This window comes from Chiloscyllium plagiosum, unplaced genomic scaffold (genome assembly GCF_037043375.1).
Source record: "Chiloscyllium plagiosum isolate Xiang-an unplaced genomic scaffold, Cpla_swu_hap1 HiC_scaffold_6, whole genome shotgun sequence".
Taxonomy (NCBI): Eukaryota; Metazoa; Chordata; class Chondrichthyes; order Orectolobiformes; family Hemiscylliidae; genus Chiloscyllium; species Chiloscyllium plagiosum.
Genome location: NW_028270144.1, coordinates 122,541,317 through 122,685,495, shown reverse-complemented (window position 1 = coordinate 122,685,495; position 144,179 = coordinate 122,541,317). Strand labels below are relative to the sequence as shown.

General features: G+C 44.9%; 3 protein-coding genes across 10 annotated transcripts in view; 2 read left to right on the top strand and 1 right to left on the bottom strand.

The window, feature by feature from the left end:
- The window catches only part of aqp11 (aquaporin 11), a 16,424-nt gene extending 2,735 nt beyond the window's left edge, over positions 1 to 13,689 (top strand). The window contains exons 2-3 of the mRNA XM_043692428.2: positions 6,716 to 6,832; positions 11,799 to 13,689. Of these exons, the coding sequence (XP_043548363.1) occupies positions 6,716 to 6,832; positions 11,799 to 11,893 (212 nt within the window). The 3' untranslated portion in view covers positions 11,894 to 13,689. The remainder of the gene's footprint in view (positions 1 to 6,715; positions 6,833 to 11,798) is intronic.
- Positions 13,690 to 28,343: 14,654 nt separating this feature from the next.
- clns1a (chloride channel, nucleotide-sensitive, 1A) lies at positions 28,344 to 72,505 on the bottom strand. Its single transcript, XM_043692423.2, has 7 exons — positions 72,283 to 72,505; positions 59,779 to 59,915; positions 55,843 to 55,962; positions 54,225 to 54,350; positions 41,997 to 42,170; positions 36,724 to 36,790; positions 28,344 to 28,956 (listed from the first exon to the last, which is right to left on the bottom strand). Coding segments are annotated over exons 1-7 (744 nt in total). The 5' UTR covers positions 72,402 to 72,505; the 3' UTR covers positions 28,344 to 28,955.
- Positions 72,506 to 86,215: 13,710 nt separating this feature from the next.
- pnpla4 (patatin-like phospholipase domain containing 4) lies at positions 86,216 to 137,852 on the top strand. 8 transcript variants are annotated; one of them, XM_087988408.1, is made up of 9 exons: positions 86,224 to 86,265; positions 88,258 to 88,348; positions 89,793 to 89,946; positions 90,262 to 90,447; positions 103,164 to 103,258; positions 110,930 to 111,065; positions 116,879 to 116,944; positions 135,793 to 135,945; positions 137,651 to 137,852. In XM_087988408.1, exons 4-9 carry the CDS (start codon positions 90,268 to 90,270, stop codon positions 137,789 to 137,791), a joined length of 771 nt encoding a protein of 256 aa, XP_087844534.1. In that variant the 5' UTR covers positions 86,224 to 86,265; positions 88,258 to 88,348; positions 89,793 to 89,946; positions 90,262 to 90,267; the 3' UTR covers positions 137,792 to 137,852. The 8 variants fall into 8 exon arrangements, with proteins under 8 accessions (XP_087844535.1, XP_087844534.1, XP_087844532.1 ...); XM_087988406.1 differs by lacking the exon at positions 86,224 to 86,265 and adding an exon at positions 86,302 to 86,598; XM_043692415.2 differs by lacking the exon at positions 86,224 to 86,265 and adding an exon at positions 86,303 to 86,463.
- Positions 137,853 to 144,179: the final 6,327 nt, after the last annotated feature.

Here is a 144,179-nt window from a genome sequence, read left to right as displayed (position 1 = left end):
CCTTTATATCCTTCTGGTACCAGCAGCTTGGTTTAAAGTTTAACCTGAAAGGTGCCATCACAGACTCTGCAGTGCTCCCTTGTTACTGTACCAAAATGGCAGCCTTCGCTGTCTGGTCCCCTTGTTTCCTGAGGGATACATTGATTGAATGTAGGATCGCCCCAGCTCATCAGCTTTGGCTGAGGTCAATGGTCCAAACACAGCCCCGCGAATCACATGGCCAGTACTTTATTGATGTGTTCGTCTTGGCTGCCTATTGGGTAAAATCATAGGGCCAGGGAGTGAGCTGACCTTTGCTTGGCTTCAAGAATGCCAGACAATGTTCCCAGCACCGGGCAATAATGCTTGCCTGAGGTGTAAGGACTTGGGTGTTGGAGCAGAGAATTGTTGAATACCCTCCCAGCACTTCCTCAGCTGATGCAAAGATTTCTGAGCTGGAGGAGTTGCAGTAATGTTTCTAAAATCTGAGAGAGGTGGCATGAGATAGCCTTCTCATAAAGCTTGGGGGATCACAGAAATAAAACAAAAGGCCATTCAGCCTTTCAAGCATGTTCTGCCATTTGTATCTCAATTCCATCTATCTGCATTGGTTCTGTAACCTTTAGTGCAAAATGTAATTATTAATAAAGTTTATACTATCAATGCTCAAAAAAGTAGTTAGAAAACATGCATTTGTAAAAGAGAAAATTACAGTTTGTGAAGCTAAAGATAATTGCTGTAAAAATTATTTCTTTGTTATAAAGTATCATTTGCAGCTCTTTCAAAATATAAGTTGCTCTTGTAAATCTAAGTTAAGTAGTTGGGGGAAAATGCCTTGGTTAACAGTATCTATTACCGTATGAGGTTAAAGGTATGCAAGGTTGAAAGATTAAAGTCTAGTTTATAGAATGATCAGTTGCTAATCTAATCATTCCCAACCAGACTTGTAATTCAACCTCCACCCTGAAGATTTGAACACCTATAAAGGATAAGATAAAATTGCCATAGTCCTGCCTGTTCTTGCATTAGAGAAAGAGCGATAACTTTGGTGCTTTAATCTGAGAGTCACTATGCCTCAGCATAGGGGAGAAATTGAGAAGGTGAGTCCTTCATGGTAACCTCAGCCAGTGCTGGAACTGAATTCACATTGTTGGCATGACTCTGCATTACACACCAACCATCCAGCCAACTGAGCTAATGCACCCACTGGCTGTTTGAACAAATATTCTGATGTAAATGTTACAGGTTCCACATGCATGCGCACACAACTGCTTTCGCCTATGAAACTAGTGGTTATGCATTGAAGGTTGATGGAATGGGATATATTTTGAAAGATTGATGGAAACATAATTCTTAAAGGAAAGTAGATTTGACATTTATCTGGTGTCTTTTATCATTTCATACATCTCAAATCTCTTTTACAGTCAATTAACATCTTCTAATTGAAGTCAGTGTTATTGGGGGAAACAAATCGGGACTCAGCAAGCTCCCACAAGCTTTGATGTGATAATGAGCAGATAATTTCTTTACGTGATGTTAGCCGGGTGATAAACTTTACTGAGGACAGTCGGGAAGGCATCCTTCCTCTGCAAAAAGTAGAGTTGCATTATGCCCTTCTGCAAGGGCAGAAGGGGCCAGTGGTTTTTTTTTGTCTTACCTGAATCCTGCTTTGTACACTTCAAATCAAAATGAACTGATTCAGTGCAGAGCTGTCAGCGTTCATTAGAACAGCCAGAGCATTTGTATACATGAAGAGTGTGGCTGCTGACCTAGATCCTCTCAGGAATCCCGGAGTCCCTCGAGTTGTGGCCGCTCTGTTTGCTAGACATTGTTGCTATAGTATTTCGAGCATAGTGAGTGTTCTGAAGAATAATGTAGGTTTGGCTCTTGTTATGTCCGGCAATCAGAATTATGGAGAGTATACAGCATAACCAAACTAGTCAATGCCAATCATTATACTCAAAAATCACACGACACCGGGTTATAGTCCAACAGGTTTATTTGAAACCGCAAGCTTTTGGAGCTGCCTAAGGAAGGAGCTGCTCAGAGTTGCTGGTCAGTTGTTAGCTGGGAATCTGAAAGAAACAGTGACATGGAAGGTGTTCTATGCTGAATCTAACATCTCTCTCCTGTAAGAACCCGTGTCTGATTTTATCTCTTTGCCAAGGGGGAGTTTATGGGGACTGTTGCAGGCATTTCGAACAGCATCATTAAGTTGGGTTTTTGAATAGTATTATTCTGTATTATGTTCTTTTTTGTTTGTTTTGTTCGGTTCTCTGAATAAATTTGAGGGGTTTAAAACTGAGGGGTTTTGACCAGCTGTATCATTCCTGGAATATACACTTACACCTGCACAAAGCAACTGGAAACTTTAGGCTTTGGGCTACCTTCTTGAAATGTTTTGAGGGAGTCTGGCCTCGTCCATAATAACACTGAGTAGACAACTTGTGCAGAGGAATCTAACTTGAAGCTACGTTGGTCAGCATCACGTTTGGCAGGGGAACCACAATGAGTATTTCTTTGTTATTGACGTTTTGAAAGTGCCGGCTGTACCTTTTTGGTTTTGGCTCCAAAGCCCTACTTGTGCCATCTAAAAAACATTTGATTTTTGCAAACTGGTGTAGCAGCTGTACCATGGAGGGGTGGCAGGGGAGTTCAGAGCTGAAAATGTCTTGCTGGAAAAGCGCAGCAGGTCAGGCAGCATCCAGGGAACAGGAGAATCGACATTTCGGGCATAAGCCCTTCTTCAGGAATGAGGAAAGTTTGTCCAGCAGGCTAAGATAAAAGGTAGGGAGGAGGGACTTGGGGGAGGGGCGTCGGAAATGCGATAGGTGGAAAGAGGTCAAGGTGAGGGTGATAGGTCAGACTGGAGTGGGGGCGGAGAGGTCAGGAAGAAGATTGCAGGTTAAGAAGGCGGTACTGAGTTCGATGGATTTGACTGAGACAAGGTGGGAGGGAAAATGAGGAAACTGGTGAAATCCGAGTTCATCCCTTGTGGTTGGAGGGTTCCTAGGCGGAAGATGAGGCGCTCTTCCTCCAACCGTCGTGTTGTTGTGGTCTGGCAATGGAGGAGTCCAAAGACCTGCATATCCTTGGTGGAGTGGGAGGGGGAGTTGAAGTGTTGAGCCACAGGGTGGTTGGGTTAGTTGGTCTGGGTGTCCCAGAGGTGTTCTCTGAAACGCTCCCCAATATAGAGGAGACCACATCGGGTGCAGCGGATGCAATAGATGATGTGTGTGGAGGTGCAGGTGAATCTGTGGCGGATATGGAAGTTTCCTTTTGGGCCTTGGAGGGAGGTGAGGGGGGAGGTGTGGGCGCAAGTCTTGCACCTCCTGCGGTTGCAGGGGAAGATGCCGGGAGTGGAGGTTGGGTTGGTGGGGGGTGTGGATCTGACGAGGGAGTCACGGAGGGAGTGGTCTTTACGGAATGCTGATAGGGGAGGGGAGGGAAATATATCCTTGGTGGTGGGGTCTGTTTGGAGGTGGCGGAAATGACGGCGGATGATGCGCTGTACATGGAGATTGGTGGGATGGTAGGTGAGGACCAGTGGGGTTCTGTCCTGGTGGCGGTTGGAGGGGCGGGGCTCAAGGGCGAAGGAGCGGGAAGTGGAAGAGATGCGGTGGAGGGCATCGTCGACCACGTCGGGGGGGAAATTGCAGTCCTTGAAGAAGGAGACCATCTGGGTTGTACGTTTTTGGAACTGGTCCTCCTGGGAGCAGATGCGGCGGAGACGAAGGAATTGGGAGAATGGGATGGCGTTTTTACAGGGGGCAGGATGGGAGGAGGTGTAGTCCAGGTAACTGTGGGAGTCGGTCGGTTTGTAGTAGATGTCCGTGTTGATTCGGTCGCCTGAGATAGAAATAGAAAGGTCGAGGAAGGGGAGGGAGGAATCTGAGACTGTTCAGGTGAATTTGAGGTCGGGGTGGAAGGTGTTGGTGAAGTGGATGAACTGTTCAACCTCCTCGTGGGAGCACGAGGCGGCGCCGATACAACTGTTCAACCATCTCCAGCATCTGCAGACCTCACTTTCTCCTGGCAGGGGAGTTCAGCCCTACTTGCTGTGATTAATCACTCAGAGTTTGTTAGATAAAGGGTGCAGTGTTGTATTGGTGCTGAGAGGCGGTGTGTCCAATCCATCGAAAACCAATCAGTTTGCATTTTAAAGGGCTTCTTGTCCCTAAGTGTCATCCTACAATTCCTTTGTACTGCAACATCCTGTGCTTATTTAACCAAGCTTCTGTATACCTGCCTGTCTGTGTTGCCATCATCCTTAGATTAGTGAGAAGCTGATTCACATGGCAGGATTGGAAAAGTGCAGATTTGTATCTTATACCCGCACATTTTCTTCCCGTCTTATATGGAGGAGTTGCTCTTTGTATGAGAGTGTTAGCAAGGTATTCTACAACATGGGCTTCACAATTTGCTCATTGGATCAATGCGTTCAATGGAGAATTCAGCTGCCAGCACCCTCTGCCCCCGCCCCATCACCACCACCACCAGGAATTGCAGCAGTCAGTGACTCCTTGAGTCACAGCAATGCCTGACCTATTATGCTTTTCCAGCGTCACACTTTTCAACTCTGATCTCCAGCATTTGCAGTTTCTCTCAGACGTAGGGATGTTCTGCAAAGACTGCACAATGTTCAGCATCATTTGTAACACAGGTATCAAAGCAGCCCATGTCCAAATGTGGCAAGCCCTGAACAATATCCAGGTTTGAGCTGAAAAGTAGTAAGTAATATGCACACCGTGCAAATACCAGGCAAAGATAAAGATAATCTTGCCATCATTCCTTGACGTGCAATGATATTACCATCACTGAATCCCCCACTATCAACACCCCAGGAGTTACCTTTGACAAGAAACTGAATTGGAATAGCCGTATAAATAGTATCAGATGAGCAAGTCAGAGGTTAGGGATGCTGCAACGAATAATTCACCTCCTCACTCCCCAAAGCCTGTCCTCCATCTACAAGGCACAAGTCAAGAGTGTGATGGAATACTCCCCACTTGCCTGGCTGAGTACAACTCAAGAAGCTTTACACCACCCAGGGCAAAGCAGCTCACTTGATTGGCACCACATGCACAAACATATACCACCAGCATTCAGTAGCAGCAATGCATGCCATCTACAAGAACTACTGCAATGATTCACCAAAAATCCTTAGACAGCACTTTCTAAATGTACAGCCATTTCCATCTAGAAGGGCAAGGGCAGCAGATACAGAGGAATACCCTTCCGAGTTCTCCCCAAGCCACTCACCATCCTGACTTGAAAATATATTATTGATCTGGGATAAATTCTTGAACTTCCTCTCTAACAGCATTATGGGTCTGCCTATAACATAAGGAGTATAGCAGTTCAAGAAGACAGCTCACTACCACCACGTCAAGTGTAACTAGGAATGGTTAATAAACGCTGACCCAGCCAGTCGTGTCCACATCCAATGTTCCACGAGTGAATGCAGGAAAAAGGATCCCATAGCCCCTCCACAAATGTCACCTTTCAGATGAGACATTAAACTGAGGCTCTAACTTTTTCAAAAGACCGAGCATTATTTGAAGAACACAGGCGGTATCTGATGTTCTAGCAAATATTTATTTCTGAACTGACATGACATAAAAAACAAAATAGACTTATTGGGTAGTTATCATGTTACTGTTTGTAGAATTTTTGCAGGATGCTACTAGGCTGATACATTTTCCTGTATCATGAAATTCTCTGCTCAAAAATACTGTGAAGTGTTTTGGGTCATTTGTAGTTGAGAATGATTACTATGTACTTCCTTCTATCACTATCTTTCTTGTATTTTGGAATAAATTACCAGAAAGAACTAGTAAGGCAGACAAGATAATTATTTAAAAATTATTTTTTGATGGGTTGTGGGTCAGCATTTATTGCCCATCCCGAACTGAATACTTGACCATTTCAGAGGTCAGTTAATATTAAACTCAATTTCAGTGGGTCTGGTGTTGCATGTAGCTAGGCCAGGTATAGATAGTAAATATCTTTCACTAAAGGGACATTAGTGAAGCACGTGAGGTTTTAATGACCATTGATAGTTTCATGGTTGTCATCATTGAGACAGCCTTCATTTCCAGGTCCAAGTGAGATTTGAATGTGTGTCCCCAGACCTGGGCCTCTAGATTATTAATCCAGTGACATTACCACTGCATTATAGCCTCCCTCTTCAAGTTTGATACATTTGATGTGTTTCTGGAGGCAGAAGAGATTGAGGATTAATGTGTTGGGTGTTTTAAAAATGGTTGGACCTTTTTTTTTTGTCCCTAATGGCCTTTTTCTGTTCTGAATGGTTTTTGCGTTCTGGAGAGATTTTCTTCGTTCACAGATTGTGAGCACTGCTGATATTTATTACCCATCCCTAATTGTCTGTGAGAATGCAAGTCTCTTCCTTTAAGGACAAATAACTTATTAGGTCATCTCAAAGGACCGTCAGAGACATTTACTTTGTGTGCTTGCAAAAAGTCCAAACCAGGTAAGCATGATTGACTTTCTTCCTAAAGGACATCAGTGGACCAAACAGGTTTTTATGACAGTCGGGTAGTTTTATGAAGCCTTCTTTCTATGTTTATTTAATAAACTAAGTTGTCATTCTCAGCCAGCATTGCACCTCAGAGTTATTAGTCCAGACCTCTGCATTACTTGTCCAGTGAAATTGTCACTATACACTCAATGATTTTGGATAACCTGATTTCCCTCTTTTTGCGTTGTACAGCTGGAGACCTGACGGGTGCTGTGTTTAACCCAGCTCTGGCTTACTCTATCACTTTCAACTGCGAAGGAAACACTTATCTGGAATACTGTTTCGTATACTGGCTTGGACCCTTGATGGGTAAGGAGACATGAATCAAAGAATAGTGATGGCACATAAAGAGGCCACTCGGCCTGTTTTATAATGCTGACTCTCTGCAACAGCCCTCGTCCAGTTTCACCCCTTTGCTTTTTCCTGTAGGACTTCAAATATTTTCTCTCCAGTTAATTATCCAGTTTCCTTCTGGAATTCTCAGTTGAATCTCTCTCCACCACGCACTAGGACAGTACATTCCAGATCCTTCACCACTTACTACATGAAAACCTTTATCCCCATTGCTGCTTTTGCCATGCATCTTACGTATGTGCCCTCTCCCATTGGGAACAGTTTCTCCCTATCTGTGTTTTCTGGCCCCTTCATTCGCACACCACTGTCAAATCTCCTCTCAACCTTCTCCTTTCCCAGGAAAATTCCAATACCAAACTTTCCATTCTATTAATTGCAATTCCTCATCCCTGGAGCTGTTCATCTAAATCACTTCAGTGCCTCTCTCTTTGTTTCTGTCTCACTGTCTATCTCTGTCTCCTCTCTCTCATTCAACGCTTTCATAAGCTGCCCATGCTCCATTTGAGGCCAAACAGTGATTAATACAGGTCATCATAACAGCCTTCCTTTTGTACTCTATACCACAAATGATAAAGCCTGGGATCCTAATGCTTTGTGAACTGTTGTAGCTTCAATGATTTATGTTCATATAACCCCAGGGCACATTGTTTCTACACCTTCTTTAAAGTCGTGCACTTCATTTTAGATTGTATCTCCTTGTATCATTTCACATGTCTCTCTTCTATTTCACTTGTCACACATCTGCCCATTTACTGGCCTATCAATGTCCTGTTGAGGTTTAACACTATCTTCATCTCGTGTGGGGAAGGGAACAGTTGTATTTTCACTGGGTTGTTTTTGGACTGGGCTGTGTGGGTTTTGATTATTGGATAACTTCAAAACGTGTGAAGGAAATGTGAACCTATTTCTTGTATTTTTCACTCCTGTGCTTAAAGATACGACAACGGTATTATTGAGTTTGATGGGAGGAGATTGGAATTGTTAAATTCAGTTGTTAAATGATAAAATAACATATGTTTAATGTAGAAACAAGGCACCCCAAGAACCTTTTTTAAAATAAAAAACTTTGCAAGATGTGGGTGCAGATGACACCGTTGGCATTTATTGACCGTCTTTTGTTACCCTGTGAATGGGGATCAGAAATGTAGTCAAAAAGGTGTGGGGTGCAAGGAAGGAAGATGATCGATGTATTGGGGAAGTGGGAATTTTGGATTGGAGGTCTGAATAGGTCTGTTGGGGATTGTTCGCTTGCCCTAGAATTAGAAAGGAGAAAATGGAACCAAATCAGCCATGATAACTGAATCAATCCTTAATTAAGTGTCTGCAAATGGGAAATTGGCAACCTACCCACCTGTGGTATGATAGAATGACCTTGAATGGCGTTTAGTAATGCTGACATCTATCCGTCTGTGTGGCAGATTGCCATCTCACCTCTCAGAGGCACTTGCCACCTTATCAGCTTTCTTTTAGTAATTACTGTGGTGATCAATACTTAAGAGCCACCTTCAACTCACCAACAGATGGAGGTCTAGTGGTAGTGTCCCTACCTCTGAGCCAGGAAGCCCAGGTTCAAGTCCCACTGCTCCACAAGTGTGTACTAACCCCAATAGCCTCACTATTGCTTCATTCAGGCCCAGCCAGAATCACTGCACTCTTACTGCAGCCTTAATCAAGACAAGGATGTGAGCTGATGCCAGAGGAGTGGCTGCCTCCAACATTGAGACAAGATTATACTTGGTAAGGTACCAAGGAACCCTGATCATCAGGTTCAAGGGGAAACCCTTCCAATGGCTCAACTCGTACCTGAACATGACAGTCACAGCTGCTGAACATTAATCACAACAGTCTTAAAGCATCACTGGCCCTTGACATAGCAGCAATTAATCATCTTGCATGCATGAGCTTTCCTACATCAGAAATTCAAAAATGGACTGTTCACTGGCATATTCACCTCTATGCGCAACCAACTTGTGCCAGCTTCCATCAGGAGCTAGATAACCTTCAGGCTGGGGTTGACAAGTGACACAGTTTATATAAGGAAATATGCTGGGTGACTCCCCATCACCTTCCATGGTACCACCATCACTAGGAGCCAGGAGCAGCCAAAATGTGAGAAGGCCATCTATATCAGCGCAATGCATTTCGGAGCATGCCTGAGACTGAATAACGTGTAAGGGGTGATACCTCCTAACTCATCCAACCTCTGCAAGTTGAGTCTGGGATGGAACATTATTTGCCATATGGGTATTAATGTGTGTTCATCAACAGCAGAGAATATTCCCAGCATTCATGCTGTGGTCTTTATATCTAACCAGTTTAGGTTTGATGGAAGAGATTGGAATTGTTAAATTTAGTTGTTAAATGATAAAATAACATCTGTTTAATGTTCCTCCAGAACTGCAGGATTCACTTCAGCAACTAACTCAGGTTACTTCAACAACGCTGACTTCCCCAGTCACCAAAGCAAGAGTAGTAATATTGCTGGGAACACTGTGAGCTCAGTTTCCATGAGTCAGGAGTATGTCGCCACTCTTCATTAGTGTCACCTCAGTTTCCAGGAATTCTCTTCCTAGCCATCAGCAGAAGATTATCATTGGTTCAGTGATAAAGTTGGACAGCACCTTCAATAGTGCATCATTTGCTTAGTACTGCACTGCAGGTGTTAGCCTAGGTCTCGTATTAAAGACCATGGAGTGGACATTCAATGCATAAACCCCTGGCTTGGAGGTGTGGGGGCTATACAATGAACCACTTTGTTGACCCAGCATCTGTTGTTTGAACAGTTCAGACGGTGGTCTCCAACCCTGGTTCCATTCGTATGTGGAGTTTATAACCGTTGATCTCAGTCTCTGTCCTTTGCCTCATTTTATTTTTGAGCTGACACACAGCTGCATGACTGTACTGAAACCTTTCAAATCGTTTCATTGTGTGGCCAGTTGGTTGTATCTGCCAACTGCTGCCAATGTGACAGGTTACAAATTTGAAACAGCCTCCATACCCTCATTTCAAACATCACTTGAGTTGTTGCAAGTGCAGAATTGACAAGAATTAGTGATTTTAAGGTTAGTTCACATCGCACTTACAGATACAACAATCTTTAGTGTTGGTATTATTGTTAAACTAACTAAATATCATTTATTTCAGTTTAACCAAAGTATGCCATGCCCAGTCAGTGTGAACATGCTATTAAACATGGTTTAAAAGAAAGCCTTTACATTTGGTTGTTTATCTCACACACTGCACGTTTCTAGGTGAAGATGTGTTCTCAGTTTGTAGGCAAGTGGCTTGGTGTTTATTTTAACTAAAAAATTTATCCCTGGCTAGCGAAAATGATGAGTAATGAACCCAGACCATCTAAAACAAAACTGAAAATATACAACTTTCATGTGAATGATCAAATTAATTTCTGTTTATGGCTATGAGAGATAACATTTGCTTGTCCCAAAGTACATTGTTTAGTAAAATGGGGAATTTGGGACGACACCACATAACAATTTACAGTAAATTTGAGGATAGCTTTCCCTCAATCAGCATGTTTCATACAAAGTTGACAAACTAAACACTGTTTTGAAAGCTTAATAGTCAGTAGCCAAAGATAGGGCCTGCACTGAAGTATCATTTTGCAATTGCCATTTTTATTTAGGTTTAGATTTGTTTAAGATTTAGATTTTATTGTCATGTGTACTCAAGTACAGGGTGCAGGAGTACAATGAAAAGTGTACAAAAGCTCCACACACGACACTATCTTAGGGACAAACTCCCTAGGTAAAGAATCTTAGTTACAGAGATACAAATATAAAGAAATGAGTTTACAAGTTTACAGCACTACAAGCAGTCTGGCAAAACAAAGTGTTCACAGATGGCAAAGTAATTAAAGAAGCAATGATTGCTGCTACCGATTCTTTATTCAACAACTTTAAGAACAAGTAATTAATAACAGCATTCCAGAGATACCCTTTAGTGTTTCCACAGTAGCAAGACAAACAGAATCTTGGTCCGAAGATGACAATTCTGACTTCAAGGAAATGGCAAGCTAATGTGCAGTTACAGAAGTCACACTGACTTAGAGCTGACTAGAGGACGAAATATGTAATGATATATCCTTGACTTTATAGCATTCATTAAAAATAGACGGACTGTTTATTCTATCTTTTCATTGAAGTAAATCCTGAGACTTTAAATTTAGAAAGTGACTTTGTGCTTTGAAAATGTTGGTGATCACTGATTAGGGACAGAATTTTCACAGGTTAATAATTGGTAAAATTGCAGCATTGCAGGAAGTAATTTCATCCATTCTATCTGTACCAGACATAACATTATCCAGTCTAATCCCAATTTTCAACCTTGTTTGTAACCCTGGAGGTGACTGCCCTTCAATTGCATAACTAAATATTTTTTGTGATTTGGAGATGTCAGAGTTGCACTGGGTGTACAAAGATATCTCTCCACCCCTGAGGCTCTCAGCCTCATTCCTGATGAAGGGCTTTTGCCCAAAATGTTGATTTTCCTGCTCCTTGGATGCTGCCTGACCACCTGTGCTTTTCCAGCACCACACTCTCTAATCTCCATCTGCAGTCCTCACTTTCATCAGCAATTGACCCAATCTTTCCTCAGAACTAAAATTCTCAATTCCTGGCAACATCAATCTCCTGTGTGTACCCTCTGTCATGCAGTCATATTGTTCTTGTAATGTGGTGACCAGAACTGTACACAATACTCTGGCTGTGACCTCACTAATGTTTATTTATTAGTGTGCAAGTGTGAGCTCCCTACGTACGCTGCACCTGATAAGTGACTGTCTCCCGTATGCTGCCTTAACCAATTTATCCATCTGCCCTGCTACCTTTTGCAATCTTTGGACATGCAGGTTGTGTGCTCATGTCTCATTTCCTCCTGTTTTGTCCCTTCCCCATTCCTCCAGGTGCAATGACTGCTGTCTTGTTGTTTGAGAGGAAATCTGTAGATGATGCTGATACGAGATCAGCAACAGGGGAGACTAAGGAGAAGAGATCCTGAAGCAGCATCCTTGCTGCACTGGAGTCGTACAATTGAACCATGGACCTTATCACCTTCTGAAGACCTTGGAGGGAAAGGAAGTTGTTTCATTTTTTTTAGTTTCAAACGACAAGGGACCATAACAAGCATTGTTAATCAATTTAGTGTCCATTTTAGGAGTGAGCATTCCAGCCATTACTCCTTTTTTTTGGGGGCGGGGGGGAAGTAAGCAAAAGCAATAATTTAGAAGCAGCCGAGGACAAATTTTAAATACTTTTTATTGATTATCTGAGTGTTGGTTGAGTTCCTCCCTGTAAGGTCTCTGCTGGAGGTGACACAAATCACACTAATAGCAACTGAAGAAGAATTTACATATTAATGTAAAAAGTGAAGCCATTGCTTTTATTCAGATACCAGTATTTCACAAGTGGGCACAACTCAAACAGCATCACCCAACCTCCCCCCATCCTCCCCCCCCCCCCCCCCCCCCCCATCCCTGCCCTGAAGAAAAACCATTACATCAATTTAATGAAGTTCTCAAATGCGTGAGAAAGAAAACGAGCAACTGATTTGCTGCAGATTGTATGGATGTCAATCCCAATAACTTAGTGTTAGGAACTGATTGGGTATGTTAGTGGGGAAGGTTATCTTGGATTTTAATGTAGTGACAGTGAATGAATGCTGATAGAATTCCAAGTCTGGAAGTTGTCTGACCTGGAGTTGGGAGAGGGGGGCATGATGGTGGTGGAATCCCATTGCATGTGGTGGTGTTCCATCTTAGTGGATAACTTTAGAGTTATCCTGACAGAAAATTATGAGTAGATCCATTCACATGCCTTCAGGCCACTCATGTCCTACAGGGGCATGAATCAAAATAAAGGAGGGTGTGACAAACAAAACTTGTGTACACAGTAATAAAATTTGCTGGCATCACTAACATTGAAGCATCTGTGGCACTTACTAGCTCAGTTGATGCTTTGATATCTGAGTGAATTCATCCTTCAATGAAGAGCTTTTAACAATGAATATTAGGGCAAGGTAATAAAAAGTTTGTAAAATGATCACCAGCATCTCAAAAGACCCAGGGTCCCTTTTTTGAGTTACGTAACTTTTGAAGAACCTGAATGTTTTTCATCAGCTGATTACGTGCAAGGACAATCTGAGTTCACATCCAGAAGTTTATTCTCCAATTAGGATTGTGAACCATAAAGCACCTGCAATGTCACAACAGGCACATAGTCCCCCTGTCTCACACTGGACTCCACAGAACAGAAAATCTGCAGCTCTGTGCTGAGCCACTTGGGTAACTGGATCCCTGAGCCACAAAGACAAGACAAACTCACACCCTCTATTCTGTGATGATCCCACTCCAAGGATACGTGTATGGCAGTAGTGAGGAAACATAGCTGGGCTCAGCTTTGTCAACACTCACTGTCTAGGCTTGTACACGCAGGATGATCATTTGAACAATGTGCGGGATATCTCTTGGTGCTCAGAGAACTGGAGATCAGCCTGAGTCAGCACCCTTTGGAGATTGGGTTGGGGGGACGTGGGGGGAGAAACAGGCAGAAAATCATTTCTCAGGTAGCAATATGAAGATCTGTTAGCTGTAAGAGGTCTTGGTGAACAGTGACATTTTCTATTTGGAAAGGGTGCTGTGAGCAAGAACAGGATGGCATTGTGAGGTATTAGTCTAATTTGGCCAAGCTGCCTTTCAGCTTCTGATCTACAATTTACGCAGCACATTGATTATTAAACATTCCTTGAAATTGTGAAGAAATGTTGATGTATAAGTAAAAATAAATCATTATGATTGACTTAATCTACTTTGCCCATTATTTCTTGAGTAATTTGTAAAATTGTTTCTCAGGTTATGGGTGAGGGCAGCATTTGTGCCTGGTAAAATGGTGGTCTATTCTTAGTTAACAGTTTATTGATCAAATGTCATGACCCCACTATTGAGCTTGGCAATACTTATGTCTTGAGGACAATGAGGTTCTTCAATGGAGGCTCACTGATGATGTCACCTAGCATGGTGACAAAATGTCTGAGAACAAACCTACCAGCTCAGTGAGCAAACTTACAATCTGGACAATGAGGTTTTTTCAACAGTATAAATCCACAGGATAAATGTGGATTTCAACAGCTTCCTCATTTCCCCTCCCTCCCCCACACTATCCCAGTCCCAAGCCTCCAACTTGGCACTGCCCTCCAGACCCGTCCATCACTGCCCCCTCAGACCTATCATCTTCTCCCTCACCTTTATCCACCTATCCCTTTCCAAGCTACCTTTCCCCAACCCCACCCCCTCCCATTTATCTCTCTTACACCCACCTGGCACTGTTCTGGGCTTCAGATATTCAACAAACATAAGACATAGGAGTAGCAATAGGCCATTCAACCCATCAAGTCTGCTCCATTAATCAATGGGTTAACGAGGTCAAGGCAAACAATGTTGGTGGTGATGAATTCTATTTTGGACACCCAATCCTTTGATTTTAATCTACCTTGTTTAACAAGGTGGGTTTGGGTCAGAATTCTGTTTTGAAGTCAGTAGGATATAGTGAGCAGGCAGCAAAATAGGTTTCTGACCCAAAGCCTTTCAATTCCTCCTTATTCATCAGTGTGGTTTGGTTAAATTCAGGGCTAAGAGTGTGGTGCTGGAAAAGCACAGCTGGTCAGGCAGCATCTGGGGAGCAGGAGAATTGACATTTCGGGCATAAGCCCTTCATCAGGAATGAGACTTGTGGGTTGGGACTGAGAGATAAATGGGAGGCGGTGGGGTTGGGGAAAGGTAGCTGGGAAAGGGATAGGTGGATGAAGGTGAGGGAGAAGATGATAGGTCTGAGGGGGCAGTGATGGACGGGTCCGGAGGACGGTGCCAAGTCTGAGGCTTGGGACTGGGATAGTGTGGGGGGAGGGGAAATGAGGAAGCTGTTTATCCTGTGTGGTTGTAGGATCCCAAGGCAGAATATGAGGCGTTCCTCCCCCAGGCATCAGGTGGTAATGGTTCGGCAGTGGAGAAGGCCCAAGACCTGCATGTCCATGACGGAGTGGGAGGGAGAGTTGAAGTGTTCAGCCACGGGGAGGTGGGGTTGGTGGGTGTGGGTGTCCCAGAGATGTTCTCTGAAATGATCCACAAGAATGCGTCCTGTCTCCCCAATGTAGAGGAGATCGCAACGGATGCAGTAGATGACATTGGGAGAGGTACAGGTGAATTTCTGACAGATGTGGAAGGATCCCTTGGGGCCTTGGACGGAGGTGAGGGGAGTGGTGTGGGCGCAGGTTTTGCACTTCCTGCAGTGGCAGGGAAAGGTTCCAGGAGTGGGGTGGGGGGTGTGGATCAGACGTGGGAGTCGAGGAGGGAATGGTCTTTTCGGAACGTTGATAGGGGTGGGGAGGGAAATATATTTCTGGTGGTGGGGTCCATTTGGAAGTGGCGGAAGTGCCAGAGGATGATGCGTTGTATGCGGAAGTTGGTGGGATGGAAGGTGAACCAGGGGGTTCTGTCCTTGTTGCGTTGGGAGGGATGGGGTTCAAGGGTGGTGCAGTGTGAAGTGGAGGAGATACACGGAGGGCATTGTCAACCACGTGGGAAGTTGCGATCATGGAAGAAGGAGGCCATATGGGACTTTGAGGTGGAATTGGTCATCCTGGGAACAGATGCGGCGTAGGTAGCGGAATTTGGAATAAGGGATGGCATTTTTACAGGAGGTAGGGTGAGACGAGTTGTAGTCTAGGTAGCTGTGGAAGTTGGTGGGCTTGTAGTACATGTCTGTCTCTGGAGACGGTGATGGAGAGGTCCAGGAAGGGAAGGGAGGTTGCCAAGATGGTCCAGGTGAATTTGAGGTTGGAGTGAAAAGTGTTGGTAAAGTTGATGAACTGTTTAACCTCCTCGTGGGAGCACGAGGCGGAGCCGATACAGTCATCGATGTAGCAGAGAAACAGGTGAGGGGTGGTGCCGGTGTAAATGCGGAAGATGGACTGTTCCATGTACCCAAAGAGGCAGGCATAGCTGGGTCTCATGCAGGTGCCTTTGGCTACTGCTTTGGTTTGGAGGAAGTGGGAGGATTGGAAGGAGAAGTTGTTGAGGGTAAGGCGGATGAGGGTGTCAGTAGAAAGGTACTGGTTGGGACAGCGTGAGAGGAAGAAATGGAGGGCTTGGAGACCTTCGTCATGGTGGGTAGATGTATACAGGGACTGGATGTCCTTGGTGAAGATGAGGTGTTGGGGGCGAGGGAAATGAAAATCTTGAAGGAGGTGAAGGGCATGGGTGGTGTCACAAACATAGGTGGGGAGTGCCTGGACTAAGGGGGACAGGAAGGTGTTGAGGTAGGAAGAGATGAGTTCAGTTGGACAGGTGCAGGCTGAGACAATGGATCAACCAGGGAAGTCAGGTTTGTGAATCTTCGGCAGGAGGTAGAATTGGACAGTGCGGGGTTCACAGACAATGAAGTTGGAGGTTGTGGATGGGAGATCCCCAGAGGTGATGAGGTTGTGGATGGTCTGGGACATGTTGGTTTGGTGATGGGAGGTGAGATCGTGATCAAGGGGGCAGTAGGAGGAGGTGTCTGAGTTGGCACCTGGCTTCAGCAGAGTAGAGGTTGGTGTGCCAAATGACTACTGCACCCCCCCACCCCCCCCCATGTCTGTGGGTTTGATGGTGAGGTTAGGATTGGAGCCAAGGGAGTGGAGGGCTGTGCGTTCTGAGGGCAAGAGGTTGGAGTGGGTGAGGGGATGAACAGGTTGAGGCAGTCTATGTCACGGCGGCAGTTAGAAATGAAGAGATTGAGAGCAGTTAACAGGCCAGCACAGGGCCTCCAGGTAGATGGGCTTTGTTGGAGGTGAGAGAAGGGGTCCTCAGTGGAAGGGCGGGTGTCTTGGTTAAAAAAGTAGGCACTGGGGTAGTGATGGCGGAAGAAATGTTCAAACTCATTAATCTGGGAGCGTAGAGGGATGAAGGTGAGGCCTTTACTGAGGATTAAACGTTCATCCTCAGTGAGGGGGAGGTCTGGGGGATTGGTGAACACACAGCAGGAATGGGAGCTAGGTCCTGGAGTGGGTCTGGAGTTCGAGGTGGGGGCGGTAACAGATAATACCTACTTGAACGGCACTTCCGCCCTCGCAGCTGCCACTGTGGCAGTCACCTCCGCCGCCAGTGATGTCACTTGCTGAGTACCCAACAGTAACACTGCCCTTGCCGTCCATGACGCCACTTCCGCTCCCATTAACACAGCCTTAAGCACTACCTCCACCCCCTTTGTGAGCATCACTTCCTTTGGTGACATCACTACTGACCTTATAGCCACACCCACTCAAGCAACTGTCTCCATTTCTGCCGCCGTCACCGCCTTTGCCAAAATCATCTACTGTATCCATTGCACCCGGTGTGGTATCCTCGACATCGGGGAGACAGGACACCTTCTTGCGGATCATTTCAGAGAACATCTCTGGGACACCTGCACCCACCAACCCCACCACCCCATGGCTGAATACTTCAACTCCCCCTCCCACTCCGTTAAGGACATGCAGGTCCTGGTCCTCCTCCACTGTCAAACCATTACCACCCAATGCCTGGAGGAGGATCACCTCATATTCCGCCTTGGAACCTTGCAACCACATGGAATAAATGTGGATTTCAACAGCTTCCTCATTTCCCCTCCCCCCACATTATTCCAGTCCCAAGTCCTCAACTCGGCACCGCCCTCCGGACCCATCCATCACTGCCCCCTCTGACCTATCACCTTCATCCACCTATCCCTTTCCCAGCTACCTCCCCTCAACCCCACCTCCTCCCATTTGTCTCTCAGCCCCGACTTACAAGCCTCATTCCTGATGAAGGGCTTATGCCCGAAACATCAACTCTCCTGCTCCCCAGATGCTGCCTGACCAGCTGTGCTTTCCCAGCACCACACTTTTAGCCCTGAATTTAACCAAACCACACTGATGAATAAGGAGGAATTGAAAGGCTTTGGGTCAGAAACCTATTTTGCTGCCTGCTCACCATACCCTACTGACTTCAAAACAGAATTCTGACCCAAACCCATCTTGTTCAAAGGATTGGGTGTCCAAAATAGAATTCATCACCACCAACATTGTTTGCCTTGACCTTGTGAACTCATTGATTAATGGAGCAGACTTGATGGGCTGAATGGCCTATTGCAGCTCCTATATCTTATGTTTGTTGAATATCCTCACTTTCTCCTAGTTAAAATCAGGGCTAGACAGCATCAAGCACATCCAGGTCACTTGCAGAATGAATCTAACTCTGAGTTGCTAACACACATTGGTTTTGGTCAATGAAGAGCATCACTGCAGAACACAGAAAAGACCAAAAGAAATAGGAACAGGTGAAGACCCCTTGAGCCTGCTCCACCATTCAATAGAACATGGCTGACCAGCATTCCTGATGTCCACTTGTCCACTCCCATTAACACAGCCTTAAGCACTACCTCCGCCCCCTTTGTGAGCATCACTTCCTTTGGTGACATCACTACTGACCCTATAGCCACACCCACTCAAGCATAGCTTCATATTTTCTCCATAGCTCTTGACTCCCCTGCTGATCAAGGATCTATCAATCTCTGTCTTAATTGTACAGAAGGACTCTGCCCCCCACAGCTCACTGTGGCAAGGAGTTTGAAAGACTCAAACATATTTGAGAAGAAATTCCTCCTCATCTCAGTCTTAAATTGATACCCCTTTATTCTGAGACTATGCCCTCTGGTCTTAAACTCTTACATGAGAGGAAATATCCTCTGAGAATTTACCCTGTGAATCCCCTTAAGAATCCTGGATGTTTCAATGAGATCACCTCTCATTCTTCTAAACTCCAGCAAGTGGAGTTGGACCTGTTCAGACTTTGCTCATAAGACAACCCTTTGTGCTGGGGATCATTCCAGTGAACTTGCCCCAATTAAATAATACCTTTACTTAAATAAGAAGACCAGAACTCCTAGATGTGGTCTCACCAACACCTTGTACAGTTGCAGCAAGACTTCACTAAGTTTATACTCCAAACCCCTTGAAATAAGGGCCAACATTGCATTAGCCTTCTTGATCATCTGTGTGCTAGCTTTCTGTGTTTCATGCAGAAATACCCCAAGTTCCTTTGTGTTGCAGCTTTGTGCAGTTTTTCTCCATTTAAATTATACTCTTCTGTTCTCCCTTCCAAAATGAACAACTTCACATTTTCCCACATTATACTCCATTTGAGACGTTTTCCCCACTTATATCAATATTTCTGTGTAAACTATGTACAAGGTATTTCTCTCACGACTTGCCTTTCCACCTATTTTTGCATTGTGTGCAAATTTGACTGCAGTGCACTTATTTTCTTCCTCCAATCTTAATATATTGTGAACATTTGCAGTCCCAGCACTAATCCCTGTGGAATTCCACTGGTTGCCAGTTGCCAATTTGAAAAAAAGAACCCCTTATCCTTGTCATTGTTTGTAATGATGCAGAAGGAAGCTGTTCAGCCAATCACATCAGTGTCAGCGCCGTTCTCCTCCTCTCTGTAATGCTGCATGTTGTTCTAATGCCCTCTTAAAAGCTTCGACTGAGCCTGCCTTCATCACACAATGGCAGTGCATTCCAGACCCAAACCATTCACTGCAAAACAGATTTTTTCTCACCCTGCATTTGCTTCTTTTGCAAAACATTAAAATCTATGCACTGTGAATCTTGCTCCTCTTCCAAGTGGGAATACTTTCTCCCTATCTACTCTGTCCAGATCCCATATGATTTTGAGAACGTATATCAGGCCTCCTCCTCCAAGGAAAACAGTCGCAACTTCTCCAATCTTTCCACATAAATGAAGCCTCTCAACCCTGGAACAATTCTCTTCTAGCTAATTTACACACCGATACATTCACATCCTTCCTAAACTGTGGTGCCCAGAATGGAAGACAATAGTCCAACCTAGGTCTAACCAGTTTCTGACATAAGTTCAGCATAACCTTCCTGGTCTTGTACTCTTTACCCCTATTAATGAAACCAAGAATTCTGTATGCTTTATTACCACTCTCACTACTCTTTGTGACAGTGCTCACCAAAAAGGAAGGAATTGGTGGAGGATGATCTCAGGGAAGGGAGTGTCGAATTTCTAAGCCAAGTTGATATTAAAAAGGAAGAGGTGTTGTGCATCTTACAAAGTATTAAGGTAGATAAATCTCCAGGTCTTGATGGAATCTATCCCAGAATTTTGAGGGAGGCAAGGTGAACAAATTGCTGGAGCATTGACAGACACCTTTGTTTCCTCTTTGGCCACAGAGGTCCCAGAGGACTGGAGAATAGGCAATGTTGTCCCATTGTTTAAGAAGGATAACAGGGATAATCCTGGAAATCACAGGCCTGTGGACCTCATGTGTGCAGTGGGGAAATTATTGGAAAAGATTCTCAGAGACAAGATCTATATGCATTTCAAAGCAAATGGACTTATTAGTGGTAGACAGTGTGGTCTTGTGTGTGTCTCACTAACTTGACTGAGTTTTTTTGAGGAGGTGAAAAAGATGGTTGATGAGGGAAGAGCAGTTAATGTTGTCAACATGGACTTCAGTAAAGCCTTTGTCAAGGTCCCTCATGGCAGACTGATACAAAAGTTGAAGTCACATGGTATCAGGGGTAAGCTGGTAAGGTGGATCTAGAACTGGCTTAGTCATAGAAGACATGAAAGCATGCTTTTCAAAATGGAAGATTGTGACTAGTTAGTGTTCCACAGGGATTGGTACTCGGACCTCTACAGTTAATGGTAGGGCCCTGGGTTGTGTTGTTGAACAGAGAGACCAAGGGGTCAGGCACATATTCTTTGAAATTTGTGTTATAAGCAGACTGGGTGGTTAAGAAGGCACTTAGTACGCTTGCCTTCACTGCTCAGACCACTGAGTATAGGAGTTGGGACGTCATCCTGAGGTTGTACAAGATGTTGTTGAGGTCACATTTGGAGTACGGTGTACAGTTCTAGTCACCTGCTATAGGAAGGATTTTACTAAATTGGAGAGGTTCAAGAAAGACTTACCAGGATGTTGCCGGGAATGGAGGGTTTGCGTTATAAGGAGGTTGGATAGGCTGGGACTGTTTTCTTTGGAGTGTAGGAGGTTGAGGGGTGACCTTATAGAAGTTTATAAAATCATGAGGGATATAGATAAGGTGAGTAGCAAATGTCTTTTCCTTAGGGTTGGGGAATTCAAAACTAGTGGGCGTATTTTTAAAGTGAGAGGAGAAGGGTTTAAAAGGGACCTGAGGGGCAACTTTTTCACACAGAGGGTAGTTTGTACATGGAATGAAGTACTAGAGGAAGTGGTAGATGCAGGTACAATTAACAACATTTAAAACACACTTGGACAGGTACATGAGTAGGAAAGGTTTGGAGACTTATGGTCCAAATGCAGGCAAATGGGACGAGTTGAGTTTGGGAAACTTGGTCGGCATGGACAAGTTGAACCGAAGAGTCTGTTTTCGTGCATTATGATTCTATGACTCAATAAATTCCTTTTTAAGAGCATGAAATGAATTACTGAAAGAAATAAGTAAGCAAAAATAGAATTCTGCCTTTGCAGGACTTACGTAAGTGTAAACTGACAATTCCACCATGTGTTTCACAGCAAGACAAACCGAACTGCTAATGTACATAATGTGCTGTGTTTTAGCACTTATAATAATAGGATTTCAGTTTGATAAGAATCTGACTGGATAATATAAGCAATATTTACAAATTACAAATACAGAAAGCCATTAGGATGATCAGCCTGGGATGTTGATGACACTCCACAATTATACAGGAGCTGAAATCCTTGGCAGCACTACCTTTATCAAGTTCCACTCAACAAATGTCATGGAATCTGATGTGGCTACCCTTTGATCTCTTCAAACAGAGAAACCTTGTCCATAAGGTGGTGCCTCTGACAATGTTGTACTTCTTAGTATCACAGAAAATATGGCATGATAGCCTATCGAATATCGTGCCAACATCTGGAATATTATAAAGTCATACAGCACGGAAACAGACCCCTTGTGCATGCCAAACATAATCCCAAACTAAGCTAGTCAGCACGGTGGCTCAGTGGTTAGCACTGCTGCCTCACAGCGCCATGGACCTGGGTTTGATTCCAGCCTCGGGTGGAGTTTGCACATTCTCTCCATATCTGTGTGGGTCTCTCTGGTTGCCCTAATTTCCTCCCACAGACCAATGATGTGCAGGTTGGGTGGACTGGTCATGTTAAACTACCCCATAGTATCTGGGGACGTTCAGGTGAGGTGGATCAGCTGTGGGAAATGCAGGTTTATGGGATAGGGTCAGTCCCAGAATATGTGGGAGTTAAAGTGTTGAGCCACAGGGTGGTTGGGTTGGTTGGGTCCGGGTGTCCCAGAGGTGTTCTCTGAAACGTTCCGCAAGTAGGCGGCCTGTCTCCCCAATATAGAGGAGGCCACATCGGGTGCAGCAGATGCAATAGATGATGTGTGTGGAGGTGCAGGTGAATTTGTGGCGGATATGGAAGTGTCCCTTGGGGCCTTGGAGGGAAGTAAGGGGGGAGGTGTGGGCGCAAGTTTTGCATTTCTTGCGGTTGCAGGGGAAGGTGCCGGGAGTGGAGGTTGGGTTGGTGGGGGGTGTGGACCTGACGAGGGAGTCACGGAGGGAGTGGTCTTTTCGGAACGCTGATAGGGGAGGGGAGGGAAATATATCACTGGTGGTAGGGTCCGTTTGGAGGTGGCAGAAATGGCGGCGGATGATACGTTGTACATGGAGGTTGGTGGGGTGGTAGGTGAGGACCAGTGGGGTTCTGTCCTGGTGGCGGTTGGAGGGGCAGGGCTCAAGGGCGGAGGAGCAGGAAGTGGAAGAGATGCGGTGGAGGGCATAATCGACTACGCCTGGCGGGAAATTGCGGTCCTTGAAGGAGGCCATCTGGGTTGTACGGTTTTGGAACTGGTCCTCATGGGAGCAGATGCGGCGGAGACGAAGGAATTAGGAATATGGGATGGCGTTTTTACAGGGGGCAGGGTGGGAGGAGGTGTAGTCTAGGTAGCTGTGGGAGTCGGTCGGTTTACAGTAAATGTCCGTGTCGATTCGGTCACCTGAGATAGAAATGGAAAGGTCTAGGAAGGGGAGGGAGACGGTCCAATTAGGGCTTATGCCCGAAACGTCCACACTTTCCTCATTCCTGAAGAAGGGCTTATGCCCGAAATGTCGATTCTCCTGTTCCTTGGATGCTGCCTGACCTGCTGCGCTTTTCCAGCAACACATTTTCAGCTCTGATCTCCAGCATCTGCAGCCCTCACTTTCTCTCGAAGACCCGGACCAACCAACCCAACCACCCCGTAGCCCAACAGTTTAACTCCCCCTCCCACTCCACCAAGGACATGCAGGTCCTTTGACTCCTCCATCGCCAGACCATGGCAACACGACGGTTGGAGGAAGAGGGCCTCATCTTCTGCCTGGGAACCCTCCAACCACAAGGGATGAACTCGGATTTCTCCAGTTTCCTCATTTCCCCTCCTCCCACCTTGTCTCAGTCAAATCCATCGAACTCAGCACCGCCTTCCTAACCTGCAATCATCTTCCTGACCTCTCCGCCCCCACCCCACTCTGGCCTATCACCCTCACCTTGACCTCCCTCCACCTATCGCATTTCCAAAACCCCTCCCCCAAGTCCCTCCTCCCTACCTTTTATCTTAGCCTGCTGGACACACTTTCCTCATTCCTGAAGAAGGGCTTATGCCCGAAATGTCGATTCTCCTGTTCCCTGGATGCTGCCTGACCTGCTGCGCTTTTCCAGCAACACATTTTCAGCTCTGATCTCCAGCAGAGATTTTACCAGGATATTGTCTGGTTTGGAGACTCTTGGTTATGAGGAGAGATTGGACAAACTTGGTTTGTTTTCACTTGAATTTTGAAAGTGAGGGGGCAACCTGATCTAAGTTTATTAAATGATGAGATGCACAGATAGAATGGATAGTCAGAGTCTTCTTCCCAGAACAGAAATGTCAATTACTGGGGGATATAGGGGAAAGTTTAAAGGAGATGTGAGAGCACACTTTTTACACAGAGGATGGTAAGTGCCTGGAATGTACTGCCTGAGGAGACGTAGGTGGATACAGTAGCAACCCTTAAGAAGCATCTTGACAGAGATATGAATAGGCAGGGACTAGAAGGATACAGACCATGTAGAGGCAAATGGTTTTAAGCGTAGTGCTTGGTGGGCTGAAGGGTCTGTTCCTGTGCTGTACTGTTCTTTGAGTCAGAATTAGGTATTGATGTTGGTTTATGAAATAGCTCCAGATGCTGGTAACCCATCACCAAGTTACCCTTTATTTATATGTGCATAGTACTTGACACTGATCCAGCTCCCACAGCGTGAGAAGGACATCTGACACTCCTGTCTTTATCTGTCAGCCAGGGCTCCCTCAACAGGTCAGGCAACAAGATCTCCAGCATCTGCAGTCCTCACTTTCTCCTCCCTGATTCGACCAGATTAATAGTCCCATTCAGGGAACTCATACTGTACAAGGTCCACCTGGCTGACCTAATTACAATCACTATAGTTGGAGTTCTACTTTTAGACACAATTTGAATGGCTGTGTGTGTATTGTAGCTGGACATAGAGGAAACCTTCCTAATATATGTAAGAATGACTACATAAGAACAGGGAATAGGAGTTGGCCATTCAGCCCCTCTAGCCTGCTCCGTCAGCTATTACCATAATGGCTGATCTCATCCTGGCCTCAACTCCACTTTCCTGCCCACTCCCTATAACCTTTCATCCTGTGATTAGAGAAAAATCTATCACCTCCTTAAATTTATTCAGTTTCCCAGCATTCACTCCACCCCGCGGAGTAATTTCTTCTCTCTGTTTTAAATCTGCTATCCTTAAAACGATGACCTCTCATTCCAGATGGCCCCACACGAAGAAACATCCTCTACATGTCTACTTTGTCAATACCCTTTTACATCTTGTATGCCTCAATTACAACTGCTCTCGTGTAGCTGTCCAATCTCTCTTCATTAGACAAACACCTTATCTCTGGAATCAATCTAGTGAATCTCCTCTGAGCTGTCTCCAATGCAACTGCACCCCTCATGGGGAAAGGCAAGCTCAGAGAGTCTGAGGCCCATATCTTAGGAAAGGACTCAAGGTTTGATACTTTAAACATTATTTCTTTACCTTTCTACTTTTACACTAAAAACTGTAGTGAACGTTTTATTTCTTTATTTTTCTACACTAACGAAGATTGTTATTGAGGTACTCTCCACCTAAGATGGCACTGTTTGTGGTGACGTTGTACACTTTTTACTGTACTCTTGTACCCCATACTTGAGTACGTGACAGTAACACCTAAATCTAAATTTAAAATTCATACACTTTTAGCAGCAAGAATAGAAGAGCTGAATATTATTTAACTGGAGAAAGACTGCAGGAAGCTACACCACAGGGGATTTTGGAGTTCCTGTGTATAAGTCACAAAATGTTACCATCCAAGTTCAGACATAATAGGGAGGGAAAATAGAATGTCAGCCTTTATCTCAGACAGACGAGGCATAAAAATAGGGAGGTTTTGTGAAAGAAAATTGCAGCATGAGCTAGACCACAGCTGGAATACTGGGAACAATTTTGGGATCCTTAATTGTGCAAAGATACAATGGCATTGGGAGGCAGTCGAGAGAATGTCCACAAGGTTGATAGCAGGTATGGGGGGACTGCCTAATGAGGAGAGGTTGAGTGTGTTAGGCCTGCACTCAGAAATTTGAGAACGAGAGGTGATCTTGTTGAAACATGCAAAATTCTTAGGGGACTTGACAGGTTATATGCTGAAAGATTGTTTTCCCCTTGTCAGAATAAGGGGGTGCACATTTAAGACAGGGTAGTGAATCTATGGAATTCTTTATCACAGTGGGCTGTTGAGATGAGATACACACAGGAGTGGTTTCAGGAGCACGCAGGTGCTATGTCTGAAATTCTAAGACTTAGTGACTGCACTATTTTAGAAGGCAGTTAAAAGCCAAAAACAGTGCTGTGGGTCATAAGTCACACGTAGACCACCTCAGGTGAGGACAAAAGATTTCTTTGCCTAAAGAATTTGAAATCACAGCAGACAGCCATTCAGCCCATCATTTGTGTGCCAACTCTCCAGAAGAGCATCTCAAACAAGCCATTCTATAGCTTTCTCCCAGTACACTGCATATCACTTTTCAAATAACTGCTAATATCCTTTTGAAAGCCTCAATTAAACCTGCCTCTACCACCGCCTCAGGCAGTGTGTTAGATACCCTAACTTTAATCTATCTAAAAATGGCTTCGGGTCATATTTTGCTTCCTTTACTTCAAATCTGTAAACCAGATCGGATAGCTTAATAGTCACCCTTACAGAAAATCACTTTCCGTTGAAAGTTTAACTAACTGAATGTAAGCTGCCAAAGTGGGACTTAAGCTCACATCATCTTTCAGTGTAGGCACTGCAGCTTTTTCAAAACAATTTCTGGGGGAAAAAAAGCCCATAAAATCCTCACCACCACTAATTTACGAAGGGGTAATAGTTTGTTTATCATATTAGTTGAGCTTTACTTCAGTAATGCCTGTATGGAGAGAGTAGTTAGGAGTCTGAGTGAGGTCAGGCTCATTTGCTGACTAGATGAAGACCAACGTGAGCTCTCCAGACAGCGGGAGGATGAGAAGTGACTTCTGAGGGCAATCAGTGCTCACTTTCAGTGAGTTAAAGGAGCCATTCCAGCATAGAGACCTTGTGCAGGAATGTAACACTATTACCCACAGCCTATTGAAGCTTTTGTACTAAAAACTCAAACATAGGGATTAAATGCTCAAAGACTATGCATCAGTCTTTCCATCCAGTAATAATAGAACTTGACAGCTTGAGAAAGTCCGAGATGTTAGGTTCCACTCCTGGTCAGCCATGATAATAAACGACTACGTTCAGATGATTGCATAAAGAAATGTGATCTAGTCATAACATTATGCTACAAGAAAGGGGTAATTCAGCTCACTATAGCAATACTAGCTCTGAAAGAGGTATCTACTTATCACCCATTCACTCTCACTTGAAAGGCTTTTTTAAAACACAACACTTGTAATAAGATTTTGGGTATTCTGTCCTTGTGATGCAAGACATAATTGCAGTTACAGCTCTGGACCTTTCTCCTCTTTTAGAAACCTATCTACCGGGGAACATCGATTATCTGAATTTCGGATTATCCGAACAAAATTGCAAGGTCTCAATGCTTGTCTAAATTGTATTACCCAGCGTGTGATTATCTGAACAAAACACTCCCCGCCCATGTCATTCGGATAACCGAGGTTCCTCTGTAATTCCCTATTGAAAGCTACTGGTGAACCTGGTTTCATATAAGTACATGAATTATGAGGCGGCCATTCGGTCCCTCGAGCCTGCTCCTCCATTGTATAAGACTTGTGTAAGACATGCCCCTTTCTGGCAGTATGTTCTATGTCAACTCCTTGTGAAAAAGGAGAAATCCCTCACTCTCACCTGACAGAGAAGCTGGATTTTTCTAAAAGCAGTACTATGTGTCCTAATTTCCTTCAATAGTTTGTCCAAGTATCTACTCGTCACCTAGTGTTACGACAGTGTGTATCAGCTATTCCAGGACCATAGGGATGATTAGACGAGTCAATTCTTTTATATTAATACTGGATGTGACGTTGCTGCATGGTTATCCCAACATGCATTTAGTGTGGAAAAGAAAGGATCATGCTAAGGAAACCTAAATGATCTTATGTTGAAACTGAGGCCTATTGTTTTGGTGCTAGTCTCTGTAATTAGCTGAGAAGAACAGGGTACATTTATATTTACCAGGCCACAAATAGAACTTTTCTTTTTGAACACCTGAATAGAGTCAGAGCACTGCAGGTGGCTTTTTGGTCCACTCAGTTTGTGCAGGCTCTTTCCAAGTAGCTTTCCTCTGCTCAAACATCTTTAGTTACCAGCTGGTAAACTAACTGACTCAGAAAAACTGCTCAAAAGTTTGCACATCCTTTATAGCTCTCTGGTCAACCTTCTTTGGTCTACAGCAGAACAACTTCTCTATGCTCTCTACAAGACTGAATCCCCTCATCTGCGTTACTGTGCTGGTAAATCTCCTCTGCACCCTCTCCAATGCCATAAAATTCTTCCTTCACTGTGGTGCCCAGAATTAGAAGAGATACTGAAATTTAGAATGCTAGCCGGTAATTTTTTGGGGTCCTCTAGCTCTCGCTTTTGGACATTATCCCTCTCTTTAGGAGGATTCTGTTGGGTGTATACAAACAAGCAAGCAACTTTACGCCGTCTTTCTACAGAATCACTTACAGCCAACTCCGTTCCTCCATTGGATTGCTGGTTGGGTCTGGCAATGAGAATGACAGGAATGCTGGTGCTGTATTCGTGCTCACCAGCCTATACTAAGTGACAAAAGCCAGAAATGAACTGTAATAATGAAGTATTTTCTCTTTTGATTCAACTTCAGTTGTGGAGGTACAAATTTAGTAATTTATTTATTTATTCCCTAAAAAAGTCTGCAATTTTGTTCCAAGTACAATTATTGACCAGCTATTACAACTATCAGGGTTAACATTTTAGACTTAAAACGTTTTTGAACTATATTATTGTGCCCTTGTTACATGGCAAAAAAATACAATCAGCAAATATGCCCCGAAACTTACTGGGACGCCATCCAATTCTAACCATCAGCACTTCCCCCAGGTCCCCCAAACAGGAAACTCAAAGTAGCTGAAATCAGTTATCCACTCAGTACAAAAGAGGTTTTACTTAACATCGTAATCTTGCAACATTCGTTGACACAAAACGTGACGTACACAATAAGGGAACAGCACTACACAAAGCATCGCATCCCAGCTTATATTGAGCAATTTAAGTGGTAGCTGTCAATACAGGACATGTTTGAACCCCTCCCCCACACAACAGTTTTGTTACATATAAACCAGGTTAGGCAGCTGTCCTTTTTGTGTTTTCTTCCAAATGTTAATTATTAAGCTTCCGTTATTCAGGTTGACCCACTGTCGGCGTCACAATGGGATGCAGAGTTCACAAGTTAGATATTCCTTTCGATTGAGGCCCGTCTACAACACAAATAGAAGTACACGTTAAAATGATTACACATTTAAATAGAGGTTCCATCACGATTGAAGTGTGTTCCAGTTTGTGGAGGAAGCAGCACCAATACAGGGGAAGTACTAGTGCTTCATGCAGGTTAGCACTGCTACCTCACAGCACCGGAGACCTGGATTCAGTTCCAGGCTTGGGCAACTACGTGGAATTTGTACATTCTCCCCATGCCTGTGTGGGTTTCCTCCAGGTGCTCTAGTTTCCTCCCAAAGTCCAAAGATGTGCAGTTTAGGTGGATTGACCATGCTAAATTGCTTACTGGGTCCAGGGATATGTAAGCTAAGTGGATTAACCATGGGAAATGCAGAGTGACAGGGAAGTGGGGAGTGGGATGCTCTTTGGAAGTTTGGTGTGGACTTGATGGGTCAAATGGCTTGTTTCCACACTGTAGGGATTTTATGATTCTGCTATTGGGATGGTCTACACTTAAACCATATTGGGGTTGGTGTTCCTGTGAATTGCATAACTAGCAATGTGGTTAGGGGTTTAAACTAAATTATGGGGGCAACAAATCAAATTTGGAAAAATGTGGAAAATTAAAGAATAGAACCTGGTCTTCCCCTTCAAAGGAAACAAAATATAAAAGTTTTTGTTCCTAATAGACATATTCCAACGAGGTTACAATAGATTTATCCATAGACTGCCAACTTTGAAGGAACTCTGTCCCAGATTAACTGGTTTTGAGATTTCAGTTCAGACAGACTTTGAAATAGATACCAACATTACAGCGATAAGGTTACACAATCTGGAATAGACTAATATAATACTAAAATAACTGAACAAGCACCACGTTCCTTTATCACAGTTCAAGAATAAGTACTTTATCTTGATTACCCAATGACTCGCTTTCTTTCGCAAGTGGATTTTTAATATTATTATTTATTATTGACAGAGGTGAAGAATGTTTAATGAGTTTAAGTGACTGCATTCTAGTTCCGATGAACTGTATTCTTATTCACTGCCAACTTTTCATATGATTTTATCTCAGGACACAGCACATTTAGTCAATGAATGTCTGATTTGTAAAGGTCAGGAGGTCCAAAGTTCAGATTTTATTCTGTACCAAGTTAGCCGTTTGACTTTCAACAAGACAGCACCGGATGTGGCTGCAACAACACTCAGAGTAAAACTGCCTGTTAGACCTCAACTGTGAATAATAAAGATACTGGTGAGTGTGCAGATACTGAACTGGCACGTGTGGTACTGTTCCACATGTGAGGTTCAGCATCTTCTCAGGGAAGTTACTGAGTGAACAAGTTGTTCAACTTTATTTTGTTTGTCTGCCTTCCAATCCCTGCAGCCAATCAAGACAATCTACGTTTCTACAGTGCCTTTAATTGGGCATAACATCCCAAAAGTGCCTCACAGGAATCATATCAAGTAGAAGTGGATACTGAGCCAAAAGGCATTCGGGATGGATGACGTGTGGAGAATTGGGAGGTTTGCAGAAGCAGTATCAGAACTCTAGACCCAAGTAACTGAAGGCATAGCTTCAGATGGTAGAAGCAATGAAAATAATCCAGAATTGGAGGAACACAGAAATCGCAGAGGGTGGTGACAGGGTCAAAGGAGTTTGAATGCAGAATGGGAATTCTTAAAATACACAGCAGGAACTATGTATTTCCTCTCAGAACTGATTGTCCTTTGGTTGCCTGGCTGTGAAGTGTGTCAACTGTGGTTCAGTTCGAACACTTGCTCCTGAAGCCACAGGATGCTTGTTCAAGTCCCATCCCAGGACTTGGGTCCAGAAATCAAAACTGATAATCGAGTGCAAGTGACTACCCAGAGGAAACACTGTACCATCAGAGGTGAAAGCTTTTGAATGACTGAGTATCAACCTGCTTGCTCAGAGTACAAAAAGTATTCCATGGCAGTGTCTCAAAAAAGAGCTGGATGTGATCACATCGTGGTTGGCAGATATTTGCTTTGCATGTTTAGTTACTGGCTTTCCTATATCACAACAGCAACTACAGGAAGTATAAATTGCTGAGGAAATCAGTGCTTTTGAAGAGCAGCTAGATGAATGCAGTTCTCCCTCTTTGATTAACACTGTGCTTTTCTCAAATACCTGATTTCCTTTCTATTGTGGTTGTAGTTGATTTCTCAATAATCACATACTCACTGATTTAATTACACTCAAGGATAGCAAGACATTTTCACTGCAATTTCAACTTCTACATCATTAACTCTTTCTCTTGTGAGGCGTGGGCATCACTGACTGGGCCAGCCTTTACTTATCAGTCCCTAATTGCCCGAGTGGTGACCTGCCTTGTTGAACTTGTGCAGTTCATGTGCTGTAGGGAACCCTACAATGCTATTAGGGAGTAATGCAAGGATTTGATGCAGCAACAGTAAAGGAAGAGCAATATATTTCCTAGGAGTGTGGTGAGTGGGTTGGGAAGAAGCTTGCAAGTGGTGGTGTTCTATATGAAAGAAGCCGTGGGTTTGGAAGATGCTGTCAAGGATCTTTGGCAAATTTCTGCAGTGCATCTTGTAGATAGCATACGCTGCTGCTACTGAGCATTAGTGGAAGAGGGAATGGATGCTTATGGATCTGGTGCCAATCAAGCAGGTTCTTTGTCCTGGATAATGCCAAGCTTCTTCAGTTTGTTGGCGTGCACTTACCCAGCTAAGTCTGCCTTGGGACAATCCGAAATGGGAAAAAGGCAACAAAAAAAAGGAATTAAGTCAGGCTTTGCCTGTGAGGTGCTGACTGTGTTGAGTTTGGCATGATTCAAGTGCTGCTCTGATGACCTGCAGCCTCCAAATAAAGAGTCTCTTTAGACAAAGAGAAAGCTGTACCATACAGGTTGGTCACATAGAAGACAATGTAGGTCACAGAGTCATAGAGATGTACAAAGCTGCAATATGATTTGAAATAGATAACACATTACAAATTTGAAAGAAACATAAGCATTTACTGGGTTACCACAGTGACTTAGCAGAGACACAGACTAGCAAGCATCCATCCTTGTTTACACGGTTAGCTGCTGCAAGCGAAGGGGCAGTATAAGGGGCCTGGCACCTCTAGACAGAAGCAGTGCAGAAACAGATTTCTGTTACTAATTGCATGTGCACAGACTCCCCTCTTGTCAAAGTGCAGAATGTGGATGAGAATTGACTGGTTGTGACTGAGAGAAACTTCACATCACCACCCCCACACACAAAAATTGAACTGGACTGGCCATATAAATACTGCAGATACAAGGGCAAGTCAGACACTAGAAATCCTGCAATGACTGACTCAGCCTGTCCAAGACACAAATCAGGAATATGATGGAATACTCCCTACACAGGTCCCACATACTCAAGACACCATCTCGGTCAAAGCAGCCTCTTTGATTGGTATCACATCCACTCTCTGCACCACTGATTCTCAGTAACAGTAGCATTCAAAGTAAAGTTACCACAAACTTACCAGACTACAGAAGGATTCCAGCCTCAGGTGACTGTTTGTGTGGATGTTCTCCCTGTGTCTGTGTGGGTGTACTCTGGGTGCTCTGGTTTCCTTCCACAGTGTCGGTTAGGTGGCTTAGCCATGCTAAATTGCCCAAGGTGTCCAAGGATGTGCAGGACATGTGGGTTAGCTATAGGGACAGGATTGGGGGGGGGGGGGGGCTGTTGGCTGGGTGGAATTGGAGGATTGGTGTGGGCTTGATGGGCCAGATGGCCCGATTTCATACTGTTGCAATTCTATGAATTCATACAGTTGGCGTCACTAATTCGCAAACCAGCTCTACAGCCAACTGACCTTAGTGTGTACTGCCAACAAGACATCCAGACCAGAGAGTTCTCAGAAGGACAAGGGCATAAGATACACGACAACACCACATGATGCAAGTTCGCCTGAGCAACACCACCTGACTCCGAAGTGTATCATCATTCCTTCACTGTCATTAAGTCACTATGTTGGAACACGTTCCTCAACATTCCTGTGCCTGTCTCTACATCTAAAGACTGAAATGGCTTGAAGTTATGGCTCACCACCATTTTCCCCACAGCAATTAGGGATAGGATTTGCCAGGGAGCCTGACATCAATAATAATCAGGAGTTTGCTTAGAAATGAGATGGACTTGATCGCTGCTCACGTGATTAATTTAGTGGCTTATTTCCAGACACATGACCACACATATTTCCTTCACGTTTGTTCAAGTTTGGGACTGTTTCCAATGCTAATCATTTCTGTCAGTGATAGTATTGTTGAGACTAATTAGTATTAAGTAGATCATCACTGCAACAAAACAATGTAAGTTCTTCAACTGTCAACTTGAGAGATAGTTTACTAACACCTTATGAAAATGATAATACAATGGACACCTAGAAAACTGGAGAATCCAAACAGTATGGAAGCAGGCCATTTGGCCCATCGACATGATCATGATCTCATTCTCCCACTCTCCCCCAATCTTGTCAATACCTTTTAGTTTTGTGATATCTAGCGATTTCTTTCTTAAAATATATTAAGTGACCTAGTCATCACTGCCTTCTGTGGTGGGAAATCCCTCAGGTTTACTATACTCTGAAGACATTTCTCATCTTTGTCTCAGACTGTGACCCCCTGTCCTGGTTGACCCCCGGCAAGGGGGATACATCATTCCTGCATCCAATCTGCCCAGTCCTGTTAAATGTTATACTTTTAAATGAGATCCTCTCTCACTGATCCTCAGTGAATGCATAGCTAGTCAACCCAATCTCCCTGCCACCCCAGGAAAATAAACCTCCTCTGAATGCTCTCCATGGCAAGTATATATTTCCTTAGGCAAGGGGACCCAAACTGCACACAATACTCCACGTGTGGTCTCACCATACAGCTACATAGAACATAGAAGAATACAGCGCACTACAGGCCCTTCGGCCCTCGATGTTGCGCCGATCCAAGCCCACCTAACCTACACTAGCCCACTATCCTCCATATACCTATCCAATGCCCGCTTAAATGCCCATAATGAGGGAGAGTCCACCACTGCTACTGGCAGGGCATTCCATGAACTCACGACTCGCTGAGTAAAGAACCTACCCCTAACATCTGTCCTATACCTACCCCCCCTTAATTTAAAGCTATGCCCCCTTGTAATAGCTGACTCCATACGAGGAAAAAGATTCTCACTGTCGACCCTATCTAAACCCCTAATCATCTTATACACCTCTATCAAGTCACCCCTAAACCTTCTTTTCTCCAATGAAAACAACCCCAAGTGCCTCAGCCTTTCCTCATACGATCTTTCTACCATACCAGGCAACATCCTGGTAAACCTCCTCTGCATCCGTTCCAGTGCCTCCACATCCTTCCTATAATATGGCGACCAAAACTGCACACAATACTCCAGATGTGGCCGCACCAGAGTCTTATACAACTGCAACATGACCTCAGTACTCCGGAACTCAATTCCTCTACCAATAAAAGCCAGTACGCCATATGCCTTCTTCACCGCACTATTACCTGGGTGGCAACTTTCAAAGATTTGTGTACATGGACACCAAGATCCCTCTGCTCACCCACACTACCAAGTATCCAACCATTAGCCCAGTACCCCATCTTTTTATTACTCTTACCAAAGTGAATCACCTCACACTTAGCTACATTGAACTCCATTTGCCACCTTTCTGCCCAGTTCTGCAGCTTATCTATATCCCGCTGTAACCTGCCACATCCTTCCTCACTGTCTACAACTCCTCCGACTTTCGTATCATCCGCAAACTTACTCACCCAACCTTCTAACCCCTCCTCCAGGTCATTTATAAAAATGACAAACAGCAATGGTCCCAAAACAGATCCTTGCGGAACACCGCTAGTGACGGTACTCCAAGATGAACCTTTGCCATCAACTACTACCCTCTGTCTTCTTCCAGCCAGCCAACTCCTAATCCAAACCTCCAACTCACCCTCAATGCCATACCTCCGTATTTTTTGCAGTAGTCTACCATGGGGAACCTTATCAAACGCCTTACTAAAATCCATATACACATCTACTGCTTTCCCCTCGTCCACCTCCTTAGTCACCTTCTCAAAGAATTCAATAAGGTTTGTGAGGCACGACCTGCCCTTCACAAAACCATGCTGACTATCCTTGATCACATTATTCCTATCCAGATGTTCATAAATCCTATCCCTTACAATTCTTGAACAAGGGAACCACATTTGCTAGCCTCCAATCTTCTGGCACTACTCCTGTAGACAACGAGGACATAAAAATCAAGGCCAATGGCTCTACAATCTCCTCCCTTGCTTCCCAGAGAATCCTAGGATAAATGCCATTAGGCCCAGGGGACTTATGTATTTTCACCCTTTCCAGAATTTCCAACACCTCTTCTCTACATACCTCAAAGCCATCCATTCTACTTAATTGTGACTCAGTACTCACATTGACAACAATGTCCTGTTCCTAGTAAGCTCTAGTAAGATTTTCTTGTACCTATACTCAAACCCTATTGCAATTAAAACCAACATACAATGTGCCCTATCTTGCATTCTGCATTTGCATGCTTGCTTTATACAAGGAGTGTACAAGAACACCAGATTCCCTTCATACATCAATGTTTCCTAATTCATCATCATTTAAAAAAAATACTCTGCCACTGATAACTTCATATTTGCCCACTGACTCAACTGGTTTAAATTGCCTTGAAGCCTCTTTATATTTTGTGTCATCACAAACTAGAGAACGTTACACTCTATTTCCTCAAAAATCTTTTATATATATTTTGAATTGTTGGGGCCGAAGCACTGACCTCTAGGGTACCGATCCTGGTGACTCTCAGCCTTCCACTCTGAAACCAGCCAATTTATTTGTACTTGGTTTTAGCTTGCTAACCAAGTCTCAATCCATATTACCACAAGCCCCATTTGCTTTGATTTTGCACAATAACCTCGTGTGGGATTTTATCAAAAGCTTTCTGAAGCTCCAAAAACATATCCGCTGGCTCTCCTTCATTTATTTGTACCACTTTAGATCTTCAAAAAAAAACTCAAGTAGGTTTGACAATCACATCTCTCTTTTAATAAATCTCTGCTGACTTTGTTATACTGTTCTTTTATTAAGCGCCGTGTTATTACATCCTTTATAACAGACGCAATCACTTCATCCACTACTGATGCTATGTTGACTGGTCTGTAATTCCCAATTTTCTCCCTCCCCTCTTTTCTAAGAATTTGCCACCCTCTAGTCTGCCAGCACAGTCTGAAGTTGAAAGCAAGTATTCTTACAGAGAACACTAAGCCTGCATGACTTTTGGGATTGGTTTTGCTTATTTGAGGATGTCAGACAGGAGATTTCCAAAGTCTTTCTCCCTTTTTAGTCTCTTCCAGACGATTATGTGGTTGCTGGGGGAGGAAGTAGAAAGCATTTAGTCACGATGCTCCCATCATCAGCATAAATTGGCTGGTTTCAGAGTGGAAGGCTGAGAGTCACCAGGATCGGTACCCTAGAGGTCAGTGCTTCGGCCCCAACAATTCAAAATATATATAAAAGATTTTTGAGGAAATAGAGTGTAACGTTCTCTAGTTTGTGATGACACAAAATATAAAGAGAGCATAGAGCAAGGTCCAAATTTGTGGACCAGCTGCTTGTTTTTGTTTTGAAAAGATGTTCCAACTGATCTACAAATTTCAGCTAATCAACGAACATTCTCGTTCAAGAGCCTTTCCTTAAATTCCCACAACAGGTTTATTATACAACCCAAGGAATGCTGTACTTGATTAGACCGTTCAATCAGCACTTACCAGTGCTCAACGTCAGCATCATCAAACTGTCCGGCTTCCACTGGAGCAACATCCACCTCCATCCCATCTGCAAAGAGATATTACAATTAGATCCAAAGTTTCACAGGGCTGCACTGATTTCACATCAGCTACGGTAGCAATCCAGAGCTGCTCCAAGTGCTATTTTTGCACATTAGACCAAGGCCCTATTTGTCTAGAGACTTGGTTCTGATTTAATAGCCTGTATTTATCCTTCAAACAGCACAGTTCTGCTTGCACAGCAACATCGTGCACACATTGGTTGTCACATCATTCCAGAGCTCGCGCCCTAACAACTGAAAGCATGGTGCAGCAATTAAAATCGGGAGAGCTTAGCAACCCTACACTAAAGAAGCACAGCTACCTCAGAGGGCTGTGGAATTGGAGGAGATTACAAACAGAGGCAACAGAAAGATTTGAAATTTATTTAGATAATTGATCAGAATATTTTATTGTGGACAAAGATTGCAGCGAAGCAAGGACTAAGTTTACCACCACCCTCTCAGGAGGGATTAAAGACAACAATATATACTGGCCTAGCCAGTGACATCGATAAAACAGATCTGAAACATTTAAAATAGATATTACTGGAAGAGAGTCGATATCAAGTCAGCCAGTACAGGGATTATATGGGAACTCTGAGTTAAGCAGAATATTTTATGACCTTCAATTCATCCAGATGGACTGTGGGAAACCTCTCAGCAGTAACTTTGAACAACCAAGTATAGAGGTAACACAGGAACGAAAGAGAAGTTGAATGACAAGGGTGAAGCAAATGGAATCCTGGCATTTATTCCAAAGGACTGGATTATAAATGTAATGTTGTTACAATTATATAAGGCGCTGGTGGGACCACACCTACAGTACTGTCCAGTCTTGGTTTCCTTACTTGAGGATGTGGTGGCACTGGAGGCAATTCAGGGGAGGTTCACTAGGTTGACCCCAGGGATGAAAGGGCTGTCATACGGAGAGCAGTTGAAGAGCTTGAGCTTCCATTCGCTGGAATTCAGAAGAATTAAGGTGGATCTGATTGAGGTATAGAAAATGCTAAAGGGGCTTGATAAGGGGGACGTTGAACAGTCGTTCTCCCTTGTGGGACAGTCTTGTTCAAGAGATCATTGATATAGAATCATAGAGATTGAGAGGAGGTAGGCTCCAAACCGAGAGGAGGAGGAACTACTTCTCTCAGAGGGTTGTAGATCTGTGGAACTCTCTGCCCCAGACTGCAATGGAGGCAGAATCAAATCAAAAGATTCAAAAAGAAACAAAGGTTTCTGATGAAAAGAAGGATAAAAGGCTATGGGGTGCAGGCAGGAAGGGCTGAATTGCCTGCACCCGCTCCTAATTCCTACGTTATGTCAGGCAATGTTAGAGGTGGAATTTGGTGGTGTTAGTGATAGTGTGTACAATCTATAGTTTACTAATGACTAGGCTTCAAAACATTCACTGGTTGTTAAGTGCTTTGTGATGTTTAAAGGTTGTAATAAGTGCTACATTAGCACAAACTACTTAAATCCACAAATAACATTCTTAAGCTTAGCCCCACACATTAGTGAAATCTTAAAATAGCTATTGCTTTTCAAGAGCACAAAAACTTCCATAAAACCATAGAAACATTACAACACAGAAACATCATGTCTATGTTGGCTGAATAAACTAGCCATCCAATCTAGTACCTGGTCTGGAGCCTTGCAGCCTACAGCACTTCAGGTGCAGATCCAGACTTCTTTTTAAAGAGTTCAAGGTTTCCATCTCAACTACGAAACTGGGCAACAAATTCCATACACCCACCACCTTTAGGATTAAACGGTTTTCCTCACGTCGCCACTAGTTCTTCAACCAATCAGTATAAATCTTCCCACAAGAGCTTAGCGAATAGATACCGTCATTGATATTTCAATAACTTCGTCAAATATGATTCATGTTCTGTCCCCCATGTTAACTCATCATGAGGAACGTTTAATGAACAGTGGTTACATAAATGTTCCCCAGAAACTGGAGTGTAGTAAAAGACTAAAAGAAGGGAAGAAATTCTCTGAGAGGATAGACCAATTCAGTCAGAATCTCTTGTAATATTTAAGCAGTCTTTAGATACTCACTTCCAGTTACACAGCCTTTAGGGCTATAGGCCAAGCGCTAAAATGAGATTAGTGTAGTCAGATCTTTGTTGACTGGCACAGATGTGATGGGCCAAATAGCCTCCTTCTGTGTGTTACAAATGCTTGTGAATTAATAATTGTGACTCATCATCCAGTACATAAAGTCAACAAGTCTAGGCTGCATTCAGAGTAAAACTCCACAAAGGTACTAAATTAACTCTTCCACTGCCATAATCCTTAAATGACAGCAAGATGATCTTGGAACACAGAACTTAGAAACAGGATTTTCCATTTAGTCCTTTGACCTTGATCTACCAATCATTAAAATCATGGCTGACATGTTTGTTGTCTTTACAACTGACACCAGGAATCCCTTGCTGACATAATTGAAGAAGAAATCTGGAATTCTCTCTCCCAGAAAGCTGTGATGCTGGAGATTAAATGGATTTTTCGTGACTGAAATTGATGAGTTTTTTTTTTAAATTTAGGCAGTATGTAGTTGGAGATGGAAATGTGTTGCTGGAAAAGCGCAGCAGGTCAGGCAGCATCTAGGGAACAGGAGAATCGACGTTTCGGGCATTAGCCCTTCTTCAGGAGGGCTAATGCACGAAACGTCGATTCTCCTGTTCCCTAGATGCTGCCTGACCTGCTGCGCTTTTCCAGCAACACATTTCCATCTCTGATCTCCAGCATCTGCAGACCTCACTTTCTCCTCCAGTATGAAGTTGGAGGTGATCTAACTGAATAGTGGTGATCAGGCTCGAGGGACTGAGTATCGCATTTCAATTCCTAATAAGCATTATTTAGATCATTGCTTGATCTGACACACTCCTGGTGGTTAATACTTTGTACTTCCAGTTCCCTGTGGCTCCCATGTTCAAAATATACTGACAGACCTCACTTTAGATCAGCATGATGAGTATTCCAAAGGCATTTGGTTACTTCAGGGTGAATAAGAAAAAGGTTTCCATTTACAGAAATAAAGAACAGTAGGGAGAAAGCACAGTTTGTGTTACAGTTTAACCTTGGCTCAGCACTTGTAACTGGCATGAAGCTGGCAGACAGACAGCAAAGGTCAGCAACATCCATAATCAAATTTACCTCACCGTTATTACACCCAGCTCAATAGCTTCACAATGGATCTAACAAGGAACAAACTAAAACATAAAGCCTCATCACACCAACAGTGGGATATTCTTGCTTTAACACATACCTTTGAAGGAGAAAAGGACAATCAAAGCTGCAGCTGCTTCGATGACTAAAGATTGAGAGATCTCAATGAAACACAAAAACGAGGCTTATGAAAAAAAGTTCAAAATACAGCACAAAATCATACCAAATACAGAGTGTGCAGTAGGGGACTGAAGAGGAGAAAATTGGGGCAAAGAACTTGACTGAAAAAAGATTAGCAATAATCATGGGGACACTAGTGTATTGCGCCAACTTAGAGTAGTGAAAGAACTGTGTTCTTTGATGAAGTAACAGTCAACCAGTAGATTTCACAGGTATGAAGGCAGTAAAAACAGGTTACGTGGTTAGCAGTGAGATGCAGCAGTCACACAGACAATTATGGGTTTGGTATAGGGTTACAATACACTTGGCATGTGATAAAATACATTCCACAAGAAATAGCGTGTCACAGGTAACTCCCCCAAATAATCTATATCGGTGCATTTTTATGTACAATATACGAGCAGAGACTGCAAAACATGCACAGTGAAATCAGGATCTTTCTTTCTTTGATGCTTCTTTAAATCCCCATCCCATGCCATGTCACTAATGCTATATACTCATCCCATTCCTATCGATACTCACGTTATCTCCATGTCACCCGTTCTACCACCTCCATCTTATTCCATTCCTCCCATGCCATTTACAACCCTGAACTACTCACTCGGAAGTTAGATTATATTCAAAAAGGGAAAAATATGCAGAGATAACTGGATAGAGCAGGATTAAAGTGGTAACAAATTAGATTACTATTTTAGAAAACTAGAACTCACATGATGTGCCGAAAGATAACAATCCATAAAGGTAGTGCAGTGCCTGTTGTATATATGTTTCAATATCAACTGATAAAGCTCCATGTAATAGACATATTACTAAAATTAAAGCTCATGTAATTAAAAAGACATGGACAGCAAGGATATATGAATTTAGCTGAGAAATAGAAAGCAGAATGTTTTGCTTAATGGTTATTTTTCCAGACTGACTGGGTATAAACAGTGTTGCACGACAGCCACAGCTCTTTTCAATTTATATTAATGATCTGAACTTGGAGATCCAGCCATAATGATATTAACAATAATAGAAATTACTGGAAAGGTCAGCAGGTCTGGCAGCATCTATGGAAAGACATTGGAGTTAACATTTCAGGTCCAGTGACTCTTCCTCAGAACTGTTGGCAGCTTGGGCTGGACGGGGCGGGGCAGGGGGGGAAATGTTGGTGGTGGTAAAGGAGTAACTGACAAGTAGGAATAAAGCCCAACAAATAATGATCCGGCTAGGAGGGTGAATAGCTATTAATAGTGTTAGTGGCTAACAATGGATTGCGTGTAATAGCAGACTGTGATGACAATGCCTGGAGTGTGGGGGTTGGGGTAAGGACATAGGAGAAGCTCAAACCCTAAAATTGGTGCACTTGATAGAGTCCAGAATGCTGTAGAGTTCCCTAGTGGAAAATTAAGTGCTGTTCTTCCAGCTTGCGGGGAGCTTTGTTGGAGCACTGCATCAAGGCTGAGAGAGCGGTGTTGGCTAGGGTGCTGAGGAATAATATTAATTGTCCAGTTACCATCAAAACATACATGGACATAGAAACCCTCACCTCGTGTTGCTCAATTTCTGCAGCCACATTAACATTATACCATTTATTTGTCTCGCCCCATCTCATTCTTTCTTCTAATTATATCATTTTTTTTTTGCATTAAATTTCACATCTACCCATTTCAGCAGTTCTCCAAAGTCCTCCTTGTCTCCTCACTGATTGCATTTTAAGGCTTTGTAATTGCCTGCCCATTTTAAGTTGATGTGCCCATCCCATACACACCCTAAGCTTCATTCTGAAGTGTCATATTGGATGTGATGCTACCAGACACAGATTTCAACCACTATTTTTTAAAATAGAGAATTAAGCTTAAAAAAGCCGAGATACTTCACCTTCATTGTCAATTGAAGATTCGGTCCGCACACCAGCCATATGAAAGGCCTGCTGACTGACTGACTGAGCTAACATGCCTTCAAGTCTTTGCAGAGTTGCCTGTCCTTCAGGGTTCAAATGGGAGAAGCCTTCTTCATATGTGTAGAAGGTGGGAACATCTCCTTGTCCTCGCTCTGTTGGAAATGAAGGCAAAATTGGATGATTGGCTTTCAAAAGGGCAACAAGCTTCAGTAAAAGCAGCGTAGCAAATGCTGAATGGAGTAAAAGCCCAAATAGTCAGCAGGCTCTTTTATTATTTTGGGCATTTAATTTAGATAAACGCAAGGTGTCACATTTTGGTCAGGCAAACCAAAGCAGGACTTACACCGTCAATGGTAGGGTCCTGGGGAGGAGTGCTGAGCAGGATTACTGAGCAAAGAGACCCAAGGGTGCAGGCACTTGAAAGTGGAGTCATAGGGAGACGGGGTGATGAAGGTGGTGTTAGGCACACTTGCTGTTATTGGTCAGAATACTGAGTCAAGGAGTAGGGACGTCATTTGTGGCTGTACAGGACATCGGTGAAGCCACTTTTAGAATACGGAGTACAATTTTAATCATCCAGCCATTGGAAGGATATTGATAAACTTGAGAGGGTGCAGAAAAGATTTACATGGATGCTGCCGGGACTGGAAGGTTTGAGTTATAGGGAGGGGCAGAATAGGCTGGGACTTATTTCCCTGGAGCATTGGGAGGCCGAGGAGTGACCTTATAGAGGTTTATAAAATCATGAGCGGCAGGGATAGTGCCAACAGACAATACCTTTTAACAAGGGTGAGGGAGACCAAAACTATTGGGCACAGGTTTAAGGTGAGAGATGAAAGATTTAAAAATGATCTGAGGGCGACCTTCTTATGCAGAGAGTGGTGCATATCTGCTATGAGCTGCCATGCACAGTGGCACAGTGGTTAGCACTGCTGCCTCACAGCGCCTGAGACCCGGGTTCATTTCCCGCCTCAGGGGACTGACTGTGTGGAGTTTGCACATTCTCCCTGTGTCTGCGTGGGTTTCCTCCGGGTGCTCCGGTTTCCTCCCACAATCCCAAAGATGTACAGGTTAGGTGAATTGACCATGTTAAATTGCCCGTAGAGTTAGGTAATGGGTAAATATAGGGGTATGGGTGGGTTGCGCTTCGGCGGGTCGGTGAGGACTTGTTGGGCCGAAGGGCCTGTTTCCACACTGTAATGTAATGGTGGGCGGCACGGTGGTTAGCACTGCTGCCTCACAGCGCCAGAGACCCGGGTTCAATACCCGCCTCAGGCGACTGACTGTGTGGAGTTTGCATGTTCTCCCCGTGTCTGCGTGGGTTTCCTCCGGGTGCTCCGGTTTCCTCCCACAGTCCAAAGATGTGCAGGTCAGGTGAATTGGCCATGCTAAATTGCCCGTAGTGTTAGGTAAGGGGTAAATGTAGGGGTATGGGTGGGTTGCGCTTCGGCGGGGCGGTGTGGACTTGTTGGGCCGAAGGGCCTGTTTCCACATTGTAAGTAATCTAATCTAATCTAGAAAGTCGTGGAGGTGGGTACAATTTCAACATTTAAAAGGCATCTGGACAGGTATAGGATTAGGAAGGGTTTAGAGGGATATGGGCCAAATGCTAGCAAATGGGACTAGATCAGATTGGGGTATCTAGTTGAAGCAGACAAATTGGACCAAAGGGACCGTTGCCATGCTATGTGACTCTGACTCTAAAAATAAATTGGTTTTGTCAATGATGTGCAATTACATGTAACATCCTTACAGGAAGCTGCCAATTCTAAATCAATGTGGAAACTGTCCAACATGCAGCGCAGTGTCAGTCAATGGGAACCTTTACTTTTCTTCATTCTTATATTGGATGTAAGCATTTCTGGAAAGGCAAGCATTCGTTGCCCACCCCTAGTTGCCTTTGAAATGATTAGCCCTCTGTACCATTTCACAAGGCTGTTAAGTCTTGGAGTCATAAAGATGTATAGCACAGAAACAGACTCTTCAGTCCTACTTGTCTATGCCTAAATTAGATATCCTAAATTAATCTAGTCTCATCTGCCAGCATTTGGCCCATATCCCTCTAAACCCTTCCAATTCATGCACCCATCCAGTGCCTTTTAAATGTTGTAATTGTACCAGCTTCCAATTCCTCTGGTAGCACATTCCATCCACATACCACCCTCTGCAGGAAAATGTTGCCCTTCAATTCCCTTTTAAATCTTTCCTCTCTGACCTTAAGCCCATGCTCTCTGGTTTTGGACTCTTCTTCTACCCCTCCCCCCTACTCACCACCCTGGGGAAAAGACCTTGCGTATTTATCCTATTCTTGCCCCTCAATTTTATAAACCTCTATAAGGTCACCCCTCAGCCTCTGACACTCCAGGGAAAATAGCCCCAGCCTATTCAGCCTCAGCCTCTCCCTATTGCTCAAACCCTCCAACCTTGGATACATCCTTGTAAACCTTTTCTGCACTCTTTCAGGTTTCACAACATCCTTCCTACAGCTGGGAGACAAGAATTGCACGCAGTGTTCCAAAAGTGGCCGAACCAATGTCCTGTAATGCTACAACATGACCACCTGTACTCTATGCACTGATCAGTAAAGGCAAGCATACCAAACAACCGCATTGCTATAGATTTGGAATCACATGTAGATCAGACCCAGACAAGGATGGCAGATTTCTTATCCTACAGGACCTAAGTGAACCAAAAAAATTAATGATCGTTTGCAAGATCATCATTACTAGGACGAACTTTTACAATTTAGATTTTATTGATTCAATTTAAATTCCATTGGCGAGATTTGATGTTCCTACAGCCCTAACCTGAGCCTCTGGGTTAATAGACCAGATACATTTACACTACGCCACAATCACCTGCCCCATGTAGCTAATTCTAGATAACAGACTGGAGACTGTTTCAACAGCAAAGTGACTGCACAGAATTACGTCTTCAAATCATGATAGAGATATTTCTCTGATCTGTTAATTTTGTCTGCAAAATTAAGGCTTCTTTCTTTACTCAAAACCAGTCTGAAGACTCTGTATTTAGCTTATCATCAAAGATTACAACACTCAGTCCACTGAGCCTCTAGTGGTTTTATCAGACAGCTATCCAATAAGCCTCACGCTGTAGCTCAGAAAGTTTTCTCAAGTACATGTTCAATTCCACATTGAAAGTTAGTTCTGAATATTTTGTTATCCTCTCTGCTACGGAATTCCTGATCACAACAATTTGAGGAAAGGATATCCTCATTGCCCATCTGGTTCTTTTGTGAATATCTTAGATTTGAGAGAACAGGAGATAGGGTGACTGTTTTAAACACTACTATGGAAGCAGTATGAACAAGCCATATAAGTCACTGGGGTTGACACTAACTGTTTCGAATTGCACAAAGATTAGGAATTTCTACTGGCAAGAAACTACCAGAGAATAACCGTTTCTGATCAAACACTGCCACCTTGTGGTTGAAATCACAGTGAAAGCAAAAACCATGCAGTCACTGGAACCTCAGCAAAGTATCAAAAATGAAAATTAAGAGCAAAATACACCAGTTAGACCTTGAGATATTGAATAAGATCATACCTGATCTCTATTCTCTCAATGTTAAAAAAACTGACTCAGCCTCTACAGCGAGGTGCAGATGCTGGAGATTAGAGTCGAGAAAGTGGTGCTGGAAAAACACAGCAGGTCAGGCAGCATCCCAGGAGCAGAAAACTCTACATTCTCAGCAAAGGCCCTTCATCAGGAATGGGGCTGAGCGCCAAGGGGATGGTGAGATAAAACGGAAGGAGGGAGTGGGTGGGAAGGGGTGGAGAGTAGCTCAGAGCGCGATAGATAGATGAGACGGGACAAATCGGGATAGGTCAGAGAGGAGGGTGGATGGGATAGGTGGGAAGGAAGATGGATACGTCATGAGGGCGGTGATGAGTTGAAAGGGTGGAACTTGGATAAGATGGGGGAGGGGAAATGAGGAAACTGGTGAAATCCACATTGATGGCGTGTGGTTGGAGGGTCCCAAGGCGGAAGACGAGGCGTTCTTCCCCCAGGCATCAGGTGGTTAGGGAGTGAAGTGTTCGGCCACAGGACGGTGGGATTGGTTGGTGCAGGTGTCCCAAAGACATTCTCTGAACCGCTCTGCAAATAGACATCCTGTCTCCAATGTAGAGGAGACCGCATCGGGAGCAATGGATACAGTAAATGACACGTGTGGAAGTGCAGGTAAAACTCTGATGGATGTGGAAGGCTCCTTTGGGGCCTTGGACGGAGGCGAGGGGAAAGGTATGAACCCAAGTCTGCAATTCCTGCGGTGGCAGGGGAAGGTGCTGAGAGGGGACGGTGAGTTGTTGTTGGTGATGGTGGTGAGGCATGGACCTGACAAGGGAGTCATGGAGGGAATGGTCTTTACGGAAATGGATAGTGGTGGGGAGGGAAATAGATCTCTGATGGTGGGGTCCATTTGTAGGTGGTGGAAATAGCGAAGGATGAGGCAATATATACGGATGCTATTGGGGTGGGAGGGGAGGACTGGGGGGGGTTCTGTCCTTGCTAAGGCATGGGATTCGAGGGCAGAGGTGCGGGAAGTGGATGAGATGTGCTGGAAGGCATCATCAACCATGAGGGAGGGGAAATTGTGGTCTTTAAAGGAGGAGGAGGCCATCTAGTGTGTTCTGTGGTGGAAATGGTCGACACCCCCCCACCAAGTTACCCTCTCCATCCGGCACCTTCCCCAGCCACGGTAGGAAATGCACAACCTGCGCCCACACATTCTCTTCTCCCTTCACCTCCGTCCAAGGCCCCAAAGGAGCGTTCCACATGCATGAGAGTGTTCTCTGCATTTCTACACTTCATTTACTGTATCCATTGCTCCTGATGTGGTTGCCTCTACATTGTGGAGACAGGACGCCTACTCACGGGGCACTTCAAAGAACATCTACAGGACACACGCACCAACCAACCCCACCATCCCACGGCCGAACGCTTCAACACCCCCTCCCACTCTGCCAAGGACATGCAGTTCCGGGGTCGTCTCCATTGCCACTCTCTTACCACCTGACGCCTCGGGACCCTCCAACCACAGGGCATCAATGTGGATTTCACCAGTTTCCTCATTTCCTCTCCACCCACTTTATCCTAGTTCCAACCTTACAATTCGGTACTGCCCTCATGAGGTTGCCCTTAAACCTGATGGAGAAAGCTTCATAGACATCATGTTACATTCCATGGCTGCAGATTTAAAACTAAAGGCAAAACATTTGTTCTTCTCCAACGTTGCTACTCCTGCCAGGAGATCTGTTGTCACTATACTGCACTTATGCCATTCTCATTCATCCACTTATATATTGTCTGACCAAGTTCCAAGCCCAATTCTGAAGGTGATGCAACGGTGATGTATTTCCAAGTCAGGGTAGTGAATAGTGTGGTGGAGAACCTACAGAGGCTGGTCTTCCCATGTACCTGCTGCCCTTGGCCTCCATAAGAAATGGGAATAGCAGATCATTTGACTGGCTCCACCTTTCAATAGGATCATGGTTGATCCGATATTTCTTATGTCCACTTTCCTGCATTTTCCCCAATCCTTGATTCCTCCATTGATGATGAATCTATTTATTAAATATATACAAAGACACTGCCTCAGTTCTCTGTAGCAAGGAGTTCTAAAGACACAACCTTCAAAGAAGAAATTCCTCATCTCAGTCAAGATCGAAGCTGTCATGGCTCTGCCATTCAGAAGGATTATGGCTGATCTGACCATGGACCCAGCTCCACTTCCCTGCCTGCTCTACATAACCCCCAAATCACCAATATTCCAAACATCTCTCTGACTCAGCTTTGGTGCTTTCTGAGACTCAGCTTTCATGGCTGTTTGGGATAAAAAACACCAAAGCTTCCTGACCTTCTGAGGGAAGAAACTTCTCATCTTAAGTTCTAATCCTGAATTCTGACTTCATATGGTAAATATTCTCAATGATACACAACTGTCTGCATTCGCTGACATTTTTAACAGCTTGGAGTTATTTGGGAAATTAATTTGCTAATGAGCAGCAGTTTGTGTTTAGTAAGAAAATCGATGAGTACCAAACATTGCTGTTAAAAGTATTCTTACTTCAAAAGAGGAAATCACACTCTTGCAGATTGACAAGTCCTGCAATCTTGTTTTTTGGCAAAGGCAGGCTTTTTAAAAAGAATTGTATGAAGTAAAAACATCCAAATATTCTTTAAAAACACAATTATCCAATCATTATTCAAGGTGCTCTCATCCATGTTCCACAGTTATGAACAATTGTTCTCTCCCTGCCCCATCCTTAAATCCCTGGCTGCTCAATAGTGAAGTACTGTTGCAATGTGGTGGTACTCAGCCTGGACTACCCAGCTAGCTTTGGGCTTTTGGTTTGGATGAATGCTGCCTGAGGGACAAAAGAACTTAAAAACAGAATTCAGTGTCCCCTTGGTTAAACACAGTGCCGGGATCATCACCCCACTCCCAAGTCACTTTAACAACAACTGGTCAGTTTTCTTCCTGTAATATTTGTATCTTTGTGGACCATACATTGGCAAACTGAGATGATTATTATAAAACTACGCTGCCATTCAAAATCTTTGATACAGACAGTCAGAACTCAGAGCAATGGGTTGAGGCAGAAAGCCAGGCAGCCCTGCAAGGGGACAAAGAAGAAAAAAGAAATCAATCTCGTCAACAGCACGACAGTCAGTAAAAGCTGCCAATAGTTCACCACATAACCCACTCACTCAGAAACAACAGTTGGTGTTGTCTCTTGCCTGATTGGAATTCCTCCCTCAATTGAGCTTTCATTGAACTTGCTAGCAAAACATCCATTGTGCTCTAAACTGCAGACAAACCCAAGACCAACAAAAAAGGAACGGTGATGAAAAACAAAAACAAGAGGGACAAAAGGTACTGGGGATTAAGGGACAATCTAACAGTGAACCATGAAGCAATCTGCATGCCTCCAAGTTCCTGTCTAGAACTGGAGCTGCTGCCTTCATATTTTTACCAACCCCCCCCCCCCCCCCCCCAACATCTATTTTGACATGTATTGTTCAGTTTTCCATAACATTAGTTTGCAGTTGTCCCTTAAAGATGCCTGCTGCGTATTTCTAGAACTTTGTTTCTAGATGTCACTTAAAAATTGGCTTTGTGGAAGTTATTTGTTTGACTGCAGTTCTCCAACCAGCTCCCCACTGGAGGCTAACCCACTGAATACAGGCCAGACAGCAGACTCTTACTGACCAACTCATCAGATGTGCCACATTGGCAGAGTGAACTCAGGCACCGTGGAAAATACTGAACTTCCGAGAGAAACTCACTTTCGGAGTGAATGAGGGAATGGTCTTTGTAATTGGTGCCTTTGCTCTTGCCTCACTATCCACTGCTGGCTGAAAATTCAGCCTTTGGGCAAAACTCTGCTATAACCAAGGTGGACAATGGACAACATTGGTTGCAGATATAACACACCAGGCAGACAGGTCTGCATTTCTGTAGCATTTTATATCCATACAGAGTTATGGTGGCAAATCAGGAAACTTGGCAGCCAATTAACAGATTGCCAACTTCCAGAAAGAGCAACACAGGTGAGAGGGCTACCCCTTGAGCTACAGTTGAATGTGGCAGAGTGGAAAGGGTGACAGAAAGACCCATAACCCCAACTACTTTGTGTAATTTACTGCCACAGTGCAGCACATGCATTGCAACACAGCTCACATTTGAAATCCAAAGGACAATTAAAAACCCTTTTAAAGGTTTCAGCAAATGATAGTCCAAAATGTAACAAGCCAAAATGTAACAAGTCCAAAATGAGTGGGAGCAGCGGCCGAGTAAAGGCGAACCCGGGAGACTACAGCTAAGGTAAAACAGTTTGTTTCAAAATTACTTACCTGTAGCGGGCAGCGGTGTTTTTTATTCTCTCTTCACAAAAAGAGCGGGAGCAGCAGAGGAAGTGACGGCAAACAGAGGGGCAGCCGGGAAGGAGAACTGTGAGTATAAATACTCACCCTTTAATCACCAACGGTCATTTGAGTGGGAGCAGCGGAAGTGAGGTTGGAGCGCATAGCTGGGCGGGAAGGTAAGTGATTAGTATTTGAGTGGGTGTGTTCTAGAACTCAGGTAAGTGACTCAGTGTTATTGACTCAGTGTTCTTGTTTTTGGAGAAAGTGTACAGTCATGGCAGCGCAGGCGGTGAAATGTTCCTCCTGCAGGATGTTTGAGGTAGGGGTGACCACCGATACTCCTGCCGACTTCGTCTGCAGGAAATGCAGTCAGATCCTGATCCTCACCGAACGAGTTAGGGAACAGGAACTGGAGTTGGATGAAGTGAGGATTATTCGAGAGGCTGAGAGGGTGATTGATAGAAGCTACAGGGACATAGTTACGCCGGAGAACAGAGGTAGCTGGGTAACAGTTAGAGGTGGGAAGGGGAAGAAGCAGGCAGTGCAGGGTTCCCCTCTGGTCGTTCCCCTAAAAAATAAATATACAGCTTTGGAAACTGTTGGGGGGGACAGCGTTGCAGGTGTAAGCTGCAGTGAAGGGGTCTGTGGCTCTAAGACTCAGAAGGGAAAGGGGGAGAGGAGGAGAGCGCTAGTTATAGGGGACTCTCTAGTTAGAGGGACGGACAGGCGGTTCTGTGGACATGGGCGAGACTCACGGATGGTTTGTTGCCTCCCGGGTGCTAGGGTCCGAGACGTCTCAGACCGTGTCTTCAGAATCCTTAAGGGGGAGGGTGTGCAGCCAGAAGTCGTGGTGCACATTGGCACCAACGACATAGGTAGGAAGAGGGGTGGGGAGGTCATTCAAGAGCTCAAGGAGTTAGGCTGGAAGCTAAAAGCTAGGACAGACAGAGTCGTCATCTCTGGGTTGTTGCCGGTGCCACGTGACAGTGAGGCAAAGAATAGGGAGAGAGTGCAGTTGAACACGTGGCTGCAAGGCTGGTGTAGGAGGGAGGGCTTCAGATATTTGGACAATTGGACTGCATTCTGGGGAAGGTGGGACCTGTACAAACAGGACGGGTTGCACCTGAACCAGAAGGGCACCAATATCCTGGGGGTAGGTTTGCTAGCACTCTTCGGGGGGGGTTTAAACTAATTTGGCAGGGGGATGGGATCCGGACTTGTAGTCCAGCAAGTAGGTTAGCTGTTTGTCAGGATGCCCAAGACTGTAGGGAGGCTGTGGAGAAGGTAGCACTGACAGGGACTACTTGCGGACACAGATGGGCTCAAGTGCGTATACTTCAACGCAAGGAGTATCAGAAATAAGGTGGGTGAACTTAAGGCGTGGATCGGTACCTGGGACTACGAGGTTGTGGCCATCACGGAAACATGGATAGATGTGGGACAGGAATGGCTGTTGGAGGTTCCTGGTTACAGGTGTTTCAGTAAGATTAGGGAGGGTGGGAAAAAAGGAGGGGGGGTGGCATTGCTAATTAGAAATGGTATAACGGCTGCAGAAAGGAAGTTTGAAGGGGATCTGCCTCTGGAGGTAGTATGGGCTGAAGTCAGAAATAGGAAAGGTGCAGTCACCTTGTTGGGTGTTTACTATAGGCCCCCCAATAGCAGCAGAGATGTGGAGAAACAGATTGGGAAACAGATTTTGGAAAGGTGCAGAAGCCACAGGGTCGTAGTCATGGGCGACTTCAACTTCCCAAATATTGATTGGAAGCTCTTTAGATCAAGTAGATTGGATGGGGCGGTGTTTGTGCAGTGTGTCCAGGAAGCTTTTCTAACGCAGTATGTAGATTGTCCAACCAGAGGGGAGGCCATATTGGATTTGGTACTCGGTAATGAACCGGGACAAGTGGTGGGCTTGTTAGTGGGTGAACATTTTGGTGATGGTGACCACAATTCTGTGACTTTCACCTTGGTTATGGAGAGAGATAGGTGCGCACAACAGGGTAGATTTGGGGGAAGGGAAATTACGATGCTGTAAGGCAGGATTTGAGGAGCATACGTTGGGAGCATAGGCTGTCAGGGAAGGATGTGGTGGAAATGTGGAACTTTTTCAAAGAGCAGATACGACGTGTCCATGATACGTACGTACCTATCAGGCAGGAAAGAAATGGTCGTGTGAGGGAGCCTTGGTTGACGAGAGAGGTTGAATGTCTGGTAAAGAGGAAGAAGGAGGCTTACATAAGGTTGAGGAAACAGGATTCAGACAGAGCAGTGGAGGGATACAGGATAGCCAGAAGGGACCTGAAGAAAGGGATTAGGAGAGCTAAGAGAGGGCATGAAAAATCCTTGGCGGATAGGATCAAGGATAACCCCAAGGCATTTTATGCGTATGTGAGAAACCTGAGAATGACGAGAACGAGGGTAGGTCCGATCAAGGACAGTAGTGGGAGACTGTGTATTGAGTCGGAAGAGATAGGAGAGGTCTTGAACAAGTACTTCTCTTCAGTATTTACGAACGAGAGGGACCGTATTGTAGAAGAGGAGAGTGTGAAATGGACTGGTAAGCTAGAAGAGATACCTGTTAGGAAGGAAGATGTGTTGGACATTTTGAACAACTTGAGGATAGACAAGTCCCCCGGGCCTGACGGGATATATCCTAGGATTATGTGGGAAGCAAGAGAGGAAATTGCAGTACCGTTGGCAATGATCTTCTCGTCTTCACTGGCAACGGGGGTGGTACCAGGGGACTGGAGAGTAGCGGATGTTGTGCCCCTGTTCAAAAAAGGGAATAGGGATAACCCCGGGAATTACAGGCCTGTTAGTCTTACTTCTGTGGTAGGCAAAGTAATGGAAAGGGTACTGAGGGATAGGATTTATGAGTATCTGGAAAGACACTGCTTGATTAGGGACAGCCAGCACGGATTTGTGAAGGGTAGGTCTTGCCTTACAAGTCTTATTGAATTCTTCGAGGTGGTGACCAAGCATGTGGATGAGGGAAGAGCAGTGGATGTAGTGTACATGGATTTTAGTAAGGCATTTGATAAGGTTCCCCATGGTAGGCTTATGCGGAAAGTCAGGAGGCATGGGATAGAGGGAAATTTGGCCAATTGGATAGAAAACTGGCTAACCGGTCGAAGGCAGAGAGTGGTGGTAGATGGTAAATATTCAGCCTGGAGCCCAGTTACAAGTGGAGTTCCGCAGGGATCAGTTCTGGGTCCTCTGCTGTTTGTAATTTTTATTAATGACTTAGATGAGGGAGTCGAAGGGTGGGTCAGTAAATTTGCAGATGATACGAAGATAGGTGGAGTTGTGGACAGTGAGGAGGGCTGTTGTCGGCTGCAGAGGGACTTAGATATGATGCAGAGCTGGGCTGCGGAGTGGCAGATGGAGTTCAACCCTGCCAAGTGTGAGGTTGTCCATTTTGGAAGAACAAATAAGAATGCGGAATACAGGGTTAATGGTAGGGTTCTTAGTCAGGTGGAGGAACAGAGGGATCTTGGGGGTCTATGTACATAGATCTTTGAAGGTTGCCACTCAGGTGGATAGAGTTTGTAAGAAGGCCTATGGAGTATTATCGTTCATTAGCAGAGGGATTGAATTCAAGAGTCGTGAAGTGATGTTGCAGCTGTACAGGACTTTGGTTAGGCCACAGTTGGAGTACTGTGTGCAGTTCTGGTCGCCTCACTTTAGGAAAGATGTGGAAGCTTTGGAGAGGGTGCAGAGAAGATTTACCAGGATGTTGCCTGGAATGGAGAGGAAGTCGTACGAGGATAGGTTGAGAGTTCTCGGCCTTTTCTCGTTGGAACGGCGAAGGATGAGGGGTGACTTGATAGAGGTTTATAAGATGATCAGAGGAATAGATAGAGTAGACAGTCAGAAACTTTTTCCCCGGGTACAACAGAGTGTTACAAGGGGACATAAATTTAAGGTGAAGGGTGGAAGGTATAGGGGAGATGTCAGGGGTGGGTTCTTTACCCAGAGAGTGGTGGGGGCATGGAATGCGCTGCCCGTGGGAGTGGTAGAGTCGGAATCATTGGCGACCTTTAAGCGGCATTTGGATAGGTACATGGATGGGTACTTAATCTAGGTTAGAAGTTCGGCACAACATCGTGGGCCGAAGGGCCTGTTCTGTGCTGTATTGTTCTATGTTCTAAGCCTCCATAATACAGCACTGGCTACAAACATGAGACAAGGCTAAACAATAAGTTGCATCCTACCAGGTTTTTGTTCTTTAAATCCTCATAAATGACAAGTCAGAGAAAATTATACTTCTGGTTCGATTACTAAAATACCTGGTTTTCTTGAAGGAAGTATTTACTTACCATGTGCCTCCACGTCATACTCCTCTCCCTCCTCGTCATCCTCTTCAAAATCATTCTCAGAGTCAGTGTCATCTGGGTCAGGGTGTAGGGCTTGGCAGTCACACATTGCAGTAAACATCGGCTCCACTGCAAAGGAACAGTAAATAGTTTGCATTTACATGGAACCTTTCAGCACTTCTCAAAGCGTGTTACATCCAATTAAGTACTTCAGGAACCACAGCAGTCAACTCGCACACAGCATAGTCCAAGGTACACCAGTGTGACAATGACAAGCTAATGGCTCATTGAAATAAAGACAAAAGAAAATGTTGGAGAAATTCAACAGATCTGGCAGCAACGGAGGGAAACAGTGCTAACGTTTTAACCTGACATGTTAACTCTGTATCTCTCCGCAGATGCTTCTTGCTCTGTATGAATCTATGACTTGAGTATTTCCGACATTTTTTTAAAAATTTTGGATTTCTACCATCTGCAATATTTTACTTTTGTATTAGTTATCTCGTTGTCCAGTTTGTTTCTCTTTGTGTAACTCTATTTGGCAGACTAGCTGTTCGATCTTTGCCTAGTTAATGATAGTATCTATATTTAAAAGTTCTTAATCAGCTAGAAAAATAATTTGGGAAGACATGGGAATGTAAAATACATTCTATAAATGCAATTTCTTTGTAATAGACATTTTTAAAGTTGTGATTAGCTAATGATAGAGTAAGCACATAAAGGCAAATTTCTCCATTTCAGGAGTTATGGACTTGCAGGCATCCATTGAAAATGGTAGCACAAGTCAACCAAAGAATTAGGAGATATTTATTTTATGTGGAGGCTTGAAGAATAGAGCGCTTTGCTGCAGAGACTGATCAGGACAAATATCACCACATACTTTAATTTTAGGATGCGAAGCAGAGGTATAGGAATATGAGGAGAGACCATGGTAGAGGGACGAGTTGAAAATATGCCGTTAAAGAACAAGCGCAGACACAATGGACTGGGCAGCACAGTTGCTCAGTGGTTAGCATTGCTGCCGCACAGCACCAGGGTCCCAGGTTCGATTCCAGCCTCGGGTGACTGTCTGCGTGGAGTTTGCATATTCTCCCCGTGTCTGTGTGGGTTTCCTCCCACAGTCCAAAGATGTGCAAGTCAGGTGAATTAGCCATGCTAAATTGCCCATAGTGTCAGATGCATTAGTTAGAGGGGAAATGGGTCTGGGTGGGTTACTCTTTGGAGGGTCGGTGTGGACTGGTTGGGCCAAAGGGCCTGTGTCCACACTGTAGGAAATCTAATCAAAGGGATTTAAAGCAGCTAAAAGATTGGAAAAACAATGTAAAAAATAAAGTTAAGCTCTTGACCACATAGCAGGGCAGAGGTGGGTAAGACTGGTTCAAACTGGTGACAAGCCTGTTTAGGGGATGTGGCAGAAAGACTTCTCCATATAGGATGGACATCAAAAGGAATGGGGTAAAAGACCTCAAAGAAAGAGAAAATCAGCAGGCCTGTAGCATACGCAACTCAGCAGGCCTGTAGCATACATGGCAAGAAAGAGAGAATTAATGTTTCGAGTCCGATGTGACTCATCTTCAGAATTGGAAAAAGAAAAGGGCTTTTGCTCCAACTTTATACTCACGTGCTGATTTATCCAGTGGCACAAACCGAACCTCTGTGATTGGATCAGTATCATCATCATCTTCGACCTCCTCCCCATCAGGTGCCTTTTCATCCATGTTTGCTTCTTTACATTCCTCAGCTGCATGCAAAGTAAGCACCATTATTTTAAAGGTTTCACTGTTTTAACAATTGTTTTTATGATCAAATTTGACAAACTGAAACTGTAAACAGCTGGAATCCATTTAGTAGGTCATGAGGACAGGTCAATATTTTAGCTAATGACTTTTGTGGGGTGTGTGGAAGGTTATTGATCCGAAGTACTGACCCAACTTGACTTCTTTTTAATAAAAATGTTTGTCAAGGAAGAGGAAGCAAACAAAAACAAATTGCTGGCAAAAGTCAGCAGGTTTGGTAGCATCTGTGGAGAGAAAGTTGAGTTAATTTCTCTGTTCTCTGAAGAAGGGTCAGTGGACCTGAAAAGTTAACATTGCTTTCTCGCCACAGAATCTGCCGGATTTGCTTAGTCTTTCCAATAATTTCTATTTTTGCTTCTGATTTCCAGCATCCACAGTTCTTTGAGTTTTTTTGTCGAGAAAGCAGATGGTATGATGGAGAAGTTTCCTCAGGGATGTTCAATCTGTGAACGTTTGGTGCCCATAGCGTACATAACATGGAGTTACGTATCCCACTTTATGCATCTGATGAAATTTACAAATTTTCACAAGCTTGAGACATTACGAAGAGTTGTATAGCCAATGAAGAGCTTTCTATCATTGTAGGATAGGTGGTGCATAACCTGCACACACAAGATCCCATCAAAACTGGAGCATGAACAAATCTTTCAACAAATCAAAACTGTTCCACCGCTAAATGAAATCATAGCTGAACTATGGCTTCAGTTCCACTTTCCTGTCTTCTCCCTTATTAATCTGTCAAACTCTGCTTGAATACATCGAGTGTCGCACCCTTCACTGTTGTCCAAGAAGGAGAATTCTCAGGACTCAGCCCTTTGAGAAAGGGATTCCTACGCATTTCCTCATTAAGTGGGAGACCTCCTACTTTTAAGTGATGGTCCTTAGTTCTAGGTTGTCCCATAAAAGGGAACATTCGCCCAGCAGCTACCCTGTTAAATCTCCTCAGAGCTTCCCATTCTTTTATACTCTGATAAGGATAAGTCCAACTTGCTCAACCATTCCCCATCAACCCCTTTGTAGTGATTGGAACCAGGTGGATCTCATTGACTAAGATTCCTGATTGTGGCTGTTAACCTGGGCCAATGAGGAAGGCCAGGCTGACAAAAAACAAACGGGGATTATGGGATTTGAGGTTTGTCCTCATCTCCCTGTAAAATGGTTGAATGGCCCCAATGGTTTGGGGCCTAGTTTTGCTGTTCCTCTCCCTTGTAAAATTGCTGTCTCTTGTGTACAGCTGTAAATGTTTTTTGTAAACTGTAATTTGTTTAATAAAATTAAAAAAATTAAAAAAAACAAACGGGGATTAAGAGCACTGCTTGTCACTGGCCATTCGGGTGTTTCCTTTCTTCCTGGTGGTGGAAATTTGAATAAAGATTCATACACCTTGTGTCTCTCACCTGCAAAAAAAAAAGAACTGGAGTGTCAGACATCCTGTTCACTCTGACAGCTGGCTCTGAGGGAGCTGGATTCAGTGTCAAGGCCTTTCCATGTGTAAATAAAAGGAGATTGCTGACAGGACTCTGTGGAGTTATCTCACATCACTGTCTTAAATGTGCCCTTTTTCTGAGATTATGCCCTCATTTCCTCGACTTTCCCACAAGGGGAAACAATCTTTTCTGCATCTACAAAGTTCATATATTATCAAACTTTGAAAAGTAGAGTTGCCATGATCCGTTCACTGAAAGGGATGAATCCCAAGGTCTGCAATAGGAAGACTCCTGCTCGTACAGAGAGTCTTCAGCAAACGGAGATTCTGAGAGGACAGCTCTCATGATGTAAGGTATACAATGTGCAGAAGAATTCTACCTCGATTGGTTCTTTAAAAAAAAACAAATAGGGATTAAGAGCACAGCTTGTCACTGGCCATTCGGGTGTTTCCTTTCTTCCTGGTGGTGGAAATTGAATAAAGATTTGTGCACCTTATGTCTTTCACTGTCTCACACCCGCACACACACAACATGGGTGCTGGGGAAAAAATAAGCACTCCCGCAGTTAGGCGGTGGTGTGGAAATTTTTTTCTTTTAAAATAAATAAATAAATAGGAGTGAATGCAGAAAATAAAGCAAACGGGAATTAAGAGCACAGCTTGTCACTGGCCACTCGGGTATTTGCTTTCTTCCTGGTGGTGGAAATTTGAGTAAAGAATTGTGCAACTTGTGTCTCACACCTGTACACGCACATCAAGCATGTTGGGGGGGAAAAAGAAAAAAAGTCGGGGGTTAAGAGCATTGCTTGTCACTGGCCACTCGAGTATGTGCTTTCTTCCTGGTGGTGGAAACTTAATAAAGATTGGTGCACCTTGTGTCTCTCACTCTCACAACCACACACACACACACACACACAACATGGGTGCTGGGGAAAAAAATAAGCACTACCACGGTTAGGCAGTAGTGTGGGGGTTATCAAAAGTAAAAATTTTAAAAAAAGGAGAAAACATTTTTTAAAAAACAGGAGCGTCAAAGGTTCTGTTCACTCTTTAAAAAAAAAAGGAAAAAAAAACATGAGTATCAAAGATTCTATTCACTCAGAGCTGCCTCCGAGGGAGCTGGACCAGTGTGTGGAAGGACTCTCCTTTGTTTGTATCAAGAGGAGAGGTCAAACCCTGACCTAGCTGCCCACATCCAGTGTGCTCTGCGGCGGAGAAGGAGGAAAAAAAGAAAAATACAAACGGGGATTAAGATCATTGCTTGTCACTGGCCACTTGGGTGTTTCCTTTATTCCTGGTGGTGGAAACTGAATAAAGATTCGTGCACCTTGTGTCTTTCACCTGCACACACACAACATGGGTGCTGGGGAATAAATAAGCACTACTGCTGTTAGGCAGTAGTGTGGGTAAAAGAAAACACACGGGTATTAAGAGCACTGCTAATCACTGGCCACTTAGCTGTTTCCTTTCTTCCTGATGGTGGAAACTGAATAAAGATTTGTACACCTGTTGTCTTTCACTGTGTCTCACACCCGTACATACACACATCACGAGTGCTGAGGAAATTTTAAACACCATTGCTATTAGGAGGTAGTGTGGGGGAGACAGAGGAAAAAAATAACCAGGAGATTTAGAGTCTCCTCAGTTTAGGACACTGAAAAAAAAAGAAAAAATACAACAGGGGATTAAGGGCACTGCTCGTCCCTGGCCACTCAGGTGTTTCCTTTCTTTCTGGTGGTGGAATATAAATAAAGCTTTATACATGTTGTTTTTCACTGTGTCTGACACCTGCACAAGAAAAACCTACAGGGGATTCTCCTCAGTTAAGAGACTGACTCTGAGCTGGCTAGCCACAGCCAGTGTACGGTGCACATGTAAACAGAGGGTGACTTGGCGATGGGATACTGGCCTCCATGAAGTTATTTCACCCTTGATCCCAGGAATCAGTGTGGATTATTAGATTTAGAGTTTACTCACCAGTGCGATACCAGTGCCACTAGACACATGATCCACACCAGGTGATTGGACAAATTAGAAAGGTAGACTTAAATCAGACGAGGCCAGTTACGTTTCAAGGATGAGAATGTCAGGGCTCCAAAACTGCACACCCAATGGGACGGAAGTTGGAAATTGCTAGGCTAGAAAGCCTTCTCCAGTCTGAAACGTCATCACAGCAGGAGGGAAGATGCGTTAAGCTGCAACTCTCACCATGTTCAAACATCGAGAATTGTTCAGAACAATTACTGGAATCCTGTCACTGAATTCTAAAGACAAAGTTACCAAATATTCCCCCCCCTCCCCCAGCCCGATTAAAAAAAACAAAGACGAGTCTCACCTCCTAACTTGGCATTCACCATCACATACAAGTGCTCCTGTGGATAGACAGTCACATCTCTAGACACAGCATGTAAGCTAATGGTTGGATATTCCAAAGAAAATCCCATTCCAGACCCATCAAACCAAGACAGTCGGCTGAAAAATCAGAATAAAATAGAATTTTAAAATAAGGGCAGGTGTGTTGATCCAACAGGTTGCACAGAGAAGTACAGCAAGCAAATGTTTCTACAAAGAAAACCTAAGGAGTGTTCAAAGTTAGTGTCAGGTTTTACAGTGATTCCATAAATCAACAAGTTACAAGTTTATGACTCGAGGTTTTGGAAGTAACAAACTATGAGAACAGAATAATGTTACTATTTTCCTGAAAGGGCAAACTATTACCTCTGAGTTAATGCACATTAGGGAGATGAAAGTTTAATGGTATTATTCCTGGATTAGTAATCCAGAGACCCGGGCAATGTTCTCGAGACCTGGGAGTGAATCCTACCATAGCTCAGTTGGTAACATTCTTGCCTCCAAGTCAGAAGTTTGAAAGTTCAAAGTTCCATTCGAGGACTTGAGCATACGTCTAGGTTGAAATGGGTACTGCAGATGCTGGAGATTAGAGTCAAGATTAGAGTGGTGCTCGAAAAGCACAGTCGGTCAGGCAGCATCCGCGGAGCAGGAAAATTGATGTTTTGGGCAAAAGACCTCCTGACCTGCTGTGCTTTTCCAGCACCACTCTAATCTTGACCTACATCTAGGTTGACATTCCAAGTACAGTGCTGAAGAAGTGCGGCACTATCAGAAGTGTCACTTGTTGGTTGAGGTGTTAAGTTAAGTAAAGACCAGTCTGTCCTCTCAGGTGGGCATGTGATTGCAGGACACTATTTTGAAGAGGAGCAGGGACTGAACCCCAATGTCCTGGTCTCAACAACAGGACAAAAATAAATCATACTGAAGAGCAGATTGCTGTTTGTGGGAGCTTGCTGCAATTTTCTCAATTCCATATTTTCTATATCTTGCAAGACATTAAACAGTGTCACATAAATGCAAGTCCGTTTTATTAGTGATGCTCATTCTGTAACATGCAAAGTATCACACACCATTCGAGAAATGGCGTATGAGACTTTGCATTACGGGCACGGAGAAGGGCCTACTCAAACCGCAACTAATGTCCCTAAAACCCCAGCATAAAAGACCAGTTTTAGCACTGCTGAGACAGAATTATTCTTTTGCTAAGGTAGTGAAGCAGAACACCTATCCTAAACCGGTCAATACTCATTGCACTGGGTCTTATTCCAAGTCATTCTTTTTCAGTCCCTGAAACTGTGGATGCTCCTATAAAACTCTAAGCTGCAATCTTAAAAACCCAAAATGGACAGGGTACATCTCTCGATTTACTCAGCCTTCTCCCCCCACTTTTCAATCCTGTTGGGTGACCTTCAGGATAGTGGGCTAGCTGCTTTAATGATAATGATCCTTTTACAACAGCTCTTGGCAGTGCTCATGTTTTGTTATGAATATTGGCATTGCAAGGACTTCATTTTCATTCAGTCAAATGGTAAGATCGATTCTGAGCCATTGATGCTCAGTTGCAGACAGAATGTCTCCAGCAGCAATGCAAAACCTTCAATCCCTATAGTGGTCCAAAGTATTTCTAGTAGAGGCATAAAAAGCTGAGAAAGGTCACGGAAGCATTTTATCACAATGCCTTCAAAGCAGGATGAAGGGCTTATGCCCGAAACGTTGATTCTCCTGTTCCTTGGATGCTGCCTGACCTGCTGCGCTTTTCCAGCAACACATTTTCAGCTCTGATCTCCAGCATCTGCAGCCCTCACTTTATCTCAAGGATTACAGTTACACCCTTAGACTGGAGAAACTAGATCTGCTCACATTAAAAACTTGGAGGTTAAGAGGAGATTTGATAATAGTATTTAAAACCATATAGGATTTAAATTAGATTGGATAGACTCAATAGAATCCCTACAGTGCAGAAGTAGGTCATTTGGTACATGGATTCTGTACTGACACTCTGAAGAGCATCCCACCCAAATTCAGTGTCCTACCGTATTCCCATATTTACCATTATCCACCCAGCTGACACATTCCTGAACATTACGGATAATATAGCATGACCAGTTCTTTGGACTGTGGGAGGAAACTGCTGCAACCAGCATAAACTACACAGACAGGAGGAGAACGTGCAAACTCCACACAGTTAGCAGAATTGAATAAAGCAAACTGTTGCCACCAACTTAATAACTATAGGGCTCAGCTCACTATTAAATAGCATAAGAACCAGAAATGACAAGAGGAAAGTATTTCATGTGAGGAACGGTTAGGGTTTGGAATGTAGTGCCGAAACAGGTAATGGATATGACAGACTTCAAATACATTGAATAAATACCTGAAGGAGCAAAAATACCAGGGACGTGTGGGAAAACAGTGACACTAGCTCGATTGCTCTCCAAAAGTGCTGGCACAGTCATGATGAACTGTCAGGCCTCGTTCTGCGCTGCATTGTTCTGAGATTAAACAACAACATGATTTTGTCCAGAATTACCAATGGAATAGTACAGTCAGGTAGTGGACAGCCGTGGCCAGATAGGTTCACCATTATCCTTTGTGTAGCATGAGACCGTAAGAAATAGGAATAGGAGGGCCAGTCAGCCCCTCAAGCCTGCTTCACCATTCATTAAGATCTAAGAGACTTTGCTATGGATGCACTGACTAAACTGCCTTGATTGCAGATGAGGTATCAACTGGACTAAATGAGAAAGGAAAGTTTAGTCTGGATTCCTGAAAACTGCTATCCAGTTTGCCATAAAGTGTAAATTTATTTTGATAAAAAATACCTTGCAATTCCAATTGCAAAGAAAAATGAACATATAACTGGGAGCACAGTCTACTGAGAGAGTGCTGCACTGTCAGAGGTACTACCTTCCTCATAAGATACCAGAGTGATGCTCTATCTGACCCCTCAAACTGTTTTGAAGAGCACAGAAGTACACCCCAGCGTCCTGGCCAATTTATTCCTCAGCCAATATCATTTAAAACTAATTACCTGCGCGACAATTATTATTTCAACATAAACTAGATGCTGCATTTCCTACAGACTTTACCAAAGTAACCACACTTCAAAAATACTTCATTCGCTATTAGGTCCTTTCAGGATGACTGGAGGTTGTGAAAGGCACTAAAGAAATGTAGGATTTTCTTCTATTTTGGCATAAAGTTCCCAGATCACAGTCATTTTCTCCAAACACTTTAGAAGACCTGTCTGTACAGTATGATCCATAATGGCATTCTGATTGCTGTTGTGTACACTCAGAACAATCTTAAATTCCCAATGGAGAACTACCTAGATGACAAAAAAAACTCTTAATTAAACACTGACGTGAAGAAACTAGAGGCAGTCATTTGGAAGAATTGGGGTTCTTAGGCAGTCTGGAGATCAAGTCACAGAATGACTATCTTATACCATACACACATTTTATAATTCATGGTTGAAGCTGGTTGCTATTAAGGCACAAAGGTAGACTGCTCACCTCAATGGCATTTAATGTCACTTGTTATTCTGTATTTACTTGGGGACACACGGGTCATTACAAGTTGGTGAAGAGGTAAAGGTATTTTTGGCAATGTTGTCCTTTACAGGCTTTGACGTTCAATAATGCTGACAGCCAAATTGGCAAATAACACACTCATTGCTTTTGTATAATTCCTTGCTATTCGACACCAAATTAGGCATAGTCAGCACAATGGGAACTAGCACAACCACTGACCTGATTTAGGAATATAACAGGGAGTATACACATGCTTACACATAACCTGTGTCTGATGTTGGCAATGGTTGCCTTGAAAAAAATTTTTTTTCATTCTTTAGTGTGAATATCTTTCACTTCAATGAAGAGGAAAAAATACACGAAGGTAAAAAGAACAGCTTTCAAATAGCAACTGTCAATTTAAACGCAAAGCTGACACTCGCGTGTCACTAACTGTGTGCAACAAAAGAATTCCTACACAGACCAGGATGAAAGGCAAAGTTGTTGCTATGGTGTAGGTCGGGTATTGAGATGTGGGGAAACAAAAATACAAACCACCAAATGTCAATTATATTCACCAAACGTGACTGAATTAAATCAAGTGGAACATGGCCCGTTAACAGATACCAGTCGGAAGATGAGAGAACAGTTGGGGTTACTGGATAAGGTACAGGATGTCAGACATACCTCCCTAAAGTGACAGTTGGGGGGGATATCAACACACACTCACTCATGAAGCACAAAGTCTTGAACTCCAACAGATGATGGCACGGATGAGCTGAAGGACTTTCCTTGGTGATGTAAGCCTCGATCTACACTGGCCACAAATGGAGCCCCAAAACCAATGCCACCAAACAGATGGAAACCCGGGTCATGGATACACAAAATTGGAGTGAAATGGCACAACGTGGGATTGTGTGTGATTAAGGTAAGGATGAGATATGGTGAAATTGCTTGTTAATTCACACTGCTTGGGTCTATACAACAGAGGAGGGGGAAATGCTGCAGTCTACTCAAATTTGGAGAGAAAATTGGGCAGGAAGAGAGGTATTGCAGACTGTAGGAAACTCATGCAGATTGCACTGTGTCCTCGAACAACATTAGCATTCAAAGGAGGATCTTTACTGGACTTCCATCAGCTGAGAGATGCATGAGCCTCTGAACAGCAAAATGTGAACCCTGTCTCCAGGCCAAACAAGAATCCATTTACCCTTTTACACAAGAGCTATTGTAAACTGTACAGTCTGGACAGACTCCAAAAACAGGGCAGCATCCCATTCCCTGGTGTTAGTGTGAAAATTGGTCCAAAGACAATTGCCTAGGGCAAGAAGCTGCACTGTTATGCATGCATTACATATGCTAGGAGCTGGGATATAGCAGAACAGAGACAAGCTATTCACATAGAAACTCCCAATCGGATGAGCCTGATCAAGCAGCAATCTGCTACCCCCACACAAACTGTGCAGAGTCAAGTGCCTGATCCATTAAGCGAAGAAACAGAGGATGAAAATGTATAGGTAACAGCTGCGCACAGGGTCTGAATATCAAGTGCAAATTTTCAATTGAAGTGTTGCCTGCCAAACAGGGATAACTGAAGGGTTACACGCGAAATGTTGACTTCTCCACCTCACTACTCTACTTGGCTTGCTGGTCCTATCTACGCTGGGTTCCAGCATCTGCAGTTTTTTTTGTCTCTAAACACGGATAATTGAAGCGGCCGACAGACGGGAACACACACAGATTTTAAAGCCCCTCTTGTTTTTAAAGAGAATCTTTGATTTAAATGGTAATTTGCATTTAAATTCTAAGCCAATAAGAAAGCAAGGTTCACCAGAATATCACAGAGGCTAACAGGATTAAATGACAAGGACAGGTTGTAAACAAATTACTTGTGTGTTCTGGAGTATAGAAAGGAGTGACCTCATGTTTGATGCATACCATTTCGCTAAGTGAGGGAATCTAGAACAAGGGGGGCATAATGTTAAAATTACAACTTGGCCATTCAAAGTAGTGTCAGGAAGCACTTCTTTACAAAGAGGAGTGGAAATTTGGAACTGTCTGCCCTGAAAAATTGCTGAATCCAGGGGTCAATTGAAAATTTCAAAACTGAGACTACTTTGATCAGGCAATGTAGTTAAGATTAAGTACAGCCATTTGTCAGGTTGACCACGACTTCCTCCTGTTCTCAAATTAAAGCTGGTCAGAACAGAACTTCGCCATATAACAGGCCAAGGAGTTGAGAGACTCAAAACTGAAGCACCATGTCAGTACTGTAGGAAGGCAACAACTTCCTACAAACATCTTAATCTTTGTATAATCTGGAAACAAAAACTGAATAATGTACTGCACAAGGCACCTCTGACAACCACTCCAATACCACCACCTCTCTTCTTGCTGCAACCAACTCGACTCACTCCATTACTCTCCTGGCTGCACGGTGGCTAGCACTGCTGCCTCACAACGCCAGGGACCCGGGATCAATTCCTGCCTTAGACGACTGTCTGTGTGGAGTTTGCACATTCTCCCGTGTCTCTTTAGGTTTCCTCCCATAATCCAAAGATGCGCAGTTTAAGTGAATTGCCAATGCTAAATTGCGGATAGTGTTCAGGGATGTGTAAGTTAGGTGCATTAGTTAGAGATAAATGTAGAGTTAATAGGTTCGGGGAATGAGTCTGGATGGGTTACTCTTTAGAGGGTTAGCGTGGACTTGTTGGGCCAAGGAGACTGTTTCCACACTGTAGGAATTCTATCTTTTTCTATTCTCTATCCTACTTTGAATGAGCCACTCTAAACCCACCTATTACCCCTGCTTTTTATGCCCTCTTAAGTAATTTCCTTGATTACTCTTGGTGCCCCATTTTAACACCCTTTCCCAGAGGTCCAAGTTGGAATCCTTTTGCTCCCTTTGTGAAGAACAAGCGGATGGCCAGAGCGAGGGTATAGTGGAAGAAACTTGTGCCCGGAGTCGGAGTAGTTACGGGAGGTCCATAATGAATATACTATTTCAGTATTCACTGAGAGGGACCTTGTCATTTGTGAAGACAGTATGAAATAGACGGGTATGCTAGAACAGGTTGACGTTAAGAAGATAAGGCCAAATGGTATATACCTCCGGTTATTAAAGGAAGCAAGGGCAGAGATTGCTATGCCTTTGGCGTTGATCTTTGTGTCCTCACTGTCCACTGCAGTAGTCCCAGATGATTGGAGGGTGGCAAATGTTATTCCCTTGTTCAAGAAAGGGAATAGGGATAATCCTGGGAATTACAGACCAGTCAGTCTTACATTTGTGGTGGACAAATTATTGGAGAGGATTCTGAGAAACAGGATTTATGATTACTTGGAAAACCATAGTTTTATTAGAGATAGTCAGCATGGCTTTGAGGGGCAGGTCATGCCTCACAAACCTTATTGAGTTCTTTGAGATGTGACAAAACACACTGAAGGTAGAGCAGTGGATTTGGTGTACATGGATTTTAGCAAGGCATTTGATAAGGTTTCCCATGGTAGGCTCATTCAGAAAATAAGGATACATGGGAGAAGGGGAAACCTGTCTGTCTGGATACAGAATTGGCTGGCCCAGAGAAGACAAAGGGTGGCAGTAGATGCAAAGTATTCAGCCTGGAGCTCAGTGGCAGAGGGAACTTGGGGTCCATATCCTTAGATCTCTAAAAGTTGCCACCCAAGTTGATAGGTGTGTTGGCTTTCATTAGCAGGGGGATTGAGTTTAAGAGCTGTGAGGTTATGCTGCAGCTCTATAGAGCGCTGATGAGACCACATTTGGAATATTGTGTTCAGTTCTGGTCGCCTCATTATGAGGACGATATGGAAGCTCTAGAGATGGTAGGAAAGGAGATTTACCAGTATGCTACCTGGACTGGAGGGCATGTCTTATGAAGAAAGGTTATGGAAGCTAAGGCTTTTCTCATTGGAGCAAGGAAGGGTGAAAGGCGACTTGAGAGGGGCGCGCAAGAGGACGAGAGGGGCGCGCAAGAGGACGAGAGGGGCGCGCAAGAGGACGAGAGGGGCGCGCAAGAGGACGAGAGGGGCGCGCAAGAGGACGAGAGGGGCGCGCAAGAGGACGAGAGGGGCGCGCAAGAGGACGAGAGGGGCGCGCAAGAGGACGAGAGGGGCGCGCAAGAGGACGAGAGGGGCGCGCAAGAGGACGAGAGGGGCGCGCAAGAGGACGAGAGGGGCGCGCAAGAGGACGAGAGGGGCGCGCAAGAGGACGAGAGGGGCGCGCAAGATGACGAGAGGGGCGCGCAAGATGACGAGAGGGGCGCGCAAGATGACGAGAGGGGCGCGCAAGATGACGAGAGGGGCGCGCAAGATGACGAGAGGGGCGCGCAAGATGACGAGAGGGGCGCGCAAGATGACGAGAGGGGCGCGCAAGATGACGAGAGGCGTACATGATGAGAGGCATAGATAGTGAATAGTCAGACACCTTTTTCCCAGAACAAAAATGGCTATCACAAGGGGGGATAATTTTAAGGTGTTTGGAGGAAAGTTTAGGGGAGTTGTCAGAGGTTGGTTCTTTACAGAGTGGTGAGTGTGTGCAATACACTACAGTGCTGGTAATAGAGACTCAGATACATTGATTAGATTCCCTACAGTGTGGAAACAGGCCCTTCGGCCCAAAAAGTCCACACCGACCCGCCAAAGAGCAACCCACCCAGACCCATTCCCTGACATTCACCCCTGACTAATGCACCTAACACTACGGGCAATTTAGCATGGCCAATTCACCTAACCTGCACATCTTTGGACTGTTGGAGAAAACCGGGAGGAAACCCACGCAGACATTTAAATGACTCTTGGACAGGCACATGGATGATAGTAAAATGAAGGGTATGTACATTAGTTGGGTCTTAGAGTAGGATAAAAAGTCAGCACAATATCAAGGGCCAAAGAGCCTGTACTGTTCTATGCTCCAATGCAATAGCAAAATTATCAAAGTCACAAATGACATCCTGTGAGACTATGACAAAGGTAAACCTTTCCTACTCATCCAAACTGCAGTTCTTGACCATAACCCATCTCCTCTACTGTCTCTCTGGGTGGGACTTTTCTTACCAGGGTCAAGTCCTATCTACCAAATTAAGCCAGCAAATCACTTGTTGCGCTCATTTCCCTTCCTGCTCCCACATCTTTACGCTGTGGAATCCCCAAGAATTACCTTTAACCCCCACCCCAATTTTCTATACGTTAACCCTCACAGACATTGCCCAAAGGCGCAATGTTTTGAATTCTGCATGTAAACTGGCAACATCCCACTCATCATACACCTCCTGGACTGTTAACATTTTTGGACTATTTACCTGACATAGAGATGTACAGCATGGAAACAGACTCTTCGGTCCAACCGGTCCATGCCAACCAGATATCCCAACCCAATCTAGTCCCATCTGCCAGCACCCGGCCCATATCCCTCCAAACCCTTCCTATTCATTTACCCATCCAAATGCCTCTTAAATGTTGCAATTGGACCAGCCTCCACCACTTCCTCTGGTAGCTCATTCCATACACGTACCACCCTCTGCGTGAAAAGGTTGCCCCTTAGATCTCTTTTATATCTTTCCCCTCTCACCCTAAACCTATGCCTTCTAGTTTTGGACTCCCCGACCCCAGGGAAAAGACTTTGCCTATTTATCCTATCCATGCCCCTCAGCCTCCGATGCTCCAGGGAAAACAGCCCCAGCCTGTTCAGCCTCTCCCTGTAGCTCAGATCCTCCAGCCCTAGCAACATCCTTGTAAATCTTTTCTGAACCCTTTCAAGTTTCACAACATCTTTGATAGGAAGGAGACCAGAATTGCACGCAATATTCCAACAGTGGCCTAACCAATGTCCTGTACAGCCGCAACATGACCTCCCAACTCCTGTACTCAATACTCTGACCAATAAAGGAAAGCATACCAAACGCTTTCTTCACTATCCTATCTACCTGCGACTCCACTTTCAAGGAGCTATGAACCTGCACTTCAAGGTCTGTTTGTTTAGCAACACTCCCTAGGACCTTACCATTATGTGTATAAGTCCTGCTAAGATTTACTTTCCCAAAATGCAGCACCTCGCATTTATCTGAATTAAACTCCAACTGCCACTTCTCAGCCCATTGGCCCATCTGGTCCAGATCCTGTTGTAATCGGAGGAACCCTCTTCGCTGTCCACTACACCTTCAATTTTGGTGTCATCTGCAAACTTACTAACTGTACTTCTTATGCACGCATCCTAATCATTTATGTAAATGACAAAAAGTAGAGGGCCCTTGTTGTTTTTGTCCCCCACTCCAAATGCTATTCCTTAGCTACTGCTCCCATTCCTCCCTCTCTTGGCAAAGGTCAGATATTGAACCAGTCTGTTTCCAATCCTGGTCTCTAAAGGTGAACTTCCAACTTCAAATTTGTGCTGTTTGTAATGACAAGCTCCTTCCATCTTTGCACCATTACCTGAATTCATCCCTGCCTCAGATCATCTACTGCTGAAACTCTAATCTGTGCCAAGTTACCCAAATACTCAACTTTTCCAATACATTCCCGTTGGACAACTACATTCTAACTTCCGTAAATAAGGTCAGTCGAAACTCTGCTACTCATGTGAAAACTCATAGCAAATGCCCTTCACCTATCATCCACACTCATTGGTTTCCATTGGTGCCCAGTTAAACAAGATATTCACTTTAGTCCCTCCATGCATTTGTCTCTCCCCATCTCGAATCTCCAGCCTCAAAACCCACTGAGATTTCTGCATGCCTAATTATAAGTACTGCACCACTGACAGCTGTGCCTGCAGTCCATTACACCCCAAGCTCTGGAATTCTCTCCCTACAAATCTTCAATGCACTTCTTAAAAGCTCGGTCTCAGTTATTGGAACCCGACCCAATTTCTTCAAATTTTTGATAATGTTCCTGTGAAGTACTTCCCCACCCCGACCCTTTTCCTGTCTTCCTTGGCATTTCTTCGTAGGTTTCTTCACATTTCTTCCTTGGGATTAAGGATGACTTACTTCTTTGATGTTGTGGGTCCTGAAGTAACTAAACAGTCCAATGTTGGATCTGCACATTCTGTAACAGAATGAAGCAAGTGCAGGAGTAAAGTGGTGGGATGCTCAAATTTTTGCACCCTCCTTCTGCTGTTTGCATTTGGCCTCCAACTGGAAGACTTTAAAATGACTGGACATTTGTAAGTTTTTCTTCTCCAGACCTTGGACAAAGAATTCCTGGTGAGTCAGTATAGATATTGCTTTGAGAATGTCCTTGAAGCATTTCCTCTGTCCTTCTGGTAACAGCTTGATGTGACAAAGCTTTGGAGTAGACAGTAGAAAGCTTGGAAGTTTGTGTCTCCTCTGTCCTTTTTCAACTGTCCCTACTTGCACCCTCTTCTATCTCTCCCTGTTTTCTTTCCACTCTCAAATTTCCTTCTCCTTACTCCCGCTTATTGTATGCAATTCTGGTCTCCTTCCTTTTGGAAGGATGTTGTGAAGCTTGGAAGAGTTCAGAGAAGATTTACAAGGATGTTGCCAGGGTTGGAGCTACAGGGAGAGGCTGAAGAGACTGGGGCTGTTTTCCCTGGGCACAGGAGGCTGAGGGATGACTAGAGGTTTATAAAATCATGAGGGGCATGGATAGGATAAATAGACAAGGTCTTTTCCCTGGGGTGAGAGAGACCAGAACTGGACGGCATTGGTTTAGGGTGAGAGTGGAAAGATTTAAAAGGGACCTAAGGGACAATGTTTTCACACAAAGGTTGGTGCATGTATGGAATGAGCTGCCAGAGGAAGTGATGAAGGCTGGTACAATTACAACATTTAAAAGGCATCTGAATGCTTATATGAATAGGTGGTGTTTAAAGGATTATGGGCCAAATGCTGGCAAATGGGACTAGATTAATTTAGGATATCTGATTGGCATGGATGAGTTGGACCCAAGGGTCAATTTCCATACTGTACATCTCTATGACCTTCCATACTCACTCAACACCATCGCTTCCCCCTCAGTTCACTCAAAACCTTTTACAATCAATTCAATCCATGTTTCCCTCCATCACCCTTTATTCTCCGCCTTCCCTCCAGTCTTTGTCCCCAAACCCCTTTCCACTATTCTTCTGCAGTCCTCACTATCTCCCTTCAACACCGAATTTAAAATCTGTCCTGGCTTTTTCTGCCCCCTTCATCACTTTTCTCTTATTCTCCCACACCCTCCCTTCCCCTCACCCCACCTCCTACAACATTTCACTCAATTTACATCCACACCCCTTCCCACAATCCAACTTCCCTCCCTCCTTTCTCAACTTTTTCCTATCCTCACACCCTTCCCCTCTCCTCACACCTCCACTGCCCTCCCCTCCTGCTCACACCCACCCCCTCCATCCTTACCACTGTTCCACTCCCCCTCAATCTTTCCCCTCTCCACGCCCCACTTCCAGCTCACTCCCTTCACCACAACCCCACTCTCTTGACACTCGCACCCTTTCCCAGGTGAATTGGCCATGCTAAATTGCCCAGTGTTCAGGAATAAATTAGGCACATTCATCCAGGGTAAATGTAGAGAAATAGGGTAAGAATACTCTTCAGAGATTTGGTGTGGACTTGCTGGGCCAAGTGGCCTGTTTCGACACTGTAGGGATTCTATAATTCCCCTCCCTACAACTTATCACATTCTTCCCCATACCCTCAACCTCCCTCCCCTTCCCACAACCCAACTCTCCTCTCCCTGCCCCTACACTTTCTCCTCCCCACACCGCCCCCCTCCCCTTCCACCTCTCGCCCCCCCTCCCCTTCCACCTCTCGCCTCCCCTCCCCCCACCCCCACTCGCCTCCCCTCCCCCCACCCGCCTCCCCTCACACCCCACCCCCCCCACCCCCACTCGCCTCCCCTCCCCCCACCCCCACCCCCACTCGCCTCCCCTCACACCCCACCCCCACTCGCCTCCCCTCACACCCCACCCCACAGGATTTCGAGTGGCCGGCTCCCTCTCTCACCTCTCGGCGATGTACAAGGTGCCTGTGCCCAGGCCCTTGCCGTCAAGCACCGCTGCAATCTCGGGCTGTTGGAGCCGGACTCCCTCGGCCGGGGGCGGGAAACACCTGAGGAAAACCATTGGGGCCAGCAGGCGGCGGAGACCCTGCGGCTGCGGGGTCCCACTACTCGGACTCTGCCTCTGCCGCTCACCCTGAACTCTCCATGCGGCTCCCGCTCACTCAGGCCCAGGCCAGCCACCGGATACCGTCACCAAGCAACCGGCACCCGCTTCCGGTAGCTCACAGCGCCTCCTGCTGCCTGGAGGGATTATTACAACACAACACCATTGGTACGGTGACGTGTTACAGCGCCTCTCGCGGCCTGGAGGGATCATTGCAACGCATCACTACTGCAGCAATGATCTGTTACAGCGCCGCCTGTGCAATGGAGGAATCATTACAACATATCACGAATGGTGTAGTGACTGTCAAACAGCACCCCCTGTGGCATGGAGGGATCATTAAAACATATCCCCATTAGTGCAGTGACAATGATACAGCGCCTCCCACTCCCTGAAGGGATCATTATGGCACATCTCAAATCAATGCAGAACATTCTGGAGAAAGTCATCTATAGAAAGAGAAACAGAACAACTTAAGAAATAGGAGCAGTAGGCATCTGGCCCTTTGAGCATGCTCCACCATTCAATAAGATCATGGCCGATCTTTTTGTGGACTCAGCTCCACCATAACCCGTAATTCCTTTAGCCTTTAGAAATCTATCTAACTTTGCCTTAAAAAATTCAACAAGGTAGTCTCAAATTCTTTACTGGGCAAGGAATTCCACTGATTCAAAATCCTTTGGGTGAAGAAGTTTCTTCTCAACTCATTCCTAAATCTGCTCCCCTTTGAGGCTCTGCTCCCTCGTTCTAGTTTCACTGCCAGTGGAAACAATTTCCCTTGTTTCTATCTTATCTATGTTCTTCATCATTTTATATCTTTCTATAAGATTCCCCCCCCCCCATTCTTCAAAATTCAAATAAGTATAGTCTTGGTCTACTCAGCCTCTCCTTATAAGCCAACCCTCCAAATCAACCTAGTGAACCTCCTCTTCACCCCCTCCAGAACCAGTACATCCTTTCCCAAGTAAGGAGACCAAACGTGTGCACAATACTCCAGGTGTGGCCTCACCAACACCCTAGAAAGCTGCAGCTCCCTCCCTGTTTTAAAATTCCATTCTTCTAGCAATGAAGGACAATACTCCATTGCCTTCTTAATTATCTCCTGCACCTGCAAACAAACTTCCTGTGATTCATGCACAAGGACACCCAGGTCCCTTTGCACAGCAGCATGTTACAATTTTTCACCATTTAAAAAATCATCCATTTTGGTGTTATTCCTACCAAAATAGATAACTTCACATTTACCAACATTGTACTCCATCTACCAGACCCTTGCCCACTCACTTCACCTATCTATATTACTCCACAGACTTTCAGTGTCCTCTGCCCACTTTGTTCTATCATTTATGTCAGTGTCATCTGCAAACTTTGACACTCTACCCTTGGTCCCCAACTCTAAATTATCTATGTAAATTGTAAACAATTGAGGACCCAACACTGATCCCTGAGGCACACCTCCAGCCATTGACTGCCAACCAAAACATAATGTTTTGAGTCCAATATGATTTTATTTTTGTCGTGAATGTGGCTGGAAAATGATGGTTTTTATTGTCATTGAAGAGTGAGTTGATGATATGGTGTGGATTTTCTGAACACAACGGAATAGAATAATAATTTATTATCATTTGTACTATTACGAAATAAAGATACAGTGAAAAATGTTTAAGTCACTATACTCGTTCAGTGAAGCTATATGGGTGAACCTGAGAAATAAAAAGGGGATGATCATGCTGATGGGATTGTACTATAGGACCCCCAATAGTTATAGGGTCATACAGCAGGGAAACAGACCCTATTGTTTTTTTTCCTCTCTGGATTCCCATCCACTCACTCCATTTCCTTTTCATCCCCCACCAACAGCATAAAGTCACCTTTGCTTGCTGCTTCTTGTTCAGAAGAACAGTCGCAGTACTCAAAGTGTTAACGCTGTTTTCTCTCTACAGATGCTGAAAGATCTGAATTTCTCCAACAATCTCTGATTTTGTTTGTTTCAGATTTCCTGCACCTGATGTTCTTCATTTTATATTTTTCATGGAATGCTTCCAATTGCTTTGTGCTGGTAGATTCTTCAAGTCTTGCACCGACAGAGAAATGATGAAAGAGCCACTGTCTTTGATCTTTGTTCTGAGATTAAGCGACCACATATATTTTCGTATTTAGACTATAAACTGGAATGGAAATTGAACACAGCTATTCAGCTAAAACATCAAGGGAGTTTTGCAATTTGAAAATCAAGTAGTGCACATTTTTAGTTGTAAAAAAGCTATGTTGCTTTTAGAACAGTGAGGTTGTTACACAACTGCAGTAGGAAGATTTGAGTTAAGGGAAAACTGCCTGATGATTGCCCTTGGATTGGTCCAGTTACAGGTGACGACAGATCTGTGAGCGCAATGCAATCAGAAACATCCAGACCGAGCACACAGACACATCTGCCTTTACATTCTGTCTGTATGAGTGAAAAGACAGAAACAACCAGGGACTTAAAACAGAACAATTCCAATACAAGAAATAGCTAGGTCTACCGATCAGGTATTAAATCCAAGATATTCACCAAAGATCGTCAGACAACACCTTCCAAACTCAAGACCACTTCCATCCAGAAAGACATGGGCAGCAGATACATAGGAACACCTTCAAGTTGCCCTCCAAACCATTCACTATCCTGACTTGGAAATATATCGCCATTCCTTACTGTTGTTGGGTCAAAATCCTGGAATTCCCTTTCTAATTGCATTATGGGTCAACCCACAACAGATGGACTGCAACAGTTCAAGAGGCAGCTCACCACCACCTCCTCAAGGACAACTAGGGACAGGCAATAAAATGCTGGCCAGCCAGCGACAGCTATATCCCGCAAATGAATAAATACATTTTTAAAAATGACCATGACTTTGCATACAACTGTCTGTCATTATTGCTAAAATCAAAAGAACCATGAGAGATAACTTAACCCACCTTTCTAGAATGGACTTAGTCTGTCCTTTCTGCAAGTTCTCAGGAAGGCATATGGAATGCTGACATTTATGGCAAGGAGATTGAAATATAATATTGTAAGTTTTACTGTACCTATACAGGGAGTTTGTGGGACAACATGTGTGCAGTTTTTTCTTCCTATTTGAAAGAAAAATATAAGCGCTTTTCTTTTACAGTTCGCAGAAGGTTCACTTGACTCATTCCTGTAATGAAGGGCTTGTGTTATGAAGAAAGGTCGAACACGTTGGGCCTACACCCAATGGAGTTTAGAAGAATGAGTGGTGATCTTATTGAACAATACAGGGTACTTGATAGGATTGATGCTGGGAGCATCTTTGATCTTGGGGAGAAGAGTAGGGTACACATTTAAGCATGAGGCTTTTCTTTTAAGCTGGAGGTGAGGTTTTTACCTAATATTTTCACTTGCAGAGTCTTTAGTCTATAGCATTCTCTTCCCCAGAAACCAATGGAAACCATGCCGTTCAATTGATTCAAGGTAGAGTCAAATAATTTTTTCTTGAAAAAGACTCATGTTGAATTTGAAACACTGTTTCTATTTCCATAGGTGCTGCCAGAAGTGTTGAGCTTCTCCTGAACTTTCTGTTTTTATTTTAGATAGTTTTTTTACAGTCAAAGAATCAAGTGTTATCGGGGGGTTAGGCAGGAAGTGGAGTTAAGGGAGGAATAAATCAACTAGAAGAAAGTGGAGGACTGCAGATGCTGGAGATCAGAGTCGAGAGTGTGGTGCTGGAAAAGCACAGCAGGTCAGGCAGCATCCGAGGAGCAGGAGAATCAACGTTTTGGGCAAGAGCCCAAGTGGAGTTAAGACTATAATTGAATTGGCCACGACCTAATTAAATGTCAACCAAAAGAGCTGTGGGTGCTGTACATCAGAAACAAGAACAGAAGTTGCTGGAAACGTTCAGCAGGTCTGGCAGCACCTGTGAAGAGAAATCAGACTTAACGTTTTGGGCGATTTTGTTTTTGTTTCGAATTAAATGTGAAGCAGGCTTGAAGAACTGAACGGCCAATTCCTGCTTCTAAGTCAAGTTTTCCAATGCTGTATACTCCTTTGTTCCAAGTGTAACTGAATATAATGCAATTACACCATTAAGCGTTTTAAAGGACAGGGGATTAAATTACATGTTGGAATGTTATCTTATAGAATCTCCTGTTGTTTGGGATGTGTATTTGTCAGGGCACAGTGCCTTCTGTAGGCTGGGATGTGTAATTGTCAGGGCACAGTGCCTTCTGTAGGCTGGGATGTGTAATTGACAGGGCACAGTGCCTTCTGTAGGCTGGGATGTGTAATTGACAGGGCACAGTGCCTTCTGTAGGCTGGGATGTGTAATTGACAGGGCACAGTGCCTTCTGTAGGCTGGGATGTGTAATTGTTGTGACATGGCACCCCCTGTAGTCCTAGCTGTGTAATTGTTGGGACTTTGTACCCTTCATTCAATGGCCCTGCAAGCTCCATGAACTGGTTAAAATAAAATGAGAGGGTGAGCAGGAGGCCACATTCCTTACAGCTAGAGGCAAGTTTCTGTGATGCAGCTTCCATCACCATCTGATTTTTGGGTGGCATGTTGGCTTAGTGTTTAGCATGACTGCTTCACCGCGTCAGAAACCCAGGCTCAATTTCACCGTAGGGTGACTGTCTGCATGGAGTTTGCATGTTCTCCCTGTGTCTGTGTGGGTTTCTCCAATTTTTTCCCACACTCCAAAGATGTGCAGGCTAGGGTGGATTGGTCATGTTAAATTGCCCCATAGTGTCCAGGGATGTACAGTTTAGGTGGATTAGCCATGGGAAATGCAGGGATGCAGAGATAAGGTAGGATGGACTCAATGGGCCAAATGGCCTGCTTCCATGGTTATAATGTCCTTTATAGGTCAGGATGTGCAATTGTCAGCGATGTGGAATTGTAAATACAGAGCAACTCCTGTAGTCCAAGATGAGGGTTTGAGCTATGGGGAGAAGCTGAACAGGCTGGGGCTGTTTTCCCTGGAGCGTTGGAGGCTGAGGGGTGACCTTATAGAGGTTTATAAAATGATAAAGGGCATGGGTAGGGTGAACAGACAAGGTTGTTTCCCTGGATCGGGAGAGTCCAGAACTAGAGGGCAAAAGTTTTGGGTGAGACGGGAAAAATTTAAAAGTGACCTAAGGGGATACGTTTTCTCCCAGAAGGTGGTGCAAGAATGGAATAAGCTGCCAGAGGAGGTGGTGGAGCCTTCCGCCTTGGGACCTTCCAACACCACGGGATCATAGAGTCACAGAGTCATAGAGATGTACAATATGGAAACAGACCCTTCGGTCCAACTCGTCCATGCCGAACAGATATCCCAACCCAATTTAGTCCCACCTGCCAGCACCTGGTCCATATCCCTGTAAACCCTTCCTATTCATATATCCATCTAGATGCCTTTTAAATGTTGCAATTGTACCAGTCTCCACCACTTCCTCTGGCAGCTCATTCCATACACGTACCACCCTCTGCGTAAAAACGTTGCCCCTTAGGTCTCTTTTATATCTTTCCCCTCTCACCCTAAACCTATACCCTCTAGTTCTGGACTCCCCGACCGCAGGGAAAAGACTTTGCCAATTTATCCTATCCATGCCCCTCATGATTTTATTAACTTCTATAAGGTTACCCCTCAGCCTCCAATGAGAACACAGCCCTAACCTATTCAACCTCTCCCTATAGCTCAAATCCTCCAACACTGGCAACATCCCTGTAAATCTTTTCTGAACCCTTTCAAGTTTCACAACATCTTTCCGATAGGAAGGAGACCAGAATTGCACGCAATATTCCAACAGTGGCCTAACCAATGTCCTGTACAGCCGCAACATGACCTCCCAACTCCTGTGCTCAATACTCTGATCAATAAAGGAAAGCATACCAAACGCCTTCTTCACTATCCTATCTACCTGTGACTCCACTTTCAAGGAGCTATGAACCTGCACTCCAAGGTCTGTTTGTTCAGCAACACTCCATTGTAGCTTACAATTAAGTGTATAAGTCCTGCTAAGATTTGCTTTCCCAAAATGCAGCTGAATTAAACTCCATCTGCCACTTCTCGGCCCATTGGCACATCTGGTCAAGATTCTGTTGTAATGTGAGGTAACCCTATTTGCTGTCCACTACACCTCCAATTTTGGTGTCATCTGCAAACTTACTAACTGTACCTCTTATGCTCACATCCAAATCATTTCTATAAATGATGAAAAGTAGTGGACCCAGCACCGATCCTTGTGGCACTCCACTGGTCACAGGCCTCCAGTCTGAAAAACAACCCTCTACCACCACCCTCTGTCTTCTACCTTTGAACCAGTTCTGTATCCAAATGGCTAGTTCTCCCTGTATGCCATGAGATCTAACCTTGCTAACCAGGCTCCCACTGGTCTATAGTTCCCTGGCTTGTCCTTACCACCTTTCTTAAACAGTGGCACCACGTTAGCCAACCTGCAGTCTTCCAGCACCTCACCTGTGACTATCAATGATACAAATACCTCAGCAAGAGGCCCAGCAATCACTTCCCTAGCTTCCCACAGAGTTCTAGGGTACACCTGATCAGGTACTAGGGATGTATCTTCTTTTATGCGTTTCAAGACATCCGGCACTTCCTCCTCTGTAATACGGACATTTTTCAAGATGTCACCATCTATTTCCCCACATTGTATATCTTCCATGTCCTTTTCTACAGTAAATACTGATGCAAAATACTCATTTAGTATCTGCCCCATCTCCTGTGGTTCCACACAAAGGCCGCCTTGCTGATCTTTAAGGGGCCCTATTCTCTCCCTAGCTACCCTTTGTCCTTAATGTATTTGTGAAAACCTTTTGGATTCTCCTTAACTCCATTTGCCAAAGCTATCTCATGTCCCCTTTTTGCCCTCCTGGTTTCCCTCTTAAGTATACTCCTACTGCCTTTATACTCTTCTAAGGATTTACTCAATCTATACCTGACATATGCTTCCTTCTTTTTCTTAACAAAACCCTTAATTTCTTTAGTCATCCTGCATTCCCTACATCTACCAATGTTTCCTTTCACCCTACCAGGAATATACTTTCTCTGGATTCTCGTTATCTCATTTCTGAAGGCTTCCTGTTTTCCAGCCGTCCGTTTACCTGTGAACATTTGCCCCCATTCAGCTTTTGAAAGTTCTTGCCTAACACCATCAATATTGGCCTTTCTCTAATTTAGCACTTCAACTTTTAGATCTGGTCTATCCTTTACCATCAATATTTTAAAACGAATAGAATTATGGTTGTTGACCCCAAAGTGCTCCCCCAGTGAACACCTCAGTCACCTGCCCTGCCTTATTTCCTAAGGGTTGGTCAAGTTTCCTGATCTCCCCTCCCCACCCCTTATCCCAGATTCAACCCTCCAACTCGGCACCACCCACTTGAACTGTCCTACCTGTCCATCTTCCTTCCCACCTATCCACTGTACTCTGCACTCTGAGCTATCATCATCACTCCCTAACTTCATCCACCTATCGCATTCTAAGCTCTCTTTCCCCCCAGCCCCACACCTCTCTTCTTTCTCTCTCAACCCTCTAGCCCCCACCACCCCACATTCCTGATGAACAGCTTATGCTCGAAACGTGGATTCTCCTGCTCCTCAGATGCTGCCTGACCTGCTGTGCTTTTCCAGCACCACACTTTTTGACTCTGACTCTCCAGCATCTGCAGTCGTCACTTTCTCTTAAGAAATCTGGTTGGCATGGATAAGTTGGGTTGAAGTGTCTATTTCCGTGCTGTACATCCTTATGACTCTATATGCAATTATTATGGCACAGCACAGCTCCTCCTGTAGTCTGGGATGTGTAATTGTCAGAATACAACATACCTTGTATCTTTGTGTAATTGTTAGCACAGAGTCCTCTGTAGGCCAGAATGTCTAACTGAGAGAAAGTAAGGTCTGCAGAAGCTGGAGATTAGATGAGAGTGTAATGCTGGAAAAGCACAGAAGGTCAGGCGGCATCCAAGAAGCAGGAGAATCAATGTTTTGGACAAAATCCCATAATCAGGAATGAAGCTTGTGGGCTAGGAGGTGGAGAGATAAATGGGAGGGGGTAGGGCTGGGGGGGGGGGGGGGGGAAGGTGGCTAGAGTGCAATAGGTGGGTGGAGATGGGGGTAATGGTGATAGGTCAGAAAGGAAGGTGGAGTGGCTAGGTGGGAAGGAAGATGGACAGGTAGGACAGGTTGTGAGGGTGGTGCGAGTTAGAAGGTTGGATCTGGGATAAGGTGGGGGAAGGGGAAATAAGGAAACTGGTGGAATCCACATTGATGCTGTGTGGTTGGAGGGTCCCAAGGTGGAAGATGAGATGTTCTTCCTGCAGATGTTGGGTGGTTAGGATGTAGCAATGAAGGAGGCCCAGGACCTGCATGTCCTTGGCGGAGTGGGAGGGGGAGTTGAAGTGTTCAGCCATGGTGTGGCGGGGTTGGTTGGTGTGGGTGTCCTGGAGATGTTCACTGAAGCGCTCTGCAAGTAGGCATCCTGTCTCCCCAATGTAGAGGAGACCACATCGGGAGCAATGGATACAGTAAATTATGGACTGGGCCAGACCACTCAAAACATTCTTAAGCAGGCAGCCCAGAGCGTAACTTTGCAATTTGTTTCAGTAAATGTACAGTGAGAATTACCCGGAGTAAGTTAGCTAGGTTGACTACCAGGATTTAAAATAGACAAAAATTTATTCAAGAAACTATACAATGAAACACAGAACAGAATAAAGAATCCTTACAGAACTCAATCTATCCAAACTAGAATTCATTATGCTGTTCCAAATACACACAACAGTCCTAATAAACACACCCTCTTAAAAACACAGTAAAAATGGAACAAATGCTTACAGGTTGAAGTTATAAATGCAGAAGGAGAGTGAGAGTTTCACAATCTGTTTCCACACTGCTGTTCTCCTAACTAGTTCTGGACTGAACTGCTCAGCTAGAGAGCTGACCACTCCCCTTACATTATACAGGTCATTTCTAAAACATGGCCGCTTTGGCCTGAAGTCTCATCTGTTTACACATAAACAAAAAGGCCTCTCAATACCCTTTAATCTCGGTACCAAACCAGTCTAATCGGAGCCGAGAGATGTTCACGACCCCTCTGAAAGAAACCAAGGACATAGGGTGGCACGGTGGCACAGTGGTTAGCACTGCTGCCTCACAGCTCCAGAGACCTGAGTTCAATTCCCGCCTCAGGCGACTGACTGTGTGAAGTTTGCACGTTCTCCCCGTGTCTGCGTGGGTTTTCTCCGGGTGCTCCGGTTTCCTCCCACAGTCCAAAGATGTGCAGATTAGGTGAATTGGCCATGCTAAATTGCCCGTAGTGTTAGGTAAAGGGTAAATGTAGGGGATATGGGTGGGTTGTGCTTCGGCGGGGTGGTGTGGACTTGTTGGGCCGAAGGGCCTGTTTCCACACTGTTAGTAATCTAATCTAATCTAATCTAAATTGCTCAGTATCCTTGAGAAAAGGAACAGCTTTTGGAAAAGATGGACTGCTTTGTGACATATGAAAACTCTGATGGATTTGGAAGGCTCCTTTGGGGCCTTGGATGGTGGTGAGGGGAGAGGTGTCGGTGCAGGATTTCCTGTGGTGGCAGGGGAAGGTGTCGTGAGGGGACGGTGGGCTGTTAGGGGGTGTGGACCTAACAAGGGAGTCGTGGAGGGAATGGTCTTTATGGAAAGCGGACAGGGGTCGGGAGGAAAATATATCTCTGGTGGTGAGGTCCTTAGTTAGTGGCGGAAATGGCGGAGGATGATGCATTGTATCTGGAGATTGGTGGGGTGGAAGTGTGGACCGGGGGGAGGGGGTTCTGTCTTTGTTGCAATTGGAGGGGTGGGGTTCGAGGGTAGAGGTGCGGGAAGTGGATGAGATGCGTCGGAGGGCATCATCGACTACATGGGAGAGCAAGTTGCAGTCTGTTGTGTTCTGTGGTGGAGTTAGTCCTCCTGGGAGCAGATGGAGGGATAACGTTTTTACAGGAGGCAGGGTGGGAGGAGAGATGTAGTCCAGGTAACTGTTGGAGTCAGTGGGTTTGTAGAAGATGTCTGTATTGAGTTGGTCACCATTGATGGCAATGGAGAGGTCCAGGAAGGGAAGCAAGATGTCTGAGATTGAAAACTTAAGGCCAGGGTGGAATGTGTTGGTGAAGTTGATGAACTGTTCAACCTCCTCGTGGGAGCATGAGGTGGCGTCGATACAGGCATCTATGTAGCAGAGGAAAGGGTAGGGAATGGTTTGGTGCAACTGCAGAAGATGGACTGTTCCAAGTAACCGTTAGATGACAGGCTTAGCTGGGGCCCGTGCGGGTGCCCATGGCTACCCCTTTTGTCTGGAGGAAGTGGGAGGATTCAAAGGAGAAATTATTGAGGGTGAGGACCAGTTCAGCCAAACGAATGAGTGTCAGTGGAAGGGTACTGGTGGGGACGCCGGGAGAGGAAGAAACGGAGGGCCTGGAGGCCTTCGTCATGGAAATGTATCGAGACGGGACGTCCATGGTGAAGATGAAATGTTGGTGTCCAGGAGTTCCTGGACTGGGAGGGGATAGGATAGTATCAAGGTAGGTGGAGATGAATTTGGTGGGGCAGGAGCAGGCTGAGATGATGGGTCGGCCAGGGTAGTCAGGGTTGTGGATCTTGGGTAGGAGGTAGAATCGGGCGGTGCGGGGTTCCCGGACTACAAGGTTGGAAGTTGTGGGTGGGAGTTCCCCTAAGGCGATGAGGTTGCTTCTGGTCTGGGAGATGATGATTTGGTGATGGGAGTTGAGGTCATGGTCAAGGGGCCAGTAGGAGGAGGTGTCTTGAGAATTGGTGCCCTGCTTCAGCGGTGTACAGGCCAGTGTGCCAAACTACCACTGCCAACCCCACCCCTCCTCCCCAACCTTGTTTGCTAGTTTGATGGTGAGGTTGGGTGTGGAAGGCTGTGCGTTGCGAGGGTGAGAGGTTGGAGTGGGTGATGGGGGGTGGACAGGTTGAAGCAGTCAATGTCCCAGTGGCGGCAGTTTGAAATAAAGAGATTTGTTAGTACAATTGTTAGTACACAGCTCCTCCTCTAGCACAGGAGGTGTAATTGTTGGGACACAGCGTTTAATCTCTCCATTCCCCTGTGTCTGGGAAGTATAACTGTCGGAACACTGCCACCTGTAGTCTGGGAGTGTAATTGTCAGGATAGAGCACCCCTTTTGACTGGGAGGTGTAATTGTTGGGACAGAACGCCTTCTGTACTCTGGGAGGTCCGATTGTTGGGCCACAGTGCCCCTTGTAGTCTGGGAGGTGTAATTGTCAGGACACAGCGCCCCCTGTAGCCTGGGAGGAGTAATTGTCAGGTCACAGCACCCCCTGTAGTCTGGGAGGTGTAATTGTCAGGTCACTGCGCTCCCCTGTAGCCTGGAAGTTGGAATTGTCATGTCACAGCGCCCCCTGTAGACTGGGAGGTGTAACTGTCAGGTCACAGCACCCCCTGTAGCCTGGGTGGTGTAATTGTCAGGACACAGCGCCCCCTGTAGCCTGGGAGGTGTAATTGTCAGGACACAGCACCCCTTGTAGCCTGGGAAGTGTAATTGTCAGGTCACAGCTCCCCCCTGTAGCCTGGGAGGTGTAATTGTCTGGTCACAGCGCCCCCTGTAGCCTGGGAGGTGTAATTGTCAGGTCACAGCGACCCCCCGTAGTCTGGCAGGTGTAATTGTCAGGTCACAGCGCCCCCATGTAGTCTGGGAGGTGTAATTGTCAGGACACAGCGCCTCCTGTAGCCTGGGAAGTGTAATTGTCAGGACACAGCGCCCATTGTAGCCTGGGAGGTGTAATTGTCAGGTCACAGCTCCCCCCTGTAGCCTGGGAGGTGTAATTGTCATGTCACAGCGCCCCCTGTAGCCTGGGAGGTGTAATTGTCAGGTCACAGCACCCCCTGTAGCCTGGGAGGTGTAATTGTCAGGTCACAGCGCCCCCATGTAGTCTGGGAGGAGTAATTGTCAGGTCACAGCGCCCCCTGTAGTCTGGGATGTATAATTGTCAGGTCACAGCGCCCCCTGTAGCCTGGGAGGTGTAATTGTCAGGTCACAGCACCCCCTGTAGCCTGGGAGGTGTAATTGTCAGGTCACAGTGCCCCCATGTAGTCTGGGAGGTGTAATTGTCAGGTCACAGCGCCCCCTGTAGCCTGGGAGGTGTAATTGCAGGTCACAGCACCCCCTGTAGCCTGGGAGGTGTAATTGTCAGGTCACAGCACCCCCTGTAGCCTGGGAGGTGTAATTGTCAGGTCACAGCACCCCCTGTAGCCTGGGAGGTGTAATTGCAGGTCACAGCGCCCCCTGTAGCCTGGGAGGTGTAATTGTCAGGACACAGCGCTGCCCTGTAGCCTGGGAGGTGTAATTGTCAGGTCACAGCACCCCCTGTAGCCTGGGAGGTGTAATTGTCAGGTCTCAGCACCCCCTGTAGCCTGGGAGGTGTAATTGTCAGGTCACAGCACCCCCTGTAGCCTGGGTGGTGTAATTGTCAGGTCACAGCACCCCCTGTAGCCTGGGAGGTGTAATTGCAGGTCACAGCGCCCCCTGTAGCCTGGGAGGTGTAATTGTCAGGTCACAGCACCCCCTGTAGCCTGGGAGGTGTAATTGTCAGGTCACAGTGCCCCCATGTAGCCTGGGAGGTGTAATTTTCAGGACACAGCACCCCCTGTAGCCTGGGTAGTGTAATTGTCAGGACACAGCGCCCCCTGTAGCCTGGGAGGTGTAATTGTCAGGACACAGCGCCCCCTGTAGCCTGGGAAGTGTAATTGTCAGGTCACAGCTCCCCGCTGTAGCCTGGGAGGTGTAATTGTCAGGTCACAGCGCCCCCCCCCCGTAGTCTGGCAGGTGTAATTGTCAGGTCACAGCGCCCCCATGTAGTCTGGGAGGTGTAATTGTCAGGTCACAGTGCCCCCATGTAGTCTGGGAGGTGTAATTGTCAGGTCACAGTGCCCCCATGTAGTCTGGGAGGTGTAATTGTCAGGTCACAGCGCCCCCTGTTGCCTGGGAGGTGTAATTGCAGGTCACAGCACCCCCTGTAGCCTGGGAGGTGTAATTGTCAGGTCACAGCACCCCCTGTAGCCTGGGAGGTGTAATTGTCAGGTCACAGCACCCCCTGTAGCCTGGGAGGTGTAATTGCAGGTCACAGTGCCCCCTGTAGCCTGGGAGGTGTAATTGTCAGGACAAGCGCTGCCCTGTAGCCTGGGAGGTGTAATTGTCAGGTCACAGCACCCCCTGTAGCCTGGGAGGTGTAATTGTCAGGTCTCAGCACCCCCTGTAGCCTGGGAGGTGTAATTGTCAGGTCTCAGCACCCCCTGTAGCCTGGGAGGTGTAATTGTCAGGTCACAGCACCCCCTGTAGCCTGGGAGGTGTAATTGTCAGGCCACAGCGCCCCCTGTAGCCTGGGAGGTGTAATTGTCAGGTCACAGCGCCCCCTGTAGCCTGGGAGGTGTAATTGTCAGGTCACAGCACCCCCTGTAGCCTGGGAGGTGTAATACTTGAGCGGGGTAGACGTGCTGGAGGGGAAACGGTGGAGTTTCCGAGAGTCTGCAGACGGGAGTATTCCTGATCATCAAACCGGCCCCGGGGACCGTGCAGCCACCACCAACCCCCCCGGGCCGCGTGTGGGAGAGGGAGGCCCCGGGCCCCGGGCCCCGGGCCTCGGGCCCCGGGCTCAGGGCCGTGTGTGGATCCGGGACTGGGCCCGGGCCCCGGGGTTGCTAAGGGCGGCCTGCGGGTCACCGGGGGCAGAGACCGAGACCGGATCCGGGGATCCGGGGGTCCGGGGGTCCGGGGGTCCCCCCCCCCATAAACCGTACATCCCCCTTGGCCCACTCCCGGTGGGTTTCACATAACACAACCTTTCAGCAACACCTGCATTGACATAGCGCCTCCGCGGTCACATCACAGTATTTCAGCAACACCTGCATTGACATAGCGCCTGCGCGGTCACATCACAGTATTTCAGCCCAGCTCACACTGTAACGTTGAGGTTTGCACTCGTATTGGAGTAGGGTTTGAATAATGTTGTACCTCAGGTAAGCGAGCCGCTGTTTGAGAGTTAATTGATTAATATAACAGCGATTGACCATTGAACTACATGATGGGCCTCAATGGTAGTGCCCCTACCTCTGAGCCAGGAAGCCAGGGTTCGAGCCTCCCCCGCTCCAGAGGTGTGTAATAACATCCTGGTACAGGCTAATTAGGAAATAACATTGATGTGTGTGTGTGCCTTTGATTGGGGGACCTGGGTTGGAAGGTGATGCACACACAAACGGTCTCCTATGTTCGTAGGTTAAGGTGGTTCAAGGACTCTCCCAGCACAATACCCCTTTTAGTTACTTGAAAAGTGTTTTTGTAGCACTTCAGCCTCACGCCGTGATTGATGGTCATCACTGTGGAGGGTGTCAGGTCGGTCAGAGAACCTCCCTATCTGTGGGCTGTGCAAGGGGTCATCAGACCTAACTGGCTGCCCCTCCTTCACAGCTGTGTTCGCCCCTGGGTATCCTTGGAGAGGGAGTAAGGGGTAAAAACAATGACAATGTGTTGCTGGAAAAGCGCAGCAGGTCAGGCAGCATCCAAGGATTTTCAGCTCTGATCTGCAGTCCTCACCTTTTCCCTGCAGATGCTGGGAACCAGATTCTGGATTAGTGGTGCTGGAAGAGTACAGCAGTTCAGGCACCATCCGAGGAGCAGTAAGGGGTGTCCACCAATACCCTCAAAGCCTTTAGAGAGAGCTGGGCACCGCAGGCGCTGGGGTGTCTCATCTCGCTCTCCCAATGCTATCCTGTTTCCCCCACCTTTTTGTTTCTTGTTTCTGTTGCACTGCCCCTGGTGAGCAGTGTTTGTCAATTTGTCACTTGTTTGGTGATTGAGTGTTTTGGTGGTAGATTTCTTGAAAAATGAATTAGTACGCTGAGATTAAAAAAAAGGCTGGAAGAGCTCAGCAGGACTGTGGAGAGAAATCAGAATTAACCTTTTGGGTCTGGTGACCCTTCCTCAGAACTAATAACCTGAGGTTTTTTTCCAATCTATCTGACGCACTAAGGTTCTGTATTTTGGGAGCTACTCTTGTAGCCCACCTTTGAACGTTTTCCAAATCCTCCACGATACCAACGAAAGCTGCACACATTATTCTGACTGTAATCAGGACAATGTGCTGTACTTTGTTTCACATTGATATGTTTTGTCCTCTATCGAGGAGCCCTGTCAATGGAACTTGATCACCCCTTAGACGTGGCTGCAGTCCTTTGAATGAGCAGTGAGATCTATGTCATGTCCTCATATAGGGGAATGTTAAAGATCCCATGTCACAGTTTGAAGAAGAATAGTAGAACTAGTGTTTGGGCCATTGTGTACTTCAACTGAAAACATTCCCTTGTGATTATCTCCTTGTTGCAGGAGGTTATTACAAGCAATCCATTGCAGCTGTTCCTGCTTTAGAACAGTGACTATACTTAAGTGCTTAATTTGCAATGAGATGCTTTGGCACATCCTGAACTCCTGAAAGGTGGTGTATCAATATGTGAACCATTACTGCTTCTCAGCATGGGTTATGGTCCTTCAGAGAATTATGAAGTGTAATGCTAAGATCTTTTACAAGTTTCTGATTTCAGAAATGTTCCCTGTAAAATATGAGTATATTCAGCCTTGGTCCTCCTTTGTGCTTATCTGGGTTGAATGTCATTTGCAAAGTCTTGACCCATCCTTGAACCATTGTTAAGTTTTGCACCTAATTTTTCCATTGGCCTAACGTGTACATGTATTCATTAAAACTTTAATGTTTCCTGTACTTCACGCTAATTAACATTCTGTATTATGCTATTCAACAGGTTGTTTAAAGAAGTAACAATCCTGGGCTGACTTCATCGAAGTGTGGAGTACAAAAGATAGAAAATTCTGCTAGACCTTTACTAATTGCTGGTAAGTACCAGTGTCCAATTGTGGCCAATTCTGGGTGCCATGGCTTTGGTAAAATGTCAAGGTTTGACCTGACTGTCTCTGGGGTGGTTATAAGGAGAGACCAGAAAAGTTGGGATTGTTCTCCTTGGAATCTGGTGAATTCTGAGTCAATTTAATGGAAAGCTTCAAAGATAACCTGGGGTTTCATGATATGTAGGGAGAAACTGTTTCCGTTGACAAACGTCACCAACCATAGGACTCGGGGACATCAAGATGTACAGCTCACGAAATAAGACCTTTCGGCTCAACCCATCTATGCTGACCAGATATTCTAAATTAATCAAGTCCAGCACATTTGCCAGCACTTGGCCCACATGCCTCTTAAACCCTTCCTATTCTTGAACCCATCCAGATGCCTTTTAAATTTTGTAATTGCACCAGCCTCCACCACTTCTTGTGACAACTCATTACATACACGTACCACCCTCTGCGTGAAAAAGTTGTCCCTTATATCCTTTTTAAATCTTGCTCCTCTCACCCTAAACCTGTGGCCTCTAGTTTTGGATTCACCTACCTTGGGGAAAACATCTTGACTATTCATCCTATCCATGTCCCTCATGACTTTATAAACCTCTGTAAGGTCACCCTTCAGTCTTAGACACTCAAGGGAAAACAGCCGCAGCCTTTCCCTAAAGGTCAAGCTCTCCAACCCCAGCTGCATCCTTGTAGATCTTTTCTGAACCCCTTCGAGGTTAACAACATCTTTCCGATGTCAATAGGTGTGAAGCTGGAAGTCCTGACAATGGGTTTCGGCCCGAAGCGTTGACTTTCCTGCTCCTCGGATGCTGTGCTTTTCCAGCTCACACATCTACTGACTCTGACTTCCAGCATCTGCAGTCCTTACTGTCTCCCAACATCTTTCCTAAAAACAGGGAGACCAGAGCTAAATGCATTTAAAATAATTGGCAAAATAACTGGATTGGGGAGTTTCTTTTCACACCCTTTTCTGAGTAAATGAGAAGAACTAATTAATTAATGACCTGTCTCTTGAAAGCCGCTGCTGCTATAACAAAAGCTTCCACATAAGTCAGTGTCATTTCCAGGGCTAGTGTTGCACTGCAACTCCTGAGGCACCCACTGACCACTCCAGAATCTCAAATGTACTGACTTCCTCCCCAAGGGCACCCGTAGAAGAGACATAGGCAATTGCAATGAGCAGCCCTTTCAACCATCTACTGCCTGGATCTGTTTACAGTCACTTTGTCCACAGACAGTTCATCGCATTGAGTTGTTGCCACGTGGAATGCATTGCCTGACATAATCAGTAATACGTTTCAATGAGGAAATGAAAAATACTAAAAAAAGGAATAAATTGCAGTGCTGTGGGAGAAAGAGCAGGGGAGTGAAACTAATGAGCATCTGAATAGCTACCTTCTATGATTCAAGGTTCTATAACCTTCCACAGTGTCATTGAACCTGCATTTGCCAATGGTTCTAGCAGGCTCTTGGAGCTAAATTCGATGCTCAAGACCTCCTGTTGTTGGTACAACTAGTATTCACTGAGAAAAACAACATTGGAAGGACCGCAGAGAGGCCACCAGCCTGCGCTGCATTACACAGTAAGTCTCACCAATGCTGAGAGTTGTTTCCTGGCAACAAATAACAGAACAAGTTGGAGAAACTCAGCACGTCTGGCAGCATCTGCAGAAAGAAAGCAGAGTTCGTCTTTCGTATCCCGGGGTGACCCTTCCTTCGCAGCGACTCTGCTTTCTCTCAGACCTGCTGAGTTTCTCCAGCTATTTCTGTTTCTGTTCCAGATTTCCAGCATCTGCAGTTTAATTGTTGTTTAACGGCAGCTTGTCGCTGGAACGTGGCCCGAGGTGGGGGCTTCCTTTGTATGATTTTTATCTTGTTTTTTCTTTCCATTCACACAGTTAACTATGTGTCCCCTGAACCTGACTTTTAGTGCCTGTGGATTTTTGGGAATTTACCACTTGGGAGCAGCAGTTGCTCTTCACAGACATGGGAACAAGTTACTCAGTAAAATACAGAACTACACAGGAGCCTCTGGGGGAGCTTTAGTTGCTGCTGTTCTGCTATCGCAACCTGAAACACTGGAGGTGAGTAAGATAGGAATTATAATAAGTGCACAGCCATGGATTATCTGCAGTCAGGATTTTCATTAGGTAGACTTTTGCAAGCAAATCAGAATTTCCACATGATATTGCCACATCTGTACATTTAATGCTGTTTAATCTCACTTCCCAGCCCTCACCACGTGCTTTTTTTTCCACATTTTTTTTTTCTTCCTTTTCAAGCATTATTCTGATGCTAGATGTTACTATTCCAATAATATAATGGAATGCTGCGGATGCTGGACATGTGAAATTAAAGCAGAAAGTGCTGGGGAAACTCAGCAGGTCTGGCAGCATCCGTGGAGTGAGAAACATAATTAACGTTTTGTGTCCAATAGGAACTCAAACTTTCAGAACTGAAGGGGGCTGGTAAGTGGTGGTTTTCATCCTGTAGGCAGAGGGGGAAGGAGGAGCGAGTTGAACAGATGCTGAGGATGCCCAGAGTAAGATATAAATGGAGTGTTAATGATGGTAAAGGAGGGTTAGAGATGTAAAATGGGTGTAAATGATAAGTATGAAAAGGAGAAAATGGGTCCACTCTACTGAAAGCAAAGGCAAGGAGAGACAAACACACGGCTGTCTGGGGATGAGGGATTGGATGTAAGAAAAGTGGAGGAGAGAGGTCATCTTCAGAGGTTGTGGAACAACATATGGAGTCTTAGAGCTGCAAGATGCCTAAGTGAAAATTTAATGCGTTGTTTCTCCAGCTTGTGTTGAGTTCCATTGAATTACAATAACAGAGCTAGAACAGAAATATGGCACGGTGGCTCAGTGGTTAGCACTGCTGTCTCATAGCGCCAGGGGCAACTGTCCATGTGGAGTTTGCACATTCTCCCCGTATCTGCGTGGGTCTCTGCTGGGTGCACTAGTTTCCTCCCACAGTCCAAAGATGTGCAGGTTAGGTAAATTGACCATGCTAAATTTTCCATAGTAATCAGCGATGTGTAGGTTAGGTGCTTTGTTCAGGGGTAAATATAGGATAATAGGGTAGGGGAATGGGTCTGAGTGGGTTACTTTTCGGAGGGTTGGTATGGATTTGTTGGGCCGAAGGGCCTGTTTTCACACTGTAAGGATTCTGTGATACGGTCGTTCTTCTATAGCATGATGATTACGTTCATGCGCGACCTCTTGTTATAGAAAAACTGAGCTTTGAAACCTGTGCTTAATGTGTTGGTGCTGTAAGCATGTTACAGCCAACACACGTTTTGAAGGTTTCTGCTGTAGGAACAGCATCAATCGCGTTACAGCAAATTTGCACTGATGAAATGTGCCTTGTAACTGCATTCCCTGTACTCCCATTCCCCTATTCCATCCTGTATAACATTGAGATCATTCAAAAATCTACTATGCATGCTTTAACTTGCAGCAAGTGCTGTTCAGTCATCAACCGCCTTACTTGCTGACCTACTTCGTACTAGATTGGTCAAATTACGGCTTGACTTTTAAAAATTGTCATCCTCGTTTCCAAATCCCTCATGCTGTTGTCCCTCCCTGTCTCTGTAATCTCCTCAAGTCCTACAATCCTCAAAGATATATGTCCTTTTCTAATTCTGGCTTTTGGGAACATCCTCGATTTCAGACATTCTGCTAATCATGGTCAAGTCTTCAAACTAAGCTTTGGAATTCTTTGCTTACACCTTTGTCCCTCTTTGCATTGTTTCTCTCCTTGATGGCAGTCTTAAAACCTCTCTCTTTTTAGCCATATGACCTAATACCTGCTGATCTTGCTTGGTATCTTACTTTGGTTTTATGAAACAGTTTGGAACGCTTTCTTATACGAAATAGATTTGTGTTGATTCCCTTTAGATTCTGTAATTGTGACAAGGCATTGCATCTTTTAGTAACTGTCTATGTGAAACAGCGGTCTTGAATTTTGTGGCAGTAATGACAGCAAAACTGTCAACATTCCACCATCTCTTTTGAAACTGAGGTCTGGAGTCTGTTCACATGCAGTTATTAAAAGATGCAGAAATCAAGTAGTTGCTGTTTCTAAGTTTCCCTTTTGGGCACACTGTTAACATCCCTGGAGTTTGTAGTTAACCAGAAATCCCTGAACTGATGAGAGCATGCACTTTACCCTTTGCTGTAAATTATTCTTGAAAGCTCCTTGTTGAATGAGGTGAATGAGGTATTATAGAGCTTTCAACACGGGAGTAATTTACTAATTTTAAATAGCTTCTCTAAATGAATAAACTGACTTTATGGATGTAGGTTTACTCTCTGAACTGGGAGGTTCATTTCCAGTCGTTTTGTCACCCTGCTAGGTAACCTCTTCAGTGGGCCTCAGGAAGAGCACTGCTGATCATTCCTGCTTTCTGTTTATATAAATAAAAAGCAGGAATTAACAGCAGTGCTTTGCCTGAGGCCCACTGAAGATGTTACCTAGCAGGGTGACAACGTCTGGAAATGAACCTTCCAGCTCAGTGAGCAAACCTACATCGAAAACCTCCACCTGAGCTACAAATCTTCTCAACTCACTAATTTTATGCTTGTGAAATATTGAATTTTTCCAAGATGGTAAAAGAAGATGTTTAATCTTCTTTTGCTTTAAAAATAGTTTGGCTATATTATTTTGACCGGAATCCCATATTTATGTCCCAATCTTTATTTATTCTGTATAAACTAGTATATTGAAAGGACAATATGCGCTTTTAAATTCCTAGTTTGCTGTCTGTGAGAATACTTTGGTGAAATAGGCTATTTAATCTGATGGTTACCTTTACTCTTACTGGATACCTGGAGATATGTTTCTGCTTACATTAATATATAGCAGGTTTGATTCTTATAATTTTGGAAAATGTGATGATTGTATTTAGTAAACCTTCCAAGGAGTTTACATAATCTTCTATTATATAAACTCCTTGAGTATTTCAATAAAAGTTTGGAAATCCGGGCGGCACAGTGGCTCAGTGGTTCGCGCTGCCTCACAGCGTCAGGGTCCCAGGTTCGATTCTAGCCTTGGGCGACTGTCTGTGCGGAGTTAGCATATTCTCCCCGTGTGTGCGTGGGTTTCCTCCGGGTGCTCCGGTTTCCTCCCACATTCCACAGATGTGCAGGTTCGGTGAATTGTCCATGTTAAATTGTCCATAGTTGTTAGTTGCATTAGTCAGAGGGCGGGTGGGTTCCTGTTCGGAGGGTCGGTGTGGACTTGTTGGGCCGAAGGGCCTGTTTCCACAATCTAATCTAAACTAGACTGGGTTTGCATAGATCTGTTAAATATCCCAGATAATGTAATGTTCAACACTAGTCAGTGGAGACATATTTGTCACTATTTTAAGCATCTGGAAAGTTAGAATATTAAGACAGTGAAATGTACAGCACGGGAACAGGCCCTTCAGCTCACCAGGTCTGTGCTGATCACGATGTTAATCTAAACTAATCCTATCTGTCTGCCTATGGTCCACATCCCCTCTATTCACATGTCTGTCTAAATGACTCTTAAGTGTTGCTATAGAATCTGCTTCTACCACCTCCCCTGGCAGCATGTTCCAGGCACCTGCATAAAAGCTTGTCTTGCATCTCTCTTTTTAACTTTTCCCTCTCTCACCTTAAACCTAAACCATCTAGTATTTGAGATTTCCACTGTGGGGGAAAAAGACTCTGACAAACCATTCTATTGCTATTTGTCATAATTTTATATACTTCTGTCAGGTTGCCCTCAACTCCAATGCGAAAACGATCCCAATTTGTCCAACCTGTCCATACCACCAGTTGAACCACTAATCCAGGCAACATCCTGGTAAACCTCTTCTACACCCTGTTCAAAGCCTCCACATCTTTCTTGTAATGTGGCGACCAGAACTGCACACAATACTCCATAGTCCAATTATACCTTGATACAATTGATCACATCTATTAGGTTTGATGACACTCGGGGATTTTTGAAGTGAGGTGATAGTCTGTTTAGCCTTTCTGTTCAAGTCAGATAAACTGTTTTTGAATTTGTGGTAATAATGGTAGAAGCAGTGCACACCATCGACAAGACGCACTGGGGAAATTCACCAAGGCTCCTCAGACAGCACCTTCCAACTCATGACCACTACCATCTGGAAGGCCAAGGGCAGTAGATGCATTGGAATGCCACCACCTGCAAGTTTCCATCCAAGACGTTCACCACCCTGACTTGGAAATCTATTGCAGTGTCGCTTGGTCAGATTCCTGGAATTCTCTCCCTCAGGGCATTGTGGGTCTCCCTACGGACTGCACTGGTTCAAGAAAAAAGCTCACAAGCGCCATCTCAAGGACAGATAGAGAAATGCTGGCCCAGCCAGTGACATCCACATCCCTTGAATGAATAAAAGCAATTTATTTATTGGTCCATGTCATGAAGACAGTATTTTTTATCCTTGCATTGTTATTTGTAGGAGTTTGTTGTGCGTACATCAGCTGCCACAATTTCAATAACGTCTATATTTGAAAGGAGTAGTTATCTAAAGCTCTATGAAAGGTGCTTTATAAATAAACTTTTTTTTTGGCTTTCTCTTAAAAGTCAAACTTGGCATCCTTCCCAAGTCATCTCCTCTTGTGGTGAAGGCGGCTTTAGCCATTTATCCATTTCTGAGTGGAGCAGTTACAGAAACATTACAGAAAAGCTGCAAATAGAGAAATACATTGGCTTTAAAAAGGCCTGGCTCCCTGACTGAGCCAGAACCAATCTGTGTCGCTATCATACTACAGAATGTTCATGGTTTTAAAAAAATGAGGCCACTCAGCCCTTTGTCTCTGTGCTGGCTGAAAAATGAACCAACTAGCCACATCCTATTTTCCTGCACTTGGTGCATAGTCCTCCAGGTTACAGCACTTGGTGCTCACTCAGACACTTGTTAAATCAGCTGAGGGTTTCCCTTTCAACTTTCTTTTCACACAGTGAGCTCCAGATCTCTAATTCCGTCTGGGTGCAAAGATTTTTCCTCATTTTCTCTCTAATCTTTCTAAATCTCTGTCTCAGCCTCCTCCGTTGCAAATAGAACAATTTGGCCTATCCAAACTTTCCCTAGAGCTATACTTTATCATTCCAGGAACCTTCACTGTGCTCTCTCCCGTGCAGCAATAGCTTTTCTGTAATGAGGTGAATGAGTTACATATTAATGCATGAACATATAACCAGAGAGACAAGGGGTTAAAGGGATTCCTAAGTGTTTTAACTGGTCATTGGTCACAAGAGTTGACAGAATTGGGCTCAAATTTGAAGCGTTGCAATAACTAAACCTGCTGATCCTGCTTAAGTGTCCTCTCACCAGAGACATGGGACAGGATCGATAGCCCCTAGTTGGATGGGAATGAGGGAGGTTGGGAGATTGCCCTAGCTGAACAGAACCATCTCGCCCCAGAGCTGTTTGTGCAGATGTGGGTAGGGGGTGGGGCATTAGATGGGGTGTGAGTGGGGTGTGGCAGGCCAGGGTGTGGGCGGAGTGAGTGAGGGGTTGGGGTGCATTTGGGGGCGTGGAAGGGTGAGCGGAGTGCAAGAGTGTGTGTGTCTGTGTATGTTGGGGGGTGGTGGGGTGGGTGAAGGATGCGGGACGACCGAGGGGTGGAAAGAATTGGGAAATGTAGAGGTGAGTGTGGGGAAAGGGGACAGTGGGGCATGTGGCGTGTTTGGGAAGGGGGTGTGGGGTGAGTGAGGGGAGCAGTGTGGCGGGGGTGGGTGCTAAGTGGAAGGTGAGTTTTGCGGAGGGTTGCAGGATGTGTGTAGGGGTGGGCAAGGGTTCGATTCCAGCCTTGGGTGATCGTCCATGTGGAGTTTGCACATTCTCCCCGTGTCTGCATGGGTTTCTTCCAGATGCTCCGGTTTCATCCCACAATCCGAAGATGTGCAGGCTAGGTGAATTAGCCATGCTAAATTGGCCATAGTGTCAGGTGCATTAGTCAGAGGTAAATATGGGGTAGGGGAACGGGTCTGGGTGGGTTGCTGTTCAGACGGTTGGTGTGGATTTGTTGGGCTGAAGGGCCTGTAGGGACTCTAATCTCTTTTTAAAAAAACCCATCTCTTTGACGTAATCTTTTGTCACCAGTCCTAATGTTTCCATCTTTAAGTATTAATTTAAAAAAAAGGACAATCTATTTATGATCTTCTGAAGTTTCCTGGAATAGTTTGTTACATCAAAGATGCTATGTGAATGCAACTAATTGTTTTTTAAAGCAGCAGTACTTCCTGCACCGGAGTGTCTGATATGTGGCCCTTTTGTTCTTGTGGTGACGTTTTCTCTGAGCTGCGGTGGGTGAGGCTCCTGCTGGTATCTGTTATACTGCTGTTTCACGCAGTGAATTTTACTCTCACTTTTCTATCTACACCTGCTGTCACTTGACGAGATTTGCATTTCAGTTAATTTTGTGCAGTATTTTCTAGATCTTCTGTGAAATCTGTCCAGAGGCCCTTGCATTAACTAAGGCCCGATTGGATACTGTTTGGCATTATTTTGTTGCTGTTGACCATTATTTGAGGTTATCCCCTCTCCCTTCACTCTTCATTTTGATTGGTTCTAGTGTCCCTTTTCCTTCCAGTTATAGAATCATAGTGTCATAGAGATGTACAGGTTGGAAAAATAAGGGGGAGGCCATTTAGAACAGAGTTGAGGAGTGGTGAATATATGGAATGCTCTGCCCCAGAAGGCAGTGGAGGCCAAGTCTCTGGATACCTTCAAGAAAGAGATGGAAAGAGTTCTTAAAGATAGTGGAATCAAGGGTTATGGAGATAAGGCAGGAACAGGATACTGATTGTGGATGATTAGCCATGATCATAATGAATGGTGGTGCTGGCTCGAAGGGTCGAATGGCCTACTCCACCTATTCTCTATTGAAACTGACCCTTCAATCCAACTCATCTGTGCCGTCCAGATATCCTAAATTAATCTAGTCCCACTTGCCAGCACTTGGCCCAAATCCCTCTACCCTTGCTATTCATATACCCATCCAGATACCTTTTAAGTATTGTAATTGTATCCACTTCCACCACTTTGTCTGGCAGCTCGTTCCATACATACACCACCCTCTGTGTGGAAAAAGGTGCCCCTTAGGTCCCTTTTTAAATCCTTCTCCTCTCACCTTAAACCTGCGCCCTCTAGGTTTCAAATCTTCAACCGTAGGGAAAAGACCTTGGCTATTTACATTATCCATGCCCCTCATGATTTTATAAACCTCTATGAGATCACCCCTCAGCCTCTCTTGCTCCAGGGAAAGTAGCCACAGCCTATTCAGCCTCTCCCAATTGCTCAAACCCTCCAACACCAACAACATGCTTGTAAATCTTTTTTGTACCCTTCCAAGTTTCACAACATTTGCCAGAGAAGCTCTTTAGATGGTGGATAAAGCATGGCCCAATTTCCAAGGCAGCAGCAATCTGTCTTCTCCTTGGACAACTGAAACCCAAATTGCTGGAAGATCTCAGGCAGGCCTGGCAGCATCTGTGGAGAGAAATCAGAGTTAACATTTTAACAGGATGTTGCCAGGGTTGGAGGATTTGAGCTACAGGGAGATGCTGAACAGGCTGGGGCTGTTTTCCTTGGAGCGTCAGAGGCTGAGGAGTGATCTTACAGAGGTTTATAAAATCATGAGGAGCATGGATAGGGTAAATAGACAAAGTCTCTTCCCTGGGGTCGGTGAGTCCAGAACTAGAGGGCATAGGTTTAGGGTGAGAGGGGAAAGATATGGAGGAGACCTGGGGGGCAGCTTTTTCGCTTGGAGGGTGGTACGGGTGTGGAGTGAGCTGCCGGAGGAGGTGGTGGAGGCTGGTGCAGTTGCAACATTTAAAAGGTATTTGGATGGGTATATGAATGGGAAGGATTTGGAGGGATATGGGCCAAGTGCTGGCAGGTCGGACTAGATTGGACTGGGATACCTGGTCAGCATGGACGGGTTGGACCGAAGGGTCTGTTTCCGTGCTGTACATCTCTATGACTCTATAACAGACCGAAACGTTAACTCTCCACAGATGCTGCCGGATCTGCTGAGATCTTCCAGCAATTTCTGTTTTTGCTCTAGATTTCCAGCGTTCACTGTTCTTTTGTTTCTTTCTTTTTAAGGAGCCTGAGCTGTGTCAGAATTCCAACGTTGACGGCTGTGTTGTACAGTTTTTAATGTGATTGTCGGTTTGGTGGAGGTGGAGTGTCCCTACCTTTGAGCCACTAGGCCCGGTTCAAGCCCCACCTGCTCCAAAGGTGTGACATCACATCACTGAACAGGTTAATCAGAAAGTATGTAATGGGGTTGGAAGCTCTTGCAGGAAGTAAAATCTAATGCCTACGAGTATACTTTTAATGCTGTTAGGTGTTAGACCTGGTCCGCTGTTTGCAGTGCTCTATTTTCTGGTCTGCAGTCCCAAAGATGCTTGACTGTTTCTTTCTACATGCCATAAGCCCTGACATTGATTATTATCTTTATATAACAGAGAAAAGACAGGGTGCAAATGGAAAGGTTAAGAGCCCATCTAAACTGGTTTATGCCAGTTTGAATTCAAATGCATGCATAGAGGGGCACTTTAGGTGCCGTGGTAGTGTCCCCTCTCTCTGAGCCAGGGTGCCTGGGTTCAAGTCCCAACTGTTAGGACACATCTCTGGATTGGTTGATTACAAACATCTCTTTAAATGCACACATAGAGCAGGTCTTGTGGTGCAGTGATAGTGTCCCTACTTCTGAGCCAGAGGATTTGAGATGTGTAGTACTGTCTCTCAAAAGGTTGATTTAGAATTTTTAAAAATAAACACGTACATGCACAAATGACCAGAAGAGTGTGCTACTGCATTGGCTAGCTGTTATCATTTAGTGCAGAGCAAGTACCACTTTTAAATCTCATTCTCGCTTAATGTCCATGTACCTGCTTTTGAAATACAGTAGAACCCCCGTATCCTCGAATTCGGTTTCTGCGGTTTCAGTTATCTGCAGGTTGCCACAGTCTGAAACTATTACATGGAACATTCCAGAGATAATTCCAGGGGGCTGCGGTGGAGGTATGTTTCCCATTTAAATGATAGGGGTCGCTACTATCCGTGGTTTTGGGCATCCGTGGTAGGTCTTGGAACTTATCACCCATGGCTGGTTGGGCGGGGGGGGGGGGGGGGGGGGGTGCAGAGGAGGGGGGAAACACCTGTATAGCATGTACCTGGATTTCTAAACTGAGACAGACCAGATTATAGTTACCGAGGCAGGTCATTTGAATGGATGCAATTGGGCACACTGACACCAGAAGCAGAGCTCTGCTACTCGGGAAAAGCAAGTGTTTAGGGACTAACCCCCTCATTCCCCAGGACATTATCCCAGTGTTTCACACGTTGTAGGTCCTTTCGCAGTCTCACTCACTCAGCCACTCACCCACACCCTTAGACTGCTCATACCTTGCATGCTAACCCAATGCCAACTCATCCTCCGACCAATCCCCTTGACTCCTCGTACCTCCATGCTCCAATACCCACCCTCTTTTAGACCCTCAATGCCAATTCACCCGGTACCTGTAATGGACAGACTTCGGGGAATATTATGAAGTTGCAAAAAATGTAACTCATTCAATGTGTCTCTCACTCCTGTACACTTGAGAGTGAAATAAAACAACTCAAGAAACCTGATCAAAGCTTTTACATTACCTCACATTTAGCATAGAGTCACCGAGTCATAAAGATGTACAACATGGAAACAAACCCTTCGGTCCAACTCGTCCATACCGACCAAATCTCCCAACCCAATCTAGTCCCAGCTGCCAGTACTCGGCCCATATCCGTCCAAACCCTTCCTATTCATATACCCATCCAAATGCCTTTTAAATGTTGCAATTTTACCAACCTCCACCACTTCCTCCAGCTCATTCCAAGTACCACCCTCTGTGTGAAAGAATTGCCCCATAGGTCTCTTTTATATCTTTCCCCTCTCATCTTAAACCTATGCCCTCTATTTCGGGACTCCCTCACCCCAGGGAAAATACTTTGTATATTTACCCTATCCATGCCCCTCATGATTTTATAAACCTTTATAAGGTCACTCCTCCGCCTCCGACGCTCCAGGGAATACAGCCCCTATAGCTCTCACTATAGCTCAAATCCTCTAACCCTGCAACATCCTTGTAAATCTTTTCTGAACCTTTTCAAGTTTCACAACATCTTTCCGATAGGAAGGAGACCAGAATTGCACGCAATATTCCATTAGTGGCCTAACCAATGTTCTGTACAGCCGCAACATGACTTCCCAATGCCTGTACTCAATACTATGACCAATAAAGGAAAGCATTCCGAACGCCTTCTTCACTATCCTATCTACCTGCGAGTCCACTTTCAAAGAGCTATAAACCTGCACTCCAAGGTCTCTTTGTTCAGCAACACTCCCGAGGACCTTACCATAAAGATTAGATTAGACGCCCTACAGTATCGAAACAGGTCACACCGATCTCCAAAGAGTAACCCACCCAGACCCATTCTCCTACTCTATATTTACCCCTGACTAATGCGCCTAGCACTATGGGCAATTTAGCATGGCCACTTCACCTGACCTGCACATCTTTGGATTGTGGGAGGAAACCGGAGCAGACACGAGGAGAATGTGCAAACACCAAACAGACAGTTACCCAAGGCAGGTATCAATCCTGCTCCCGGTGCTGTGAGGCAGCAGTGCTAACCACTGAGCCACCATGCCACCCTCATTAAGTGTATAAGTCCTGCTAAGATTTGCCTTCCCAAAATGCAGCACCTCGCATTTATCAAAATTAAACTTCATCTGCCACTTCTCAGCCCATTGGCACATCAGATCCTGTTGTAATCTGAGGTAGCCCTCTTCGCTGTCCACTACACCTCCAATTTTTGTCTCATCTGCAAACTTACTAACTCTACCTCTTATGCTCCCATCCAAATCATTTATATAAATGACGAAAAGTAGAGGACCCAGCACCGATCCTTGTGGCACTCCACTGGTCACAGGCCTCCAGTCTGAAAAACAACCCTCCACCACCACCCCTTCTACTTTTTGAGCCAGTTCTGTATCCAATGGCTAGTTCTCCCTGTATTCCATGAGATCTAACCTTGCTAATCAGTCTCCCATGGAGAACTTTGTCGAACACCTTACTGAAGTCCATATCGATCTCATCTACTGCTCTGCCGTCATCAATCCTCTTTGTTACTTCCTCAAAAAACTCAATCAAGTTTGTGAGACATGATTTCCCACGCACAAAGCCATGTTGACTATCCCGAGTCAGTCCTTGCCTTTCCAAATACATGTACATCCTGTCCCTTAGGATTCCATCCAACAACTTGCCCACCACCAGTCACCGGTCTATAGTTCCCTGGCTTGTCCTTACCGCCCTTCTTAAACAGTGGCACCACATTAGCCAACCTCCAGTCTTCCGGCACCTCACCTGTGACTATCGTGATACAAATATTTCAGCAAGAGGCCCAGCAATCACTTCTCTAGCTTCCCACAGAGTTCTAGGGTACACCTGATCAGGTCCTGGGGATGTATCCACTTTTATGTGTTTCAAGACTTCCAGCACTTCCTCCGCTGTAATATGGATATTTTTCAAGATGTCACCATCTAATTCCCAACATTCTATATCTTCCATGTCCTTTTCCACAGTAAACACTGATGCAAAATACTCGTTTAGTATTTCCCCCATCTCCTGCAGTTCCACACAAAGGCCGCCTATTCTCTGCCTAATTACCCTTTTGTCCTTAATGTATTTGTAAAAACCCTTTGGATTCTCCTTAACTCCATTTGCCAAAGCTATTCGGATCCTCTTTTTGCCCTCCTAATTTCCCTCGAGTATGCTCTACTACCTTTTTACTCTTCTAAGGATTCATTCGGTCCATCTTGTCTATACCTGACATGTTTGCTTTCATAGCTCAGATCTTTGAGTATTGGAATTGGGAAGTCGTGTTGATGTTGTACCGGATATTGGTGTGCGCCATTCTGGAATACTGTGTCCATTTCTGGTCTGCCTGGTATAGGAAGAATATGATGAAGCTAGAGAGGGTTCAGAAGAGATTTATCAGGATGTTGCCAGGTATGAAAGATTTGAGTTATAGAGAAATGCTGGATAGGATGGGACTTCTGTTCACATCAGTGTGGAGGTTGAGAGGTGACCTTATAAAGGTTAATAAAATTATGAGGTTTATGGATACAATTAACGGTAGGTATCTTTTCTCTAGGATGGCAGATTTCAAGACTGGGGGCATATTTTTAAGGTGAGAGGAGAGAGATTAAAAAAAGACATGAGGTGCAAATTGTTTTGCACAGAGGGTAGTTAGAGTGTGGAATGAACTTCCTGAGAAAGTGGTGGATGTGGGCACAATTACAACATTTAAAAGACATTTGGATAAATTCATGAATAGGAAAGGTTTGAAGAGATATGGGCCAGGAGCAGGCAGGTGGGGACTAGATTTGTTTGGGAGTATGAATGGTGTGGACTGGTTCTACCAAAGGGTCTGTTTCCGTGCAGTATGACTCTGACCCTAAAAGCTATATTAAAACTGAACAAACTGCTACTTTTTCTTATGAAGGCAAAAACAACTGCAGATACTGGAAAACTGAAAAACAGAGAATACTGTTCTGAAGAAGATTTGTTAACTCTGTTTCTCGCTCCATTGGTATTGACAGACCTGTATTCCTCTGGCACATTCTGCCAAGACTGTAGCAATTAAAATATTCTGTATGCTTTAATTAGCCCCCCCACCCATGAAAAGATTATAGGAAAGCCTTATTAATTTCTGATTTCTCTTTGTCTGTCCCCTCAGCAATGCAAGGAATTTGCTTATGGATTTGCAGCTGATGTCCGGCAACAGAAATTTGGAGCATTAACACCAGGTTACAACTTTATGAAGCAGTTGAGGTAAGAGAAGAATGTAGGAATAGAGGAAGCCATTCACTCTCTCAAACTTGTACTGGCAGTCACTTAGCTCATGGCTGATTTAGTGTCCAGTTTGATATCCTTTTCACAGGAGAAAGTGAGGTCTGCAGATGCTGGAGATCAGAGCTGAAAATGTGTTGCTGGAAAAGCGCAGCAGGTCAGGCAGCATCCAGGGAACAGGAGAATCGACGTTTCGGGCATAAGCCCTTCTTCAGGAATCCTTTTCACAGACAACTCTGGCAAATTTCCAACCTCAACAAATTTTGGAATATCGCATGCAAATCTGGTCTCCCTGCATAGCCTCTCTGGAGCGTTGGAAACTGAACGGGGACTTATAGAGGGTTTATAAAATCATGAGGGGCATGGATAGGGTGAGTAGGCAAGGTCGTTTCCTTCGGGTGGGGGGAGTCCAGAACTAGAGGGTCCAAAACTGGAGGGATATAGGCCAAATGCTGGCAGATGGGACTAGTTTAATCTGGTTGGCATGGACGAGTTGGACCGAAGGGTCTGTTTCCGTGCTGTACAACTCTGTAATTCCATAATCCTTTTCAGGTATGAGACTTCCAGATGTCCATCCTGTAAAGATGTGCTTCCTGACAATACAATCAAAATGCCGAGCTCAAATTCAAATGTTTTGCCCAGTAATTTTTCCCGAGGCTTCTTACTGTCACAAAAGTATTTTTAATTCAAGTTTGAGTTGAGCAGGAAACTTACCCTTCCACTTTGGTTGTTTATATGACTTAAACAGAAATGTCTTGGCTGAGAGACTCAGTGACTCCACTCCTTATATTCTCGGTGTAAAACAGACACCTTAGGGACCAAATTCCCTCCCTAACAGCATTGTGGATCAACAAACAACAGGTGAACTGCAGTGGTTCAAGAAGGCAGCTCACCACCACCTTCTCAAGGGCAGCTAGGAACAGGCAATAAATGCGGGCCCAACTGGCAGTGGCGACATCCCACAAATGAATTAAAAAAAAACCAAAACAGAAAACAGAAATTGTGAAACTCAGCAAGTCTGGCAGCATCTGTGGAAAGAAAGCCTTTTGAGTCTGGTCACCAGGTGTTAACTCTGCCTTCTTCCTGTAGATCCTGCCAGATCTGTCGCGTTTCACCAACAATTTCTGTTTTTGTTTCAGATCTCCAGCATCCACAGGTTCTTTCTATTATTTTAACTAAGGGATCATTTTGGTGGAAGTGGGTATGTGAACATTTGATGTCAGAGGTGTGCTGCTTGCTGTGGGTCCATTATAGGCATCCAGGGCTTTCTGCACATTTGTACGGGTAGGTCACTTTCATTTGAAATATAAGTCCCAAACCTTGTTTCAGAACTCCTTCCTGAAATTGGTCTGCCCTGAATTTTTATGTGTTGTTTTCCCTGAAGGACTCTTTCTGAATACTAAATGGTTACCTGAATGTTTCTTGGCTCCACAAGAGTCCTGAAAAACCATTGCTAGCTTCTACGCTGTCTGCGTGAGTGGCATGGTGGCTCAGTGGTTAGTACTGTTGCCTCTCTGTGCCAGGAATCTGAGTTCGATTGCCATTGGCGACTGTGTGGAGTTTGCACATTCTCCCCGTGTGTGCGTGGGTTTCCTCCTCGTGCCCCGGTTTCCTCCCACAATCTAAAGATGTGCTGGTTAAGTCAATTGGCTGTGCTAAATTGCCCATTGTTGGGAGTGTGTTGCTGGAAAAGCACAGCAGGTCAGGCAGCATCGGAGGAGCAGGAAAATCGACGTTTCAGGCCAGAGCCCTTCATCACGCTTCCTGATAAAGGGGTCTGGCCCGAAATATCGATTTTCCTGCTCCTCGAATGCTGCCTGACCTCCTGTGCTTTTCCAGCAATACACTCCCAACTCTGATCTCCAACATCTGCAGACCTCACTGTGGCTGCACAGTGGTTAGCACTGCTGCCTCACAGCGCCAGAGACCCATGTTCAATTCCCGCATCAGGCTACTGACTGTGTAGAGTTTGCACATTCTCCCCGTGTCTGTGTGGGTTTCCTCAGGGTGCTCCGGTTTCCTCCCACAGTCCAAAAAAAATGTGCAGGTTAGGTGAATTGGCCATGCTAAATTGCCCGTAGTGTTAGGTGAAGGGGTAAATGTAGAGGAATGGGTCTGGGTGGTTGGCGCTTCGGCGGGTCGGTGTGGACTTGTTGGGCTGAAGGGCCTGTTTCCACTCTGTAAGTAATCTAATCTAATCCTCAATTGTCCACTGTGTCCAGGGATTGTCCAAGCTAGGTGGATTAGCCAGATGGATTTTTCCAACAATCAACGATGGATTCATAGTCATCATTAGACTCAGAAGCCTAGATATTTATTGAATTTGAACTCCACCAACAACAGTGGCAGGATTCAAACTCGAGTTCCTGGGATATGTGAGGTTGAAGACATCCTGAGGCCGTAATTAGGGGCAGTTTGGGCACTGAGGGAATCATGGAATAGGAGACGTAGGCAGGGAAATTAAGGTAGAAGAGTAACCTTGATCTTATTGGCTGGTGGAACAGGCTTGAGGGATAGTTTGGCATGCTCCTATTTCTTATTCTAACATAACATTTCATTATTTTCTTTATTATTATATATTCGTAACATTGTAAATACAAGGGAAAGATCTTCATGTAAATATTTCTGACAGAATAAGAATATTAAAGTCAATGTAGTTTAAGATTTCAATATTAATCACTGATGGAGAACTCCCTCTCTGAGGCTGAGACTCAGTGTTAACTGGCCTGTCATTTATGAGGATTAAACATCTCCCCCAAGAAGCATTTAAATGTAAAATTCCAAGCATGTATTTTACCCAGCAGTTCCCACAATTTTCCATTCTTTTTAAGAGAAATTTCACGGACTATTAAACCTATTAGTGCCTCTGTTTAATTGTAGCGCTCTATCTGCATTCCTCATAATCTCTTGGTTTCCTCCCTGATACTGTACTATAAACGAATAAAAGAATTATAACGAATAAAAAGGTTGATCAGTTTAATTATTTTATATCCCCTGTATCTTATGCTAACAGCCAAGTTGTGTAAGCTTAGTGACAACAGTGTTAGTGTTAAAGATGACACAAGGGAGGAGGCATTTGATAAACTGGCTGATCTGAAAGTTAGTAAGGTTGTCATATCTGGATGAGAAGTATCCAAAATACCGAGAGAAGTAGGGAAGGACGTTGGGCTGTAATTTTCTGAAACTTCTGTATGCTGGAGTGGTGCTAGAAGACTGGAGAATTGCAAACGTTTCACCACTGTTCAAAAGGTGGGTGTAAGGATAAACCCAGCAGATACAGTAGTGTATGGAGGGAAAAGTAAATATCCAGGGTAAAGTTGACCGTGTTTTGCATAAGCGTGTGAAAATGAAAATCCAGTACAACTGTGTTAAAGGTCACTCATGTTTAAGTAACTCGATTAAATCTTTTGATGAAGTAACACAAAGTGGTTGCTATGGTGCACATGGATTTCCCAGAAGGCAATTCTGCTTCTAATGTTTTCCACGAAATGGAATTTTCAGCAAAGCTGCAGCATATGGAAAAGCAAGTCGTAAGAGCAAAGTTAATGAGTGACAGGAAATAGAGCGTAGTCGTGAGGCCTTCTTTAATGGCCTGAAGGAATGTCCATAGTGTAGGTTAGATAGGCTTCAGATTGGTTTCACAGGTAGGCGCAACATCGAGGGCCGAAGGGCCTGTACTGTGCTCTAATGTTCTATAGTAGCATTTCCCAGGCATCACTGTTAGCACTGTTGCCTTTCCTGATCTACATTAATGATGTAGACCGAGGTATACCGCGTACTGTTTCAAAATTTGCTAATGACATAGGCTTGTGACTTTGAGGAACTGTTATAAAAAAAAAAGGACTGATTAACTTCAGAGAGACATGGACAGGCTGGTGAAATGGGCAGACAGAAATGTAATTATAGTAATTTAGTTGTATAAGACTCTGGTGCGGCCGCATCTGGAGTATTGTGTGCAGTTTTGGTCGCCGTACTATAGGAAGGATGTGGAGGCACTGGAACGGGTGCAGAGGAGGTTTACCAGGGTGTTGCCTGGTATGGTAGGAAGATCGTATGAGGAAAGGCTGAGGCACTTGGGGTTGTTTTCATTGAAAAAAAGAAGGTTTAGGGGTGACTTGATAGAGATGTACAAGATGATTAGGGGTTTAGATAGGTTTGACCGTGAGAACCTTTTTCCACGTATGGAGTCAGCTATTACGAGGGGGCATAGCTTTAAATTAAGGGGTGGTAGGTATAGGACAGATGTTCGGGGTAGATTCTTTACTCAGCGAGTCGTGAGTTCATGGAATGGCCTGCCAGTAGCAGTGGTGGACTCTCCCTCTTTATGGGCATTTAAGCGGGCATTGGATAGGCATATGGAGGATAGTGGATTAGTGGTGCTGGAAGAGCACAGCAATTCAGGCAGCATCCGAGGACAGGCAAAATCGACGTTTCGGGCAAAAGCCCTTCATCAGGAATAAAGGCAGAGAGCCTGAAGCGTGGAGAGATAAGCTAGAGGAGAGACTCCCTGAGATTCTTGTAGAGAGAGGAGGAAAACTTCTTCAAGGCAGGCATCCTTGCAAGAGGATTCGCAGTAGGGTTAAAATCAACGAGGTAAAAACAATGACTGCAGATGCTGGAAACCAGATTCTGGATTAGTGGTGCTGGAAGAGCACAGCAATTCAGGCAGCATCCGAGGACAGGCAAAATCGACGTTTCGGGCAAAAGCCCTTCATCAGGAATAAAGGCAGAGAGCCTGAAGCATGGAGAGATAAGCTAGAGGAGAGACTCCCTGAGATTCTTGTAGAGAGAGGAGGAAAACCTCTTCATGGAGGATAGTGGGCTAGTGTAGGGTTAGGTGGGCTTGGATTGGCGCAACATCGAGGGCCAAAGGGCCTGTACTGCGCTGTATTCTTCTATGTTCTATGTTCTATACCCACCTCTGGAGTAGGTGGGACATGAAACCGGCCTCTCGGTTCACCATTGCTGCATCACAAGAGGGTCCCATAGGTTGTGACTCTAATTGGAGTATAGGAGAAATGTTTGTAGGTATTTGTACACAGATCATTGAAGACTGCAGAATGGGCTCTCTTGTGGCACAGTGGTAATGTCCCTGCCATGGAACTGGGACGTCTGGGTTCAAGTTCCACCTGCTCCAGGCATGTGTAATTACGTCTCTAAATGGGTTGATTAAAATAATAGGTTGAAGGCTGCAGGACTGGTACAGAGATAGTGTCCCCACCCTGGACTAGGAGACCTGCATCCAAGTCCCACCTGCTCCAGAGGTTTGTGGTAACATCTCTGAACAGGCTTAATTAGAAAATAAGTTAAATTAAGAAAAAGCAATATTTGAAGGCTGCAGGGTCGATTGAGAAAGTGGTTTCAAGTGCAAATGGAATCCTGAGACTTATGAGGCATAGAATACCAAAGGATGTTGCAATAGCCTTTATAAAACTCTGGAGTGTGTTTCCAATCCTGTGGCCTACATTTTTTGGGAAGGTTGTGAAGGCTTCTCTGAATACAGGATTGGTCACAGTTGGCACAGTTATTTCAGAAAGGGGCAAAGGATAACCCAGGAAACTACAGAAACCCCAAAGAAATGAAAAAAAAAAACAAAAGCAAAAACAGAAATCGCTGGAAAAACTCAGCAAGTTTGGCAGCATCTGTGGAGAGAAAGCAGAGTTCAAGCTTCAAGTTTAGTGACCCTTCCACAGAACAGATGCTGCCAGACCTGCTGTGTTTTTCCAGCAATTTCCGTGTCCAGGAAACAACAGGTCTGTCAGTGTGACGTCAGTAGTGGGAAAACTGATGGAGGCTATAATGCAGGATAAGATAAATAAACACTTAGAGAACAATAAGTTAATAGTAGACAGTCAACGTCAAGGCTTCGTCAAGGGCAGGTCATGTCTGACAAAGTGAGTTATTTAGGAGAAAGTGAGGACTGCAGATGCTGGAGATCAGAGCTGAAAAATGTGTTGCTGGAAAAGCGCAGCAGGTCAGGCAGCATCCAAGGAGCAGGAGAATCGATGTTTCGGGCATAAGCCCTTCTTCAGGAATGAGGAGGGTGTGCCAAGCAGGCTAAGATAAAAGGTAGGGAGGAGGGACTTGGGGGAGGGGCATTGGGAATGCGATAGGTGAAAGGAGGTCAAGGTGAGGGTGATAGGCCGGAGAGGGGGTGGGGGCGGAGAGGTCGGGAAGATGATTGCAGGTCAAGAAGGCGGTGCTGAGTCTGAGGGTTGGGACTGAGATAAGCTGGGGGGAGGGGAAATGAGGAAGCTGGAGAAATCTGCATTCATCCCTTGTGGTTGGAGGGTTCGTAGGTGGAAGATGAGGCGGTCTTCCTCCAGGCGTCGTGCAAATTAGAAACGTTTGGATATGAATGGCAACATGGATCTGAAGGTTGCTGAAAGATCGGAGATGGAGGGTAGGTATGGATGGGCATTTCTCAGACAGTACGCAAGCTGAGAGTGGTGTTCCCCAGGGATTAATGTTGGGACCCTTGCTTTTTCCTATTTATATAAACAGATTGGAAATGGGTGTTGAGGGCAATTGGCTCAACAAATCCACATCGACCGTTCAAAGAGTAACCCACCCAGATCTAGTCCCTTACCCTATTACTCTACATTTCCTATGACTAATGCACCTAACCTATACACCAATGAACACGACGGGCAATTCAACATTACCAATTCACCTAACTAGCATATCTTTGGATTGTGGGAGGCAACTGGAGCACCCAGAGGAAACCCACACAGACACGGGGCGAATGTGCACATTACACACAGACAGTCGTCCAAGGCTGGAATTGAACCTAGGTCGCTGGTGCTGTGAGGCAGCAGTGCTAACCGCTGAGCCACTGTGCTGCCCCCAGTGCTGCAAAATGTGAGGTAATTCATTTCAGTAGAAGAAGCACTGAGACACAATCCAGGCTCAATGGCAGAGATCATAAAAGTAAGGAAGTAGAAGGCATAGGGTTTGGGTGAGAGGGGAAAGATTTAAAAGGGACCCAAGGGGCAGCTTTTTCACACAGAGGATGGCGCATGTGGGAGTGAGCTGCTAAAGGAAGTGGTGGAGGCTGGTACAATTACAACATTTAAAAGGCATCTTGGATGGGCATATGAATAGGAAGTGGTTAGAGGCGTATGGTTCAAACATTGGCAAATGAGACGAGGTCAAATTGGAATGTCTGATTGGGATTGCAATAAATACTGTTACAAATTAGGGCGGCACGGTGGCTCAGTGGTTAGCACTGCTGCCTCACAGCACCAGGGTCCTGGGTTCAATACCAGCCTTGAGTGACTGTTTGTATGGAGTCTGCACATTCTCCCTGTGTCTGCGTGGGTTTCCTCCCACAGTCCAAAGCTGTGCAGGTCAGGTAAATTGGCCATGCTAAATTGCCCAGTGTTAGGTGCATTAGTCAGAGGGAAATGGATCTGGGTGGGTTACTTTTTGGAGGGTCGGTGTGGACTTCTTTGGCAGATCTAATCTAATCAAAATGTTACTGCAAATGTTGAACATAATTGAGGTAGGGTTTGGTTGAATGATGTTGCACCAAGCTTGTGTGTGAGTCACATCAATTTTGCTGTTCCATTTCTATAATAGTAGTGCTCTAGACAGGTCAACAAATTTGAACATTTGAAAGCAAGTAATGTGGTTTGTGCTTTTACTCCTAAGGGAGGGGATGGAGTCAATTCTTTCTGCTGATGCCCATAAGAAAGCCCATGAGAGACTCCACGTGTCGATCACAAATGTTAAGACGCTGAAAAATTGTTTGATCTCCTCGTTTCCGACCAGAGAGGACCTCATAACGGTAACTCATTTCAGATTATGTCGTGATGCGTTTTTGGATTTACCTCCCAAATGTTGAGTGAGAAAGAAAATAAAAGCAGGCACTGGTACAGCACCATTTATGATCAAGGGGACTCTGAAGCATTTTGCAGCCAACGAAGGTGGTGGGAATCTGCAACACTTTGCCACGAAGGATGATAGAGGCTGGAGCCCTCGTAACATTTAAGAAGTATTTAGATATGTACTTGCAATGCCAAGGCATTCAAGGCTATGGGCTCTTGGGTGGCACGGTGACTCAGAGGTTACCACTGCTGTCTCGCAACACCAGGAACCCAGGTTTGATTCCGCCCATGAGTGACTGACTGTTTAAGTGTGCATTTTCTCTTTGTGACTGCATGTGTTTCCTTCAGGTTTCCTTCCACAGTCCAGAAATGTGCAGGTTAGGGGGGTTTGCCATGCTAAATTGTCCATTATGTCCAGGGATGTGCAGGCTAGGTGGGTTAACCTTGGGAAGCGTGGGGTTACAGGGATAGAATGGGGTGGCGTAGCTCTGGGTGGAGTGTTCTTTGGACGGCCGAATGGCCTGCTTCCACTCTTTAGGGTTTCTGTGATTCTGTGAAGTGCTGATGCAATTGGGTGGTTATTTTTGACTGGGGCAGACTCAATGAGCCAGTCGGGCCTTTTTCTGTGCTGTAGACCTCTGTGACTCTACAAAGCTCTTTCTCTGAGAAGTCCATTCGCTGTTGCAACTTGTCCCATGCCACGTCAGCTCTAACCTTGGTTCACTCCACAATCTCAACCCACTCTGCAAAGAAAAAGCAATCTCTTACTTAACCTCTACTATTATCTCTGACCCCTTGCTCTTGGCCTCTTTCTTATTACAAACAAACTGATTCTATCTACAAAGGAACCTCTATTATCCAAATTTCTGATTCTCCAGACAAGATCGCAAGGTCCCGATACGGTGTTATCTGAACATTTGATTATCTGAACAAAATACTCCCTGCCTGTGTCGTTCGGCTGATCCACTATATCACTAATTCACTCCCTGTTGCATTCTTTCTTTCCTTCCTCCCCTACCCTCAGTCCTTCAGGAATTCCTTTAGAAGTTGATTGGAGGTCCAAAACCTAACCCAACATGGGCGGGGAGGATTTTATTTGGATAATCGAATGCCAGATAACACAGTTTAGCCAAGCATCGGGACCTTGTGGTCTTGTCTGGATAATCTGAAATTTGGATACTTGAATGCCGGATAATCGAGGTTCCTCTGTACTTTGCCCAAATCTTCGTCATTTTAACGTGTATCATATCACTGGTGATCTGTTCCAGTGAAGAGAGCTACAGTTTTCTAATTTGCCATATATAATTATTGACAACAAACTTAACCTTGATGAATCTGCACTGTAGTTTTGTTTTACTTTGACATCCCACCGGTAGTGTAGAGCCATAAACTGTTCATTGTGATCTTACTAAGGTTTTATACAGATTCCGATTGTAGGCACTAATTTTACACTCCGTCTCACTAACCCTGAAAGTGAAGGCCACTACACCTCTAATTCACTCCCTGTCACATTCATTCTTTCCTTCCTCCCTTTCCTTCAGTCCTTCAGGAATTCCCTTCGAAGTTAATTGTAGGTCCAAAAGCTAGGAAGGAACTCCAGTGGACCAGACGTGGATCATGCTTCGGGAATAAGCACAAATGATCAGAAAGTAGCTCCCATCTGTTCAATCAATTAGTCATAAGCATTTGAATGAGGAGCCGGTGTCGGCCCCTTGGCCCTTTGAACACGCTGCACTATTCATTAAGATCATACTTGATCTGATTATTCCATATTTCCACCTAACCTGATAACCTTTCAGCATTCAGTCTTGCTTAGCTAGAATCTATTTACCTCTGTCTTAAAAATAGTCAAAGACTCTACTTCCTCTATTCATTTGAGGAAGACAGTTCCAAAGACCGTCAACCCTGTGAGAAAACAATTCTCTGAAACTTGGTCCAAAATGTTATTTGTAAATAATTACCACTACTTGTAGATTCTTCAATAAGAGGAAATATCCTCTCCACATCACCTTGTCACACCCCTCTGGATCTTATATGTTTCAATAAAGTTGCCTCTTATTCTCCTAAACTCGAGTAGAGCATGATTATCCTGTTCCAGGAATTAGCCTGGTAAACGTTCTCAGAACAACTTCCAAGTCATTGATATCCTTCCCTAAAGAAGGTCACCAACTCAGTACTCAGTCTGAGTCTCACCTGTGTAACAGAATCCTAGCTTCTTTACTTTTGTATCCAATTTCTTTTGCAATTAATGATAATATTTTGCTAGATTTCCTAATTACCTGCTGTAGATGGATTCTAACCTTTTGCAATTCATGCACTACAACACACAGAGATCCCTTTACATCTCAGAACTCAGCAATTTCTCATTGTTTAGTTGCAGTAGTTATTAAGCATGACAGTACTAAAAGTCATGAGATTACTGATGCTGGTTAGCAAGTTTGCGGATGACAACAAAATTGGTGGTAGACAGTGAAGATGATTACAAAGAGCTCTTGATCAATTGGGTCAGTGGGCTGAGGAATGGCAGCTGGAGTTTAACTTGGATAAATGAGAAGTTATTGTTATGTTGCCATAGTCTTACCAGACCATAGGGGCTGCTCTTTCATTAGAGAGAAGCGACTGGTGGTGATTTAACCTGAGGGCTACCAGACCTCAGGTGAGGCAAGAGGTTGAGAAGGAGAGTCTTGCATTTTGGTAAAACAAACAAGGGCGGGATTTAAACAGTTAGAAGTGGGGTCTTGGTTAGTTTTGTAGAACAGAGACACTTAGGGTACATAATTCTTTGAAGTTTGCATCACAGGTCGACGGGGTGGTTAAGAAGATGTTTAGCATGCTTGCCTTCATTACTCACACCTTTGAGTGTAGGAGTTATGATGTCGTGTTGAGGTTGTACAGGATGTTGGTGAGGCCTCTTCTGGAGCACTGTGTCCAGTTCTGGTTGTCCAGTTTTCGGAAGGATATTGTTAAGTTGGAGAGGGTTCAGACAAGATTTACCAGGATGTTGACAGAAATGGCGGGTTTGAGTTATAAGTAGAGGCTGGGAATTCTCTCATTAAAGCATAGGAGATTGGGGGGTGACCTTACAGAGATTTATAAAATCATGAGGGGTATAGAAAAGGTGAACGGCAAGGGTATTTTCTCTAGGATGAAGGATTTCAAGACGTATTTTTAAAGTAAGAGGAAAAAGATTTTAATAAGACATGAGGGACAATCTTTTTACACAGAGGTGGTTTGTGTGTGGAATGAACTTCCAAAGGAAGTGTTGGATAGGGTACCGTTACAATGTTTAAAAGATATTTGGATAAGTACATGAATAAGAAATGTTTGGAAGAATATGGGCCAGGGGCAGGCAGTGGTACTAGTTTAGTTTGGGATTTTGGTTGGTATAAGCTGGTTGGCCCGAAGGGTCTGTTTCCATGCTATATGACTCTGACTGACTGGAAATTTTATTATAAAGCTGACTCTAATCCTATTGTAGCTTACTGGTGTTTTATTATTGCAGTGCCCTGAGATTTATTACCATTGGCTTTCTATCAATACCAACAAATTCTTACTAATGTCATATTTTGTTCTCGCAAAGTGTCTTAATTTAGATTTACTTGTGACTTTGCAGATTAGATCTCGAGTCTCCAATATGTAAATTACTTTTTTTTTCTCGCCTTTTGGAGATAAGCAGGCAATAGAATTTCACTTATTGGAAGATTGCAGATAAGTACACTCAGCCTATTTATGTTTCTTAAAAAAAAATCCCTACTTTGCCATCTCTTTTTGGTAACCTGAAAACATTCATGGCTTACTGAGGGAGATAAAGCTGAAGTTGTAACATTCTTATGTCTTCCTTTTCCATTTGTGTTAATGAGTGGCAGATGGTGGCAATAATAATGTTACTAAGCTAGTAACTTGGAGTTTGGGGACATAGGGTCAAAGGACTGAGGCATTGTACATTCAATTAATAAATCTGGAATTGAACATAGGAAGCAGGAGTGGGCGCAGTCTTGATATCATAGAATTATAGAATGCCTGTAGTGCAGTAGAGGTCATTTGACTCATGGAGTCTGCACTGACCCTCCAAAGATCATCTCACCTAGACCCAACTCCTCCACCCATCCCCCTGACCCCGCATTTGCCATTGGCTAATACCTGCACATCCCTGGATACGAGCGGACAATTTAGCATGGCCAATCCACCTAACCTGCACATCTTTGGATGAAACCAGAGCACCCGGAGGAAACCCACGCAGACATTGGGATAATGTGCAAATTCCACACAGACAGTTAGCCAAGATTGGAATCGAACCTGGGTACTTGGCACTGTGAGGTAGCAGTGCTAACCACTGTGCCACGGTGCTGCCCAACCTCCCAATGTCTTTAGTCTGCAAAGTAATCCAAAGATTTGCTACCCTTTAAGTGAAGAAATTCCTCCTCATTGCAGTCTTAAATGACCACCTTATCCTGCAGTTATGTCAATTTGCTAACCAGGAGAAAAGTTACGTGCACGCTCTTATGCCCTTTGAGAATTTGACAAGATTCAATGAGGTCACCTTTAATCTTCAGCACTCCAGGGACCAGAGAGCCAGCCTTCTCAATCCCTCCGTCCCATGGATTAATCTGGTGAACTTTTCAAATCCTCTCTCCTTTAAACATATCTCTCCTTTAATAAATAGAAATCAAAGCAAGGTTTTACAAAACTGCAGCAAGACATTATTACTCCTGTAATCAAATCAGATTTGAATTTCAGAAGTGGTGATCATTAAACTATCGTCGATTGCTGTAAAAAATTCATCTGATTTACTAATGTCCTGTAAGGAACTGGGCTGGCCTATCTGTAACTCCAGGCTAATAGCATTGTGGTTGCCTCTGTTTTTTAAATCAACCTGTTCAGAAATATTCTGGAGTAGGTGAAACTTGAACCCAGGCCTTCTGGCTCAGAGTAGAGACATTTGGCTACTTCTTAACTGCTGTCTGAAATAACTTAACAAGCCATTCAATTCAGAGGCAATTAGGGATAGACAGCAAGTTCTGACGTTGCCAGCAATGACCACTTCCCGTGAAAGAATAGAGCAAAGTCATTTAATCCCACCAAGATGCAAACTTGACTTCCTGACACTTGACTTGAGAAGCTACACACTGAACGCGTCAACTCTTTATCAATTTCCTTCAGTTGCCTTGGATCATTTTAGGCTTGCTTGATCGCTTGATGTTGGAGAACTGTTACAACCCCCGGAACTAAGAGCATGGACATTGAGTTTACTATCAGGCAGGAGAACCAGCACTGAGAGTGGGCTGCCTATCGTGGGAGTCACACAGTGAAGGAGAAGCGAGCCATTGATAAAGCCCTATGGGATTCTCTGCATCCTCGACCCATGATTGGCCTGTCTAGACTGGGTCAGGTAGGAGATCCATATCAGTTTAACTCATTTGACAGTATCGCCCTGGAATCTCTGAGAATCAAAGATTAATTTCCAGCACAACCTAGAGATTACCAATACTGTAGGGATATTTGAAAAAGAAAGGGTGCCTTTTTGCCACCTTGATGGCCTGAAAGTAGTTCACAGCTGATGGAGCACTTTTCAAAATGTAGTTAGTATATGTAATGTCAGAAATACAGCAACTAATTTTCTCAGAGCAAGCCCCCACAACTGGCTGGAGTCAAACTGAGAGGTGCTTTGTATTTGATGCTATCACATGGGATGTACATTAAGTCATCTGTAGACAGCAAAATATTATCTTTGCAGATTTATATTTGAAAGCTGACAATTGCTATTTCTCAACAGGTTCTTCTTGCCAGTAGCTTTGTGCCATTCTATGCTGGGATTAAGGCAGTGGAGTATAGAGGTGAAGTGAGTATGCATTGGCTTTTCTATAATAGCAGTGTTTTGTTCTGTGTGTTTTCTGTTCAAACTTCATTTAGAAGTATAATGTGTAACTTGCGCACGAGGACCTGTGCCTGCTGCAAAACTGACAGCAGTTACTATGGAAGTGGTCACTTGAGGGCAGACGCACGGCAGATAAGAGCAGGAGCTGAGAAAATTGAAGCAAGAAGTAGGGTGAAATCTCGCAGACATTGCCAAAATGTAACATGAGGAAGCTGTCAGTAGATTGGCTCCACTGGGTGGTAAGGAATAAATTTCAGGCCAGGATCATACGGTGCAATTAATTAATAACAAAACTGTTGCTTGTACTGAGGAAGTTCCTTTATCTGCAATTTGATGGAGGTCTTAACCTGCTTGCTGTTATAGCACAGGATGGCGTGTATTGCATCTCACTTCAGTCTGTTTGTAATCAAACTGGTCTTCTATCCTGCCATCCTTCAATCTCTGTTTAATTGAATGATTTATTATCACTTGTATTTAAGGGAAAGTACATTTGTATTTTGTTTGATAAATAGTTTGTAAATGTTTGTTTTATAAATATTTTATTTGATCACAGCGTTGTTAAATCCCTCAGCACAGGAGGAAACCTGTCAGCCCATTAAATCAGTGCTGGCTGTTTTGAACAAGCCTATTTAGGTCTGTTTAGTTCCACTCCCAGCTCATTGTCTCACATGTTTTTCTTTGCTTTCAAGTATTTATCCAATTCTGTTTTGAAGCTTGCTATTGAATCTATATGTGACCCAGTCCCAGGTGTCTTTCAGACATTGATCTGATCCTACTTTTGAAGGGATGACTACTATTCCTTCGTTCCCAGGACAAATTAAATTGCTGGCCTTAAGGCTGAGATTGGAATTAACATGAAGGCAAAACATGGGCCACCACAGCATTGAGGTGGCACCTATCACATTGTTGTTGCAGTAGTGCACCAGGTCACCTTGACCCAATTGATTACAAAGTAATCCAAACAGGAGAACTTCAAATTCAGTATCTCCATATTTTATAAACTTTTCCCTTCCACTCCTTTATAAGTTCTGAATACCTTCCTTCCCCATCCTTTGGTCCTGGAAACCTTGACTTTCAATGGTGTTTGACTCTAAGGCTGCCCATTGCATTACCCAGCAAGCTGTGCATGTTAGAATGTGCAGGGCTTTTCCAGCTTATATATAGCCAGCTCACAGGTACTTAATTGCTCAAGCAGATTGTTCCTCAATGCACAAACAGGCAACATCACTGACAGTGCAGAACTGCCTCAGTGTATTGGCCTTCAATTTCCTAACATAATTTCCAACACAGAATCATTGAACTGTTACAGGACAGAAGGAGACCACAGCCTGTTCTTTCTCTGACTTAGCCTGATTCCTTTTTCCAGCATTTGATCTATATCCCTGCAGGTTACTGCATTTGAGGTGTACTTCCAGACAACCCTTTTAAATGAGTCAAAAATTATTGCCTTTTCTATCCTTCAGGACCACTGCCATTCTCTGCGTCAAAATATCTTCCTTATAAAATCATGAGAGGCATGGATAGGGTAAATAGACAAGCTTTTTTTTCCCATGGGTTGGGGGAGTCCAGAACTAGAGGGCATAGGTTTAGGGTGAGAGGGGAAAGATATGAAGGGACCTAAGGGGCAACATTTTCATGCAGAGGGTGGTATGTGTATGGAATGGGCCACCAGAGGAAGTGGTGGAGGCTGGTACAATTACAACATTTAAAAGGAATCTGGATGAGTATATGAATAGAAAGGATTTAGAGGGATATGGGCCAAATGCTGGCAAATGGGACTAGATTAATTTAGGATTACTGATCGGCGTGGACGAGTTGACCAAAGGGTCTGTTTCAGTGCTGTGTATCTCTATGACTCTATCTACTCTCTAAACCTTTTATAAATTTCTTGAAATCAGTGCTTCCTGGTCACCGACAGCTTTGTTCGGGTAAATCGATGCTTCCCACCCACTCTGTCCAGCTCCTCTCAATTTTGAACACATCAATGAGATCTATTCTGAGCAGAATATCCCCAGCTTATCCAACTGTCTCTTGTTAGCTGCTTTTTACAAGTCCTGTCAATATCCTGCTACATCTCCCCTGAACCTCCTCTACCACAATTACATCATTTCAATAATGATGAGTTCAGAACCCTACCTGTAATTGTGGCTTAACTAATCATTTGTACAGAGCCAGCATAACTTCCCTGTTCTTGAATCCAATGCCATGGCCAATAAAGGAAAAGATTCCGTATGCCTCCTTAGCTATCTTACTAACATTACCACCTTTAGAAGTCAGTGGACATTCATTCCAAAGTTTCTCACTTCCTTTACACTTCTCAATATTCTCCCATTAATTGTGCATTGCTTTGCCTTTGTTTGACTTCTCAAGTGTATCACCTCACATGTCTCCAGGTTGCATTCCAATTGCCACTTTTCTGCCACCATTGATATCTTGCTGTTGCGTATAGCTACCCTCCTCACTGTCAACCGTCAGTCAGTTTTTGTCTTGTTGACAGACTTCTTGGTCATACCCCATTACATTGACATCCAATTTATGGAAAATGCAGAGGGCCAAATATTGCACCTTCAGAACACCAATAGGTAACAGGCTTCTAAGGTGCAAAAGCACCTGGCAAAAATTGCCTTTTGTTTCCTGTCACTGCGCTGGATCTAATCCCTAGATCCCCTTTTTTAAATTAGTCTGCCTTCTGGGATTTTATCAAAAATCTTGCTGAAGTCCATGTCGACTACATCAACTACCCTCATCAACTTTCTTTGATTCTCCCTTCAAAAGAATTCAGTTGAGTGAGTCAGACATGATCTTCTTTTAATGAATTCATCTCGACTGTGCTTGATTATTCTGTCCTTTAAGTATAGCCTGTCTCTCAGAAAGCATTCCAATAATTTGCCCACTGATGAAGTTAGGCCCAACTGATACATAATTATTTGGTCCATCTTGTGCTCCCTTTTTAAAGTTAAAACACACAAAATACCAGGTTATAGTTCAACAGGTTTATTTGGAAGCACTTGCTTGTGGAGGACCTCCAAGAAGTTCGCACATATCACTCCGAAAGCTAGGGATTCCAAATAAACCTGTTGGACTATAACCTGGTGTGTGATTTTTTAACTTTGTACATCCCAGTCCGGCACTGGCGCCTCCAAATCATCCCTTTTTTAAACAAAGGTATACCATCAGTTGTCCTCCAGCACAGCACCTGTATACAGTGAGGACTGGAAAATTGACGGTCACATCTTCCGCTCATTCTTGATGAAAACCAAGAAAAAAACTGCCGATGCTGTAAACCGGAAACAAAAACAGAAATTGCTGCAAAAGTTTGGCAGTCTGGCAGCATCTGTGGTGAGGTCAGAGTCAATGTTTCGGGTTGAGTGACCCTTCCTCAGAGCCCTGGCTTCTGTTAACAACCTAGTGTACATTCCATTTGGGGCAAAAGCCCTTCGTCAGGAATGATTCAGGGAGCCTCTACCCCGGAGGCTGCCTGCCTCATTCCTGATGAAGGGCTTTTGCCCGAAACGTCGATTTTCCTGCTCCTCGGATGCTGCCTGACCTGCTGTGCTTTTCCAGCACCACTCTAATCTTGATTCTGATCTCCAACATCTGCAGTCCTCACTTTTGCCTATATTCCATTTGGCCCTGGTATGCCCTGTCCCATTGATAACACCGACCCACCAGTGGTGGTGGTAGTGGCGTTGTTACCTTGGCAAAGTTAAGAAAGGTTTTCAGAATAAGCCCAGCAATTACAAATCACTAAGGTTAAGTTCAATGGTAGAGAAGCTTTTGGAGACAATTTGGGGGATAGAATTAGTAGTTACATGGAAAAGGTGGGTTGATTAGGAAGAGTCAGCATGGATCTCTAAAGGAGAAATCATGTTTAACTAGCTAGCTGGAGTATTTTGAAGAGGTAACAGGCTCAGTGATATGGTGGACACGGATGTTCAAAAAGTAGATTAGATTAGATTACTTACAGTGTGGAAACAGGCCCTTCGGCCCAACAAGTCCATACCAACCCGCCAAAGCGCAACCCACCCAGACCCTGAAGAAGGGCTAATGCCCGAAACGTCGATTCTCCTGTTCCCTAGATGCTGCCTGACCTGCTGCGCTTTTCCAGCAACACATTTCCGTCTCTGATCTCCAGCATCTGCAGACCTCACTTTCTCCCCTTCATCTAACACCATGGGCAATTTAGCGTGGCCAATCCACCTAACCTGCACATTTTTGGATTGTGGGAGGAAACCGGAGCACCCGGAGGAAACCCACGCAGTTACGGAGAGAATGTGCAAATTCCACACAGAGAGTCACCTGATTGAACCTGGGTCTCTGGCGCTGTGAGGCTGCAGTGTTAACCACTGTGCCACCGTGCCGTCCAGGTGTTTGATACAATACCACACAATAGATGTGAGGAAGGTTATAGGTCATGATGTAAATAGGGACATTAACAACAAGGATACAAAATTAACTGAGTGGTAAGAAACAGAGAGTAATGGTCAATGGATATTTTTCGGGCTGGAGAAATGGTTTCTAGTGGAATTTCCCAGGGGACAATATTGGGGTGCTTGCTTTTCCTGATCCAAATGAATGACTTAGATCTTGGCAATCAGGGAGATATTTCAAAATTTGCAGACAAGACAAAACTTGGAAGAATTGTGAACTGTGAGGGCAGTATAGAACTCCACAAGGATACAGATGGGTTTGAGGAGTGGACTGGTAGGTGCCAGGTAAGGTTCCGTTCCTATGAGTTTGTACTTTGGTTGGAAGAACATGGACAGATAATGCAAAATAGGGAGTACAATTCTGAAGAAGGTACCGGAGGAGAAGAACCTGGATGTATGTGTGTACAGATCATTGGAGGTGGCAGGACAGGTAGGAAGAACAGTATATAAAGCATGCAGTGTTCTTGGCTTTGTTAATAGAGTTGAAAGCTTAGAGGACAAGAACTTGTATAAGGCACTTGTTAGACTTCTCCTAGAGGATTGTATATAGTTGTGGGTGTCACATTATAGGAAGTATTTGAATACATTGGAGAGAGTGCAGAAGCAATTTACAAGAATGGTATCAGAGATGATTTCAGTAGTAGACTCGCCAACTTTAAGAGCATTTAAATGGTCATTGGATAAACATATGGTTGAAAATGGACTAGTGTAGGTTAGATGGGCTTCAGATTGGTTCCACAGGTCGGTGCAACATAGAGGGCCGAACATGTTCTATGTTCCAACTTCAGTTGTGAAGGTCGATTTGAAGAAGTTGGGACTGTTCTCCTTGGAGAGAAGAAGGCTAAGAGACGATCAGACGATCAATAATGAGTGGGTTCGAAAGAGAAGAGAACTGTTCTCACTTGTAAAAGGAACAAGAGCAAGAAGGTAGAGACTTAAAGCAATCTGCAAAAAGAGCAAGAGGGAAATGAGGACAAACATTTTCACACAAGTAGTTAGAGGGTGGAATGTACTGCCTGAAAGTGTGGTGGATTCAGGTTCAATTGGAGAATTCGAGAGGTCATCGGATGATTATTTATGAAAAATAATGTGCTAGGGTATGGGGAGAAGCAGGAGATTGGCATCAGGTCATGGAACTTGTTTAATGGGCAAACTTGCTTCCTTTTACACCTTAGCACTTCCCTGATATTTTGATCGACAACCCATCCATCACCTTCAAGATTCAGTCTCTCCACCGTCAATTCATGGTAACAGCACGTGTATTGTCTATAAGATGCACTGTAGCAGATTCACCGAGGCCCCATAGACACCACCTTCCAAACTCAGGACTGCTACCATCTAGAAGCCAAGGGAAACAGAGATATGGAAGGATCATCAGCTGACAGTTCCTCTCTGAAGCATATACAATCCCAGCCTGGAAATATAATGCTGTGGCTTCACTGTGACTGGGTCAAAATCCTGGAACTCCCTTCCTTATGGCATTGTGGGTCCACCTGCACCAACTGGACTGCAGCGATTCAAGAAGGCAGCTCACCACCATCTTCTCTACCTGAGCTAGGAATGGGCAAAAAATGCTGTCGCAGCCAGAAGACCACATCCAGTGAATTAATAAAAATAAATAAATACATCCATATCATTCATCTGAACTACTCATTGTGATAGCGCAATAAACACTGTACAATTCAGGATTGAACTCATCCATTAGTTTACACCGGAGTGCGTGACTGTACTTAATTTACGAACAGCCTTGTAACAAAAGGTAGGAGAGGTCAATTCAGTTCCAACTCTTGTATCTGAAGCGAATGGATTTCTTTTGATTCAGGACAGTGTTAGATATCTAGAGACCCAGGTAAGGTTCTGGAGACCTGGGTTTGAATCCCACCACGGCAGATGGTGCAATTTGAATTCAATGAAAACCTGGAATTAAGAATCTATCACCATCGGTGGACCCCGCAGATGAGGATGACTTTGTCCTGCTCTCAGGGTGAGTCTGTAGGTGGCTGCACAGATCAATACAGCTACCACAGGCTGTGCCACACTTGGTGGTCGCTGGAAGGGGTGGGTGGATGGGTGGGGTTTGGGAGCACACTCCTTACGCTGTTTTCCCCTGGCTTCTGCTTCTTTCCGACAACACGTCTCGAGGTGCTCGACCCCTTCCCGGATACTGCTGCTCCACTTTGGTGGTCTCGGGCCAGTGATTCTCAGGTGTTGATGGGAATGCTGCACTTGAGGGTATCCCTGAAGTCTTTCCTCTGTCCACCTGGGGTTTGCCTGCTGTTTTGAAGCTGGGAGTAGAGCATCTGATTGGGAGTGTCGTGTTGGTCACCCAGATGATGACGATGAGTCCATTACCAATTGCTGAAAAATCCCTTGTGGTTTGCTAATTCCTTTAGGGAAGGAAACTGCCATCCTTACCTATTCTGGCCTACATGTGACTCTAGACCCACAGCTATGTGGTTGCCTCTCAACCTCGATCAGGGATAGGCAATAAATCCTGGCCTAGTTAGTGCTGCCGTCATCCTGTGAATATGTTTTTAAAAATACAGCGCAGTTTGACATCATTTGATGTATGATATCATCAGCAGTTTGGGGGTTGGTAACATGTGGGGCTTGCAGTGTTTTATGGCAGCCTTGACTCACCTGGAAGCCTCTCACCTTTTGAGTCTCAAGGCTCTGGATTCAAGCCTCCCCTGCAGGGCTTGAGCACCAAACTCAGGGCTGCCTGTCTGATGCTGCACTGTCAGAAACACAGCTGCTTTCACAACTTGTCAACCAAAGTACCCTTTGCAAGTGGGTGAGAAATCTCGTGGAACTACCTCAAAGAGCAGGGACTGCCATAACTTGTCACTTACAAAAGCAAATCACCTATTCCTTATCACATTGCTCTCCGTGGGTACTTGCTTGGTGCAAATTGGTTGCAGCAGTGACTAAACTTCAGAAACACTTTATTGACTGTAAAATCATTGAAGCATTCCTCTGTTGTCAAAATCGCTTGCGTATAAACGTTAATCTTTCCTTTTCTTCAAAAGAGCTACCACATCCAATTAGTCCCACTTTCCATCTCTGTCCCCAAAGTCCTGTACATTTTTCACTTTCAAATATTTATCAAATTCTCTTTTATGAGAGTTACTAACAACTCTTCTGCCACTTTTCCAGGCAGTCAGGATCTTATTGAATCGGGGAGCAGTCTGAAGGGGCCAGACTTCGCAAATCTAATTCACCGTGCAAAAATATTCTCTTCATCTTACTTCCAGGACTTTTACTAATGATCTGAAATCTTGTTTCTGGTCATTGACTCCCCAGCCAGTGAGGGTTTCTCTTTATTTGCGCCTTCAGATCTCAGATACTGGAGAAGGGTAAGAGTCATAGAGCATAGAAACAGACCTTTTGGTCCAACCAGTCCACACTGATCATAATCCCAAATAAACTAGTCCCATTTGCCTGCAGTTGGCCCCTATTCCTCCAAATGTTTCTCATTCATATATTTATCAATTTACTCTCACTTGTTATTGCGTCTGGCTGTGAACTTGTGAACTCGGCTGTACACTGCCTTGCCTTCCTCAGTCATTATTTCATTGGTGGCACCCCTCTGAGCCTGCATTAACTAACAGAACCTCACATCAACCAACAACACTAGCCTCCATTTGAGATGGAGGGTACATCCAAAAATATTATTACTGTAAACTTTGACCAGTATCTTATGAACCAGCATTCTTGATAAACCGGTAAAAATGATACACCTGAAATACCGAGTAGTCAGTTGAGGCTGCGGGTGAGAAGGCTCTCTGCCAGTAAGTTTTATTTAAGGCAAAGTTGCATTATTACTGAAGTGATTTATTCTGTTAGTAAAATGTAAGAGTGATGTGTATATCCCCCGCATTATGTTTCTGTTACACAGTGTGTATTTTTACATTGATTACGTGGACCTCTTGACTAGCTGGCACACTCCTGGTCCCATAGATGCTGGTTGATAAAAAGTTTGCTGTACAAAATTTCCATCATTCTATTTTACAAAAAGAAATGTGGGACATGAACACAGTTGTGGATCACAATAGATGGTTAATATGCTGTCACTGTTCAGTTCTGCAATTGTGGTTTATTGCGATAGGAAGTGTGTCAAAACTGTAGTGCCAACACCAGATCCTTGTTGCCTCTGACAACGATTGAGCAGATGGTGGCACACCAGGGTTCGCTAGCATCAGCTGGGGTGCTGGAAGTCTGTATGCAACACGTTTGAAGTGAAGTGTTGCAGACTGCCGTTGAGCTCGCAATTATGCAGCTGATTTTTAGCCGACCCTCTCATTATACAGATGGGAAAACCATTCCAAAGTCTCTGCTCAACAGCAACTTGCATTCGTGTATCCCCTGTGTTGTCCCAAGCTGCTTTTCAGGAGGGTAATCAGGTAAAGTTTGACAAGTGGCTGGAGATATTCACAGCTCAGATGAAGATGTGAAGTTGAGAAGAAGGACCTTTACTTAAATTGTAGAGAGACAAGGAGCTGATGGTACTTGGCAAGAGGGTGCCGGGATCCGGGATCTGAGCTGAAATATCTGAAAAGCAGAGCCAGTGAGACAATTAAACAGTGTGTATGTGAATTCTGTCCTGGAGAGATGAAAGAATGATGAAATGAGGTGAGATGGGGCAGTGTTCAGGAGCTGGAATGACATGGTACTGTTAACTCATCTGAGCTCTTGGCATGGAGCTATGTTGAGTCTGTCAAATCGTTGATGCACATTGCACAAGTTCAAATGTAACGGGACAAAAGAAATTGGCCAAATGAAGAGAGAAATTAAAACATAAAATCAATAACTGTCCCCAAGTCATGTAACATGTCTCAAGTTGTAGATTAGTAATCTCCAACTATAGTCCTGAAGCCAAATAAAACTATTTACTGCCTATGTTTACTATGCAAAGCTTATTCACATCAGAGCTGAAAATATGTTGCTGGAAAAGCGCAGCAGGTCGGCAGCATCCAAGGAACAGGAGAATCGACGTTTCGGGCATAAGCCCTTCTTCAGGAAATCACATCAATATCAATTTTCTTTTAGTGGAAAATAAACTGTTGTGCAGAAATGGGTATATGGTGGAATATTATTCAAGTAGATTAGTAAGCATTAGACAGATGATTGAAGCTCAGTAAAAACACTGGTAAAAATATCTTTAGGAATCTTTATGAATTGCTGCTTTCAGCTCTTGCTGCCATAGAATTACATTAGTGTTAGAGTTAAGATAATTAACTATGTCAGATTCACATATAATTCTTTTTTTGCTGTTTCTCTTCCAATTTTATTATGGAAATTGTGATAGTTCAGAGTGTTGCAGTTGTTCAGGATCTGGTGATTAATTGGCAGCACAGAGCAGGCTGATCCTGCAATGAGCAGTTTGCAACAGGAGCAATCAGCAAGGGGGAATTATGGCTGATTTATGTTTGCATCCTTCCTGAACCGAGGAGTACTGTGTATGAGATTATCCACCTTGGTGGCAAAAGAACAGAAAGGCAGATTATTTCTGAATGGTGGCTGTTTAGGATGAGGTGAGGTGGACCAAGACCTGGGTATCATGGTGGAGGAGTCGCTGAATGTTTGCATGCACGTTCAGAATACAGTGAGGAAAGCTAATAGCACGCTGGTCTTCATCGTAAGAGGATTTGAGTATGGGAGCAGGGATGTCTTACAGCAATGATACAGGACCTTGGTGAGGCCACACCTCAAGTATTACGTGCAGTTTTGATCTCCCAGTCTGAGAAAGGACTTTCTTGCTCTTGAGGGAATTCAGCAAAGGTTCACCAGACTGATTCCCGGGATGGCAGGACTGACAAATGAAGAAAAACTGGATCAACTGGACTTGTAATCCTTGGAATTTAGAAGAATGAGGGGGATCTCATAGAAAGGTGGGCAGCACGGTGGCCCAGTGGTTAGCACTGCTGCCTCACAGCGCCTGTAGACCCGGGTCAATTCCCGACTCAGGCGACTGACTGTGTGGAGTTTGCACATTCTCCCCGTGTCTGCGTGGGTTTCCTCCGGGTGCTCCGGTTTCCTCCCACAGTCCCAAGATGTGCGGGTCAGGTGAATTGGCCATGCTAAATTGCCCGTAGTGTTAGGTTAAAGGGGTAAAGGTAGGGGTATGGGTGGGTTGCGCTTCGGCGGGTCGGTGTGGACTTGTTGGGCCGAAGGGCCTGTTTCCACACTGTAAGTAATCTAAACATATAAAATCCTGGTGGGACTGGACAGGCTAGATGCAGGAAGAATGTTCCTAATGTAGGGGAAGTCTAGAACTTGAGGTCACAGTCTAAGAGTAAGGGGTAAGTCATTCAGGAGTGAGATGAGGAAGAGTTTCTTCACTCAGGGAGGTGAGAGCCTGTGGAATTCTCTCCCACAGGAAGCTATTGGGGTAAGTTCACGAGATAGATTCAAGAGGAAGCTGGATGTGGCCCTTGTAGCTTAAAAAATCAAGGAGTATGGAGAGAAAGCAGGAATGGGGTACTGAGATGATTATATGGAATGGTGGAGCAGGCTCGAAGGGCCGAATAGCCTACTCCTGCTCCTATTGTCTATGTCTCTAAATCTGCAGCAATGGAGCATAGGATTCCATTAATAGCAGAATAGGAACTTTGTGAAAAGAAATATCATCAATGCTTCCCTGAAAAGGTCAATCATCTCTCCCAACTCGTGGGAAAGTCTGGATTGGGACTGGTCAATACAGGGCAAGGTTCATCTGGGATGGGAGAAAACATATCGGGAAACTTCGTTAGAAATCTGCAGAGGCAACGCCGCGACATTGGAGGGGTTGCACAAACCTCTCAAACAGGTTTTCTGTCCAGTCCTGCCCCCCACATATGACACAATCTACCTCACAATCTATTGAACCCGTGTAATTTCCCAAACCTGAGTGGCGGTCTAAGATGAAGAATAAATATGGCAGTGGTGTAGAGCTGTATTCTGTTAATATTGAGAATAAGGTATAACATTGGTAGCAATTAATGAGGCCATAGGGACATATAGCGCGAATACAGACCCTTTGGTCTAACCGGTCCATGCTGACCGTAATTCCAAATTGAACTAGTCCCACCTGCCAGCCCCTGGTCCATATCCCTCCAAACATTTCTTATTCATGTGCTTATCCAAATGTCGTCTTAACATTGTAATTGTACCGATATCTACCACTTCCTCTGGAAGTTCATTCCACACGCAAACCACCTTCTGTGTTAAAACTTTGCCCCTCATGTCTTTTGAAAATATCTTTCCACTTCTTAAAACTGTGCCTTGAAATCCTATATCCCAGGGAAAAGATAACTGCCATTAATTCTATCTATACCCCTTATGATTTTATAAACTCTACAAGATGGTCTCTGAACCTCCTATGCTTCAGTGAAAAAATCCCCAGCTTAACCAACCTTACTTTATAAACCTTCAAAACCATTTGGACATTGTACTGTCTCAGTGATGGAGCTGGGTATTGTACTGTCTCAGTGACGGAGCTGGGTATTGTACTGTCTCAGTGACGGAGCTGGATATTGTACTGTCTCAGTGACGGATCTGGATATTGTACTGGCTCAGTGACGGAGCTGGATATTGTACTGTCTCAGTGACGAAGCTGGATATTGTACTGTCTCAGTGACGGAGCTGGATATTGTACTGTCTCAGTGACGGAGCTGGATATTGTACTGTCTCAGTGACGGAGCTGGATATTGTACTGTCTCAGTGACGGAGCTGGGTATTGTACTGGCTCAGTGACGGAGCTGGATATTGTACTGGCTCAGTGACGGAGCTGGATATTGTACTGTCTCAGTGACGGAGCTGGATATTGTACTGTCTCGGTGACGGAGCTGGGTATTGTACTGTCTCGGTGACGGAGCTGGGTATTGTACTGTCTCGGTGACGGAGCTGGGTATTGTACTGTCTCAGTGACGGAGCTGGGTATTGTACTGTCTCGGTGACGGAGCTGGGTATTGTACTGGCTCAGTGACGAAGCTGGATATTGTACTGTCTCAGTGACGGAGCTGGATATTGTACTGTCTCGGTGACGGAGCTGGGTATTGTACTGTCTCGGTGACGGAGCTGGGTATTGTACTGTCTCGGTGACGGAGCTGGGTATTGTACTGGCTCAGTGACGGAGCTGGGTATTGTACTGTCTCGGTGACGGAGCTGGGTATTGTACTGTCTCGGTGACGGAGCTGGGTATTGTACTGTCTCGGTGACGGAGCTGGGTATTGTACTGTCTCGGTGACGGAGCTGGATATTGTACTGGCTCGGTGACGGAGCTGGGTATTGTACTGGCTCAGTGACGGAGCTGGATATTGTACTGTCTCAGTGACGGAGCTGGATATTGTACTGTCTCAGTGACGGAGCTGGATATTGTACTGTCTCAGTGACGGAGCTGGATATTGTACTGTCTCGGTGACGGAGCTGGGTATTGTACTGTCTCGGTGACGGAGCTGGATATTGTACTGTCTCAGTGAAGGAGCTGGTATTGTACAGTCTCGGTGACGGAGCTGGGTATCGTACTGGCTCAGTGACGGATCTGGGTATTGTACTGTCTCAGTGACGGAGCTGGGTATCGTACTGTCTCGGTGACGGAGCTGGGTATTGTACTGGCTCAGTGACGGAGCTGGGTATCGTACTGGCTCAGTGACGGAGCTGGATATTGTACTGTTTCGGTGAAGGAGCTGGTATTGTACTGTCTTGGTGACGGAGCTGGTATTGTACTGTCTCGGTGACGGAACTGGTATTGTACTGTCTCGGTGACGGAGCTGGTATTGTACTGTCTCGGTGATGGATCTGGATATCGTACTGGCTCAGAGACGGAGCTGGATATCGTATGTCTCAGTGACAGAGCTGGGTATTGTACTGTCTCAGTGACAGAGCTGGGTATTGTACTGTCTCAGTGACGGAGCTGGGTTTTGTACTGTCTCAGTGACGGAGCTGGGTATCGTACTGTCTCAGTGACGGAGCTGGGTATCGTACTGTCTCAGTGACGGAGCTGGGTATCGTACTGTCTCAGTGACGGATCTGGGTATCGTACTGTCTCAGTGACGGAGCTGGGTATCGTACTGTCTCAGTGACGGAGCTGGGTATTGTACTGTCTCAGTGACGGAGCTGGGTATTGTACTGTCTCAGTGACGGAGCTGGGTATTGTACTGTCTCAGTGACGGAGCTGGGTATTGTACTGTCTCAGTGACGGATCTGGGTATTGTACTGTCTCAGTGACGGATCTGGGTATTGTACTGTCTCAGTGACGGATCTGGGTATCGTACTGTCTCAGTGACAGAGCTGGGTTTTGTACTGTCTCAGTGACGGAGCTGGGTATCGTACTGTCTCAGTGACGGAGCTGGGTTTTGTACTGTCTCAGTAATAGAGCTGTGTATCGTACTGTCTCGGTGACGGAGCTGGGTATCGTACTGTCTCGGTGACGGAGCTGGGTATCGTACTGTCTCGGTGACGGAGCTGGGTATCGTACTGTCTCGGTGACGGAGCTGGGTATCGTACTGTCTCGGTGACGGAGCTGGGTATCGTACTGTCTCGGTGACGGAGCTGGGTATCGTACTGTCTCGGTGACGGAGCTGGGTATCGTACTGTCTCGGTGACGGAGCTGGTATTGTACTGTCTCGGTGACGGAGCTGGGTATCGGACTGTCTCGGTGACGGAGCTGGGTATCGTACTGGCTCAGTGATGGAGCTAGGTATCGTACTGGCTCAGTGATGGAGCTAGATATTGTACTGTCTCAGGGACGGAGCTGGGTATTGTACTGTCTCAGTAATAGAGCTGTGTATCATACTGTCTCGGTGACGGAACTGGATATCGTACAGGCTCAGAGACGGAGCTGGATATCGTACTGTCTCAGTGACAGAGCTGGGTATTGTACTGTCTCGGTGACGGAGCTGGTATTGTACTGTCTCGGTGACGGAGCTGGTATTGTACTGTCTAGGTGACGGAACTGGTATTGTACTGTCTCGGTGACGGAGCTGGTACTGTACTGTCTCGGTGACGGAACTGGATGTCGTACTGGCTCCGAGACGGAGCTGGATATCGTATGTCTCAGTGACAGAGCTGGGTATTGTACTGTCTCAGTAATAGAGCTGTGTATCATACTGTCTCGGTGACGGAACTGGATATCGTACAGGCTCAGAGACGGAGCTGGATATCGTACTGTCTCAGTGACAGAGCTGGGTATTGTACTGTCTCGGTGACGGAGCTGGTATTGTACTGTCTCGGTGACGGAGCTGGTATTGTACTGTCTCGGTGACGGAGCTGGGTATTGTACTATCTCGGTGACGGAGCTGGGTATCGTACTGTCTCGGTGACGGAGCTGGGTATTGTACTGTCTTGGTGACGGAGCTGGGTATTGTACTGTCTCAGTGACAGAGCTGGGTATTGTACTGTCTCGGTGACGGAGCTGGGTATTGTACTATCTCGGTGACGGAGCTGGATATCGTACTGTCTCAGTGACGGAGCTGGGTATTGTACTATCTCGGTGACGGAGCTGGGTATTGTACTGTCTCGGTGACGGAGCTGGGTATTGTACTGTCTCAGTGACGGAGCTGGGTATTGTACTGTCTCAGTGACGGAGCTGGATATTGTACTGTCTCAGTGACGGAGCTGGGTATTGTACTGTCTCAGTGACGGAGCTGGGTATTGTACTGTATCAGTGACGGAGCTGGATATTGTACTGTCTCAGTGATGGAGCTGGGTATCGTTCTGTCTCAGTGACGGAGCTGGGTATTGTACTGTCTCAGTAATAGATCTGTGTATCGTACTGTCTCGATGACGGAACTGGATATCGTACTGTCTCAGTGACAGAGCTGGGTTTTGTACTGTCTCAGTAATAGAGCTGGGTATCGTACTGTCTCGATGACGGAGCTGGGTATCGTACTGTCTCGGTGACGGAGCTGGGTATCGTACTGTCTCAGTGACAAGATGGGTATTGTACTGTCTCAGTGACGGAGCTGGTATTGTACTGTCTCGGCGACGGAGCTGGTATTGTACTCTCAGTGACGGATCTGGGTATCGTACTGGCTCAGTGACGGAGCTGGGTATTGTACTGGCTCAGTGATGGAGCTAGATATTGTACTGTCTCAGGGACGGAGCTGGGTATTGTACTGTCTAGGTGACGGAACTGGTATTGTACTGTCTCGGTGACGGAGCTGGTACTGTACTGTCTCGGTGACGGAACTGGATGTCGTACTGGCTCAGAGACGGAGCTGGATATCGTATGTCTCAGTGACAGAGCTGGGTATTGTACTGTCTCAGTGACGGAGCTGGATATTGTACTGTCTCAGTGACGGAGCTGGGTTTTGTACTGTCTCAGTAATAGAGCTGTGTATCATACTGTCTTGGTGACGGAACTGGATATCGTACTGGCTCAGAGACGGAGCTGGATATCGTACTGTCTCAGTGACGGAGCTGGTATTGTACTGTCTCGGTGACGGAGCTGGGTATTGTACTATCTCGGTGACGGAGCTGGGTATCGTACTGTCTCGGTGACGGAGCTGGGTATCGTACTGTCTCAGTGACGGAGCTGGGTATTGTACTGTCTCGGTGACGGAGCTGGGTATTGTACTATCTCGGTGACGGAGCTGGATATCGTACTGTCTCAGTGACGGAGCTGGGTATTGTACTGTCTCAGTAATAGAGCTGTATATCGTACTGTCTCGGTGACGGAGCTGTGTATCTTACTGTCTCGGTGACGGAGCTGGGTATTGTACTGTCTCAGTGACGGAGCTGGGTATTGTACTGTCTCAGTGACGGAGCTGGGTATTGTACTGTCTCAGTGACGGAGCTGGGTATTGTACTGTCTCAGTGACGGAGCTGGATATTGTACTGTCTCAGTGACGGAGCTGGGTATTGTACTGTCTCAGTGACGGAGCTGGGTATTGTACTGTCTCAGTGACGGAGCTGGGTATTGTACTGTCTCAGTGACGGAGCTGGGTATTGTACTGTCCCGGTGACGGAGCTGGGAATTGTACTGTCTCAGTGATCGAGCTGGGTATTGTACTGTCTCGGTGACGGAGCTGGGAATTGTACTGTCTCGGTGACGGAGCTGAGTATTGTACTGTCTCAGTGACGGAGCTGGGTATCGTAATGTCTCGGTGATGGAGCTGGCTATTCTACTGTCTCGGTGACGGAACAGTGTGGTGACATTGTCTCTTGTTGGTGATGAACATTGCCAGGCCCTCCTATAGCTTCAGATGCCACATTATTTGTCATGTATCATGGCAAGCCTGGAACCTGTCCCTGAGCTGCTGCATTTGAACGTGGACCGCTTCAGTATCTGCGGAGTAGTGAATGGTGCTGAAAATTGTGCAGTCATCAGTGAACATACCCTCCCCGTCTTATGATGGAGGGAAGGTTGTTGATGAAGCAGCTGAAGATGGCCTCGGGCCCTGGTCTGAGAAACTCCTGCAGAGATGTCCTCGAACTGACTTGACCTCCAACAACTACAACCTTTTTTTTGTGTTAGGTGTGACTCCAACCAGCAGTGAAGTTTCTTCAAATCCCATTGTCTTCAGTTTTGCCAGGACTCCTTGATGCCCCAGTCTGTTATGTACTGCCTTGACATTAAAGGCAGTCAATCTCATCTCACCTTTGCAATTCAGCTCTTTTGTCCAAATTTGAACCAGAGCATTAATGAGGTCAGGAGCTGAATGGGCCAAATTGGCAGTCTATGAGAGGGTTATTACATCTGACCAAAAGGACTAATGTATTGTTCCCAAGGTTCCTAGACTACAAATGCTGGGAACTTAACATTGGGGAATTAGTTTCGGTTGCCTGAGTTATGTTTATGTATTGCTCGTACTAAGGATGGAACAGAGATGCTCATTGCATCAATTTGAGGTGGATTCGAAACCCAGTCCTAACCTAAAGGAATTAAAACACAGACAGTGAGCCACTGACGGTCTTATTAAATGCCAGAGCAGGCTCATGAGATTGAATAGTCTACTTCTGCTCCTAAGTTGTGTGTCCTGCACTGAAAAACCAAAGTTTGGTTTTTCAGTCCAATTCTCTCCTCCCCTGCCAGACTGGCCTTTTCTGTTACTGTTGGGTATCAGTGGATGCATTCCTGTTTCAGAATCAGCAAGTCCAACATTGTCCTGCAGAAAATTGAGCCCTGCACCTTGGCCGACACTCCAATGGAGCATTGCCAGAGCTGTTAGAATGGAATTTAAATTGAGACTTGGTTTTCCCTCTCCAGTGCATGTAAAATATTCCATTGCATGATATCACAGAAGTGATGGTGTCCAGACCAACACAGATTTCCCGTACAACGTCATAAAAACAACTTACCTGGTTATCGCAGATACAGAAGCAAAATACTACAGATGTTGGGAATCTGGACTAAGAATAGAAAGAGCTGGAAAAGCTCAGCAGGTCGGACAGCATCTGGAGAGAGAAACTCTAAACATTTCAGGTCAATGGCCTTTCATTAGACCATCAACTGGAAATGCTAATTCTGAATCTCCTCATACACGCTGCCTGGTTTGCCGGATTTTCCCTCTGTTCTTTACTTGGTGTTGATCTGGTAACACCAGTTTTTATGGAACCTTGCTGGATCAAATGGTTTCAGGTGAAAGGGGAAAGATTTAAAAGGAACATAACAAGCAACTTGTTTATGTAGAGGGTGGTGTGTGTATGTCATTTAAAAGGCATTTGGATAGATACATGAATAGGAAGGGTTTGGAGGGGTATGTGCCAAATGTTGGCAAATGGGACTAGATAAGTTGTTGTGTCACCACAGTCTTACCAGACCATAGGGGCTGCTCTCTCATTCGAGAGAAGCGACTGGTGGTGATTTAACCTGAGGACCACCAGACCTCAGCTGAGGGAAGAGGTTGAGAAGGAGAATCCTTCATGATTAACCTCAAACCGGTGACAGGAACTGAATCCACGCTGTTGGCATTACACTGCTCTGTAAACCAACAATTCAGCCAACTGAGCTGAACCGATTCCCAGGACTAGATTAATTTAGGGTATCTAGTCAGTATGGACGAGTTGGACTGAAGTGTCTGTTTCTGTGTTGTACACCTCTATGGCTTTGCTGTGTTTTCTGTGTTATGATGTTCAGTGAAATCTTATTATTGCCATTTCAATTCACAAGTACTTCAGTGACGGTAAAGCACTTTGGGATGCCCAGTGGTCGTGGAAGGTGATGTATAAATAAACACTACTATAAAGTAAAACTCTGGTTATAAATGTTGCAATCATAAATAAAATGGGGAAAATTTCAGTGTGATGACTGGAGCAGGGTAAGTGGTTCTTAAATGAAAAATTAGGTGTGTTAACAGTTTTGTTGCTGTGTATACTGAAAGATTTATTGGTTCTGCTTTATTCACTCTGACCCCCTGAACAGGGATCTCAATCTAAAACCTTGCTGGTTTTTGTTGCTAGATGTGGATTGATGGTGGATTAACAAACAGACTTCCAATTTTATCCACTGGACAGACCGTGACTGTTTCCCCTTTCAGTGGGAAATTGGATATCTGCCCTCAAGACAGGTCCCAAAGCAATCTATATGTCATGATTGCTAAGCAAGAGTTTATCGTAAGTGCTTTTCAAAGTGAGCTTTCTGGTCAAGTGCTTAAAAACAACAGTTTCCTTATTTCAAAGATGTTGATTTAAGTATTTTCCATTGTTTAAGTACCTGCACCTTAACAGTGCGGTTTTGCAACGGCCATTGAAACCATAATGTTGTTTGCACTGGTGATGCATTTATTGACCTGGTTGTGACCTCCATGTACAATTAGGCCCTGATTTTAAAAATAATTACTCACAGGATGTGGGCAGCGCTGGCTTGGCCAGCATTTATTGCCCAAAAGGTGATTATGAGTCAACCACATTGCTGTGGGTCTGGAGTCCTATGTTAGCCAGACCAGGCAAGGATAGCAGTTTCCTTCTCTAAAGGAAATTGGTGATTCAGATGGGTTTTCCCAACAATTGGCAATGATTACATGGTCGTCATTGGATCCTTAATTCCAGATTCTTTATTGAATTCAAATTCCACCATCTGCCATGGTGGGATTCGATCTTGGGTCTCCAGAACACTAGCTGAGTTGTCTAGCGATAATACCACTAGCTATTGCTTCCCCATTTGACAGTGTATCAAAGCAAAGTGATCTTTGTGGAGGATGAAGCCATGCTCTGGCTTTTCTCCAAATCTGGATTGGTGTTAATATCCCAATGTCTTCTCATATACCTTGGCGATTGAGGAATATAAATTGATCTGAAGATGGGCATGTGTAGTGATTGTACAGAGGGCAGGCAGCTGGACCTCAATCTGAGTTCCCTGATTAGGGCTCTTAATCTGGTTTAATCAGGGAGCCCTGGCTGACATGAATGGGTGAATGTTAGGGATATTGAGTGCCTGACTCAGTGAGAGGCAGAGCTATTGTCAAAGCATTTGTTAATGAAGGGTGATTGGTGATGAGATTTCAGCATGATGGGGTCAACCCCAAGGCTTCCGTGACTGGTTTCCTAGAGAAAGCCTGAAAAATATCCAACTGCCGAAAACAAACTGTAAGGACTATGCTTTGAATCTAAGACCTGTTTATTAAATGGTAGACAGGGTGGTGAAGGATGCATTTGGCACGCATACCTTCATTAGTCAGAGCATTGAGTAGATGTGTTGGGGTGTCATGTTACAGGAGAAGTTGGGACAGTTTCCTCTGGAGATGAGGAGGTTGAGAGAAGATTCGATACAGGTAATTAAAATCGTATGGGGTGCAAACAGAGTAGATGTGAGGGGGGAAGGATCGAGACTTGGCGGCAAAGATATCAGGGATTGACAGAAGAAAAGCAAAGGCAAAATGAAGCGAATCTTCCTCGAGTGGAAGGAAGTGGTTAGGATCTGGATAACCCTGTCTGAGATTGTGGTGAGGGCAGATGCACTCAAAACTTTCATGTGAGAGTTGGATCATTATCTGAAATGAAAATATATAGTGCTGGAGGGAAAGGGTAGGACAGAGGCATGAGGTGAACTGTATCTTCAGAGGGCCAACAGGCTCACAACAGGCCAAATGGCTTCCTTCATTGCCATTACTGTAATAAGGTGCTATGATTTCATTCTGTGATCTTTTGCTGACTGCAAATATTACATTTCTTGCAGATAATCCTTTGTGTCAGGGCTGTTGACTTTAATAAGCAGGTCATCAATTCCTGCGTTTGACACTATGTGTGCTGTCTTAATAATTCTTTGTTTTCTGTTGTTTCTTCCTCTCTTTCACACTGCCCTCCCTTATTCCAACTACAGTTGTCCGTTGCAAATTTTGTGAGGCTCAGACAGGCACTGTTTCCACCAGGGCAAGCCACGATGGAGTCCCTGTATCACAAAGGATTCAGCGACACTTTGAGGTTTCTACAGAGTAAAAACAATTTCCAACCGTTGTCTTAATGTCACCTGTCTGAATGCTGCGTTGTAAATCGATAAAAGTATGATATTAAGAATGACTAAGTTCAAGTCTTGTTTTTAATGGATGGGATTTTGAGGACTTATCTTGAGTTTTGGAGATCATATTTTTATCGCTAGCTCTTCCGTTGTATCTGGGTGTCACTGGCGTGGCCAGCGTTTGTTACCATCCCTGATTTTCCTTGAGCTGAGTGGCTTGCTGGGCCATTTCAGAGACCAGTTAGGAGTCAGCCGCATTGCTGTGTGTCTGGAGTCACATGGAGACCTGACCAAGTATTGATGCATTGTCACTGTCTCATTGAAGTGCTCTCAATATGTTTTCATCTCCTCTCCCTCCCATGTACTCCCCTGGTTCTGCAGCTGGGGTGGAGGGAACCTGCTCAGCACTGGAGCCCAATGTCTTTAAAGGTTTGGTCAGGCAACTCTCGGGTGGGATTTGTGGCTAGACGGCCCACTCGTGCCAGGGGTGGTCTTGGCAGGTACAAGTGAACCTTCCTTAGCATAAACAGAGGGATCAGACAGCATAGAGAATGGTAGGAGTGTTGTGAGTGAGGACCTCTAAGAAACCTAGGTATGGCTTAGAGCCCATCCTGGCACTGCCCTGTGTCCTTGTGAGGAGAGGCCACTTGAGGTACTCACCCGTCTCCCTGTCCCCCTGTCACCATGCCTCCAGTCCTGAGGACCACTGGCTGGGCCAATGGAGTGCAGGTATGTGTGTGCCTCTCCAGCAGAGGACCCTGGGCGTGGCAGCCATCAACGTGTTCATGGTGGACAGTCCAATGGGTTGCTGCATTGCCACAGCCTTGGGGCAATGGGTGCTATTGCCTCCCACATGCTAGTCTGCTGCTCCTGTTCCTCCTTGTGTGTCTGGTTTGAGTCATTGGTTGTCCACACCACAGGGTCCTCTCCTGCCAGGACTGAGCAGCAGCCTGGTCTTGGGCAGCCCTCAGGATTGCGCTGTTTCTTCCAGAACCAGCTGCAGAGGCAGCTTTACAGATGTTTCCTCTGGGGTCTTGTACTCTTATCCCCAGAGGTCAAGGAGGTGGCTGCCAGTGGAGCTGACAAATTCACTACGGCGACAGTAGCGTTGCTGGCAGTACCTGCAGGATGAGAGAGAGAGGGCATTGCGGCTTGTGGTAGGAAGTGAATGACACTGAGATTGGGGTTTCTGTGAGAGTTGAGTGAATGAAGAGTGATACTTTCTGAGGTGGCGTTTCTTTATTCCCCCATAGAAGTTTCTCCTACAAGGCCTGGGATTCTGTCCTTTTCAGAGGGTGAGAAACTTAATGCCTGGCATTCCTCCACCCTTCCTGGCTCTTCCTGACCAGCTCTGGGCTTTGTTTCTCTTGTAATGAGAGAAAGGGTCTAACTGAGCGAATGGAAAATGGGTGGCACTGCTGTTAGTATTGGCGTAGGAGAGCGAAAGGTGTTTTGTGGCAGAGGAGGCAGCATTTAGGGTTGGGGATGTGGGAGATTGGGAGTGGGAGTGTTGAAAGCAAGTGAGGCAAGAGGCAGTAGTGAGAGTGAGAGAATGTGAGCCTTGGTGGGAAGTGGGGGCAGTTGCAGAGACAGGGTGAGTGCGAAGGGTGACAGGCAGAGAGCTACCCTGGTGCAGAAGAGAAGGTCTAGGTGTTTCTTTGGACCACAGAGATGGCACTGACCAGGGCAGTGACCGCAGAACAGGCCGCTGGGCTCTAGTATCATGGCTTCCTCTGCTGGTCTTCCAGGAAGAGGACTCCGCTGCTTTGCACCACCCCTTCGAATAAAACCAGTAGCTCCCTGTCAGAAATCATGGTTCCATCTTCCCCTCCTTCGACACCTGCTGGAAATGTCCTGAACTGAGCAGGCAGCTTTGTAATGTCAGTGCTGATCTGGGTGCACCGTATCCATTTAAAATGGTGCAAATACAAGGGATGCTGGTCTTTCATGGACAGTCGCCGATTGGAGAGTTCGGGGAAGAGTGGATGGTGAGATGGGGATAGATTCCGATCTGCCATTCACCTTAGGAATAAAGTAGGTAGTTAATGAGATAAGATACAGCAAGGAAACTCTTTAGGCTTTGTGGCAAAAATCCCTCCAAAGAACTCTATGCAACCTGCATTTAACCGAGAAAACTTAAGATTCAGCCTGTTGTAGCTGACTAAATGTGTTTTTTCTAAAACGCTTCTGATGTTGTCATTACACACACATTTTAAAATTAGCAAGGAAAACAGAGACGTTTAATGATGACAGCACTCTTACTGAGCTGCAACCATGAATGAAAAGCATGGATTTAAATGCTGCTACAGGTTTCAGTGTCAGATTTAAAACTGAACTAGTTATGTCCTGCTTTAGAACAATGTACTTTTATCTCAAGGATCTGTGCTGCGAGTCAGCCAGACACACGGGTGAAAGAATCCAGTTTGGCTACAAGGATTAAACGTTTGAAAACAATCAGTGTTAGCCCGGTTCATAACGAGCATAAGTCCGAGGACATGGGCGGCACAGTGGCTCAGTGTCCCAGCACCAGGGTCCCAGGTTCATTTCCAGCCTTGGGCAACTTCTGTGTGGAGTTTGCACATTCTCCCCGTGTCTGCGTGGGTTTCCTTCGAGTGCTCCAGTTTCCTCCCTCAGTCCAAAGATGTGCAGGTCTGGTGAATTGGCCATGCTAAATTGCCCATAGTGTTAGGTGCATTAGTAGGGAGTAGGGGAATGGGTCTGGGTGGTTACTCTTTGGAGGGTTGGTGGGGACTTGTTGGGCCGAAGGGCCTGTTTCCACACTGTAGGGAATTGAATCTAATCTAATCACATAAGGAAGAGCGTATAATAGCTTGCAGGGGAAATTGCTTTTCGGAGGTTAGATTGAATGTATATTGTTGGGGTTGGGAGTATAGAGACTGAGCTGGGGAAGATTTTCATCTTGTGGGCTGGGTGTAAAACTGGAGTAGCAGATTCTCCTTTTGCCGCTTGTATATGTTCCTCACTGATATGGCTAGCATTTATTACCCACTCCTAATCAGCCTTTAATTGAGTGTATTGCTTAGCTATTTCAGAGTGCCTTGACGAATCAAAGTCAGAGGCCACATGACATTAGAGTATAGTCCAATAGGTTTATTTGAAATCACAAGCTTTTGGAGAGCTGTTCCTTCGTCAGGTGTAGGTTGCTGTAGGTACGGAGTCTCATGTGGAACAGTCCAGGTAATTTATGGAATGAGTTGCCAGAGGAAGTGGTGGAGGCTGGTATAATTGCAACATTTAAAAGGCCTTTGGGTGGGTATATCAATAGGAAGGGTTTGGAGGAATATGGGCCGGGTGCTGGCAGGTGGGACTAGATTGGGTTGGGATATCTGGCCGGCATGGATGAGTTGGACTGAAGGGTCTGTTTCCGTGCTGTACATCTCTGACTCTATGGCTCTATGACTCTAAAGGCCGTTGATGAGGCAGATGGGTATTTCTTGCAACAGGCAACATTCCATGGTTGACATCCACTAGCTTTTCATTCCAGATTTGTAAAAGTTCTATCGCATTTCAGATATTATGATTTGATTTGAAGCCATGTCAGAACATCAGTCTGGAATTCTGAATTACTGCTCCCCCCCCATTCCCATTCATTATAGAAACCTCCCACAGCAATTTCTCAAAATAACAAATACGTGTCAGGCTTGAAAGTGAGTCCGTTTTTGCTTTAAACAAGGAAGCTGGTATTATTGTTGGATGAGATGTGCCTGTTCCGCAACACCTCTTTTATACTTGGGCAGCAAGTTAAAAATGTAAGGTCATTGACTCTAACCTATGTTATACCTGACCTGTGTGTACATGATGTTAACCGTGGCCCAACTGTCAGGCACTGACAATCCCTTGTTGACTCCCCAGTAAAACATTCAATAAAAATGTCTTCCTCAGAGCTGGTGTTAAAATTGTTTTGATCATTGATAAATCATTGAATTTAGTTTTAATTTCTACTAACAAAGTTGTTGTTGGACGTAGCCTCCAAAGATGAACAAGACAAGCTACAACTGTAAGGTTTTGAATGTGTTTGGAAATTGGGCAGACAGATGGAAGGGAATATTGGTGGTTGTTGTTGTGTTCTGTGCCTGACTGTCAACACCACAGTCTCCACCATGGTTAGTGCAAGGAGGTAGATCCCAAGTTCACCTCAGCAAAACAAGGGTCAGAGCTATTGCTGTTGGCATGGATCCTATTGACACTGGCTGCCCAAGTTAACTGACACCCCACACACCTCCACCCCCCCCCCCCCCCCCCCCCAAACTGTCTGTGTTGCTGTGGGGCAGTGTGCCCTTTTGCATGTACGTAGTTTTATGGAACTGTGAATGGTGATGGTAGAGGCTCCAAGTCTTTTTCCATCTTTGGACCAAATATAATACTTCAAATCTGCTAACTAAAGAGTGACACAACTGCAACATGACTTGCCAACTATTATACTCCAAGCCCCAGCCGCCAAATGCAAACATGCCGTACCCCTTCTTCACCACCTTATCCACTTGTGTTGCTACTTTCAGGGAGCTATGGACTTGCACCCAAAATCCCTCTGTATATCGATCCTGCTATTTACTGTATATTTTCCTCTTGCACTTGACCTCCCAAAATGCATCACCTCACCTTTGTCTGGATTAAACTTCATCCGCCATTTCTCCACTCACCTTTCTCCACCGGGGGGGCACGGTGGCACAGTGGTTAGCGCCAGGACCCCAGGCTTAATTCCAACCTCGGGTGACTGTGTGGAGTTTGCACATTCTCCCCGTGTCTGCGTGGGTTTCCTCCGGGTGCTCCGGTTTCCTCCCACAGTCCAAAGATGTGCAGGTCAGGTGGATTGGCCATGCTAAATTGCCCTGTGGTATCCAGGGATGTGCAGGTTGTATGTATTAGCCATGGGAAATGCGGGGTTATGGGGAGAGGGTGGTGGTTGGGTCCGGGTGGGATGCTCTTCAGGGATTGGTGCAGACTCAATGGGCCTCTTTCTGCACTGTGAGGATTCTATAATTCTAGCTTTCCAACTGATCTGAATCCTGCTGTATTCTTTGACAGCCTTCCTTACTATCCATAACTCCTCCAATTTTCATGTTGTCTGCAACCTTACTAATCCTGTTGACCTTTGTTTTTTAAAAAAAAGTAGTGTTGGCTATTCTCCAGTCTTTTGGAACCTCACCTATGGCCAAAGAGAATACAAAGATCTCTGTCAAGGCCCCAGCAATCTCGTTTGTCTCCCTCAGTATCCTGGGATAGATTCCATCAGGTCTTATCAACCCAGCTGGAAGGGCTTATGCCCGAAACATCGATTTTCCTGCTCCTCGGCTGCTGCCTGACCTGCTGTGCTTTTCCAGCACTACACTCTGACTCTAAGCTCCAGCATTTGCAGTCCTCACTTTCTTCTTTGGTGATTGCCTTGTCTGGAGTTTGCACTTTCTCCCTGTGTCGGTGTGGATTTCTGCTGGGTGCTCTGGTTTCCTCCCACAGTCCTATCCATTTACCTGTCTGCTCTGGATCCATGCAATGATTCCCTCATTTGTCCTTGAGTGGACCTGCCCTTTCGCTAGCTACTGTCTTGCTCCTGACATATGTATAAAATGTCTTGGGATTATCCTTTGTCCTACTTGCCAAGGATTCATGGCCCATTTTAGCCCTCCTCATTCCTGTTAATGTCTGTTTTCAGCTTCCTAATCCTTACATATACTTCCTTTTTACTCTTAACTAAACTTTCAATATCTCGTGTCATCCAAGGTTCTTGAATTTTGCCATCCTTATCTTTCATCTATACAGGATCATGCTGGTCATAGAGTCTTCGATATATACAGCATGGAAACAGAGCCTTCGGTTCAATTCGTCCATGCCTACCAGATGTTCTATATAAATCTAATCCCATTTGCCTGCACATGGCCCATATCCCTCTAAATCCTTCCTATTCATATACCCATACAGATGCCTTTTAAATATTGTAATTGTACCAGCCTCCACCACTTCCACTGACAGTTTATTCCATACACGCACCACCCTCTGCGTGAAGAAGTTGCCCCTTAGCTCCCTTTTATATCTTTCCCCTCTCACCCTAAACCTGTGCCATCGAGTTTTGGACTCTCCCACCCCGGGGAAAAGATCTTGCCTATTTACCCTATCCATGTCCCTCATGATTTTATAAACCTCTATAAAGTCACCCCTCAGCTTCTGACACTCCAGGGATAATAGCCCTAGCTTATTTAGCCTCTCCCTATAGCTTAAATCCTCCAACCCTGGCAACATCCTTGTAAATCTTTTTTGAACTCTTTCAAGTTTCACAATATCCTTCTGAAAGCAGGGAGAGCAGAATTGCACATAGTACTCCAAGAGTGGCCTAACCAATGTCCTGAATAGCCACAACATGACCTCCCAACACCTCTAC

What these genes read in the sequence shown, in the direction of transcription:
- clns1a (XM_043692423.2), bottom strand. Translation starts at nt 72,401, where the DNA reads ATGGTTTTCCTCAGGTGTTTCCCGCCCCCGGCCGAGGGAGTCCGGCTC. An exon ending in GGTGAATGCCAAGTTAGGAG is followed by an intron (nt 55,963 to 59,778) that starts GTGAGACTCGTC and finishes CTTTGCATGCAG; the next exon opens with CTGAGGAATGTAAAGAAGCA. An exon ending in GCCACTGGATAAATCAGCAC is followed by an intron (nt 54,351 to 55,842) that starts GTGAGTATAAAG and finishes GTTCCTTTGCAG; the next exon opens with TGGAGCCGATGTTTACTGCA.
- pnpla4 (XM_087988409.1), top strand. Translation starts at nt 90,268, where the DNA reads ATGTGTCCCCTGAACCTGACTTTTAGTGCCTGTGGATTTTTGGGAATT. An exon ending in CGCAACCTGAAACACTGGAG is followed by an intron (nt 90,448 to 103,163) that starts GTGAGTAAGATA and finishes CTGTCCCCTCAG; the next exon opens with CAATGCAAGGAATTTGCTTA. An exon ending in TTGCTAAGCAAGAGTTTATC is followed by an intron (nt 135,946 to 137,650) that starts GTAAGTGCTTTT and finishes TTCCAACTACAG; the next exon opens with TTGTCCGTTGCAAATTTTGT.